The sequence below is a fragment of the Simochromis diagramma genome, unplaced genomic scaffold, assembly GCF_900408965.1.
Source record: "Simochromis diagramma unplaced genomic scaffold, fSimDia1.1 OVJJ01000798.1, whole genome shotgun sequence".
In the NCBI taxonomy this organism is placed as follows: domain Eukaryota; kingdom Metazoa; phylum Chordata; class Actinopteri; order Cichliformes; family Cichlidae; genus Simochromis; species Simochromis diagramma.
Window position 1 is genome coordinate 1,522,258 of NW_024386736.1, and position 106,968 is coordinate 1,629,225.

General features: G+C 40.5%; 4 protein-coding genes and 2 long non-coding RNA genes across 7 annotated transcripts; 4 read left to right on the forward strand and 2 right to left on the reverse strand.

Moving 5' to 3' along the window:
• The first annotated feature begins 5,164 nt into the window (after positions 1-5,164).
• LOC120714013 (zinc finger protein GLIS2-like) lies at positions 5,165-37,651 on the forward strand. Of its 2 annotated transcripts, none has more exons than XM_040000038.1 (7): positions 5,165-5,642; positions 23,595-23,783; positions 25,276-25,469; positions 27,875-28,060; positions 30,171-30,304; positions 31,011-31,129; positions 34,090-37,651. In XM_040000038.1, exons 2-7 carry the CDS (start codon positions 23,618-23,620, stop codon positions 34,767-34,769), a joined length of 1,479 nt encoding a protein of 492 aa, XP_039855972.1. In that variant the 5' UTR covers positions 5,165-5,642; positions 23,595-23,617; the 3' UTR covers positions 34,770-37,651. The 2 variants fall into 2 exon arrangements, with proteins under 2 accessions (XP_039855972.1, XP_039856050.1); XM_040000116.1 differs by having other exon boundaries at positions 25,297-25,469.
• Positions 37,652-41,490: 3,839 nt separating this feature from the next.
• Positions 41,491-58,936, reverse strand: LOC120714321. The gene is made up of 3 exons (XR_005691398.1): positions 58,417-58,936; positions 45,846-45,849; positions 41,491-41,500 (listed from the first exon to the last, which is right to left on the reverse strand). It is a non-coding gene; the product is annotated as an uncharacterized LOC120714321 (long non-coding RNA).
• Positions 42,741-44,637, reverse strand: LOC120714270. The gene is made up of 3 exons (XR_005691395.1): positions 44,480-44,637; positions 44,104-44,182; positions 42,741-43,029 (listed from the first exon to the last, which is right to left on the reverse strand). It is a non-coding gene; the product is annotated as an uncharacterized LOC120714270 (long non-coding RNA).
• On the forward strand, positions 45,557-51,906 carry LOC120714126 (beta-1,3-galactosyltransferase 2-like). Its single transcript, XM_040000211.1, has 2 exons — positions 45,557-45,811; positions 50,483-51,906. The coding sequence occupies exons 1-2, from the start codon at positions 45,768-45,770 to the stop codon at positions 51,582-51,584; spliced, it is 1,146 nt and encodes a 381-aa protein (XP_039856145.1). The 5' UTR covers positions 45,557-45,767; the 3' UTR covers positions 51,585-51,906.
• Positions 58,937-73,461: 14,525 nt separating the features above from the next.
• On the forward strand, positions 73,462-89,974 carry LOC120714372 (UDP-GalNAc:beta-1,3-N-acetylgalactosaminyltransferase 1-like). The gene is made up of 3 exons (XM_040000589.1): positions 73,462-73,769; positions 82,484-83,307; positions 88,975-89,974. Exons 1-3 carry the CDS (start codon positions 73,753-73,755, stop codon positions 89,964-89,966), a joined length of 1,833 nt encoding a protein of 610 aa, XP_039856523.1. The 5' UTR covers positions 73,462-73,752; the 3' UTR covers positions 89,967-89,974.
• On the forward strand, positions 73,793-80,315 carry LOC120714447 (beta-1,3-galactosyltransferase 2-like). Its single transcript, XM_040000708.1, has 2 exons — positions 73,793-74,163; positions 79,163-80,315. The coding sequence occupies exon 2, from the start codon at positions 79,168-79,170 to the stop codon at positions 80,152-80,154; it is 987 nt and encodes a 328-aa protein (XP_039856642.1). The 5' UTR covers positions 73,793-74,163; positions 79,163-79,167; the 3' UTR covers positions 80,155-80,315.
• Positions 89,975-106,968: the final 16,994 nt, after the last annotated feature.

The window sequence follows — 106,968 nt, forward strand, 5'->3', positions numbered from 1 at the left end:
AGTTGAAGTGTACCTCTGGTGCAAATTACTGACCTCTGTCATCATTTTAGGTGGGGGAACTTGCACAATCGGTGGCTGACTAAATACTTTTTTGCCCCACTGTACGTGCTTGTTGTAGGTCTCTGCTGGTTACCTCGGGTACAGAGCTTTGTAGGTCTGCTACTTACTGTTGTGCTCTACTTGTAGAATTTCTTTATATGCGAAGTAACAGGATTAAGTCATAGGTCCGGCTTAGGTTGCTTCAGAAATAATAATAAAAAACCAACAACACTCTTATGAAAATGGTCAAGTTTAAGGACTGGAATGAAAATGAGTGAAAAAGCAGCCAGACCTTCAGAAAGCCTGGAGAACTGTTGTATATAACTGCCTATAGAACACTTTAACACATGAATGTCTGGGTTGGAAACAGAATACATGACTCAAGACTTTTATTATTAGCTGGTCTAGTTTAATACACAGTAAATGCAAATGCTGAAACTACTTAAATAAATGAAGTAATGTAATATTAATTAAAAAAAAACTAAGAAATAGCGTAAGTTCATCTAACATTTTGTTCCATTTCAGTTCATTCAGCTTATTATTTTTGATCAGCTTCATCTACTTTGCATATTAAGTACCTGCTACTTAAAAAAAATGTACCAATTTATCTAAATGGTAAATGGCTCGAACCGGCAGCCAACCGACCTTTTGTTCAGATTTTTTTATTTTATTTTGCCTTTTCTCCTTCCTGCCTTTAGCTCAATCTCCAACATCTTTTCATGCTTAAACACATTAAATTATCATGACATTTTGCAGAATCCTCTGTTTTACAAGTAGTGTAAACACCTTTCTGATGAAGATTATGATGAAGACGAGAAATTGGAGAGGTGATTTGTCCTAAAATCATCTTGTAATTAGCAGATTCATTTGTGATCACTCTCACTCATTCGTTTAGGACGAGTCTGTTAAAGCAGATCTGAAATCATGCAGATTAAGGCAATAGGTTGCCTTAAGTTTTGTTTTTTTAAAGTTCTGCTACTGTTTTGGGGTTTGCAGTGTTTAAAGTGTACACTAAAAATCCTTTTGGCGTGTAACCATAACTACTATCTGTAGCTGATATTGCTACTGATGGCAAATATATAACAAATCTCACTTCTGTGTAAAGAGTTGCAAGGAAGTGAAATATGTTCATACGTCTTCTTAGAATTTTATCTAGAACACAGCAAATATCAAGTTTGCTTATCTGGCTTTAACATACTTATTTTTTACATTAAAACATTTGTGTCTTTTGAACTTTTTAAAATTTCTGTTTCTCCAAATGTATTTGAATTAATATACTGAAGTAATATTTTAGCCTTATTACTTATAACTTATTACTGCTGATCAGTAATGTCGCATCCACAGCTACTTCCTGTTTAAAACTTTGCATACTAGAGTTGCTTCGGTCCTACTCTGATATCTTGCAAGCCATCGCATCAAAGTGTAATATATAATATAATACAGTATTAGTAATTATAATAATATTTAATCATCCTTTTGTCCAAATTAAACTAAACTATGTCTAGTTTTTTGATGTGTGAAGTAATCCAAAGGTGTTACACCAAAACCAGTTATCATTATTAATTACTAATGATGAATTTATCAGGGCTGTCAGGGCAGGCTTGTTTCATATAACTAGATATGACAACAATCATTGTCTTCCTAATACACAGATTCCTCATCTGGTCCATAAAGTAAATTTCATTTATTGTTTTATTTCCAAAAAACGTACTTTTGAAGTAGCTGACATTTAGTATTTCTTTTTTTATAATTTTTTATTCTTCTACAAAGATCATTACATGATAATATAAGAGAAATAGTGAATATTTCACTAAAAGTGATAATTGTAAATCTGATTAAACAGGATTAATTTATTGCAATTCATATATCAGGATTTAAAGTATCACAAAGAATATTTTTTCATGGAGATCTGGAGGTGATCACACTACAAGACAGAGAGAGACAACATAACATGACAAGCATCACATCAGCGAGTTTGTATTTTGTATTTTAAAAACTACTCATCACTTCACTTCTGTGCTACTTCTTCAATTCTCTGACCAAATGAATCAAATTTGTCTAAGCTGCTGGTTTTTGCCTTGGAGAAAAAGAAAATATAAAGTGCTGTAAGAAATATCAAATATGGACATTTTAGAATATTTTTAGATGCTTACATGTTGTTTGTTATTACTATGTAAGTATCATGTTGTCAATAGCATGTAGAAACACTTCAGCACAGCTTTTGAACACTAAAAAGGCTGGTGTGAGGAAAAAATGACCCTGCAGGGTGTAGTGTTTTCCTGAATCTCCGTGAGAGGTTTTTTGTATAGTTTTGCTTGGGTCTCAGAAACATCCCTGCTAATGTTCACACAGGATCTCCTCACATCTATGAATAACTATAACTATAAAAGACGTGTAATTTATGAAATGGGTTTGCTGTAGATTGACAGAACAACCTTTTAAGGTGTTTACAGATTTATTTTATTCTTAGTCCATACTGTACATGATTGGATTGCAGAAACGACCATACTTTATTTTTTTGAATAAAGTATGATGAATGTGTGATTGGTCCACTTGGATTTTTTCTATTTCCTGTTTTTTTTTTAAAAAATATATGTTTTGCAATGACCCTGATGAAGGCCACAAACTAAAACATGTTGGTCACCTAATAAAGTTGTTCGCTAATACTCGCTGGAGTATTCATGTCATAATACTTTAATTTTTAACATTTTATTATCAAAAAAGGACATTTTTGAAAACTGACATTTACTACTACTACTGCTGCTGCTGCTGCTGCTGCTAATAATGTCTAACAGGTTTGTGCATCTGATAAGTGACTGTCATCATCCTTGTAATAAGTATGAAAAGAAAAGAGAATGGTTTAGTTTAGTTTACCAAGTTCCCCATTAGCTCCTGCAGTAGCAGTAGCTATTCTTCCTGGGCTCTGACGAACATTTTAACAATTTTCTTTTCATACATAAAACACGTATGGGAGACAAGAAAAGGCTCATAAACAACAGAACAACACAATTAAAAACAATTCTGGGGGGTGATCGTGGCTCAAAAGTTGGCAGTTCGTCTCGTAATCGGAAGGTTGCCGGTTCGAGCCCCGGCTCGGACAGTCTCGGTCGTTGCGTCCTTGGGCAAGACACTTCACCCGTTGCCTACTGGTGGTGGTCAGAGGGCCCGGTGGCGCCAGTGACCGGCAGCCTCGCCTCTGTCAGTGTGCCCGAGGGGAGCTGTGGCTACAATGTAGCTTGCCATCACCAGTGTGTGAATGTGTGTGTGAATGGGTGGATGACTGAATGTAGTGTAAAGTGCTTTGGGGTCCTTAGGGACTAAGTAAAGTGCTATACAAATTCAGGCCATTTTACCATTCATATACTCTGATAAGACTGATGCACAGGGGAAGTCAGGGTTCAATTTGTTGCTTAAACGATTCCTCAGCACAAGGGAGGAGCTGAGATCAGACCACCAACCTTCCAACTGGTTGGTGGCCACTCCAACTGGCCACTCTACCTCCCTACCTCCACCCCAGTGGAATGGACCGAAAAAAAATGAGAGAGTTGTATATTCATCTCTACATCATTTTCCTGGAGACCTGGAGGCCACGGCCCTTACTCTGATCCTTAAAGTGTTTACATTATAAAGTGATGAATTAGACTGCGGAGACCTTCTTCCTCAAAAAAAAAAAAAAAAAAAAGAGCCGGGTCACGACAATATAACTGTTTTAGGAGATTTATGTCCCTGAAAGGGGAGTGATAAAAACACGCAGCCACTTTGTAGTTCTCAGATTCAGCACACATGTAGCCCGCCTGCACAGTTTTAGTTTCAGGGAGGAAGGTCAAAGTATTCATCATATTTTCATGTGAAAATTAGCAAACAAAAGCCATTTCAATACAAGAAATAAAAGTTAATCAAAAAATGTTTTTTTTATCTGCAGTTCCCAAAGCAGTCAGCTTTGCTGCCCTTAATTTCTCTGGTTTTCCTGGTTTTGAGCTACAGACAAATGTTTCGGAGAATTGTGTTATGAATTTGAAAAGTGTTTAAAAAGTATAGGATAATATTGTAAAGCTCTAATGTCAGTGCAGTCCTTGAGACCGATATTGCATGTCTCACTATCTGAGCATGAAAAAGCTGCAGTGAAATCTACTCACAGGTAACTGGTGCATATTCACGGTGCAACAATGAAATCTAAAACTTATCTGTGAGTGAAAGTGGAAGTAAAAAAGAAATGAAAAGTAAATGCAAAACAAAGCTGCAAAATGCAGATGTCTCAATGGTGACGGGTCGCAGCCTCCTGGAAGTTTTCAGCCATACTGAAACAACAGAATGATCTTAAAATTTGACGGATATTCTTTGAAAGCAACTAAATAGCAAAATAAACAAATAAATGAATTCGAGTGACAAGTGTGCCAATACAGGCTGCTGTGGATGATTGTTGTTTGCTGAGCATCACCTTCAATTTTTGGGCCTCTTGTGGGCCTCACCACAGTGGCTTTGCTGTTTGTGTCTTTTGGTGCATTTGTAATAGAATTATATGAAAAATTAAATGACCTGCTTTGTGGTACAGGTCATCCAAGAAGATTATGATTTCATTTTAATGAGGGGGCAGCTGTGCCTCTCAACCCTCTGGTCTATGTGATCACTTCAAGCTCAAAGAAAGAAAGAATAACACAAAGGCAAATGTCAAAGCCTTAAAACGGGACCACAAATAAATGTCCATCTTTTATTTACAAGAACAAACACATGAGGCTCACACAACCAATCGTGAGTGTGTGTGCTTTAATTTAAAATCAACATCTAGAAATTCAAGGTTTGTAGCATAATTATTCCCGATTTAATTCCCAAAAATATTGAAAATCACGCACACTTACACCCTACTTTTAAATCAGCATGGGGCAACCGGTAATGAAACGGATGGATGATATGTAGCAACAATTTGGATCTGGAAAGTATGACAAAATAAAAATGAAGAAGCGCTGCAATGAAAACGTCCAGATATTCAACAGCTGGAGGAGGAATGCTCCCTCGGATGTCAGACTCTCTCCCTCTCTCTCTCTCGCTCATGCTGTCACAGTGTCTCTCCACGCCCCCCTCTCCCTTTCTCCCTCCCACCCAGACAGCTTCTTCCCTCCTCTCCGCCACTGGAAGCTCAGTTGACCAGCGTCGCAACTGAGCGATGCGCCTCTCGGAGAGCCTGATTTTACGCCAGATTTGACATTTACGCCGCAGAGTATCCTGCATTCGTATATTTGAGTGACACACAATTTTAAAAAAAAAATCCCTATTCATTTAAATTTTTTTTACATAATAGTCATTTTGAAGAAAAATATTCCCAGGACAAGGTTTTCCAATTCATATGTGAAAACTGACCACTAGCAATAGATATTTTACCTTCCGAACGATCCCCCGAGGGGAGGATTTGCTTTTCAACAACGCAGATTTCTTTGATTTTGAGAGCAGCCAGTGAAAACCGATAACTTTGATGAAGATGATACAGGACACGTCGGACAAACTCGCTTGATTTTGATGAATTTTTGAGCTCACAGTACGACCATTGAAGAAGCATCTTCAGGCAAACTACAGGGAGAAGATCTGCCTCACTAACAGGCTGTTATAAGGTAAATCTCAGCTTTGTCTGTGTATCTAGAAATCTAAGAGTCCCTTGACGTTTCCCTAATATTGGTTTACAATATGTGCCGGCCATAAGTGTGGCAGCACTTACAGAATTTAACTAGCTATTTATAAATATACGAGCCATGTAATGATTCAAGTATTAAAAAAACAAACATTTACAGTATTAATACAGGTTGACATCTGTTGTCTTTAGGGGTTTTAATGAATCTAATCAATAAGAATACTAGAAATCTTTAGCATCTGTGGTTTTCTTTGTCTGTAATCTGGATATATATTGTTTTTTTCTGACCTTTTCAAAGATATGCTTTGAGTTTTTGAAATAACATTTTATGATTTTTTCTTAAAACGATTAATTTAATATTAATGACAATAATCTTTACAGCCATATATGATCTTCCTACTCCTGGTAATCTCAGGAGCTCCTCAGGGGTTTTGTCTGGGAGCTCTGATTTTCTTCTGAAATGTATTTTGCTTGGAGAAAAAAAAAAGTTAAAGAAATAACCAGTCACCAAAACTTTGTGGACTTGATGAAATGTTGTTTTGCTGAATTTTAAACAAATGAAACACTGATGTGAGAGACAGTGGTCCCAGCTAGGAAAACAACAGCATTATTTCCTTGTTTACATAGAAGAGTGCAAATGAATTGGTTAGTAACAAATTGGTAAGTTACATCACAATTTTAGGGCTCAACGAGCTGTAAAAGAATTGCTACATATGAAAAAGCATCAGCTGTCCCCTTTACCTTGATGTCTGGTTGAAAAATAGTTTCCAAAAGAAAAGTTGTGCTGAGACTGGAGATATACCTTACACTCAGCTGGATGTCCTTGTTGGAATATCTAGCAAGAAAAGGTTTGTGGTCAATAATTGTTTCACATTGTCATTTTATGAACAAACAGTTTATCAACAAACAACAACAACAAAATTAGGGTGGACGTTGTTTGGCTGTCAGATCACTAAGAATTTCTCAACTTAACTAGAACTACTTCTCGATCAATTCAAGAAATTCAATATCAATCAAGAAAAAAACCCCCAAAACAAAACCCATAAAATCAATTACATTTGATTTCTTCAGCACAATTCTTTTTGCTTTCTGAGTGACAGTTAACTGGACTAGCATTGCACATCGATGTACCATCGACATCATTTGGCCTGTGTTACAGTTATTGCCATCATCCTGTAACCAGTTTTTACTGTTTCCACTGTGCTTGTGTGATACGAGCATGCCCAAATGAAAAGGTGGGGTAAAGTGCTTTCAAGGTGGGGCATGAAGTTTGAAGTGGGGTTGTAACAACATGTCAGCCAAATATTGGCATTGACCTTATTGACTTTTTATTGGCATATCTAAAAATTAGATGGCATTTAGCAGTGTCAGTGGCCTGTGTTCATCTCCCGTGTCTCTCTCTTGCCTGTATCAGATGTGGTCTGACTAAATGTTGAAAGATTATTTGATTAAGAGCTCAAAGACTCTTTACACGATTACCAAGTATTACTGTTGGTATTGCCCAGACTGGTATTTTGAACACTGACATTGGCTGGAATTTCCTAATGTAGCGTCTTCACTCTGGAAGCAGTTGAACCAAATTAGCAGAAAGTCTATACTCTGAGAAAATGCATTGACAAGGGACATATTTTTAGCTTCATGCATTGTAACAGTGGCGTTATTGTCGTTTTTTGTGGTGATCCACAATTGTGTTTGTATATAATTGCATACCGTAAGACCTTTTCTGTCCACAAACTACCAACTTGTGCTAGACTGAAATACTTAAATTTAAAACCGCTACGCTGCCATATTTAGGGACACAAATACTCCCATATACACCAACTCTACACACCCATAAGTGTGGCAAGGTGGACACAAAGCACACACAAAACTTCCACTCTCCTCACACCAAGCATAGCTCCTCTGTGCTATGCTGCACAAGTTTGTATCAGAAAAAAACTTCCCAACTTCATTCTTGCACTTAGACTTCAATTCTCCGGGGTCTGAAATCCTGGTTTAGGGTTTGGGGAGTGGCCACTGGTGCATAAGACCAACAAAAATCCCTTACTGATGTTACATGGTGGTCGGGGCGAAAGTTTTTGCTGATTTTGTGGTTTTCATGTCATGCAGTACTGCGTGTGTTGCAGGCTTGTTGCATCATGCTGCTCTCCAAAGGTTGGGCAGACGCACATGGATGGATTTTAGAAAAGACTGAGCCAAGAAAACTCCTTTCCTGTTGTTGTTGGGTGCATCTGTCTTACAGGCCCCTTCCACCCACTCAGTCTGCTACAGGGTGGGAACACTGCTCATGCATATGGAAACCTGCAGGGTTGTGTGTACAAGTTTTAAGTAAATTGTTAAAAGAGGGAGAAAGAAAGAAACAAATAGAATAGGGAGATAAGAGTTAGGAAGGAATGATAAAATAAGGAAGAAAGACCAGAAAGTACAAAAAAAGTAGAAACAAAGTTAGTGAAAAAAAGAAACAAAGGATCACAGTTCACAACACTAATCAGTTATAAGAAAATACACAAAATGACTAAACTGTATGGGCAAAAATTAAAGTTTCAGGGCAAACAGAGCCACGGGGAGGAAAAGGATGGCAGAAGATGAAATGGAAGAAGTGAATAAAGTGAAAAATAAATAATCTGATGTGGACTAACAAAGGAGGAAATCAACGCAAGAATGAAAGGATGGCAGGGAAAACAAGGGAAACAAAGATGATGGAAAGAGAATGGAAAACAATGGGAACAGATGTGATAGGATGGTAGTTAGAAGAAAAGAAAATGAATAAAAAATAAGAAAGGGAGTGTGCAATACAAAAAAAGTGCAGCAAAAAAAAAAAAAAGACAAAAGGAATGAAGGAAGAAAGCAATTTAGCCAAAAAAAGAGACTGACTGAATGAGTTATTTAATAAGTGGAGTAGTCCAGTGATGAGCCAAGAAAAAAAAACAGTTTGGGAAAGGAAGCAATCTAAGGCCAGAAAGACGGGATAAAAAAGAAAGACGAAAGAAATGTTACAAAATGAAGGGAACAAAAATAAAGGCAAACAGGAATGAAAATGAAAATGGAGCAGACATGCAGCAGGAATAACCAAAGAATGAAGATGAGGGTGGAGGAAATAAGAAAGAAAACAAGGAAAAGAAATGGAAAAGTAGTCAAAGAAAGAAAAGAAGGACAAAGGTGAATAAAAGAAGCAACAGGTAAAGAAGAACAACCAAAACTGTTGATGTATCACTGAAAAGGGACTCGAGGGAGATTTGGAGGGGTTCTCTCTACTCCTCCATCCCTCTCTTCCTTGGACCTCCAGCCCTCCTGTGGTCCTCAACCTGAAACCATCTGAAGCCCCCTGTGTGGTTGCTGGCCTCAGGCCTCTGTTGTCTCCATACTTTCCCTGCTGTTTGTACATGATGGGTTCAGTCGGTTCAGTCCAGCTATAAAAGCACCACTCCCCTTCTTTCTCCCCTGCGGCACAGGCAGGAGTTAGCAGGCCTCATATGGGAAGAGGAGGAAGAGGAGGCCTCACTGGTTCTCTTCATATCCTTCGCTTTTTCCCCTTCTCCTCTTCTGTGCTCCGGTCTCCTTTCCTCTCCCACTTGGCTTGTTGGTTGGTTTGCGGTAGCATTTTCAGGCCTAGCCCTGGACGAGACGTTCATTTTTCTCCTCTTAGTTTCAAACCACTAACTAACCACTGGCTCCCTGCATCCCCCCCACTCCTCTGCATCTACGGAATGTCTTACTCACCTCCTCTCTACGTCTCTCTTCTCTGATTCTTACAAGCTAAAGCGCACATGCGTTTGTGCCAACATCTGCAAAGATACACACATGTATCTTTGAGCATACATGCTTTGAGCACACATGGCGTTACTTTTGCCAACAGGCGGACACAATTCGGCAACCCCACGTGAACACACACAAACACACACACACACACACACACACACACACACACACACATTTTGACACACAAAAGCCCCCCCCCGGACCCGTCAGTATGTGCCGACCACCTGTGAGGGTACACACACAGCCATAAACCTCCCTTTCTTCTCTCCCTCTTTTCCATTATCCTCCTGAGAGCCCAGCGCTGGGGCCTTCGCTTCCAATCCAAACATAGACCAAATTCCGAAAATCCCGACTCAAACCCCCCCCCCCCCCCCCCCCGGTCTCTCTCTCTCATTTTCTCCTCTCCCACCCCTCTTTCTTTCTTTTGGGTTTGTGTTTGGAGGAAAGAGGCAAACGAAATGCTGGCCTCAGTGAAAAAGCCCTGGCAGAGCGAGGGAGTGAGTTGTGAGGTAGAGAAAGAGAGGAAAACAGCCTTGTCTCCTCAAGGTTGGGAATTATGATTGTAAAGGGGGCTCAAGTGCCGTCGCAGATGGGCGTAGGATCTTGTTCTGTGTTCAAGTGGCCTTAGATGTGGACAACAATATGATGACTGTTTATTTTTTTTCTTGTGGCTACTTTGATGATGTTAAATTTTGCGTTGGTGTCAGTCTCAACAAATCTCTAGGTCTGCTAGGAAGCCTACATGAAAGATTGTTGGCTTAATTGCTGCCCCTCCCTGAGCCAGGTTAGGTTGGAGGTGTCATCCTGTTAAAAGGGAGTTTTTTCTTCCCACTGTTGCCAAGTATTCACTCATAGAGAGTCGTTTAATTGTTGGGGTTTTTCTCTCTATTGTTTATCTCCCTGTTATACTTCACTATATGAAACGTCTTGAGCCCACTGTTGTTGTGACTTGATCTGAACTGAATTTGACAAATGTGGACAAGCAAAGATTCAACACTCTTTAAAACAGTTTCCCTTTTTAAAAGTGATATACTCAAACTAATGACACAAAGTAACATTTTGGAACTCTTTTGGTGGTCCACTACTTTTATTGCACATTCAAAACCATTAAAAAGTAGACCCAGAGGATCTAGATTCAGAATCAGAATGCTTTAATAATCCCTAAGGAAATTATGTCATGTTCATGTCTAGGGTCTTCTTGTTGCTTGATGCAAAGACTCCATCTGATCTCCAGGGTCTTTGCTATTAAACTGCGTGACACCATCTTGGAAAGCGCAAGTGCCTTCAGAAGAAAACCTTTGTGTAAGATAAGGAGTCTGACGAGGGATTTAAAAAGCACTCCAAACTTTTTAAATAAGTTATTCCACTGAAGGGAAAATCAAGTGGCACTGATTTCACAAGATCAAGACCAAAATGCTCCAAATGTCTCCAACAAAGCCAGGAATTTAACTTCAGGATTTGAAGGATTTGCTGTCACAATGCATGCGCCTACAATCAGATTGCACATTGAACTGCTTGTTGCAGCAAAATACATGTCTACATGAGTGTAAGCTAAAGTAATTTGATTACAGCAAGAGTGGATCTCATTAGATTAGGTGTAGTGTGTTACAGTTCAGTATGTCTTTTCTAAATCTGGGACTTGGTATCTTGCTGCATTTGATTCAAGTATGAATTCTCATATAAAATAACTGAAGATGAAGTGAAGTGAGCAAATCCTCCAATTAAGTAAAAAAACAAAACAAGATAGAGATGGCGAGTGTGGATTTATATGCACTAAATAAATGAGTGGAAAAGCCCTTTTTCCCTACATGATATTGTTCCATCATCTGTTGCCATTGAGCGAAAATAATTCCATCTGAAAAGTTTACTTCATGATTAAGCACTAATCTGATGGATATTTCTTCATACAAAAAACCAGAAAATCGTGAATAACAGAACATTGCTGTTATTGTGTCGTCAGTAGACTTGGCTTCAGAAGCAAGAATCGCTTACGTTAGTAGGGAAAAAAAAATTCCTGATTGGTTGCCAAACTGACGTTTTTGGTCTTGTTTCATTGCAAATTCTTTAAGTTGCCAGATGTCACAGGTTGTGTCACACGTTTTGCCCCCTGAGTGCACACCTGTGACCCTGAAACGAGTGTATAATAAAATGTAGGAACACTTTTTGGAATAATCTTTTGTAATTGTCCCGTTTGGTGACGATGTGTTTTGCCTCTTGTTGGTTTGTGTACTCGCATGTCAGCAACAGAAGACAAAAACCAGCAAGCCAAATGTAATGAAATTAGCGGAGAGGTGAAGAACAGGCAAGGGTGGTGTTGACCCAGATCAGTGGCATTAAAGTTGAGATGAGAGAGATTGTTTTTATTGTTTCAGGACTAATCTCCACTTTTTAATGGAGTTTTAACTTGCAGAGTTAAAATTATTACACTGTAAATACACTGTAAATCTGTATAACAGATTTGCTTTAATCTTGAAACAGTGAGAGCAATAAAGAGCTTGTAATCCCTGCCATATAGGAAAGTCAGTATCTCCACCTTAGATGCATAGAAAAGTAGGACAGTATCACCACTGTGAGTAGTAACAGAAAGAAAAGGACCTCCAGCTGCTAGTGACAGAAGATTGTCTGGACTTAGTGAAAGGCTCCTCCAAACGAAATGGTGTCACCTCCTAGGTGAAGTAGTTTTGGAAATGCCCAAATGGGAGGGAAGACTGGGGAAGTCCCAGGATGTGCTAGAGAGATTATAATTGGCAGGCTCTGGAACATATCCACCCAGAAGAACTGGAAGTGATAGCGAGAGATAGGGAAGTCTGGACATTGCTGCTTACACTGCTAGGCCTGTGATGTGACCCTGTGGCTAAACATTTATTTCTCTCCTCAAGATCTTCCTTGCCTTTCTTCATGTGGGCTGTCCTGTCTACTTCCCCGTCTAATCTCCTTGGATATAGCCGCCTTCTTTTCTAAGGTTGCACAAAAAAACGCCCCTGTTTTGGTTTCAGATTTGGTTCCTGTCATATCCAACTGTTTTTCACAAATCCAGAGAGAAAACTGGATGAAAATGTCAGTCTGCTTGTTTCCCACAGTGTGAGGAAGCCAACTTAGTAATGGATTGTTTTGTGGAATCTGGAAGGAATCTGTTGCAGTGATTTACCTATAGCTGCTTCCTCTCGGTGGAAAACCTTAAAGGTAGCCGAACCTTGACTCTCTATTGAAATGTGTACAAATGGACTGTTTTTCTCAGGTGGCATCTGGCCCAACTCCTATACTGACTGGCACTCCTACAGGACTCATAATGTCTGCTAGCATTAAAACATAATTAATTCTTCCTGCTCAACTCTCAGCTGACTTTTTTCCAGCTCATTACTCTGCTATTTGATGGAGCCTTTTTCCTTTCCCTCCCTCTTTGTTTCCTCAGCTAGAATGAGAGGAACGGTCCACAGTACAGCTGGGATTGGTTATTATTTACTGGCTTGGCACATACACGAGCACACGCATACGAAAGCACGCATGCAGAGACTCACTCACACACACACACACACACACACACGCTCAGTGGAAACAAATTGGGTGAATCTGCTCTGCACGCAGGAATGTGAGGCACATGTGTTTGTGTGTTTTACGTCTGGATGACAGAGCTGAGGGAATGAAAGAGGGAGGCTGAGAAAGAAAGAGGAAAGAAGGACAAAGAAAAAACAAAAACTGAGGGAAAGGGAAAAAGAGAGACGGATTTCTGGGATGCAGACTGTGCTTGGCCTCGTCTGTCTCGCCTGACAAGGTTAAAAACACTTTTCTCGCTTTTCTTTCTGTCTTTCATTTCCCACATCCCTTCCCGTTTTTTCATCCTCCACTCATTCTTTTCCGTCATCCTCCATTCTCTTTTTTCGTCCTCTTCTCCATCCGTGGTCTTTCTCTTTGAAGGTGGCAGTGGATGAAACGGTCAGGATGGAGGGCCCGTGGGTGGGTGTGGGGGTTCTGTTGCACCGTTGACGGCAAGGAATTACAGAGAGGCAGAGGGGAGAAGTGAAGTCTCTGTTGATCTTGTCCTGCTGCCAAATGGTGGGATGGTGGTAGCGGGGGTGTTGCAAGGCATTATGGGTGGGGGTTCTGAACGAGGCGAAGAGACAGATGTAAGAGACTAAACTAAAATATAACGAGAATGAAAAGTAAAAAGTAAATTATTTCAGATTGAATCGAAGACTGCTGCTCATAGGGTTCGATCGCAGGCTCACAATCTGCTGGTGTTCCCGTGTATGAGACAGAAGCGGGACAGAGCGTTTCAGTCTGTGGCTCCATGACTTTGGAACAGTCTCCCACTGTAATTACATTTAGCTGACTCTGTGGACTCAGTTAAAAACCTTTTTGTCTAAACAGGCTTTTTGTTGATATCTTTACTTTTTTTTGTTTTTTGTGTTGTTTTTGCACCATTTCATTGTTCAGTTTGAAAGGTATTTGACAGTGTGATCCCTTACATGTCAAAATGTGACTGAATTGTTGTTGTTGTTGTTTTTTAAACTTATATACACGGGTATTTTTTGTAACAAAGATTTTCTGCTAAAAAATGATCTCACTTGATGTCAAGAGAATTCCTAAGCAACAAGTGGCAACATAACCTATTGCTGATCAACCTTAAGTCATCAAAAAAGAAAAAAGAAAAAAAGAAGAATATAAATTTACATGTGGACATGATGTTCATGGACTTTGTGAAAATCTTCACCTGGAAGAAGGTTTTTTTTTTCCATTTTCAGTCACTTAGAATGCAGTTTATGTGTGGACGAGTGGCCAAAATGCTTTAAAAAGGCTACCAAAATACCAGAGCACGCGTGGACAGGTCATAAATACGACGATGAGCCTCAGATGATGGAATAAACACATTCGCTGTTACATTAGAATATGCTATTCTTAGATCGATGAAAAGAATTGCCCGACACACCCTTTAACAGAGTAGTGAACTCATTGGAGGTGTTTTATTGCTTCCATGAATGTGAGCATTTATCATCAGAGAGTGCATGTGAACATCGATGCAGAAGTTCACATGCCAGTTTTTGTGCCTGTGCAGACTCAGAAAAAAACAGAGTACAGCATGCCAGCTATGCATCGACCCTTTAGCTGGACTTCAGTGAAGTGTAACAAGAATGCCTCTTTGTGGCATTTGTGTAAAACCACCGTGAGATCAACATATCTTTTGGAAAGATGTTGCTGCCATAAAAAATTTGACTAGCATCTATTTGTCATAAAGTGCATGCTTGGGGCGCTGTGTCTGTGCTAATTACTAACTAATTAATTACAAATAATTATGAATTCGTTTTTACAACATAAGGCATGGGGTCAGACAGGCTGAGTCAGACAGGTAGATACAAACAATGATTTAATAAGTGAAACATGCTCACTTTGCCCTCATGTGGTTTAATTACTGGCAGTGATGAGCATGTTCTGAGTTAACTAAGCCATTCATCTCCCCCAATGTTTTTGATTCTTTTAGGCCATGCATATGTTTTAACATGCAGTGTGAATGAGTGCTCTGTCTGTATGATTTTCTATAAGTGGTTTTTATAAGCTGTATTACTGCTATGATGTTATGGTTATGCGTATTCTGTTGTGTTCAGAGTTTACGTACGGAAGAATAGAACATTTTATACTCTGATTTAAACCATATGGGGATGAAACCCTCAGCTTTTTGTCAACAGGCCAATAATTTGTCCCTACATTTACCACTGACATAAACTTTTCATAAGGACAGAAAATACATAAACCATAGCCATCTATTATAGTGATTCACTTTTCTAAACTAATACACAAAACATATTAAAGTCTGCATCAGTGCAACTGCTGCACATTTCAGATATCTGATGAAACAGACGTAAAAAGTAAGTAAACAGTGAGCAGTTTCTGTTTCTCACACTTGCAATGAGCAAAATAATCTCAAAACACAAAACAGATGTACTATACCAGTGTGGGCCTACTTTATAAAGCTGAGCAACACAGGCTATTCTTTAAGCTGCAGGTAGAGGTGAAGTGTCTGTTAACTTATTCATTTAAATCCAATATTCATTCTTCTCAGAATAATGGTTTTTTTTCAGAGCTAATTGGCTGATTAAATGTTCATCAGTTAGCTACTTCCTTTGTCTGCTTGCTGTTTGGTGTTGAGCAAAGAATGAACTGTTGGTTTAATAAACCATTTGGTTGGTCAGGGAGGAGTACGAGTGTACAAAGGGAGTGAAAAGCTCTGGAGTGATTTGGTTTGATATGGTTAAAGTGAAATCAAATCACCCCTTTTTCTTGCATTCATTTGACCCATTTCATTAATGTAAACACAAAGGAGTGGTTTCAGAGTGTTTCTTGAAAAGAGTTAGATTTGACAAAATTCTTAACACTGAAGAATTAGAGAAGAAAAACAGACCCTCTTTAACTAAGGAGTAAGAACCGTTCAGTTAGTACAAATATGCTCTTAACTTCCACCAGCATGAAGTTTACTATACATGGTTATGTTCATCTTTGAGTTATGAAGGGATAAACTGTAACGAGGGGGGTTTATCTTTTATTACAGCTCTTCCTCAACTGATCTTTCCATTTATAAAGCTCCTATCTGATTAACGCCCGCCCACCCCGTGTGTGCTCTAAGTGGGGGAGTCTTAAATAACTCTCCAGCATTTTCTTCCCAGGGCCTAGCTTCCAAAATGTTCAGCAATTTTTTTATATATGATAAATAGCAGGTATCCCATATTTTTGCAATAAACACACATATTTCACTGCCTAATGTCCCTAAATGTGATTTTCAGCATCTGGATGCTGTTTAAGAACCTGTTGATCGAGCTTGTTCCAGTTTGTTTATTTCAAAGCAAATGTGACTCTTTGGTCATAGCTGCACTGGAGTCTGTTTGGGATTTAAATATAAAAAAGCAAAAACTATTGTGTATTTGGCATCTGACACAAATGAATAATTAACTTGCAATTGAATAAAAAATGCTTCCATTAGTGTTAGCTACACCACTATTGTACTTTCTACAAAAGATGCGTGTCGTGTACTTTATGGTCAGAAAAGTACACGTCAGTGAAAAAGTGCATTGAACCTGCACACTTTCTAATGGTTAGCAGGGGTCGACTCCTTCGGGTGCATTAAGAATTTTGGTTCTATGACAAAATGACTCTCTGCTCCCTTGATCTTTAAACAAAGTAAACATTTTGTTTAAAGATCAAGTCCTTTCATCCTTTCATCTACTTTGAAAGTATGATAAAGCAGGTTTGGTTCATTCATTGTTATGCTACCTAGTGTATATAACAGAGGTTTTTTTTAAAGGGCATTGCTGACAACCATATGGTTGATTTTAACACAATACATATGGTGAAGAATTATGTTAAAAGTCTGTAAATTTAGTAGACATGGAAGATGTTTTTGTAACAGGTTAATAACTGTTATTACTTGTGACAGCTGAGGTCACTACTAAGGGTGTTTTCACACCTATAGATTGTTTAGTCTGGTCCGTATAAGTTGATTCATTTGTAACTGTAACAAACCCACAGCAGACCATGGGTGCACGTTCACGTTCGCTGTGCAGGTGCGTCTGCCTTCCCTGCACAGCACCGCAAGCCCCGCCCCGCCACAGTAACCTTGTAGCTTTTTTGTTTTGTAGATTTGATTTCTTTTCACACAGAGAAAAATCAAAATGAACTCCAAGCAAAACTAAATGCATCACTACAAACCACGAAAAAATGTTCAGCTCGCTTCTTGTCCAGATGTGTCTGGGGTGGGAGCAACAAAAGTAAACCACTGATTGTACCTTAATTGTACCTTAATTGTACCTTAATTGTACCTTGGCACATCCCAGAAAAGCAATCCAAGGTGGCCACGGGATGGTTTTTAGTTCAAACTTGTAATGTACACCTGGTAGTTGGTTCAGATCGTGGTCGGCTCACGTTCACTCTGGAGTTAATTAGGGTCTTGCTTTCGCTCCTCACCTGAGTGTGATTACCATGTTCACACCTGCACAAATGAACTGCACCGAGGGAGGAAACAAACCCGAGTTTGATTTAAGCGGATTAAACACCAGCAGGTGTGAAAACACCCTAAGGAACAGATTTCTAAATACAATTTGTATTAGCAATAACAGTTTACTAGAAGCACTGGAGAATCATTGCTGGTGGCATTTCAGACAGTATCAAGTGTGCAACACTGCAGCTTTCAATGAAGTTCACTCCCTGATTAATGAAGTTGTTGAATGTAAAAACAAACCCTAGGACCTAGTCATATAGGCCTACAGACTGGTCAGCGACCTCTCCTGGAAATCTTTGGTTGGTTGGAGAAAAAATATGCATTCCCCATTCATTGGTGAGTAGTTGCAAAGTAGGTGTTACACCAACAATCCTCCTTGTGATCCATGATGTTGCAAGCGCTCGCTAACCAAGCAGTCAAAATGATGCCTGTTTTCAATGGCTACTAACCATTTTCAGCTACTGATGACCAGCATCCTCCAGCACCCACTCGCCAACCTGTTGGGGAATACCCAGTTTTCTGTAATAACCTGTGTTTGGCAGGGGGACTTGGACTAGTCTCTAAGGTGCCGTCAATGGGCCTTTAGCGATCAAGTTCACCTATTGTCAGTCAGAAACCTCTAGCAGCCCCTCACCATCTGGTTGGGGAATATATATTTTCCTCTAGCAGCTGGCGGTTGCCATGGAGTTTCTGATCTGTCTCTTGGGCTGACTGGGGCTTTAATTCAAGGAATTAATAGGAAACGTATTGTTTGTGTGAGTGAATCTGAGCTTGAATAAACAGCACTGTTCAACTTTTAAAGTTGGGTTTTCTAATGTGCACTTCTTGTCATGACACTTAGCAGCTCAGCCCTTTTGGAACAAATTTGTTGGTAAAGTGAGCAGCTACTTCATGCCTTTCAAAAGTCTCCCTATAGACAGCAAGAGTCAGAAGTAAGCTTATTGACGTATAGAGACGTGAGATTTGTGGTATGTTTCAAGTGAAAAAAAGACAGTCGCTGTTTCCAGAAGTTACACCCGCCCACCCCCCCGCTCCTCCTCCCCCTGACAGTCGCCACCACTCCCTTCATAAGTGGTGTAGACGCCAGTGTCAGTATGAGAGACACTGCAGGCTCTACTGGTAGCTATTGCAGACTTGCTCGGTACAGTTGCATCACTTTGTGCTGCCGAGATGCAAGAGAGAGAGAGGGAACGCCGAGACATGCCGAGACAAATAATGGGAAAAGTGTGAGGGGAGGAAAGGGTGGGAGCCCATGTCTGACTCCCACAGTTTCTGTTTTCTCCTTGCCATTTTTCATCGCCCACTCGCTCTCAGTCTCCCCGCACTGTTGCCGTTTTTCTCTCTCCTGAGGGAAGTTCACCCTCGTGAATGCTGGCACAGAGCGCGCGCCGTGAATCAGAGTTGACATCATATAAAACAACAGCGCAACTCATTCTCAAGTTGTGAACACTGACAGTAAATTTCCTTTTTGCTGCCGTGGCGGTGAAAAGAAAAAAAGCCGCTTGATTGCAGCGGAGGTGGTTTTGTTTTTGTGACTGGAGTTTGAAATGTGATATAGTCATTAGTGTTTTGGATGATCTGCACAGTCTCTCCGGCCCTTGAAAAACATATTGTGCAACACTTGGACTTCAATGAGAAAAGAAAAACTCGTGTTTGTCCTCTTTCTTTAAAAGAAAAACAAACTTGCCTCCAAGAACTTGTTTACCTCCAACTCACCACAGAGTGTGTGGTAAGAGGAACCCCCCGCTGCTTCCTCCATGCTTCTCAACAACCTTTCTATGTCCTTAGAAACCCCTTTTTTCTCCCTAATGCAAACCAGTTGTTTTGTTTTTTTGTCCACTGCTGTTCAAACAGGTGTCCAATTTCATTTCTCACGAGGGCACCTCGGCCTCTTTTCTTTTTGTCTCTGTATGCCTCCACGTCACAAAAACAAAGCCTCCTATCATCCTCACTGTTGCGGCGGTCTTGCATAATACCTTATAAGGACACTGAGTGGAAGATCAAAGAATATATAAACCTTAGAAATCAGGCCTGACGTTGTTCCTGGAGTGATGGACTGGCTTAAATCTCTTTCTCTGTCTGCTGCCTTGTTGAAATTGATTCCTCCTCATCCTGACAGCTAGTTTTTCACACGTGGAACAAGCATAGGTCTAGAGTAAAACATAAAAAAAACAATCATTGAATACCTACACTGAAAAAGGTTTTTACTTTAAGACTGTGAAGTCCATGCCTGATCCAAAGCTTTACAGTCTATCTTCTCAGTTATTAACACTGTCATTTCATGTCATTGTATCTTGTTCGATTTGGAAGGACAGAACAGGAATAAAAACAAGTCGTGAAACTGGGGAGAAATAAAAGAAGGGAGCTCAAAAATGCACTGGAGAAGAAAAAGTAGGAGAAAAGAAAAAGGAGTGGGAGGTACAGAGAACAGGAGAGGTATGCTCCGCTGGAGGACTGGGAGAGGAAAACCGCAGGAAGGAGTGAGAGGGAGGGAAGTAAAGCGAGCGCACGAGAGAGAGAGACAGGGGAGGAAAAATAAAAAAATAAGAGAGAGGGAGAGGCCACATCGGGGCACCGTGGAGGCAAATGTTTCCTGTGAGAGGAGGACAAACTCTCATGTGTGGGTGTGTTACACCTGAGGAGAGGGGATAAACTGTGTGAGCATATGTGTGTGTGTCTGCTTTGCTTCATATATAATAGCTTCAAAAAATCGAACAGTCAAAGTGGGATTTGGATGAGTCTAATAACGATTTCTCGTGCTGAGAATACACACAGCATCAGCAATCCAGTCTGAGTGTAAACCAGTACGTATTTCCATGCAAAAAATGTGTAAGCAATGCACTTTGTGTGTATGCGTGTTTGTCAGCTTGCCTCCCTTGTAAGAATTATGGGGTTCTGACAGGCATATCTAACCACTGTGTGAGGGTGAGGACGCTCCTGACTTATGAGGTGTTTTGGATTTCAAACAAATGGGTTTAATGTAGGTTGGTTTTAAGCATAACTTTGTTGTTGAAGGTTTGAGGTAGAGTGGTGCCACCTCTCAGTGAGGGACAGTATGGAAAGACCATCTCTGAGTGAAAAATGCTGCTTCTTACATATATTTACAGTATGTACTATAGTGTATAGGACAGTGAGTGCATGCACTAGTGCACAAGTATGTACATATGCTTGACTGTAAGTCTGCAAATAGTCAAACTATGTGTTTTTGTAGGCAGTGGAGGATCCATAAGTGGATCTGGGCGTGCTGCCCAAACGCAGGTCACTGAGGGGAAAAAAGGGGGTGGACCCGTTGGGAGGTTGGGGGCTCATGTGTGGTTATGAGCCATACACATGTCTACTGGTGTGACATATGGTCCTGAGTGTGCGTGCTGTTACAGTACCTCCAAATAGCTGTGTGCGTGTGAGAGAGAGAAGTCAACAAGGTTGCTGTGGAATGTGAAACTTAGTGTGGTGAGGTAGCTGGCAAGCCGACAGGAGGACCTAAACACTGACTTCATTGTGGTTTAGCCTCTGCCTTATATTATGTCGGGGGATTGTGTCGGTGATTGTGGAAGAATTTGCGGCGACAGCAAGTTTAGAAGTTAAGGAGGTGTACATGTAGCTGGAAGGTTTAATCCAGCCGGTGAAAGTAAATTAAGAATGCTCTTGCTGCCAGCTATCATTAAAGAGTCATATGGTGAGACACACTGTGGAGCTTTTGCAGTTGTGTCACAAAATGCACTTACAACCCACGTCTGGCGCCAGTTAGGAGCTCCACTGGAGGCAAACACTGACTAAATGCAGTTTAAATACTGTTGTCTTTGAAACGGATACCTGCAAACATTTCTGCACTGTGGGTGTAAGATTTTAAGTGAACTCTGCAAAGTAGAAATGTTTTCAAACTGTCTTTTTTGTAGGATGGAGAAATATTTTTATTTTACTATTGTCTTGTCTGTATGCTAGGGTTGCAATTAAACGCAAGGGCTAACAGTTAAGCCTGGTTCCGTCTTTTTTTGTTTGTTTTTTTTAAAGTAAACTTGCAATTAGCAACATATATATCAAAGTTTTGAATGGGGAAACACCTGGCAACTTGATGCACTATGGAAAGAAGGCAAGCTGGTGGAGGCAGTGTGTTGCTACGAGCAATGTTGCTGGTAAACCTCGGGTCCAACCATCCATGTAGATGTTATGTTGACACGTACCACCTACTTAACCATTACAGACCATGTACACACTTTCATGGAAATGGTATTCCCTGATGACTGTGGCCTCTTTCAGCAGGATAATGCTGGAGCAAAGATAGTTCAGGAATGATTTTAGGAGCACAACAATGAGTCTAAGGTTTTGACTTGGCCTCCAAATTCCCCAGATCTCAATTAAATCAAGCATCATTGGGATGTGCTGGACGAACAAGACTGAGCCGTGGAGGCCCCACCTTGCAATTTACAGGACTTAAAGTATATGTTGCTAACATCTTGGTGTCACATACCACAGCACACCTTCAGAGGTCTAGTGGAGTCCATGACTCGATGTTTGGAGCAAAAGGGGACCAGCACAATATTAGGCAGGTGGTCATAATGCTATGACTGTTGAGTGTATATCTATGTTATAGTTATGTATGTATAACATAGAGTAGATAAACCTCATGAACTCATGAAAGAATAAAGTTACGTTGAAACCAAGCACACCATTGTTTTTCTTGTGACATTACCAATAAGTTTGATGTGTCACATGGCCCTCTTCCTATTGAAAAAAACAAAAGTTGTATCCAAGATGGCCGACTTCTAAATGGCCACCATGGTCACCACCTATGTTGAGGAGTTTGCCACAAACAGCACTTTAATACCACCAACCATTCCCATGTTATTACGGTGTATCCATATAAATGGCCCACCCTATATATAATACCAAATGTAATTCAACATTAGATGAGCTTTTTTTGACATCGCGTACACACTCCCACTGACACGGAGTGAATAACAGCTGTGGAATTCTCAGGTGCAAAAATGTCGTGTATTGCGTTGACTTTCCCGGCAGCTGTCAAGCATTTCACTGCGGGTTTGGTCCAAGAGTTTCCCCTCTTTGGTTTTCTGCTGGGAGATTTTTTTTCTTTGCAGCACATATCTGGGTCTTGAGTCATTTAGTCTAACAAGAACCCATGAGTTTAGTCATTGGCTGGGATAACTTTTGTCGCATGCTTCACCCAGAGTATCATACCATCAGAAGTGGAAAACTACTGAAAAGTCTAGTTTAGGCCCTCGAGTGTTCACCACAGAAATGCAGAGGATCAAAGTAACAGGCCCACATCATTATGATTTCCCCCCGGGAACTGAGCTACAACTAAAATTGACAACAAAGGACTAAGCCCTGCTATTTTCAAATTGCCTTATTACAGAATACATGACCTAGAACAACTAACATTTGTAGGTAGTATGTTAATTAGCAAGTATTCACAATTTAGTGAAGTGTCATCTAGACTAACTGTTACTATTACTTCAGTTTGTGGGATATTAAGTAACTTTTTGTAACAGTTTTGTGACTGTCATTTTAGAATTTATTTGGGATTATTGCAGAATTATTTCTCATTGCATCTGGAAGTCTAAATGTGGATGCTCCACTACTAAAGAGAGGAATATTGTTATCCAAATTCTAAGAGGGGAATGATAGCTGATGATACACCAGCGGATATCCCATGAAGAAAGATGTGTAACTCTGTACTATTTGTGTGAATGTTGAATCTCGAGAGCCTAAGAACCTGGATCAAGAAAAACGGATGATTTTAGTCATGCAACTCACTTTATTGAGTGAATTAATCGAATTAATCGTATCTTTTAACTCATCTGTAGCTGTAAGATGGTCAAAATTATTTTTTTGTTTAATAACCTGTTATATAGTCGTCCGTTAGCACGGTGGTGTGAAAGAAATGTCTCCCTGTGTGTAAATGAGATTGTTTTGATTTGTGGGTCCCAGGTATTTCTTTCCCAGATGAGTCAGAGTCATTTCAGAGTGTGGGGAGTTGTGGTTAGCACCCACAACAGACTCAGTATCCCTGAGTGTGAGAGAGAGAAAAGGGAAAAGAAATGTACAGATTTATTCCAGGAGGTTATTAAAAAAAAAACACATTAGTAAGCAAGTCCTAATAATAAATTTGCTTTCATTGCTCTTTACTAAAATAAAGACACTTTGTTTGTTAACTTGTTTGTCTGTTGCTAGGTGGGCAACAATAATCGGCGGCCATGTTGTCTGTGGATGAGCCACTGGACTTGAAGCTTCCCTCAGGTCGCACAGACGGTCCAGGGATACTGGGAAAGAGGAGCTGCCCGTCCTCTATTTGTGCCCACATCAGCATCAAACGACTGCGGCTACAGTGCACAACTTTTCCATCGCCTCCCTCTTCTCCAGGTACGAGTTAACCTGGTAAACATCTGGCAGTTTTAGCATCACCGAAATAAATTCTCCATCATTTCTACTCTCCTAAATACACACATGACATGACTTTGATATTGTCATGGCGCAGTAATTAAGTTTATCACTGTGGTAATGCAATAGCGTAATAGGTTGATTCTCTGTCCTCACTTTCCTGGTAACCTATTATTGCAAACCCAGTGAACAGTAGCTCATTTGTGTCCTCGAGAAGATTGTCCCCATTTTTGTCAGTGCAGCTCATAACAAGAGGAGTGTGACACTGATATGAAGTGACCTAAAAAAAATACAGCACCTCTGTGACATTCACAAACACAATGGACTTTGTGTCTTCATTCTTGTGTCAGCTTTTGTGCTCAGCATTACTGCATTGTGTGCTTCCGTCTCTGTTTAACACAGAAACACTGCTGTTGCTATTGATTAAAGGACACATGGGCAGAAAATAGAAACTGAGATTACAACAAATTTAGTTGGTTGGTTTGCAAATATAGTCTCAGGAAGGTTTCTGGAGAGCTAGGCAGGTAGGACGGGCTGAGAGTAGAGGGTGCAGGCAGAGGGGCTAAAGCTGGGGTGAGTGGTGAACCTGGGACAGAGAGAAGAGATTTTGAGCTTCACACAACGAAAAACTTAAGTCCATATAAATAATAATAAATAGTCCATATATCACCATATAAAGAGGACCTAATCCATCATTCACAATGGATGGCGTGACTGAACTAATGAACAATGCCAGGGTCATCCCTTCCATGTTTATGGAAGCTCTTGTTATTAAAAGTCTCATTCACCCAATCATGCACACATCCATACCCAAGTGCCTTGTTTAACATTTGCACATACACTCAGACTCTGAAGGATGGATTGGGGGCAACTTGAGTTTCAGTATCCTGCCCAATGATGACTTCACACGCAGTCTGGGGTAGACTGGGAATTGATCCACCAACCTTCAAACTGATAAATGGCTTGCTTTAACTACTGATGACAAACAAAGGGCTAGTAGCTATTTTGTGTCCAGTATGGATGAAGCACCGTGCACTTACATTAATGAGTTCTGTGTGATTGTTTCAGATAGCTGCGATAATAACAAAATGAAATGGCCTGGGAGTTGCTTTGTGCAATTTTTTATGCGACTTTCTTTGCGTTTTGAAAAGTGCCTCATGATTTATTTATTACTTTTATTGTGATTGTTATAAAATCTAAGAAGAAGAAAGAACAAAATAAGTCAGAGGATTTTAGAAATGTTCTACATGCCTCAATGAAATTGAAAAGGTATATTTAAAATATTTTGAAACATATTTAAAAAGAGTGAGCAGGGGTGTTGCTAAGACCGTGGCATTACCTGCAAACAATAACGCGTTGGTAAAATTACAGGGACATTTTGTGAAATGAACCTCAGCAAATCAAGAAATCAATGAATCATGATACTGCGATGGATGTAATAAGGATCCTGCTTTATCTCTAATCTCTAATCTAGATTCCCTGTCTTCCTCTCAAGAACGACCTGGGTCCTGCTTCACCCCTCCAGCCATGGACCTCAGCCTGTCCCCCTCCTTGCGCCATGCCTCTTCTCTCTCCCCATCCCCTTCCTCGCCATCCTCCCTCTCTCCATCCTCTCCCATGGAGTCCCCTCAGAGCAGCAGCAGCCCTCAGCCACACCTCTTCTCTCGGGTGAGTCCATGTGTTTGCTGGAGTGCACTAATGCTACCGCTCCTTGCGTTGCTGCACTTTGCAATTAGTGTGCAAACACAAAAGTTGTGTTTTGCTTGTTTCATCAGTTGACTTGGTAATGACTTCAATCTCTTGTGACATTTCAGAGAGGATATGGGGATTAAAAAGATTTGAATTGAGTGGCTGGGTGCAGTATACTTAGCATGCAAAGCATCAGACCGAATCAATACCTTGTATTAAGATTGCATCTGGCCCATTTTTATAACAGCAATTTGTGAGCAGGGTATCAAGCTTGAAAAATGATTGTTGTCAAAAACTACATGTCAATTTGTGAGTCTAGATAGCGCTTGCAAGGATTGTGTGGATAGCGTTTTAGTTTGTTTAAAAATTAATGGGAGAAAAAAATGACATCTTCTATGTTGCACATTTGTATTGCCAAACCTCTGCTTCGAATTTTGTTGACCTTGTTGATCTTGATTTGAGATATCAAAAATCCTGCTCTTCACATACAAGGTCTAAAATAATCAGGCCCCATCTTATCTTAATGACCTTGTAGTACCATATCACCCTATTAGAGCACTTCACTCTCGCACTGCAGGCCTACTTGTTGTTCCTAGATTATTTAAAAGTAGAATGGGAGGCAGAGCCTTCAGTTTTCAGGCCCCTCTTCTATGGCACCAGCTTCCAGTTTGGCTTCAGGAAACAGACACTATCTCTACTTTTAAGATTAAGCTTAAAACTGTCTTTAGCATATAGTTAGGGCTGGATCAGGTGACCCTGAATCCTCCCTTGGTTATGCTGCAATAGGTGTAGACTGCTGGGGGATTTGCATGATGCACTGAGTATTTCTTCTTCAACCACCTTTCTCACTCACTATGTTCATAGACCTCTCTGCATTGAATCACACTTGTTATTAATCTCTGGCTCCCTTTCACATCACGTCTTTTGTCCTGTGTTATTTTGCTCACTCCAACCAGTCGCAGCAGATGGTCGCTCCTCCCTGAGCCTGGTTCTGCTGAAGGTTTCTTCCTGTTAAAAGGGAGATTTTTCTTTCCACTGTTGACAAAATGCTTACTCATAGAAGGTCATGTGATTGTTTAAGATCTCAAATAAGCAGAAGTGAGGCCTAGGAAATGGTAATCATTTCCCTGTGTCAGCACACTGGTCGGATTAAAATGCACATGCCCCTGAATTGATGTCTTAAAAGTATCAAAATGGATGAGATATAAAAAAAGATCACCAACTGTGAAGCTGTTGTGAATGTGAATATAATTTTTTTTGTACAGAGATGTAGTTGTTACAGCTGGATTTTGGCATTTTACAAATGGGAGCGGAACCCAAGAGGACATTAATAGAACAGCGGTTTTTAGGACTACTAGCACCTGTACAGCTCACAAATAAATATTTTACAAGCTAACTGGCTGCTGGCTGTAGTGTTACCTTCACAGTACACATGTGAGTCACATCTGTCTTTCAGCATGAACGCATATGAGCATGTTTCTAAAAATGTCAAACAGTTCCTTTAATGTTTGTCCAGCTTTTGAAATACCCAGGAATGTTACATTCCCCTAACCTGAGCGGGGTTCATTACAAACACATGGCCGGTGTGTGCTGCACTCATTTTAAAGAGGATTGCAAGAATAAAAAGAATAATAAAAATGTTTTACAAGCACACACTCCAGGTACGTGTATGTATTCATGTAATCACTTAATCTTCTGAACAGGCATGACCACAATCTTAGAATTCTCAAACCGGTGACTAATCGTGGCTGAATGCGCTCCATTTTTCTTCAGCAGGACTGAATAGAAAAGTGATCCAGGGAGTGAATCTAATTTGCCGGCGCAGCATCTGCACACAGCCCACAGCCACGCAGTGATTCTGTCTAAATCAAATTTTAGCCGTGCTTTAATGGTGAAAACATCAAACACACAACTCCTTTACTTACGGCACAAAATCTCCCTTCTTGGACCAGATTAATCATTTAGCAGAGAAAGTCCTCATTTTTACATTATCAAGCCCTTTTTCATTGTCATCACTGGATTTGCTGAAGTGTATTCTAATTATAAATCAAAAAACAAATGCAGACCTTCAATCCCCATTTAATAAACATACATGTCATGGATGCAAAAGCTCTTAAATCATACTTTAACACACTTGAAGTAAACACGATCAGAAGGAGTACATTATTATTTCACAACCTTCCTCCATTTCCTCTGATAGTTGTATCTTTCTAATGATCAAGCTCAAAGTGGCAGGCTTTAGTGTTAGGTCAGCTTCTTTCTTCATCGTTAACGGTGAAGTAAATGAATTATTTTTCTTTTCTTGTGAATAACTAATGAACATCTTGCCTTTGTTGCCACAAAATTCTCTTGCTCTGACCTCTCTCTATCCTCCTCTGCTTTAGGAATCACCTTTTCACCGAGGTGTGGAACCTGGTGCTTCACCACAGGGCTATCCATTTTATGTCCCAGTTAGAAGTCCACCAAGAAGCTACAGCTTTCCCTCTTCCATGTTCATCAGTCAGACTAGAGAGAAGCCGGTTTCTCCGGAACCCTCCATGGATGCTCAGTTGGCCTGTCGTTGGATGAAGGTACGTGTAATTAAATATTGTAGGTTTAGTTATACTTATATATTAGTTATATGTTTATTGCATTCATTTTAGCAGAAGCTTGAGTCATATTATTTTGGCAGATAATATTATTAATCATGTGTCGCGCTTCAAACCCTACACTTAATAGCAGGCACAAGCAGTTTCTTCAATGAGGGTGAAAAAGAGCCTGCAAACATTACTCTGACCACTAAGTGGCGCTGCAAACAAAATATATATAAAGCTAAGAGTTACAGAAAAAGAGGTCAGCGGGGATAAATGCTATCAGAGGTTACAGTATTAAAAAATGAGTGTGGTGTGCGGTGTGATCTAGCAATAACAAATTAACCAGTTTGGTGTGAAAAGTGATTTACCTTTTCTTCTGTTTGTATAATTTTAAATAGAAAAACTTTGTGTTTTTAAAAAAAATATAGTTGGGTGTATAAAAGGTCAAAATCAACCATTTCCTATATTATATTCTGGTATTTTAAGAACTAAAGGATTAATAATTATGTATAAAAAATGAATGAAAAACAATGAAGTACCTTGATTAGGTAAACTGTACAAAACGTAACTCATATATCAGAACAACAGATGCTATGATTAATGGACATGCTCTTCAGTACGTCACACTTAAATTTATTACATACAGTAACTACAGATCATCACGTCAGGCTAATAATAGCCAGAATCTCCCTTTTTGCTAGCAGCAGCAGTGTTCCTCAGAGTGTTTTCACCTGTTTTTTATAGCTCTCTTACACTTCAAGCCACAGTTACCCATTAATACTCATATTCATACCGCACACAGAGCCATCAAAGCCACAGAAATGTATAGTTGTGTACTTGAGACAAAAATTAAGACTAAGTTTGAAGATGGGATGAACCATAAATATGAAGCAAAGAAGAATAATTTTTTGTGATGATCAGCTTGCACACTTCAAGCTTGTGTCACACATTCATGGGGTTTGTGACTGTTGTGAATCCACAGGAAAAAAAACTTTTAAAGATTTAGAGTTACCCATCAATAACATTATGTTTTTATGATGGCTTTATCCGAGCTATGAAATGATCTTTTTATACTTACACATACTTATTACCTGTCATTTAAACTGCAGTTGACTCTGCCAAAGTTATGTTTTTGATAGTGTTTGCTTACGTGCCTGTATCATGTTATTATAGTTTGCATCCAAACACATGTCACATTTGACCTCTGACCTCACTTTAAATTTGGCATCTGCCTTTCCTTCAAGTAGACCCCAGAACGTTTTATATCTCTTGATATAACCTCAAGCAAAAGATGACAAGCTGCCTATTTAGTTAGAAAGATACTCTCGTATAATATTATATAATAAGCTCAAGTTTATGTCCAGTTATTTACAAATCAATGCCTATTATCCACGACCTACTCCCACATTATATTAATTTAATTAGACAAAACCTCTGTCATGCTACCTGATTTTTAGTGCAATAGAAACTTTTTAAAATAAATGTTTAAAATATACAAATTTATAGAAAATACTTTTGCTGTGAAGAAGGACCACAAATGAACACACTGTATGGGTTTATTTTCCTTTTATTGCCATCACACACACTACTGGCAGTCTCTTTGTCGTTTTTTCCCGGCTTGGCACCCACGCGAGCAGCTTCCAGCCACACTCTGACACACCTCCACACTCTCTCATTTTTTAATTTACATTAAATTTACAGATATAAAATCCATATCCTGGGACAATGCAGAAAAGTCTAGAGACAGAGGCTTATTTTCTCTTCAATCCTTTGAATCAGAATCAGAATGCTTTATTAATCCCTAAGGAAATTGTGTGGGTTACAGTTGCTCCAAGACAGTAACAGTAAAAGACGAAACTATTTAAATAATACAATATGTTACAGAGTTTACAAATTTAGGAAATAGCACCTACTGTACTGAACTGTGGAACTGTAGATACTTTGACAAAGGTTGCTTTTAATGGTATACTGTTCAAACATTTTCAATTAAAAAGAAAGAGTGACATAAGAAGAAAAAAACATCAAGTGTTTGTGTGAAAGTTTCCTAAAAAGGTCACAATCAGGTTTCTTATCAGCCATGTGCTTCATTCCCTCTTTTGCCCTTCAGTGCCACCTGCTGTTCGATTCACTGCAGGACCTGGTGGATCACATCAACGACTTCCATGTCAAGCCTGAAAAGGATTCTGGATACTGCTGCCAATGGGAAGGCTGTGCTCGAAATGGGAGGGGCTTCAATGCAAGGTATTCTGTGGCTTTATTCCATTGTCGTGAGGATGACACAAAGCATATTTCTCATAAAAATTATACCAGTCTCTAAGCAACAGGTGTTAAAAGCAATGTAATTTCCTAAGTAATACCTTAAGACAGCGGTCCCCAACCCCTGGGCCATGGACCGGTACCCATCTGCGAGTCGCTTGGTACCGGGCCGCGACAGTTGAGGCTTGGGTGTGAAATTTATGGTTCTCAGAAACCCTGAGAACCATAAATTTCACACCCAAGCCTCAAGCTATTGGTTTTTAGCGTTATTTTAATTTTTATCATTTTTATCGTTAACTCGGTTTCCCTGGGTCTTTTCCCGTATATCATGAATAAATCTTCTTTTTTTGGTACCAGTACTGATTTTATTTTGTTGTATTTATCTGCGACACATTAAAGCCAGTCTGTGAAAATATTGTTGGACATAAACTGGTCCGTGGTGCAAAAAAGGTTGGCTGCCTTAAGAAACAAAGAAATGAAAACATGCTAGCAATAGTAGCTTTGAATCCAGTGTGACAGGTCATCAGAGTGAGTCATGATCTTTTCAATTTAATGTAAGCATCATATGTCAGGCTTCCAAGATAAGACACATTTGAATATCAGCAGCCACATCCTAGGTAAAAATGCTGAAAAAAATAAAAACGGCTTGATCTTGATTGTAAATGTGTGTCTTATTTGTTATGATTTCTAGGTATAAAATGCTGATTCATATCCGCACACACACCAATGAGAAGCCACACCATTGTCCCACCTGTAACAAGAGCTTCTCACGTCTGGAGAACCTGAAGATACACACTCGCTCGCACACAGGTGAGTTCAGTCCCATCAAAACCAGCAATGACTTGAACCAGTCATTCTCAAGCTGTGGTATGCATACCACTGGTGGTACGTGGGCTCCCTCTAGTGGTACGCGAGAAGTTTCCAAAAATATTTTAAGACTAAATAATATAGCATGTTCTGACTGAGTGATTTCTGAAAAATTAAAACGTACAACTCTGCTATCACTTCTGTCATAAATGAAGACTGAAAACTAAACAGAAGTTATGTTTGCAGAGTTACTAAAGTTGGGCTGGCTGGTATGTAATGATGTGCTATGTGGTGGCTAGCTACACAGCTCTGGTTAGCATAACATAAACGCAGTGAAACTGGAGGATGAATGCTATCTTTTTTCCACTCGATAACAGTTAAAGTGAGGGTTCCCGATGGTTAGGGACAAATGCAATCGTATGGCAGGATGCTGTAAACGGACCAAACTGCAGTCAGGAGAACAACTGCAATATGAGGTTAGTCATTAATATACTGCTGCTAGCTGGGATGTAGTTACATCGTGAGGTTCTAAAAACTGAATTTTAAAATGAACAGTGGTAATAAACACCGAGAGAGAGGCCGACAGTGATCACTGACTGTTTTAATGGGCTTGTTCGGATTAAATAGAACAAGATACAAAGCATTGAAACATGTTAAAAACACAACAGCCTTAATAAACGCAGAGTAGTTTGGACCCAGGAGCAGGGTTCATATGTCATCACTTAAGACCGGACATCCCACCTGCGGTGAATGTTTAATGCAGTACAGTTGTTATTATTACCACTTGTCACATCCTGTTTATGACAGTTAAAATAAATAACATTCATATAAGAAATAAAATTGTGTCATGTGAACTGTATGTGGTGTTAAATAGGCCTATACTACTGTACTTTAATGTCGGTCATAAGGGAGGTACTTTAAGAGCCATATATTTTACGAGGTGGTACTCATTGTGAAAAGTTTGAGAACCACTGCAAACTGAGCTTTTAGCTTTATTTCACTTTTAGCTTTTTTTTCCTGGTCTCTTCCACCGCAGGCTGAAAATGTCTGTAACTGAGTTAGCTGTTTGCTGCCGAGCATAGAAAGCTTTATGGATTTTGGCTTTTGTCTTTCACATTCTTAGACATCACTTTGCAAAAACACTTCTATCAACTATCAGCCATTCTCTCTATGGACATGCTTTCCAGAGACCTTTCAAGTACGTGCTTTGAAATTATGTCAACTGTTTTAGATTTCCAAAAAACAATCCTTGTAGCTCAGACCTGTTTTACCTGCTGTAGTTTTAGCCAGTGCTAGGAAAAATGTTTTCTTGTAAAAACCTTCTTATTAGGAAATATCAGTGGTTGCTGACTGCTTTCCTTCAGTTCCTTTTTTTAGTAGAGGTGAGCCCTCAAACTCAAGGCAATTATAAATAGCTCCAGTACTGTTGGTGTGCCATGATCTCCAACCACTGTTTTGTAACTTTAGTATAAGGGACAGAATTGTCTGTCCAGCCAAAAGCCCAAATCTGATTTTTAATTAAATAGAGGTCAGTTCAAACTGTGACCAATTCACATGGGAAACAAAATTTGTTCCCATTTAAAAATATTGTGAAAAACCCAGACGTCTGTGCAGGTTTTCACCATCCAGGTCATAGTTGTATTAAGACCTTGACTGATGGTATCGTAACCCACCACCACTGTTTAATGATGGTCATTCAAATTACAATTTCATTGTTCAAGCACAGTATAGGCAGCAACAGCTATTCTAATCTAATCTAATCTATGTAGATGATTTAAACGCCTCCATAATTTCCGTAGGCATTAATAAAGTATTCTTAGTCTGATTCTTTTCAAACCATTTAAAACTCCTAAACAGGAACTTTAATGCACACACACCCGGCCTCAAGTGACCTCAGTAGTTTACATGAAGGGTGTGGCAAGGTCTCATAGTTGTTTCACCCTTAAATGACCCACATCTTTTTTCACACCTTGGCTCATGTGAGCACTCAGATGATCAGCAGTGGTTCTCCTATCAGCATCAACTCCAAAGGGGATAACCCCCACCGGGGTTTAAATACCTGGGATTTGCCACCTTGTATTTATAGAACTGAAAAAGTCTCTTGGATGAGAGTTGAAACATCTTTATAAACTTATTGTTATATTGTTTTTTTCAAGCTCTTAAGACTGAAGAATGACCCCCCCAAAAGCCAAAACAAAAACAGATCTGAACAATAGATCATGCTTTTTACTACTCACAGGTTGTCAAAGTGAGCCTTCAGACAGTCGTTTGAAGAAGTTTCACATTACTATGTGAATGTAATGTTGATGTTGTTGTCCATTGTTCTGTTTGGTTTCATTTCATCTCATTGATTTAACAGTAAGCATATGTTTAATTTTTCATACATTACAATCTTGATTAGCAATTAGAGTTTGTGAGAGAAGTGTTCAAAATGTTCATGTTGCTGAAAACATGAGAAACGGCTCCCTTCAACAAACATCCTACTGCTACCTTTATTGTCTGGGTACACACTTGCAAAAGAGATTGCAAATTTACACAATTTAACTTGCTTAAATAAAATCTACAACAAACACACACACACCCCCACCTCTCAAAATACTACTCTAATAATGTAAAGAAGGAGCAAATTAAACCTTTTGAAAAAAAAGGAACGTCTAAGTGAGGCTCTTACAAAAGGCGACATAATGGGATTTGACCATTAAAAATAAAGTATTTTATATCTTTTGTTCTTATGCAGTATTTTATTTTGTTCTTTTAAAAAGTGTCACATCGGAATAACACTTTCTTCTTTGTTCCTTTCCTTGTTAAGCAATGACACACCATGAATCTTAAGAGTTAGAAACAAACTGACAACATCCTTCTCTGGCATTGTTCTCAAATCAAATCATTTCTTTCCCCTCCATTTCTCCTTCCTTTGTCCTTCTGTCTCTGACTCATATTTGTTTGTTTCTCTTTCCTTCCAGGGGAAAAGCCTTACATCTGCCCCTATGAAGGCTGCAGCAAGCGCTACTCCAACTCTAGTGACCGCTTCAAGCATACTCGCACCCACTATGTGGACAAGCCTTACTACTGCAAGATGGCAGGCTGCCTGAAGCGCTACACAGACCCCAGCTCCCTACGCAAGCACATCAAGGCTCATGGGCACTTTGTTGCCCAAGAGCCGGGGAGTTCAAGTAGGTTAGGGACAGGGCTGGGCCTTCCTACCCACCAGAGTGCCACTGAACAGCCCTCTGTAGGCGGGACTCCTGTCATCATCCCTGGGGCTGCTGCAGCCCTTCTTGGGGGCCTTGGGACGTCCTTGCCACTCTCTGCTTTCTGCCATGCCAGAGCTCTAGGCCACCACCGGGCACCGCTCTTTTCCATGGGTGGAGGAGGAGGAGGAAGCATGGGATCGCTCAGCCTTTCAGACTCCCCACTGTTGCGCTTTGGACTTTCAGCTGCGTCTATGTTTGGGTTGGGGGCTTTGGGAGGTCTGGGGCAGGTGGTAAGAAGGGAGCCAGAGGACGGGGAGGAATCAGAAGAAGGAGAGGACGGGGAAGTGCTGAACCTCTCTGCAGGGGTTGGGGCGAGACAAAGTGACGCTTTGTCTTGGGTGGTAGTTCCATCAAGGGCGCTACTCCTCAAACCAGCTGTTGTTAGTTAAGATGAACTGTCAGCAACTCAGAGAACCAGAGAGTTTGACTTTGTGTTTTTCCAGCCTGCCATCATCATTATCACCGTGTCTCATACTAACATTTTATCAGAAATCACTGGCATCTCACAGGGATACATGCAAGATATTCTTTGGTTTGGGCGTTAAAATGTATTAGTGTAATAGTTTAAAAAAAGTACATAACATGTGAGACTCGCTCTGGATACCTTGGTGCCACATTAAGATACACTGAAATGTCTTTATGTTGGCATATCATGGAAAATCCAGATAATTCTATCTACAGTCCCTCAGTGTATGCCTCCATCACTTCCTTTTGTTGATATATTGTTGCTCTTTAAAACAGGACCTTTACTTCCTCATTTATGTTGTATTAAGGAGTTAAACCAAAGGTGTAGATCTCTGTGAAGCTGGTGGCTCCTGACAAAACACTAGTATTTAATACCCGGGCATGAAAACTTATTGGTTTTACTAACATAATGCAGTGCATATGATTGTGGAAAGCTTTTGTGGGTGTATAAGGTTATAAAAATCCCTTCCACAGTTAGAGCCATGCAACAGTTCAGCCATTCCAACCAATAATAACTAAAGACAGACTTGAGTACAGTGGTCTTGTAATGAGCAAAACTCCAGCAGGGCCTTTTTGTACTGTATTACAGTTATTTTTTACACCATACATGCATTTAGCTGTCTTAACTTTGAAAAGGTCAGTTCATCCATATTGCAAAGAAAAGAAAAAAAGCCAGATCCTTAATTGTAGCATGCAGATCCACTTTATATATTTTTTTCACATTGACCTGAGATACCTACTGAGTATCTCTACAGCTCTAGTTGTTATCTTGGTAATGTTAAATCATCAGTGCAAACAGTTTCTCCTGTTGAAATACTTTGTCATTAGACTCCTAAGGATAGCAATGTTGTTTGGATAATTTCCTCAACCACTATAGCTGTTTGTAGTTATTAGTAGGCTTGATAAAAAGTCTCGGGCATTTTAAATTTGTTTGCTTTAACTGGTCTCTGGTTTTAAAACCCCAGATGATGAGTAAGAGAACCAAAGGTCAAAAAGTAAGTCCATATAATAGTGACTCATACAGTAATGACCAGGGAAAACATTGTGATTGCCCGGCCATCACGTATACCCACCTTCATAGTCTGTTTTACTCTAAATTAAACCACAGTTTACCAAGTTAATATCATGGTGAGACTTGAAACTGGGGCCTGAGATCATAAACCCACTAGGAAATGTTTACTCCAAAGAGAAACAAAACCACATTGCTGCACAGCTAAATAACAGAAGTTAGGGAATATGTGTAATCTGGGTGAACTGAGCCTTCATAAACCCATCTTTTTAATTTCATCTACAGCTTGATTTCCTAAAGGATTTTTTCACAGGCAAGCTTGAGGATTAAATTTACCAAAGCTGCTAAGGAAAAACAGCTGGCACCCCGGCCTTGTGTAGTTTTTAAGCTCGACAACCCCTACAGAGTGCTTCCATCGACTCAGATTGTTTCCTCAACAATAAAGGTGTGAGGAAACAAGGATGTGGGGAGCAATAGGAAGTACAGTCCACACACCAAAACACACACAATTATGTAATAATAAAACATACAATATAGAGCTACCCTTGATACAGTTGATTTTATTTGAGCAAAGCTGTTTACACAATATTTATGCATATGAAGAGGAAATTATGTGTTTATGGAAAAGATTTTGCACAGCAGTCTTCTTATAGATTGTACTTAAGTCAGTTTGAAATCAAAATCTTTGACTCGGTCTGATCATGTAAAGGTTTCTATGGTTTCAGTTTGGTACACCAGTTGCTACGTGCAATATGTAGTCCTGGTATATCCCCTCACCTGCTTAATTTCCAAGCCAAAAGCAAACAGAATAATTGCCTTGCCTCCAACCCCCAAAAATATTGATTTAAAAATGCTAAATCACAAGAGGTCTCACGCTACACAGGACAATGTCAGCAGTTATCTCACTAATTTGCACATAGAAAAGTGCTCAGTGTTGCTCTCATATCTCCACTGCTGTTTATTTTAGCTAACAGTAAAGCCTTGACTCAGACGTAGAACACAATGACGTGTGACAGATTATTTTCAACACAAAGCTATGTTGACCATGTGATTTTTCTAATCGCAAGAAGAACGAACTAAAAAAAAAAAAACGAAAAACAAACATATTGACACAAGTGAAGGTCAGAGCTCCTTCACTCGCAGATTATATTAGTTTAGTGTTTGTTGTACTAATCGTTTCAAGACAATGGTCTAAACAGGATCAGCCCTGCCTGAAGGAATAATTCTTGTGGGTAGACAAAGGTGTGTATATGGCAATAATGATTACATATTTGCTTTGAACAAATGTTGAGACATGGCATAAGTAGGAACAGAAAAAAAAGCAGTCTGTCCAGAGGCAGTGAAGGGGAAGCGTTTGACGATGGCCACACATGGCCAGTATCTGTGTTGATCTTGTATTCCTGTTTGCACATCCTGATCAGTATTTCAAAGGTGCCCCAGTAAGTGCCTTGTGTTTCAGCTAAAATATATCACTCAGTATATGGAACATATGTACTCAGCTGTAAAGTGCATATATATGCTTTTTTTTTTAAATTACATTTTAGGAAACGTTAAACTTTTTAAAGGCTTGACAACAGATGTGATTTGTACATCAGGGCGACTGCAACACCTTTTAAACACTCCACCAATGTTTATGACTATGGCAATGACTCAGTGTCAATAAATGCATTAAAGGAGAGAGTGTGACACCATTGTGTAATTTTTGTGCTGTGATGTTTTTTGTTTTGTTACTTTACAAGTTGAAATAGAAGACTACATGGTAGAATAAAGAATTGTAATAAATTAGGGTTTTTCTTACTGTGCGTGTCCACTCTTCTCTATTTGTGTTATGCCCACTCACAGTTAAAGTTTGCCTCTGCTGTTTCATTTGTTTGAGATATATGACATCAGGTAGCTTCCTTGTATACCAGCATGAATAGAAAGCAGGAAAAAGCAGACAAACAGGTATCTTCTTCTCGATGTGAAAGAATTACCACGTGAATGTTACTGATAGCTCCGAGGAGAATCAGAAAATGGTCCTCCCATATCTAAGTGGGTTATAATAATATGTCTCCACATCTCGGGTGACATATTAACAATAAAACATCTCTGATGGGTGTTGCAATGGCATGCCTGTCACAGCTTTGGTTATAGTAAGGGCCCCTCTTCCCCTCCAGGTAGGTAATTGTTCGTAGGTGAGAAAGAAAATCAGTAAATATTTGACGTGTAAATACACCTTTGTAATGAAAGCCTTAGGTTTCAGCACTTGGAGAAGTAATACAGTTGTATAAGCATTGTAAACGTGTAATCTTTCTCTGGACTGAAGACAGTGGATTGGTTGCAACAAGTTTTATACCTCCAATCCAAAACCTCATGGGGTGATGACACTCAATCTGCAAATGCTCACTTAGACCCCTAGTCCCCACCCTAACCCTAATTCTAACCTTGATTGGACAGGCATGAACTGCCAGCCTGAGGAAATAGGACATTTAAATGCTGTGGCTGTGGTATATAACATTCACACACAAACACACAAAAAGAAAGAGGAGGGAATGGAGGGATGGGATTCCAACCAATTACTGGCTTATTGTGGTTAACCACAGAAGTGTTTGATAAAAATGTCATGGGAAAATCCCCCCAGCAGGGAAAAGTTAATTGTTGATTCTAAATGACTTGTAGGTGTTAATGTGAGTGTAAATCCTTGTCTGCTCCGAGTTAACCCTCCCCATTTCTTTAATTGAATCTATGAAAAATGCCAACAATAAAACAGTTTGATAGGCATAAAAATATTATTTCTGCACCAACAGGATGATCTCCAAAGAGCCATCACCTGAAAATCTAGTGGATCTCTGCATGATGTGGAACTGTGGAGGACAAATTTCAGAATTCAGATTTCAGAATTTTGAGTCAAACGGTCATGAACTTATGAGGCGTACAACAGTGACTGCTGCATTTCAAGCCAGTGATTTTGGGGATTTTGGCGAAATTGGATGGAACTACGAACATATACAAACAATACAATCTTATTGGTGATGGCTTTTGCTTTGGCATGACAATTGCCCCAAACACAATGCCAATTCAGTAAACATGTAGCTGTATGGGAAAACACACAGTGGAATACTATCAGTCATGGACTGGCTTCTCCAGAGCCTGGAGCTCAAACTTATTGAAGCAGTGTGGAATCATCTGGACAGAGAACAGAACAAAAGGCACCCAACACCCAAAGAAGAGCTTGGAATGTCCTTCAAGAAGCCTGGAAACTACTTAAAGAAGTTAGAAGAAAGCTACCTCATAGAGGTAATTAAAAAAAAGGGAAATAAGTTGTAATGCTAGTGATGTTTAGTGCTTTATTATAGCATGTTAGCATGCTAATATTGGTGAATTACTAACAATAACACTTACAACAGAGTAGTACCTTTTGTTTTATTATATTTTTTTTCAATATTTGAATGTTAATGCTCATAGTATAACTGAATAAAATCTTGATATGTTACGATAAAGATACTTAGTAAAATATAAAATTTAGCCTCATCTCTGCACACTGTCAGGCAATTTGTCAAAATGTTAGACAGACAGAACTTTTTATGTAGTTATCACACAATATAAAAATCATATGAAAAAAAGTGTTAAGATGTGGATTGTATTAAAATAAATATTACAGATGTCATGTAATTAATTTATCCTTAGTGCTTATTTTCTTATTATATTGTTTTATGTACTTTAATAATGAAGGTTTGTAAAGCAAGGCCACTTTTGACTCATAAACTAAGTGCTCAGCCAGACTGAAAAACAGGAAGTTAGTGTTGAGCTATACAAGTACATTAATAAATACAGGAAGCCAGACAGAAAAGAGGAACTTGTACCATATAAGGAGTCTTTGTATCAAAACTGTGTGACGTGTAAAGCAGGGTTTTAATAGTTTTGCAATTTTCATTAGTTTTTATTTTTATTTAGATTTGACTTCAGATTTTATATCAGTTTTAATTAGTTTTTACCAATTGTTTGCTAGTTTAGTTTAGTTTTTATTTTTTTTGAAAATCCTTAGTTTCAGTTTAATTTTGATTAGTTTCAGTTATAGTTTTAGTTGTGTTTGCAATAATTAAGTGTAACAAAATCCCAGTTTCATCATATCAGTCATGCTCTTCTGCTTATCCTTGGGTATGTTGCTATTCCAGCTACCATACCCTGCACCCTGGACAGGTCACCTGTCTGTCGCAGGGCTAACACGCAGAGACAGACAACTCACATTCCCACCTATGGGTTCCTTAAATAAATAAATAAATAAATAAATAAATAAAGGCAGATGAACAACCATTGATACCAGGCAACTATAAAAGGTATATCTTGGCCCCAATGAGACTATTAACTCTTGCAGCATCGGGTGTTCGTAATTTTGGTTCAAGTGAATTGATAAACTCTTTGAAGGCAATTGACTCACACAGTTGTGTAGATATCCCAGTCCTGTTGTCTCGGGATGCATCACGCTGCCTTGCCTGGGGTTAGCTTCTGTTTTCTGGGGATGAGGGTTGAGTGTGCTCCCTTACCTTCTCAAGGTAAGCTAGGTTAGGTTAGCCTTCTTGTGTGAGCTTTTCAAGTGCACTTTAAGGTTTGTGGGATTTTTTTCCCTTTAGAAATGTCCCTCATAATTTGTCTCTTTCCACTACAAGACACTTGCTTTATCCAAAACACAGTCATATTCAAAGTAATCCCAAATTGGACTTTGGCGCTTTCTCCTGACTTTTCCTGACATGAATCTGCGCGTGGACGGAGCAGCAACACAGACGACTTGACTAACGTACTGCCACCTGCTGGCATAATGAGACACAGCAAGAAAAAAACCTGGAAACTAAACTTCATTTTCACCCTTGACTATTGTATGACACGCACACATCAACGAAAACTAAACACATTTTTGCTATAAATTCAGTTAATTTGAGTTAGTTTTCCTTTTTTCGCAAAGTCTCGTTTTTATTTTTATTTCTGTTAACGAAAATGTTTTTTCACTTCTAGTTTTCGTTATTTCGTTAGTTTTCGTTAATGATAATAACCTTGGTGTAAAGTACCAAAATAACACCTATATGTGAGACGTTTTTAAATTCTAATGTTAGAGTTTCTGCAACTCGCTTTTGGGGCTGTGCAGGGCTCTCTCTTCCGGAAGATGATTGAATAAAAAGAAATATAAATGTTTTGACCACTATGAGTCGGTTTTCTCTGTTCTATCAAGGGGATAAAAGAATTGGGTTTTAATATTTGGTGTTTCCGCCTGGTTCCCTTTGCAACAGAGAGAACAAACGTGGCCGAAGGTTGGATCTGATATGAGGCGAACATGAGATTTAAAGATTTAAAGGTAGGCACAAACCTGTTCAAAGAAAAAGCAAATCTGTGCATATTGGATGAATTCAAAAAAAATTTGGTTAGCAAACCTGGGAAAGAGAAAACTGACTGCTTAAGTGGGAAAATTGTGAAAAGAAACATATACAAAATCACACACACATACAGAAAATGTATTAACCTTACTAACACTTACAAATACAAGAGAGCTCATGAAGATTAGACAGCATCTTGAGTATGTGAGTCTGTTTATCATCTTGTCCAAGTCACTTAGTGTGAAAGGGAAAAAGTGATTAAAGCTTAAAGTAGTTTTTAGAATACTGAATTAGAAGTGCTCTTGTACAGATTGATCAAAACAAGTGATTACTGTAGAAATAAAATAAAATAATTCAATAATGTAATGTTTAAATTAGAGATGGCACGATACCACTTTTTTATGTCCGATACGATATCATAAATTTGGATATCTGCCGATACCGATATGAATCCGACATAGTGTTTTTAATCAATAAAACTGTTTTTTTAATATCTTACTGCATTTTGTATAAGTTCATACTCAAGTTTAAATAAACAACACTAAAGCTATTCTGTTATACCTGTGTGTAAAAAATACACTGCACCCAAACTATTTCATAGTTCAGCAATACTGATCAATCTAATAAACTTAAACCTACTCCATCCTTCCTATTCTGGTATTTTAAAGAGTACTTAGCAGAAATATTAAGCAACCTAACTAATAGGGTTGCAAACTCCCAGCAAAAAATAAAATAAAATAGGGAACCACCCCCCACCCTCCACCTCATGATGCTTAATCGACGTAATCAACTTTAATTTGATGCAGTGTGAAAAAAAATGCACAGAAATCAATTATTTTTCAAGAATAATTAAATAGATTCAACATCTTTCTTCAACAGAACTGCAGACTGCACAGATGGTATCTTCCCAGAGGAAAAAGTAGTATAGCTTACTAGGGTATATTAGACTTAACAGCAGACAGTAATGAACTTCTATACATTTTACATCAGATTAAAACTTTGGGTGTAAGATTCAGACAATTATTTAATAAAAGCTAGACATTTTAAATGATAATAAGAAAGAAAAGTATGTCTTTGTGCCCCCCTTTTCCCTGTTAATGCCCTATCGGCCCCCCTGGCTAAACTTTGCTAGATCCGCCCCTGCACAGTTACCAGCCGTCAGCTGCGTAGAAAAAGATCCTGGTCTAGAAAGTAACATTAAATAAATTCTAACAACAGCTTATCAAGCTTAAACGTGCTGCTGTTGTTCAGCCGCTGGTTTCCTCTTTCTGGTGCAAAGTGGGAGATAAACAAACAAGAGAGACGGACTCGCCACAGAAAAGCCGATCAGCTGATCATTAGGCAGTTTCACGATTGAAGTAGCAGCAAGAAGAGGGAGGGAGAGAGAAGAGGCAGTCCTCCATATATCGGTTGTTAAGCTTAACGTGGGAACGCTTTACAAACATTCAGAGATGAACTTTCACACTTGCTTTACCTCTCTCTGGGATCACTTCCTCGGAGATGAAATGCTGGTTTGGTAGCGAGGCTACCAAAACCAAAGACAGGCTGCCAGTTTATCGCAGGGCTAACACAATATGTGTAACAGAAAATCCACTTAAATGTTTGATATTTCTTATAATAATCATAATTATGACTATTATTTAAAGGTTTCTTTATAAATACATTTTGATTTTTTTATAACCTCTAAAATATAAACCTGAGCTGTTTCAGATTCTGATCTCTGACCTCAGTGACCTGGCTGTGTCCTCACTGCAGCTCCCTCTTGGAAGTACATCTGCTTCTTGTCTACCCCCAGTGTTGACCGCCTGCCCTTGATATCACGTACTGTACCTGAGGAACAAAAAAGGACAAACACTTGCCTTCATTTAAGAAGTACATTCATACAGAGGTAATCTATGGAAACACACTAGTTCACCCTTTGGGAGAAATCAGTTCCTGTGAAACATTTCTGTATATGAACATCATGTGGAGAATGAATCAAATGAGTTCTTCCGGTGACTCAGCAGTCCCACACTGACAAATGAAATCTAGTTAAACTATTAAGCATATTTGCTCTTCTGAAATCTGTGTTAAACAACAACAAACATAAATTAGTAACAAAAATACAGCTGAGTAGAGGCTTTACAAACCACCAGAAGCCATAATGCTAAATTTTAATCTTCAAATGTTTCTGAGCCGTCTTCAACCTGCTTTTAACACATTAAAGTCCCACAGTCAATGCAGCCTGACTCAATCCTAGATGTTCAGCACACAGAGACACAGAGGTACCGTTTAAAGTTTAGTGTTAACGTGAGTCACTGATCATTTGCAGTATTACAGAGTCTGGCAGTCTTTGCATGATGTCCACGTCACTGTAAGTTTCTAGCTGACTCTCAGGTGTGACAGGTGTGCCAGCAGGAAAGAGTAATAATAACCTGCATCCTGAGGTTTGTCATGCAGGATTAAAGGAGCCAGGCTTTGTTCACACAGCTAGGATTGTATTTTACACTGACCCTGGGTCAGTATAAGTATCATACAGTTTAAACGAAGCACTGAAACTTGCACATATTTATTACAGATGCACTGAAGCTAATCGAGATATTTGCTGTCAATCTGTGGCTGCGATTAATCACTTTACTGGAAACTTCATTAACTAGTAACTTCATCAGTCATGACAGAAGCTAATATTTCTGTGCTAACATCGTTTAAACAGTAACAGCTTTACTCCAATATAAGCTAACGTTTACACCGTAACTTTAAGCTAGCACCATAAAGACGGTAAAACACGTAATAATATCTACAAATGCATCTTAAAGCTGTTATATTAGCACTCGGTGTATTACTAACATAACCACATTAACATTACTGACACTCGCTGACTTTTAATAGTCATTTTATAAATGCTGTCCGTTTAAATGGTCTTACCTGTACACACTGCATATCCACCGGATTCCAGCCAGAGTGGATTCTGGAGTCTTCCACGCTCCTGTTAGTGATCCTCCATCTGGATGGATGAGAACAACCTTCTGAACAATCTAGCAGGAGATGGCCCATATCTATGGGACTGATTTGTGCTAATAACGCCCATTGTATGGACTGATAACAGCCGAAGCGGGTGAATAAAATCACCCAGTAGCTAGCTGTGCCATTACCCAGCATACATCACTCCCTCCATAAATGCAATAAACCATACAAAAGTATCGTTCTACCTGTTTTTCAGGTAGTTGTTTACATTATATAATTTATTGTGTTCAGTATACGTCACTACAAAGTGATTTCGGAAATATATAAATATATGGACAACAGGCTCTTCCGCGGCAATCTCTTCAATCGGAGGACCCTTCACGTCAATTCCCGACGCGAGGGGGGTACCCTGCGCGTCCATAAGTGCAGCAGAGGGAGCCTGACCATGCGTCACACGTTTGACGAGTTGGGAGTGAGAACGTGTTGGTATAAGAGATGTTGGTGTAGTATAACTGAAGTAATGTTGTTAAGTCCTTAAAGTCATATTCTTTTATTGCCATGACTGTATTTTAAGGTATTTTTATTTTTGTATGATATCTGATTTATATGGAATATGGTTGAAGTAAACTAAAGTATAAAATACTTAGTCATTTGTTTAATAGTAACTTAATTCACATATAAAACTATGAATTGTAATTTTAAATGGTTTAAAAGCATGTAGAATAACATATGTAGTCAAGTATATTTCTCCTTTTTTTATTAAGAAGCAAAGACGAAAAGGAAAAAAAAAAGAAACAGGGCAGAGTTCGGTGGTTGAATCATCCGTCCCCACCAATGCCAAAACCAAATCTACGCCCTTGTACTGAACAAACACTAGTGTTCAGACAAATAGAACATACACAAAAGAATAGTTGTGCAATTCAAAGATGCTTTGAAGTCAATGTTTATTTAGGTATTCCCGACCTTATTTTAACCTTAAGTTTTCAACACAGCCCGAGCTGTCTTAGGCAAGCTTTCTTGAAATTTCTTTATGTAGTGTTAAAGAAATTACAAGAGAGTAGTAGTTCTAGGGTAGGAATCACAGCACCTCAGCCGTTAAAAGGCACTTAACAGTGCCGGTGTAGAGGGTTAGGGTGTAGAGTGCTGTGCGTAAAAGTTGTCAATACTCGGCTGACTCCTTCAATATTAAAAAGAATGCGTCTCCTCCCATAAGCACAATTTTTGTGGTTAAGACCCTTCCTACTCCCATAGACATCCATAATACCATAAAAGACCACATGCAGTAAATTTTCAGATTACAGTTAACTTGAGTGAAAAGATGAGCTGGTTCTAATTAGGGGAAAATTACAAACTATAATCCCCCCCCCCCCGTCCCGTCTCTCTCCTCCCCCTTTTCTCCCTCCCCAGTCTCCTCCTGCGCCTCCCTCCTTCTCTCACTTATCCTATATCACACACAATGAAAGGAAAAAGACAAAAAGAAGTCGCTTCATTCATTTATCTGGAAACATTAATGGATAGAACACCTTAAGTGAGCCACTTAAATAAATAATCGCTGGATTTTGTGGCTGAAGCGAAGAAGAAAGAAAGAGAACAAGGAATCACGAAAAGAAGGATCGGGGCCGATCATGGGGGATCCCGACACTGGCTCAGGTGCAAATGGAACGAAGAGGTAAGAACTTATCAAACTGCTTCCAAACCAAAACTCAGCTTTGGTTTCCTGAAAAGCAGCAGCATGTAAAGGCTCTGAATTCATCATTCTGGGACGCATTAGTCGCTATTTTTTTAGCTTTCATTCATATTTGATTCCATTTTTTGTGATGAAAAAAGTGACAAGATCAGTATTAAAAAGTTTAACTGATTAAACTTAAATGTTAGCGTTCGGGGAGAAGCTGACTTATGCGATAATATAAGCTATACATTTTCTCTACTTGAATACTGGATACCTGACAGACATAAAACTCATTAATTGAAGTCACTTTCAACTTATTTAAAAGCAAGAAACAGTTTCGGTGTCAATGAATGATTAGAAAACAAAACAAAACTAACAAACAAACGAAAACTAACATTTTTAAAGATGTTATTTAACGTCTTTTGTGTGTTTTATTGTTGATGGTGTGTTAGCGCTATTGTTCTGCCTGGCAAGTTAGACAAAGTTGACCATCTTGTTCTGAGCAGGAAATGATTGATGATTAATGATTGGTGACTTGCATCTAACTGATTTTTCATGGCAAGTTTGTATACACATCAGTATAACAAAACATAGTGAACACAATGGGTAGACTATTAAAATGCAATTTGTTTAATCAGTCTGGCTGACAGAACAAAATAAATAATAAAATACAAAAGGCAGTGTGCAAATAAAACATTCCCTGATCTCCAATGCTGTGCATACGGGGTCTTTACTATCCACTTGGCTTGACTGAAGTACAATGGAAAGCTTTTGGGGAATTAGAATTACAGATAACTTGAGAAAAGAAAATGAGTAAAACTGGTGTGGCTCTACTGCTGTGGAGTGAGGCAAACAGGTTTGGTGAAACAGAAACCAGTGTTTAATCATATAGGATTATAGGCCACAGCAAATTCAAAAGTGTCAAATATTTTGGTGTTAGTGGACTTCTTGCAAAAGTAGAGTTAATTTTACTCTAAGTAGAGTCACATTCTTTTAATGTAACTCTGAAGTGTAAAATGATAGTAGTTAAAATCGAGTGTTAAAAATGAGTGTTTCTATTTCAAATCTGGAGGTGTTACAATGGAAACACTAACTCTTGACCTCTTAACTCCGAACTCCTAGAGGGGCTATGACACTAATAGAGTAAATTCACAGACTCTGCCCGCAGTACCACAGATTCTGATCCAAGCTGAAGTGAAGCCGTTTCAGAACATTTTGCTTTACATATTTCTGAGTTGTTTGCCATGCTTGGTAAGTCATTTTTTTGTGAGATTGTTTCAATTATTATGAGCTTTTACTTCTGTGGCTTTTTGGAGTTGAGACAAAGCTGTGTGAAAGGCATTAGCCACGTTGCTCGGTGATAGCATAATAATCTGTTTTAGCTAGCTGAAATATATTGTCTGCGGGCAAATAGTACAGCTTTGAAAAAAAGCTTGCATATGAATTTTCAGTCAGGTTTTTGGTTAACTTAAATACACCTAAAACAATATCTAGATTGTGAAATGTTGGTATAATGGTGCTACTTCAAGCCTGAAAACGATCTCCCACAAAAAAAACGAGCAAACAGCAGTTGCAGATGTCCTGACTGGGTTGTACGTTTAGATCCCTCCAGAGTTTTGTGCACACGGTTTACGTAAAAATGAAAAAGATTGAGTTTTTAAATTTAGTTCACCATTAACTGTTGTCTGTGTTCTTCAGTTGTTTGAGAGAGCACCATTTCAACAAACATGTTCGGGTAGAATATTGCCTTTAAATATGGGCATTGGATTCGTATCTGGAATCTTTTGGGAAAATACAAGTTACAGCTCAAAAATGATTATTTTTTTTACTGTGCTTCAATTGATTACCAGATTATTTGTGCAATTAATTAGTGCACAACTAATTTTTATTGAATCTCCACACAGGATATGCTTGTGAAGGTGGAATATGGGGGAAAGCAGAAGTGATGAATGGAGGACATTCATCACTTCCTCCATTGAAGAAAAGAACAATGAGCATGCTGTTGCATTTATCTATGTCAGAGCATTTGATAAACAATATTCAAATGAAAGTGAGAACATGTACATTGCTCCATATTGTTACATGTTTCAGAAAATGTTTTGAAATTGTAGTGCACAGTTCAAAAATAAATGTTTTTCAAAAACCATTGCCTCTTTGTAATACATGTTTATTTCCAAAGGAATTTCTAGAAGTTCAGAAGAGTAAAATTCAAACTTTTAAGAATTAATTAGAAGATCTCTTATGTAGTTAAACTAGAATACTCTGAGAGTTAGTATATAAACTCTTAACACCTAGTTAGCATTAATAAGTGTTAAATTATCAACTCCAGTTGATAGATGGCATCCATTGTCACGCAGCATACATTAAATAAAAATGTTGATGAGGCAGAAAAATACATTTTGATTCCTTCCTCCAGATCACCATTAACACTACTATAACAATACAAGAAATAATTTCTGAAGTAATTTGGAAACTGCGTCAACCTCAGAAGTAGCAAAAGCACAGACTTTCTTTACTTAAGTAGAAATAGAGATACCTAGGTTTAAAAATACTCCAGTCAGATTAAATGCTAATTCAGCTCTGCTGCACTAGGGATGGGTACCGGCACCGGTTCTGACATAAACGGTAGTAACCAGACCGAAAAGCAGCGCACATTTCGGTGCTTTTTTTTCCTGAGATGTCATACACTTTGGATTCTAGCCAATCATTTTACCTTTGCAAGCGTAGTAGGCGGGCCAAGGTACGTACGTTCTTTTAGAGCAGAGCTACAGATTAAAAATGCCCAAGGTGAAGCGGTCAAAGTCTGGCTGTACTTCACAGCAAAAGATGCAAACTCAGCAGCCTGCAACAAGTGGTATTATGTTGATACTGTGATACTGTGCAAAGGAGGTAACACCTCGAATCTGATGAAACACCTGGTGACGTATAGCATTTTTTTAAAAGCCGAGAAATGCGCCGTATTTGATAGCTTGCTGCGAGACCTCACACCGAGCACATCTACTGCGGGTGTGGTGCCTGTTATCGGACCTGGAGTTAGCAACATGAACCTGAAGAGTAGAGTCCTGGCCCCTAGCCCTGTCAGTGTAGCAGAAATGATGACGGATGATGATGGCAGCAGCAGCCATTCTTCTCTGGGTCAGTAGCTTAATGTTGTTCGTGTGTAACCACGTTATTAAATTAATGCATGTAAGGTGAACTAGCAAACACTGTCGTAGTTACATGCTTGTTTGATGGCAGATACTCCCTTCACCCTGGCCAAAAAGGCTAAAATGACCAAAGAAAAAGTGGGAAACAGCTGAACATGAGAGGTTTTTGGACAAAGTTTGTGTTTTTTCCATTGTTTAAGCACTGCTTCCAGCCAAGAGTGATACCATAAATCCCCTATAGCTGCAGAAAAGGCTAACATTGTTATCTTTTTACAAAAAACAGCTAAACATGAGAGGTTTTGGACAAAGTTTGTGTTCTTGATTCTTTAAGCACCGGTTCAAGCACCGGTTCAAGCACCGTTTAAGCACCGGCACCGTTTCAAAAGTACCGGATTGGTACTGGTATCGGATAAAACCTAAACGATACCCATCCCTATGCTGCACTGTGCACCAATCCAACACAGTGCTTTACTGTGAATCCACCACACCAATGCAAATTAAGCTATATATTTATATATATAATATAACTACCCACTAACATGCAACATTTGAATAACAGCTAACAGGAGTTAGCACAGCTTAGCTTTATATATAAAACATGTGATAATATATATATATATATATATATATAATATAATATAATATAATATATATTATCAAATTAAAATACTCAAATAAAGTACAGAATCCTAAAATTTCTACTAAAGTAGAATAACGTAGGTATTTGTACTTTGTAACTTCCCACCTATGGTCACCATTAGATGTCACAAAGTGTGGAGTGCAGAGATGAGAACTCAAATGCAAAATTCACAACACACATTTAATAAACAAAATATGAAGCCCTACAGGTAATAACAAGTTCAATAGCTCAGAGAGAAAACCTCAGAAAAAGTTTCACACAAGGTGACAGAAAATAATCTAAACAGGCATCCGTGACTCAGTTTCAGTGCTATCGTTACAAAAAAAAAAAAAAAAAAAAAAATGTGGGAAATCTTTATAGACCCTTTGATAAAACCTGCGCAAACGATCGTTATCCAACAAAGGTCAAAGTGACTTCTGATGAAACAAAGAAATGGCCTGTTTTTCAAGTGTTATCATGACTGTATTATCTCCCTCCAGGAATTTGTTGCCATTTGTGAGTCCTTATATTGATGCTATAAATATTGTTCCCTATACTGAGGTAATGATTGTTAATCTTTCACTGATAAATTCATAAAAGTAGCTGGAAACATACAACAGAAATTGGCAGTACTAAAGAGGCGATCACAATAGCTGTGGGCTGTGTTCACCTGGCTTGTACTTACATCATTAAGGAGGTGCACATCAAGTTGTTCCATAGGTTATGGCACAGGATTTCAGAGGAGTGTTGATATGGTGCAGATTTCCCACTGAAGCATAAATCTTCAGTATCAGTGAGCTTAGAGATTTTCAGCTCTAACTCAAATGTTGTGAAGCTGTGCACTTTGTTAATAATGGAAAAGAAAGATGATATAACTCACCACTTTTATCTTTCTTGTCTTTTTAGGGAACTTGTCCAGAGCATCTTTCCACAGAAGAAGATCTTATTTCATTCCTGGTTTCAGCTCCTGCTTCTATTTTGTGTTTTGGCCTTAGGCTTGTGTTACACCCTGTCCAGCCGCTCGCTGTCACTATGGCAGAGCTTCCCATTCCAGGAACAATACCAGTGGTTTTTAAACCAGAACAGTAGGGTTAATGCACCTGCTTACCGCATTCACCCCAAAAACAAAGTTATATTAAACAAAACCACTGAACCTTCGACTGTGCGATCTACCTCCCTCCAGTACCACCAAGCCTATCCACGCAACTACCATTTTCTTATGGATAACACAGAGGTTTGCAAGAACAAGATCCCATTCCTGGTTCTCATGGTTCCAGTGGAACCAAAAAATGTGGCAGCTCGGGACGCGATCCGCCAGACATGGGGCAAAGAAAACATAGTTCAGGGTGAGGTGGTACTCACTTTATTTATGTTGGGTGTCTCTAGAGAAGATGATGTTGAGAAGCTCAAACAGGAAAATTTGCAGCACCATGACCTGATCCAGAGTGACTTCACAGACAGTTATCTAAACCTAACAATCAAAACCATGGTGATCATGGACTGGCTAAGTACACACTGCCCTGCAGCAGCCTATGCCATGAAGATTGACTCTGACATGTTTCTGAACGTTGACAATCTAGTAATCATGCTAAAACAACCGGGCATCCCCAAGACAAACTACCTGACAGGGATGCTTATGTGGAACAGACCAGTCGTTCGTTCCAAGAACTCCAAGTGGTATGTGCCTGAGGAATTGTATCCAGAGCCTGAATACCCGACCTACACACTGGGTATGGGATATGTCTTTTCTAATGATCTTCCAGAGAAATATGTGGAAATGTCAAAGTCAGTCAAACCCTTTAACATTGAGGATGCTTATATTGGGATGTGCATGAAAAAGCTTGGACTTGCCCTCACAGCACCACCAACACCCTCCCAGTTCAAGGCCTATAACTATGCATATAATCGCTGTGAATTTTCCAAGGTCATTACATACATTCTTGGTTCTTCTAAACAGCTGCTGGATTATTGGACAGACCTGAAAAAGCCTGGGCCACCTTGTCCTTAACACCTTAGCTTTATGCTAGAGTTTTAATGTATTTATAGATTGTTATAAACTACCGAAGTTATTTATTTTTTTAAATGTGATTTAGAGTTACTTGTTTGGAAAGGTGAAGGTGAACAATTGCTTGAAGGTTTTATAGGTTTACCAGGTCTCATCGGGGTGCACTTTTACATGTGTGATTATTATGTGGGGATGCTGAGGTTACTTAAATGCGTTTACAAATAATACAGCTGGGGTTAAACTTTAAATTGACTGCTAATGAAAGGTGTAAATATTTTAAAAGATTATAAGGTTTATTTTACATATTAAAGTACATTTAATTAAATGGACTGTTCTTATTCATTTGAATGCAATGAATATGTTTTTCCAAAACCTCAACCTTTCAGTATTCTCTTGAATGTTGTGAGAAATGTCATTCACATACTAGAGTCTATGATAATACCACACTCTAATAAATAAAACATTGGTTCAAATAAAAAAAAACATGTTAACGTTTTCCACTAGAATTTTTGAGTTAAGCCAACTTCTGGCAGAATAACATTAATTCAAAGCAATATTTTTGAGTATGGTGAAGTAGCTATTTTGGCCACAATTAAAAACATTCTTAAGTAAAATTAACTTAATAATTTTCGACTAGAACACAAAAATTTAAGTTGATCCAACGTGAATTTTATGTATAGTGAAGTTACTTTTTGGCCACAAAAAAAAAACACATTCTGAGTAACATGAACTTAATAATTGTCAACAAATACACAGGAATTTAAGTTGATCCAAGATTATATTTATGTATGGTGAAGTAACTTTTTGATAAAAATAAAACACATTTATAATTAAAATGAACTTAACTGTCAGCATGAATAGTATTTATGTTGGTCAAATATGATATTTTGGTTACAGTGTAGTAATTTTTTGGTCCCACAGGAGATTCTATAAGGGCATTTACCTGTTTCCCAGCAGGCTAAGTCGCTCCAAAATACAACCTTGATCATTTGGCTGTGTCTTATAACCATGACTACCGCATAGGCAGGCTCATGCATGGTGGTGCCTGCCCACAAAGAAGTCAAGGTCCTAAGACCTTAGAAACTTGTCAATCACTTTTTCCCCAAACGAAGGTCAGCCTTAACATGGGCTGTGTGTGCGCTTGTGTCATGACCTTCAGAAAAAAGAAATGGATGTTGTGTGTATTTGTTTGAATGCGGCAGATGTGATGCCAAATACCTGGACATCAGCTAAGGGACTCGTACCTGGTGCTCAGAAAGAATAGAAATTCAGACAGATGTATTCAAATGAGTTAGACCCATTTAATTACAATAACAAACATCACAATTCTTTAACGTGCGTGTAAAGTGCAAGATTTGTGGGCTTCAGTTTCCTAGAACACAAATTGCCCGCTGAAAATTAAGGAACTGTGTATTAAAATTGTAATACAACCTACTACTTGAATCCTCTTTTTTTTACTTTAACATGTGACAGTGAATCAAAACAAAAGATGACAGGCTGCTATACATTAAATGCATTAATTTAAACATAAAATGAGCAAAGCTTCTTTCATTCAACTTTGTCAGCACTCTTACAAAGTATTCTTGATTCTCTTCTATATTTGACTTTTCACCCTCAAGATTAAGGCCAGCTAAAGAGGGCATTACACAAACTTTAAAACACACCAATACCCTCAGAACACAGGTCATGGGAGAAATTAAACGCATTCCTTAAAAATGTGCAAATAACAGCATTTAAGATACGGCAAAACATTAACTCAGAAGACTTAAGAACAGCGCTTTAAAATTTAGTAAAACACAATGAAGTAGTGCCAGAAATGCAGGAATAAGGTTTTTGTGAAACTCACTCACGAATGGTCTATCAAGTCTGCTCTAGAAAATACCAAACTTAAGATTCATTACTTTAGAGCTGGCTTTTTGTCCATCAAGCTCAAGGCATAGCTTTTGAAATACCTCAAAGGTAAATTTCAGCTGCTTGGGATAGGTAAGGTTCAGAGCGTAGATTACTCCCATCATCAAAGCACAGGATCTGGCAATATCAATCCTCTCCAGGATCTTGGATCCCTCAACGATGATGGTTGGAGGCCCATCACCAATGATAGCAATCTTCATGATTTGCATTGCAAGGTCTGCGTTGAGCTCCTCCTCATCCTTGTAGGAGAAATTAAATGTTAGGATGTATAAAATACATAGCTCAAGCACTTCAGGATGACGTGCATAAGGGAATGAACTACTACAGGTAGGAAAATAAGCTAAAACAGGTTGTCTTTTGTGTTTTTCAGTGATTTTACTTTGTCATTCTGTAATTTTTAAAAGCTAAATTAAACCATAATCCAACGTTTAAAATAAAAAATGTCTTGTTTTTCACAGTTTTGTTTTTCCACTTTGAAAAGAAAATCTAATAAATCATTTTTAAGGGTTATTCCACTTCTAAGTGAAATTTTATCTATTGCCATATTGCCACAGTTAGAAAGTGAGAAACAAGCCTTTTGTAAACAGCACACTAATTCTCCTGATCCGGAAGCAATCCATTTGCTTTAGCAGAGCATAAACAATGGAAGTGAATAGCAGGTGCTAGCATGTTGTGTGCAAAAGTGATTAAAATGACTAACAAAAATGAAAACAGTAATGAAAACAAATATTTCTTGGGAGCTCAGTAATCATGTTCACGGCAAATGAAAAGTGCAAAAGTAACACGGAAGATTTGCAGAAGCTGATTTAGACTTGAGACTACATTGCAGTTACGACAAACACCGCTGTAAACATCCACTGCATGGTGCATGGATATAACGCAACAGTTGAAAAAGCCTCCAGCTTCCATAAACAAACACACACAGCCACTACTATACAAGCATAGTAAGCTGCAGTAACAATGGATGGGTATTTGATTTGTTGAAGAAATATTGCACAAATAGCATGTTGGTTTATAGACACTGGTCGGCAGTGGCTTCAACTGCTGTGTTATAACCATGTGGAGGCTTACAGCAGTGCTCTGTCGTAATGTAGTCCCAAGTCTAAATCGGCTCCTGAAAATCCTTCATGTCAATTCATACTTTTCATTTGCAGTCAGCATGATTGTTGAGCTCCCCAGGAATACTTGGTATCATTATTGAGTGATTTTAATCACTTTTGCACACAAAATGCTAGTACCTGCCATTCACTTCCATTGTTTATGCTCTGCTAAAGCTGCTGCCAGATCAGGAAAATGACTGCGCTGGCTACAAAATTTTTTATCCTGTGTGTTTATGTTGCACCTTATCACGGAAACAGGTTTCTATTCAGCAAATTATGTTCAATGACAATGGCAATAAACATCTTCGGACTGTAATTCTGAAATGCTTTTTTCTCACTTATACATGGCAATAGACATATCTTCACTTAGGGTTGGAATGTCCCTTAACTCATTCAATGCCAGCCACTCTCAGATTTCATACTCCCCTCAGTGCTAGAGATATTTAGCTTTTTCACTGATTTTGAAGGCTCACAGAATATTTTGTTCTATGACTATGTGAATTCTGAAACCACCATGACAAAAATGAGTCTCTCTTCTTTCAGCGGCAAAAAAAAAATGTTTCTACCTCTGTTATTTAGAAATCTGCAGTAGAAAAGAGAAACTTTCATGACAAAACACCTGTTTCTGGATCAAAAGCGCTTTGTGTAAATAGGTTTTTCTAGCAGATCAGTGACTTTGATGTAAATATTTCGTGTTTCAATGATTCATGCAACATCTCAACTATGTTTTACTACTATGAAGTAAAAAAAATCACCTGTAAAAATGTACATTTGAAAAATATATAAGAAAAAAGCGACTGATTTATGATTCAGAGAGTCTGTGTGTGTGTGTTACTCCCGCTGGATCAAAAATCGCGCCACAATACTCGTTCTCAGTAGAGCCGACTGTCACGCTGGTGGGATTTTATCCATGTAATCAACTCCACCATCTTCTCAATTCAATAAAAAGCTCAAGAGGCGTCTATGGCACTGAGCGTTCGGATTCATTTTGACGTCTAAAGACGTCTATGGCACTGAATGACTTAAATACTCAACCTGAACAGAAAATCCAATGAACAAAACACAAAGACCCAACAGAGACATGCATTCAAAACGAAACAAAAAATTAAAAACCAACTCAAGTACTTACACTGTATTGTTTGAAAAGATCCTCCTCCTTCTCTCCAAGATAGACTATGAGGCAGCGAATAGCAATTTCTCTGCGCTTTTCAACTGTGTTGTCCTGATTGATAGAAAAAAATAGAAGGTGTTCAAAATACTCTTTTTCAGTGGAAAATGTGCCCACATTACAGAACTGGCAACAGAAACTGAGTATTTCAGAGGTTCTCATTGTTGAGTGAGTTGAGTATTTCCTTGATATGTGTGATTATAGGCTACCCCATGACTTAAATGAACAAAAACAATCTAGGTAAGGACATGGCAGAGGCTGTACACTGGGGATATGGCGTAACCTATAATGTTTCATCAGCTCTTCCTTAGTGGAGGTTGCAAATTTACAGATTTTGCAAGGCCAATCCATACTTCATGATTCTGAATTACTCAATTCAAGCTTACTTGTTAAAGCTTACTTCAGAAGGTCCCTTGGTATTCGATACCAGGAGAAGATGATGGTTTGAGCCTTTGTCCTGGCAAGAAACACAGCAAAGTAACTGAATATTTCGGTGAGATTCCCACTTTCTTTAGAAGGCTGACCATGTCTTAACTGGAACCCCTAGATCTGCAACGCCAGGACAGTGTATAACACCAGAAAGTTGTGCCTGCACAAAAATACAAAAGATGGTATTTTCAACTTCACCTGTGAGTCTTCAATACAGTGAATAAGTTTCACCTGTCAAAGCTGTGTGAGCTAGAACCAAACATTCAAAACTACATAGACCTGAATACACTGGGTGCTGGAAGGCCTAACGTGGCTTTCCATAGATCAAATATACATAGAGGTGACATGGACTGGGCCAGTCTGTTGGAGCGTGTATCCCCACCGACCGCGATCTTGGAGGGGTCTCCACTTGCCCCCAGTGCATGTATTTCTACTGAGGAATGTGTTAACTCAAAAAAAAAAAAATTGTATATATATATATATATATATATATATATATATATATTTAGTTTTTTTTTTATCAACAAAAGCAAACATAAGGTGTGGCATGACAGGACAGAATCATTTCTGACAGTAAATACGAAAAAAAACCCAAACTTTTTATACACAAGCTACAATGTCAATAATCCCACTTGATCCGTTTTCATTTCATTCTCCAAAACCAAATTGGAATCAATGCTGAGTCAGCAGCTATGGTCATTTTTGTGCACCCTAGTGTTGCCAAAACTGGCATACTACTGAAACCATATGTGGGATTATTGACCTTTCTTGCCTTATCTGTTTGGAAAAATATTTAAACATTTTCCTTATTTACCATGGGTGAATACATTCCTCAGTAGAAAAAATGCACTGGCGGCGAATGGGGACTCAACCAAGATGGCGGCCCGCTATTGATTTTTTTCTTACTTTCAACCTTTATTGAGGCATATCAATGTTACAGCCAGTGCCAATGCACGTCGCCTCTACGTCTCTACAAAACACGGAAAGTACCCAAAAATTAGGGACAGCTAACTACCCTACCATATGCGGCACAGTGCACTTAAGTCTGGTCTTTTACCTGTGAAAATAGGCCGAGCAGCCGGTGAAGAACCGCTCTTAGCGGTCAACAGATACACCGGACTAATGGCGACCGCACTTCCTGCGCAGATGCCAATGGGGTTGAACTTCACCCCGTAACGTTACGAAAATTTAGAAGCGTTTCTTAACAATTACTAACATAAAATGCTTCCCTTCAAAAAATAAATTTCACATTTCAAAAATAAAATCACAGTGAACACAACTTAGCTTGGCTAGCTACGTTAGCATAGTAGTTTGCGCCGGGGCTAACAACGTCCGCTATCTTTTAAAAATTATAAGACAATTACAGTGGTCTGCATTAGAGTAACGTCAGTGTTAAATTTTCCAAAAAGAGCCCAACAATTTATGCTATCGCGGAATTAGCTGCTGTGTGTATATTAAAACACACAAACGCGGGGGCAAGCTAAGATGTATGTTATGTATGTTACGTCGTTGTTTTAAAGTAAACTAACAAAATCCAGAGCGACTGCAGATATGTGTAATTTCGCATAAAATTACTCACCGTTCGCGACGAACATGGCTCTTGATAAACCTTGAACACGTGCTGTTGAATATGTCCGCTTGTGTAGAAGAAGGGAACTGTGAGCTGTTTACACGTCATAAAGTTGTATTTTACATCGACAGAACTTAAAATTATATTGTTTTTTTGATTAAAAGAAGATTTTAAATTCAGACAAATCACGATTATATATTGAGTAAAGAGGCATAATTTATGTGTCACCCGAACTCAATAAAATAAAAATTTTAATTAGGAAGTCTAACAGTATTTATGAACTTGATTTTTCATTTCACAACAACATATATATGTAAGTAATGACTAAAGGTCCCATTAATTACTTTTTAGAGTGCACAGTAGAGCACTGTCCTGTTTTGTTTTCTATCACTGGCAAATCTGGGATCCTTAAAAGCCCTTAGAGGACAGTTTCTGACATACAGAAAGATACTAGTTACAGAATACATATTTCTCTATATTGCCTCAGATTGTTTTAATCTGCAAAGCAATTTCAATTCTTTTAGACTATTTCTTTATTTCAATTGTATTCATCTCTCATTGCATACATCTGTTATGTTCCCATTGTGTCCTTATCTCTCCCACCAGAAATAAGACACACCGACAGCAAAGACTCAAAACAGCCAAGGTTCACTGCACATCTTAACCTCCTAAGACCCAAACTCTTCCATGGCATGCATTTTTAATTTCTCTTTGGTATTTGGACATATTGGGATTCGATGAATGTAAAAACAAAGAATTACCAATTTTTTTTTAAACCGAATTTTTGTTTCTGAGAAAAATGAGAGCCACATATGAGGATATTTGTTTTAAATTTTGATGAAACAGAGGCAGTATATTGTCCTCATAAGTTGATATCAGGCCCTTGTAGAGAAAAATTTAGTGATTTGGTCTAGATAACCAAAAATGTAATGTCCACATCATAGCCGGACTGGCCATCGGGCATAGCAGTGGGCCGATGGCGATTTTTCGTTTTTTTTTAAAAAAAAGGTGGTGGATTGGCCAGATGCTGGCCGATATGTAAAAGTAACTCAGTTGTTTTTTGGTGGCTGTGGTGGAGCTGCCACAGAGGCCAGCAGGTGGATGAGGGAGAGTGGAGGCAGGAGGAGGAGAGACCCGAGGCAGCTGCCGGTCCGAGTATCAGGTGAACTGAACTTCAGGTAAGAAGTTATGACCTGCAGTCTATCTGGGTCAGATAATAAACCAAGTTTAGGTGGAGTTTATTTTCGTTGTGCTGACTTTTTACAGTCAGTTACAATAAGTTGTACTGCGTACTATGGGAGCTATGATGTTACTGACAGTGAACTTTATTTTATTCATAAGGTTAGTTAGTAGAGTTGCCAACTGTTCTGTAAAAAACGGAATCGCCCCGCATTCAGAGAAATTATTACGCACTTCGTACGGAGCTGAAAAAGAACACAGTTTGTCCTGGACGTCAGCTAGAATGGAAGAAGACACAAACCTGGAGTTATTCTGCGTCTTTACGCTGTCAGCTGCCTCTTCTTCTCTAATTCTCTCACCCTCGCTCTCCTGTTACTACTTCAATCATGAAACTGATCAATGATCAGATGATCGGCTTTTCTGACACAAGTCCCGTCTCTCTTGTTTGTTTATCGCCCACTTTGCACCAGAAAGAGGAAACCAGCAGATGTCGCGCTAAACAACAGCAGCATGTTTAAGCTTGATCAACTGTTGTTAGAATTTATTTAATATTAATTTCTAGTATCAGCTGATGTTTGCTGGAGCCACAGCTGTAAAAGCTGCAGGTCATGATATCGGTTTGGATATGTGGTGAGAGGGAAACATGAAGATGAAACCAGGAGATGTCCTTACTGAATCATCAGAGCTAAACAGGTGATGGAGAAACAGGTTTACCTTTTAGGTGATATGAATGAGTTGAAGGGAAGTTATGAACTGTTTCTGAGAGACAAATAACACCCTTTTCTAAGTAGCTGACACCTGATAGCTGTGCAGGGTGGGTCTAGCAAAGTTTTCCCAGGGGGGCAGGTAGGGCATTAACAGGGAGAGGGGGGCACAAATAAATATTTTACTGTGTTATTATAATGTAAAATGTCTAGCTTTTAATAAATAATTATCTGAATCTTACAACCAAAGCTGTCTTTCTCTTGTCTTTCACTGCTGTGATCACCTACTTCCCCACTCACCTACAAACAACACCCTCTATTTCTCCATATTTTCACACCACGTTCACGCAAACACATCCGCTCAACGGCAGCACATTCACAACAGCCTCACAGCACGCATAGACTTGCAGGACACATAAGCAAGCCACGCTTGTTCATATTAGTGAATATTCACACACATAGTCAGACTTATGGAGCCTCTCACCACACTTTTTTTTTCTCTTTCTATTTACAAACAAGGGATGTTACCACATTCTCTCCACCTGTCTAAACAAAACACCCAGCATACATCATTAGACATACACACACAATTATGGGCATGCTGAGGTTTGTCACATGGAATGTAAATGGAGCTGGCACCAGAGGAAAGAGGTTAAAGATATTTAACCAGCTTAAAAAACTACAGGCAGATGTTGTTTTATTACAAGAAACTCACAGACCTGTCACAGGTTTAAACGAACTTAAAACACCTGAGTTTCCTAACGTGTTTGCAGCCTGTTATAATTCTAGACAAAGGGGAGTAGCAATTTTAATACATAAAAATGTTAATTTTACAGTACTCGATACAGTTATAGATCCAGAGGGTAGATTTCTAATTATTAAACTATCAATATTGAATAAAAAACTATGTATTGTAAGTACAGTATATATGGTCCAAATGTTGATGAACCCTCATTCTTCCACGGATTTTTTAGTGCACTCTCTGAACACCTCGATTGCACACTCATTCTTGGCGGCGACCTCAACCTTGGACTAAATGAAGAAATTTCTGCAACATTCACGCTCTTTGGTTCTGTCCACCAGTGCAGAAGTTCTGGCACGAGATATGTGAAGACTTATCAAAGTGTCTGAAATGTAAAATTCCAACCTCCCCTTTAGTATGCTTGTTGGGAAAACTGGATGAGGTCACTACAGAAACTAATACAGTCCACATGGTTTTTACTGCCCTATGCATCGCCAAGAAAATGGTCCTCATGAACTGGAAAAATAAAAATAATCTTAATTCTAGCCAATATAGAAACCTTCTAATAGATCACATTAGTCTCGATATAGCCTCTGCCACCACATTAGATCAATCCCTCTGGGCTCCTTTGATCGGCTCCATCACCTAGCGGGGGTAGGGGGTCGTGGTTTGGTCCCGCCTTAGCTACTGTGGTTGATATGGAGTTGGGACGGGCTTAGGGCGCCTGGAGGACCCCTAGAGACGTTATCCCTGGAGGGCTTAACCCGGGGGTTGTGTTCATAACCTGGTTAGTGGTTCTGGTCGCTCTTAGAGGTTGTTCTCCTCGTGGCTGCGTGCAGCGGGGCTGGAGGATGGTCTGTACTGGTGGACGTAGGTTACTGGCCTGGTGGCCTGGCTGCCCCTGAGTGGATCCGGGGCAGGCGTGGGGGTTTGGGGTTCGGGGGTGCTTCGCCTCCGTGCTGGGGCTCTGGCTGGCCCTTGGGGGCTTCGGTCCTCGTCGGTGTGTCACCGAGGTTGTGAGCGGGTGGGTGCACGGGGGCTCAGCCCTGGCGCAGGGGGCCTCTTGTGCATCGGCCTAACTGGGGGGCTCTTCAACTGGCAGGGAGGTTGTTCCATCCTTGCAGGAGTCCACTCTGCAGGTGGGGGAGAGACATAGGAGAGGTGGAGAATAAACTTAACCTGGGTGTCTGTTGTCTTGTGTAGTCTGGGAGACGATTGAATGTTGGGGTGGGTACAGTTTCCTCTGCGGTGGGGTAGGGTGGGCTGCCCCGGGTCCTGTGGGGCTTGGCAGTGCTACCGTAGGCCCCGGTCTGGATGGACCTGGGCTCTCTTGCCTTGGTGGGTACCAGAGGACGGGGGTGCCTACTGGGGTCAGCGGGGGGAGCTGGCCCTAGGGAGGGGCATCCTCCCCTCCCTCCTTTTCCTCCCCATCCCCGGCTACCTCCCTCTTCCCGCTCCACCACACTCACCCACACAGGTAGGGCCTTGGGGTGCAGGTGTGTCACAAGGGTGCAGGGGAGACATTCCCCCCCCCCCCTCTGTCCCCTTCTGGCCACCTGTGCCTCAATTTTATCTCACAACTTAGACATCCACATTACTTACACTCTCATAACACACACATATATATAGGGCCTTGAGGGTGGGCACGTTAACGGCGTCCAGTGGACAGTCTGTGTACTCAAACCTACCTCTGGCGCTGGTGCCCACCTCTCAATTTTAAATCCATGTAGACATTGAGGGTTCTCGGGAGGGGCCGTGCTAACACCTGCTGCTCTCTGGCAGCAGCACCATGCTCTCCCTTGTTTTAAATGCACTTTAGAACAACATGCAGCAACACTACACATGAGCGGGAGGAGGGAGGTATGGGGTCTTCACACACCCCCGTTCTCTGCTGGCCATTGGGGCGGGGGGGGCTGGGAGGAGATGTTAGCTGTCCGATTGGCCTCCCTGCTGCTGCGGAGCCTGGGACGGTCTGCTTGCCTCCACCCCGGGGGGAAGGGTAACATCTCTTGGGTCTGGGTTCTGTTTCCCCCTCTGGGGGCGAGGGTACCTGGACCCGGGGTATAGAGTATGTTTGGGGAGTGTGATTGTGTGTACATGTCCATTTATGTCAATCCTTACATTGGGTGACTGCTGAGTGTTTGTATATGTGTGCATGAGGGTGGGAATGCATGTTTGTGTCTGTGTGTGCCTGTTTGTCTGTGTCTATATGTCAGGTCGGGTCTTAGACTCCACCTCTCTGGGAACTCCCAGGCCCTCCAAGGCCTATCTCCCCTCACCACACTCCCTGCCGGTGATTGATGCGCTCAGGGGTCGGTGCATTGGTGGTTCTTGGTGTCCGGGGCTGGGCACTCAGGTATGTACCGGCTCACTCCCGGTGGCTACCTGGCGGGGCCTGGCGCCTGTTTCTTGGTCAGGCCTCCTCCGGGGTGCGGGGGGCCCTCGGGCCTCCGGCCTCTGGGCCTGCGGCTCGGTTCACTCTGGCACAGCTGGCTGCCGGCAGAGCCGGTGGGCACGCCGGTGCAGCCCCCTCTAGCTTCTGCTCGGTGGCTACTGGGTGACGCCTCGTCTGGGATCCTCAGCCCTTCCCATGAGGGTGGCACGGATGCCCCTCCGGTGGTCCTCCTTGGGCTCTCGCACTCTGAGGCTTCTGGATGTCTGGGGCCTGGATCTCCTCCATGCCTGCTTCATGCCCTGGGGGACGGGGCTACGGCTCGCTACATCCTCTTGCAGACCATTACATGTGGAAACCATTTGAATACAAGCGCGCTGATCCACACAGGTATGCACACGGGCGTTCACTGCTCGTAGACTTAAATTACACCTTTCTTGGCTGCTACTTCAAAGCACATTGTGCGCTGTCTGTCCTGCGTGCTGCACAACAATATTGAATATTTAGTATTTACTGCTGTTTACACGTAGCTAGATTAATGCGATCGTGTTGTGTTTAGTATGTTGCTTTGGTTTTTTTTTTGCTTGTTTTCTATTCTTCTTCTCTCAACAGGTGATCCAGGAGATTTTTTTTTTCTCCCCCCCTTTCTCACTGTCCCTCTCCACTTCTGTTTTTCTTTTCCTTCCTCTTTCTCTCTCCCTTTCCTATCCCTCACTCATGTCTGTCCCGTCTGTAACATCTGAAAATAAAATATAATAAATAATAAAAACAAAGGTCGATCAAATGGACCAATACGGCAATGCCACGATGATCCATTTGGCAAAGTAAATCCATTGGGTATCCTTGTTGGTCTTCAGACAACAATTCTGATGGCTAAAGAACCAAATGGGACAGGCAAAAAAAAGAAAAAGAAAAAAAGAAATGGAAGTGCAAAACTACAGATAAAGTTCTTGTTGCCCTAACAGTCCTGTAATAATAAAACTAAGTTTTTGCTTATTTTACATTTTATTTATTCAGTATTTTTCTGTGAACTATCACAAATTATTTAAATTATTTCAATGTTTTATTTTGGTGTAGTATGACTGGCAATGTCAGGAGGAAAAACTGTAAAATTTCTGAAGAAGATTTTCAGAAATTTTCTGACTTTTGAGATTTTGGACTTTTCTACAGTGAAAAGTCCAAATAATGCTTTAGCTGCTACTGCTCGAGACTGAGCCAGTATTTTACTTAATTACAAAATTCACACTGAACTGACTGGCCAGGTTTATAGAAATATATATGTGAGACCTGGAGTCATCATGACTTTGATTTGCATGGCATGTGGGTTCCGTGTGTTGGGGAATCATAACTGGCAAGAATCTAGTTCTGCAGGAATCTATTGAGAGCAGCTTGAATACCTTTCTGCCTCACTCTCTTTGTTTTTTTCTCTCCCGTGCCTCTCTTTCAATATTCTGTCCACACATGTGTTTGTTTCTATTTTTTTATATCCTGGTTTTTCTAGCTTCTTCCCTCTTTCTGGTTGTGCTTGATGTGAGATTCTGCCAGAGCATCAAAAGAAACCCGATTATTAACAAATGCTAATAAGGTCTCTCCATAGGTAGGGGGGATCATTCATGATACTCAGTGCTGTAAACATCTTGTCAAAGAGCTGAGATGAGGGTGACTATCTCACAGAGCTAGCAGCTTTACTTATCTCTTTAAGGAAAGTGAATCAGTTTCTGAGAAAATCAACAACCTATGAGAGGCAGATGTTACAGCCAGACCCTACATTGTTTAGGCCGACCCCTGTTTCAGCTACAATGGTATTTGTCCATCAACATCTCCTTTGAGCTTCCAGTACCCAGTGTGTCAAATTTTGCGATTAACTGTGATTGCTCAAGTCACCAAAGGAAGCTCAACATTTAAGTATTTTATTTTATTTCAGTGCACTGATAAGAGCAGCTGTATTTTCCTACTGCCTTCAATAGCAGCTGTTTACCAAATTAATAAAAAATGTGACATTTTTAAAGTAAGATTACTTTGCAAGAAATATCTGAAATATACACAATAAAATACAAAGTCATGTGTTCTTGAAGCCATCTGTATCTTTATTTTTCCTCAGAATTGTTTGTGCTCTTTGACACACAGAGGACAAATAAACCAGGTATGACAGGTATGTGAACAAACCAGGCAGACTTTGTGAACCAATCCTTTTGCCACATCATTTGTACACAATGCCTCTTTCCCTTATCATCATAGTAGGACTCATAAACTTTATCCCTCTGTAGTTATTTCAACTTTTTCTTTCTTTCTTTCTTTCTTTCTTTCTAAGTCATAAAAAATATATCACAATCTGAAAAAAACAAACAAAAAACCCCCCCAAAAAACCCCCAAAATGCACGGCCCGATTTTTTTGTCCCACTCCAGCCCTGGTCCACATATGTGGACCGCCAGCTCCTAGGAGGTTAAAGCAAAATGCACCTAAGCTGGAGGGTTCTGATCTCAAAGATGACCAGCATTTAAGGTTAAAATGTACTGGGAGACATGTGAGTGAAAGTTGGCCCCCCCACCTACTTCAAATCCAACAAAAGTGGTATCAAACGTTTGTGCTGCTAAAATTGTCGTTTGTGCTGCTTCTGTTTTAAAGATATTAATGAAAAGGTAAAGGTCAAAAGGTCAACCAGCCCCCCCACATTACCCAAATCCAACAAAATTAATGTCAAACGTTTGTGCTATGTTTGTGCTGCAAAAATTTTCGTTTATGCTGCTATCATTTTAAAGATATTAATAGAAATTTCTACAGGTCAACAGAGGTCAACCAGCCCCCCCACATTAATGGAATCAAACAAAATTGATGTCAAACGTTTGTGCTGGTTTGTGCTGCAAAAATGTTTGTTTTTTCTGCTAACATTTTAAAATTTTTAATAAAATAACATCTTGATGCATGCTTAATCATCCAGGTAAGTAAATCCCAAAAGGTTGATTCTGTTTATCTGGACATTTTCAGTTGGAGAAATGTTTCGTCACTCATCCAAGTGACTTCTTCAGTCTCAGCTGACTGCAGGTTTCCCCAACCTTATAAACACATGTGAGTGAAGGTGGCCCCCCTACCTTCTTCAAATCGAACAAAATTGATGTCAAACATTTGTCCTGCAAATTATTTTGTTTGTGCAGGTTATGTTTCCCTAATTTTATAAACAGTACATGTACAGTGAGAGAGAGATGTTACATCTGTCTTCACTTGCATCCCAGTCATAGAAGCGTTGGAGGTAGTTCATAAGAGATTACAGGATCACCCCAACCTCAGCAACAGAACCACTCTCAACACTGATCAGTTGTGTTTGCTTTTGGAACTGTGTCCTAATTCCACCTATTTTGCATAAGGGTCAGTACAGGCAGAAACCTAGGTGTGCCATGGGTTCCCACAGGCCCCTGGTCAAAGTCACCAAACCAGTTCGTAAGCAGGTACAGGTGTGGCCAGAAGGGTCCTCAGAGGCACTGCAAGACTGCTTTTCCACCACAGGCTGCTACACACGACAACACCACAGACTTTCAGGAATATACAGAAACTGTTACTGCCTACATCCCAAAATGCATCGATGATGTCACAGAGACCAGGTGTCACCGGTTGCTTAGAGGATCCACTTGCAGGACTCATGAGTAGCATTTAAACAGAGACTGTTTATTTACAGATCTTCACCAAGTGTATGTACAGACAGTGCGGGGTTAGTGCTATATACAAGACGTGAGGGGCAGGGGTCCAGGGCTCCAGGGAAAACGGGGAAATCACACACGCGCTCAGTTCAACCTCTCTCTTCTCCGCTAGCGACCAGTCACTCCTTCCACACTCCACACGGGGAAACACGGGGAATCTAGGAACAAAGAAACACTCGTTAAGTCTCTGAGACGGAGGCACAGGAAACTTGAGCTAGACGTGTACTGACTAGAGCCTTCACAGCAATCCAGCGTTGAACAGCTGATCTCCTCCTTCTAATATACCAGTTGGTCTGATGAGGCCCAGGTGTTCCCAATCCAGGAAGGCGTGGACCGAGGGCGTGAAGCCGCCATGAGTTCCGCCCCTGCAAAACAGGGCAGAGAAGGAGAGAGGGGGAGAGAGAGGGAAAAAGAGAAGAGAAGGAGGGCTAGGAGTGGAGAGATTCTGATCAGCACCTTGCCAATCCTGCAGGTCGTGACACCAGGCCTATCACTGTCCGGGCCAATCAGAAACCATGGCTCACAGGTCAGGTTTAAATGCTCCTAAAGTTGAAAAATGCAAGCCTTCAGAGCCGGGAATTAGGTGAGCCAAAGAACAGCAAGGGCAAACCTGTCACGTGGCATCAGCTACAGTGGGGCAAAAAAGTATTTAGTCAGCCACCGATTGTGCAAGTTCCCCCACTTAAAATGATGACAGAGGTCAGTAATTTGCACCAGAGGTACACTTCAACTGTGAGAGACAGAATGTGAAAAAAAAATCCATGAATTCACATGGTAGGATTTGTAAAGAATTTATTCGTAAATTAGGGTGGAAAATAAGTATTTGGTCACCTCAAACAAGGAAAATCTCTGGCTCTCACAGACCTGTAACGTCTTCTGTAAGAAGCTTTTCTGTCCCCCACTCGTTACCTGTATGAATGGCACCTGTTTGAACTCATCATCTGTATAAAAGACACCTGTCCACAGCCTCAAACAGTCAGACTCCAAACTCCGCCATGGCCAAGACCAAAGAGCTTTCGAAGGACACCAGGAAAAGTATTGTAGACCTGCACCAGACTGGGAAGAGTGAATCTACAATAGGCAAGCAGCTTGGTGTGAAAAAATCAACTGTGGGAGCAATCATCAGAAAATGGAAGACATACAAGACCACTGATAATCTCCCTCGATCTGGGGCTCCACGCAAGATCTCATCCCGTGGGGTCAAAATGATCATGAGAACGGTGAGCAAAGATCCCAGAACCACACGGGGGGACCTGGTGAATGACCTGCAGAGAGCTGGGACCAAAGTAACAAAGGTCACCATCAGTAACACACTACAACGGCAGGGAATCAAATCCCGCAGTGCCAGACGTGTTCCGCTGCTGAAGCCAGTGCATGTCCAGGCCCGTCTGAAGTTTGCCAGAGAGCACATGAATGATACAGCAGAGGATTGGGAGAATGTCATGTGGTCAGATGAAACCAAAGTAGAACTTTTTGGTATAAACTCAACTCGTCGTGTTTGGAGGAAGAAGAATACTGAGTTGCATCCCAAGAACACCATACCTACTGTGAAGCATGGGGGTGGAAACATCATGCTATGGGGCTGTTTTTCTGCCAAGGGGACAGGACGACTGATCCGTGTTAAGGACAGAATGAATGGGGCCATGTATTGTGAGATTTTGAGCCAAAACCTCCTTCCATCAGTGAGAACTTTGAAGATGAAACGAGGCTGGGTCTTCCAACATGACAATGATCCAAAACACACCGCCCGGGCAACAAAGGAGTGGCTCCGTAAGAAGCATTTGAAAGTCCGGGAGTGGCCTAGCCAGTCTCCAGACCTCAACCCCATAGAAAATCTGTGGCGGGAGTTAAAGTCCGTGTTGCTCGGCGACCGCCCCAAAACATCACTGCTCTCGAGAAGACGCATGGAGGAATGGGCCAAAATACCAGCTACTGTGTGTGCAAACCTGGTAAGACCTATAGTAAACGTTTTGACCTCTGTTATTTGCCAACAAGGTTATGTTACAAGTATGAGTTGTATTTTGTTATGACCAAAACTTATTTTCCACCCTGATGTACGAATAATTCTTTACAAATCCTACCATTGGATTCATGGATTTTTTTTTCACATTCTGTCTCTCACAGTTGAAGTGTACCTCTGGTGCAAATTACTGACCTCTGTCATCATTTTAAGTGGGGGAACTTGCACAATCGGTGGCTGACTAAATACTTTTTTGCCCCACTGTACAGCAAAGCTTCAGCGACAGCAGAGATACTTGGAGGCAGTGGCAAGGAATACAAACCATCACAGACTACAAGCCCACTCTGCAGACCGTGGTGACACAATCCCCAGACAGTGTGTGGAGATCCCTTGCCAAAATCAGTACCGCCGTTCCCACATGCCTCAAAGCCTCCACCATCATTACTGTACCCAAGAAGTCATCTACCTCCTGCTTTAAGGACTACCGTCCTGTCAAACTCACCTCCATCATTATGAAGTGCTTGCATGCATCAAATCAAATTATCTCTTTCGTCAAAACGCTCAAGTGATGATGGAATTTCAACTGCCCCTTACTCAGCCCTCACACATCTCAACACTAGAGACTCATATGTCAGAGTGCTGTTCATAGACTTCAGTTCAGCCTTCAGCATCATCATTCCCCAGCAACTCATTCACAAACTGGATCTGCTGGGGATCAGCACCTTGCTGTATAACTGGCTGCTAGATTTCTTGACAGGAAGACAGCAGATAGTATGGGTCGACTGCAACAACTCCAGCCCAAGAACACTGAATACGGGGGCTCCCCAAGGTTGTTGAGCCCCCTTCTCTTTACTCTACTGACCCACGACGAGATCTACTACAGGGGTGAAGTTAACCATCTGGCAGAGTGGTACAGCAACAACAACCTGTCCCTGAATGTGGAGAAGACCAACAGTGACTCTACTTCCTCTGCAAACTGAGAAGCACAAGAGATTCAACCCCCATTATGAGCACCTTCTACAGAGGCACAGTTGAGAGTATCCTCACCAGCTGCATCACTGTGTGGTATGACTCCTGCACTGGGTTCTGAAGGAAAAAATGACAATGGGTAGTGAGAGCAGCTGCACCTGCCTCATCTGGAAGGTCCTCTCCATTACAGGTGACCCCACTCATCCCTTCAGCAGCATCTTCAGTTTGCTGCCATCAGGAAGGATACTGAAGAGCCTCCGGGCCAGAACACACAGACTGAGAGACAGCTTCGTCCATCGGGCTGTCAGGATGCTGACCATCTCTGAATCGAGAAGGGGGGCCCAAGGGTACATCTTTCGCCATCCTACAATGCTGTGAGGGTAGCCATTCCCCACTTTCTGTGAATGGTACTCATGGCCATTAATCAGTAGGCTTTGATTAGTTGTCATTGATCAATGGTCATAAGAATTTGCATACTAACAATCATGGAACTAACCCCCAGCACTTTGTTCATTCAGTGGTGCTAGTTTCCTTCCCTATGCAAATGTACTGTTTATAAGGTTGGGGAAACCTGCAGTCAGCTGAGACTGAAGAAGTCACTTGGATGAGTGACGAAACGTTTCTCCAACTGAAAATGTCCAGATAAACAGAATCAACCTTTTGGGATTTACTTACCTGGATGATTAAGCACGCATCAAGACGTTATTTTATTAAAAATTTTAAAATGTTAGCAGAAAAAACAAAAAATTTTGCAGCACAAACCAGCACAAACGTTTGACATCAATTTTGTTTGATTCCATTAATGTGGGGGGGGGGGGGCTGGTTGACCTCTGTTGACCTCTAGAAATTTTTGTTAATTTCTTCAAAATGATAGCGGCACAAACAAAAATTTTGCAGCACAAACGTAGCACAAACGTTTAACATCAATTTTCTTTGATTTGGGTAATGTGGGGGGGCTGGTTGACCTTTCGACCTTTACCTTTTCATTAATATCTTTAAAACAGAAGCAGCACAAACGACAATTTTAGCAGCACAAACCAGCACAAACGTAGCACAACTGATTGACACCCATTTTGTTTGATTTAATTAATGTGGGGGCGGGGGGGGGGGGGGGGGGGGGGGGCTGGTTGACCTCTGATGACCTTTAGAAATTTTTATTAATATCTTTAAAATGATAGTAGCACAAATGAAAAATTTTTGCAGCACAAACCAGCACAAATGTAGCACAAACGTTTGATACCACTTTTGTTGGATTTGAAGAAGGTGGGGGGGCCAACTTCACTCACATCTGGAAGACTGCAATTGACTCACACTCTCTAACTCATAGGTGTCTAACTCTGGCCCGCGGGCCAAATTTGGCCAGCAGCCTAATTATATTTGGCCCGCGAAGCCATACCAAATTACTATTAGAGCTGGCCTACTGGTATTATACAGCTAATATATATATATTGTTTAGTATTAAGTTTTGCTTGTTCCATATTCAGTTTTTCAGCAAAACTTGTTTGAGTCCATAAGAAAAGATTCATTCTTATATCTGGGGGAAGATTTTTTTTTCAATAAATATTAATGTTAGCCCGCGACTTTGTTCCGGTTTTGAATTTTGGCTGTGTATTTGAGTTTGACACCCCTGCTCTAACTACACAAACAGACTGCATGAATTCAGATACCACCATGTAGTATTTCATTTATTATGCTGTAGTAACAAGTGGTACACTTACTGGAAATGACATTTGCAATGGTTGACTGATATTTGCAACATGTCCTGCAAATTGCAAATATCTTGTCAAAAATAGAAACATTTTAACTAAGACTAAACAAATGCCTAGTGGCAGCTAACAAGCATCTGTTGGTGGCAAGCTTGTTAGCACTGACATCGTCATTGTGGCTGATGATATTTTGTACTTATGCAACAGCTTTTGGTGGATTTTTTTTTCTCTACAGCTCTTATAGATAACCATTTCCCGGTAGTTCAATTCTGTTGAATTGTCTGTTTAGCTATCAGTTATGCTCATCAGTTCCAGTTGCCCTTATGGTACAATCTGATGATATCAGTCCATGTACCTGAGGAGGAATATAGTAGCACAGTTTTCAGCGTGGATATGAAAAATACTTTTATTTTTCTTGTAGAAAAAGTTCTCTCTCACAAGTAACTTTGTGACATAGGCATGTGTGCATATATGGAGTATGAGCATCAGAATGATGCATACATAGCTGATAGTTGAATATGAGGTATTATTGTTGTGTTTTTCATGTGATGACTGCTAAGCAGGAGCATTCATGATGACTTATATGTTTCTTTTTATTTCAGTTCACATTAAAGGGACAAGCTGTGTGTCATTTTATTTGTTTATTTGCTGAAAACGTCTTCAATAAAGGAGCCCTCTCTCAACTCCAGATGCATTTTAGGAATGGACACATTCTTCAAGATGGCATGCTGACATCCATTTTGAGGTCCCAAAAATGAAAAATGTGAATAAAAATATCATAAAAGTAAAAACAAAAAACAATATGGCAGGATTCAAATTTAGAATTTTTGAGTATTTTATCAAGCGTGCTATAAAGAATTAACTACTGAGTTAATAAATTTTAGTTGCATTTTATTAAGTTTATGACAGCAGTCATGCCTGCCCTGTAAGCCTGCAGGCAGTAATCTGTCAGGATGCTTTTGACAATGTGTTATTTCTTTGTTAGATGACACATGACTTCCTCAAAAGGCACCTGTTATGCAAATAACATGAAAACGCTGCAGAAATATGATACAAGAATAACACGCCTTCGTCTGACACCAACAACAGGCATTCAGTCTCAGCTACGTTTCTCTTTTTACTTTATTTATCCTTTATGAAATGCTTCATGTAATGCATCCTTTCTCCTTTATGAAATAATAACAGTATTTCAGCAGCTCAACTGCTAAAATGCTTTTAAAACACTTTTTCATTAGGCTTAGAAATTCTTCACTGGTGTGCTGTTTGAACCTCTGCTGTCTGCATTCAGGGTCTGAAGTGTTGGGCTTGATGATGCTTGTACAGCTTTGCTCTGCTCACTGTATATATATATAGTATATATAGTCTCATCTCATCTGGGCCATGATGGTCGTTTTACATTATACAGTTTTGCAGGCAGATAAAAGACACCATTATTTGTTAAAGATAAAGAAATTGTTTTGCATGTAAAGAAAAGCATTTCACTCTCACATTGACAGAATGCTGTTTCGTGTCAAAGCACTGTGCAGATATCATTTGGGGCCAGGGGAATTTTTCCAACCTCAGAAACGAGTGTCATATTTTGCAGTGAGTTTGCATTTCCAGGTAGGTCAGCCCTGGGCCACATTTACTTTGTATATTCATTTTGATTTCTTTTTTCTCTTTAAATGCACTTTAAGAAATTAGTCATGCAATAAAAATCAGATAAGGGCAGCCTGACGTCTACTTTGATCACACAAACATTACATAGAAGTAAGTCGTGGATAGGTACGGACTTTGAGCTTTACTTTACTTCATTACATATTTATATTTATTACATAAAATTATACTACAGTATATTTCAAAATAACTAACCAGTCAAATGTGACATGTTTGTGATCTTTAGAATCCCCGTACAGTGTACAAACAGAGGCAACCACATTTTAAGCACAACTTTAAAAATAAAAACATTTTATAAAAGTTTGGCCTTATTTGACCTGAAGAAGAGATCAGATGCCCATATTATTCCCTAAAGGTATATATACTGTGAATTTAAACAATGGCAGTAAGAAACCGTTTTCGATACCTCTACACGAATGATCAGTTTCATCAAAACCTTCTAGGAAAGAATTGAGAAATAGCAGAATATTTTTTGACATATAGTATTTGTTTAGGTTCCCCATACAAATATTTAGTACGGGTTTATATATTTCATTTTTAAAAAGTCAATTAAAACACTAAATACATACATTTAGGATACTTTGTTTCTAATTGTAGTGTTTGGAAAATTAAAAATCCTCACAAGCGAACAGTTGGAAGTGTTTGGAGTGAAAAATATCAATTGTTAGAAATTTGTTATAAATATAATTTCAAGATGATTTCCTGCCGACTGAGTTCATTGCGAATAAGCGGAAGAGACTGGATTGACGCGGGCGGTGCTCAGACTCGGGGTGACTTCAGGTAAACTCTGCACTGGGAGTTCCCCTGTCTGCGACCACACCGTCATAGGAACTCTTTGGAGTTTATCTACGTAAAATCTGTTTATAAAGACAAAAGCGTAGAAGACCGCTTTTCACAAACAAGCGGATGGAAATCAAGGAACAACGCAACCTACGTGGGTTTCCCGTGTTGAATAAACTTTCCATCCACGCTTTACTTCGTGCTCCGATTTAATGCCCAACAAAAACAGGTGAGCACAGAATGATGTTATTACGTGAAAGGATTATTCTGGAATAAAGAAAAGTTCTCCTGATAAGACAAAGTCGGCTTGCATGCTTCGAGAAATCTCACCGAACGCGGAAATGATGGCTAAACGCCTACATTTATGGTGTCTGTAGTTTTTCCGTCTGCATAGCGGTTTCCGTTTGATCAGCAAACGTAGAGGGGGATTCACAAACGGCAAACACTGCCGGTGTTCTTGAGAACAGGGCAATTCTAAATGTTAGCTGCACGAGGCTGGACACGGATGACCCATATGTAGGTCGAATGCTGATTGATTGATAAGTGGGCCGGAATAAGGAAGGGGTGACATCGGCGTTCACCGGGCACCGGAGAAGCTGAGAAAGATCAACACAGATCTAAAAGTACAGCATGAAATGCACAGGCAGTGGTGGAGTGTATATTTTTTCATTGTTTTTGAACCCTCTTTTTCGCTTCTGCTTTTTGTTTGTTTGGACATCACTCATCTGTGCAGCTAGACTAACACTACGCGTTGACTTCCTCATTGGAGTGTAGTGATCTCTAAAATGGAAAAAAGGCCAAGAGTTGCTCCTAGGCTTAATATTTTGTTATAAACAACGAAAACAAGCAGAACTATTGTACATATCTGATTACCACAGTTTTCAAGTGTTATATTACAAGTGGAAGTGTTCTCTGCATTACACTCCATGAGTGTCTGTAGACTGCTTTCTGTCTACATCCGCTCCAGCATAAAACAAGTTATCAGGTTCAGTAGCCTATGTAAAACATTTCACTGAACCTAAAATACAGAATCTTTAACAGTGTACTCTGGACAGGGGCGTTTTTAGCCCATTTCTGGCTAAAGCACCCCCAAAGATTTCTTACTTTTTTGACAATATTTGGTACAGGATATTGTCTTTTTTGTGTGTGTGATACACTACAAAAAATATAGAAAGCATACAGTACTTGGTTGAGATGTAATATTTTAACAACAAAAGTATAGATACCCCCCTCCCAAAATGGTTTATTCCAGCTCGCCTTGCCCCTACTCTGGCTCTGGTGCCCTACGTGGTGTGCGATATTGCATATTTTGGTATCGATCCGATACCAAGTAAATACAGGCCAGTATCGCCGATACCAGTACCGATACTTTTCAATAAATAAGGTGGATGCCTCATTGAATTGCTAAATCACAATTAATTTTCATGACCTTAAGTGTTTTTTGTGATTTTTCCTTTTGTATTATTAATTACTTAAAACCAAGGACATAATTAGGAGAAATAATTTATTTATAATTAAATAAAAAAATGCTTTATTATTGTGGCGGGACCATGGTCTGCGATGCTGCTGCAGATGAGATGGACTCACCGTCACTGCATCTACAATGATGCCTCACCGGCTTAAAACCTGTGCGCTGCTTGTGCTGTTGTTGTTTTTGGTGTTGATGTGTACAGCTGGCAGCAGGAGGGCTGCAGCCATTAAATGTAGGCTACAGTTACAGCAACCGGGTGATCACTGTAAGGGTGGACAGCACGCGGCTCGGGGTGAGCTTGGGGACCTGCCAAGCTGGAGATGGAGGTCGAGGTGCGCGGGGGTCCTGCCTGAGGGCGGCATGCTGTCCCCTTCGGCACGCAGGCTGCATGGTCCTGTGTGCCGGTCGTCTGCCCAGCTGCCTCTGAGCCCCGGCTCACTTCCACTGCTGCGCCGCCGCTGCTTGCCACATGGGTGGCCATCAGGCCAGCTCCCGGGCTTCCGCTGGAGTCGCGGGCGACCGCCAGAGTGGACACTTCCCTGTCGCTGGGCCGGGGCATGGGGCGCCGATGGTCCGGGCCGATTCTCTCGCCTGCTCGCGGGGTGGGGTGAAGCGGGCGATGGGGGTATGTGGCAGGGCGTGTTCTGTGATGCCGCTGCAGGTTTGGTGGTGGTGATGTGTACGGCTGCCAGCGGGAGAGCTGCAGCGGTTGAATGAACTGTTACAGCAATCGTGTGATTATTGAGCGCAACACCGAAACATAAGGGGGGGGGGAAGCAAAGTGTTTACTGCTGACACAGGAGCGGCGAGTCCAGCGACCTGGCTGTTTCGTTTTTGCCGAAAGCACAGCATAGCATAGCAAACAAGCAGAACTGTCAAACAAAACATAACATAAAAGAATCGATCTAACCAGGCTAGTATCGATCCGATACTGATCCCGACTTGGGATCGATACTATCGATATTTGGATCGATCCGCCCACCACTAGCCCTCACTGCCAGACCGATAGTCGCTGAGATGCAGCGGAGCGGAGGTGTAAGTGCCTGCCTTAAAACAGGACATATTAGCTGCATTTAACCTTCAGTTACTCTTTATATAGTTAGGTAGGAGTCAGACCATGTTTCTTTTTAGCTGAAAAACATTACACCCAGGTAACCTGCAGTGTTGAAAACGTGTTTTCCGATGATGTTTGCTACCCTACAATCCGTCCTGCTCTGTAGTAAAATAAGCGACAGTTGACGGTCCTGTTGCTCCCATTGAAATGTATAAAGCCTATTTAAAATCTAAAACTTAAAAGTGTCTGTAGCCTGCTGTTGTTACCACTGTCCTGTTTGAAAAGGAATGAGAGAAGCCGGTTATTTTGTCATATGTGCCGATATTAAACCCAAGGTACTTACCAGTTAACTGACTGCATTCCCATTAGCCTTAACTCCTGTTGTGTGTGTGTTTGTGCACAGAGAGACAGCCAGGTTCATAATGGATATAAGGAAGTTTTTTCAAAAAAGTAGCCACATTCAGTTAAAAGTGTAAGATCAAATTATCCGTCAATAAAGGATAATGTTGGATCAGTGTTTCAGTATTTATATCTTTTATTAGATGTTCATGTGTTTGGTTATTTGCCTTTTGGTTGAAAGTACATTGAGAGGGGACTTTAATATTAGTGATTTCAATAGTATTTTTTTCATATTAATTTAACTTTTTTCATTCAATACAATCTATTTGTGTATGATTGTCAGTCCAAAGAGGGAGAGAGGAAAGAGGGGAACGTGAGGAGAAAGTACAAGGTCAGGAAGAACCAGGTAAGAAAACAGACAGGGAACAGTGACAGGCAAAACAGAAACTGTTAAACTGCTTGAGAGAGTTGACCACCAAACAGTGATAGATTTGCCAACCTCAAGGTGAGGCGACATAGGTTAAAATGATATAAAAAATCTGCAGAGCCATATTAGTGGTATCTGCAGTAAAGATCTTTTCATACATTGTACCATAGGCACAGTTGTCTCCATTTTTATAATTTTTTTAATTAATATTTTGAACATTTCAAGGACTCTTCTATTTTTGGAGTGTATTTTTTATGTATCTGTATTATATTATACATACACTTTAAAAGTGAATCTCTGTCCAAAAAATGCATTCAGTTTATTTTTTACTCACTGTGAGCATCATTCATTATTCTCCCCCAGTAATTAAGGTTAGGATATGTATTTTTTTTTTTTTTATTCCAATCCATTTTTCTTTTGCAGCATTTAAATAACCTTTGTCAGATTCGATGGTGTTGTTACAGACTTTTCAAAAAACTGTTTTGCTTTTCTTTCACAAATGTGGGGATTCGATTTTTTTTTAGAATTGAATATTGATTTATTGATTAGCATTCAAATATCTCAGTGAAAACAGAATAAAGATCTACCACAAAGCAAGAAACCAAGACAAGGCTAATGAAAAGGTATTGGCTGAAGCATATGCTTATTAAATTGTGTTAAAATGTACAAAACAGTGATCTCATGTTTTGAGACTTGATGAATTTAAGAATCTTATTATTTAATAAAGAAATTTGCAGACTTGCACAGAGATGGTAAAATTATGATGACTGATAACGGAGACGAAGACAACAGTCGATGAGGACAGGGAGGAACAGGGGTTTAAATGCACCAAGGAGACAATCAGAGAGAACTCGGGGCAACTGGAGACATTTAGGGATACAGGGACTGACAGAGACAGGGAAGAAGTCTCATTGTGACAAGTAAAGTTTATCTTGCTTGGCTGGGCAGCTCTCCTGGTGCTCAGCACCCCCAAATCCCTGATCCTAGAATCGCCCCTGACTCTGGATGTTGCTTCTGTATTGACTGTTAAGATATTTGACTTCATAAATGAATGGCAAGGGTAGAGGGTTTTTAGAAATTGCCAAAGCTTTCTGAGTCATTATCTACCGCGTATGTTGCAAAAAAAATTTTCCGAATGTGACCCTGCCCTGTAACATAGAGATGTACTGAATGTGTTTTGGTTTTGTGAAAAATTAGTTTTCAAAAAAGAAACTGTGAAATACATGAAGTTGACATCAAGTGACGATGAGCTGGTCCTGATGTTTCTGAACCAGAAAAGGAAGAAAGAGATTCTGGCTATGTCTAGTTCTCACCAGAGGCAACCATCAAACCATGAGATTTTCATCTGAGGAGGCAAACAAATAGGTTCAGTGAGCCGATTGACCCCGAATCGCGTCTAGCTGTGTGTCTGAGTTAAAATAGAATTATTTCCGAATTGTATATTCAACACGATGAGCGCATTTGTTGCCAAGTGCAGTGGTCTGATTAGGTTAAAGCTGTTTATTCGTGTCCAAAAAAAAAGATAAATGTCAAAACATTGTTCTGTGTGAATGGCTGCAAGAAAGAAAATAGGTGAGGCCCAAATAAATTTTTAACAAGAAATATTCACACAAATATTACACATCTGGTGTGTAAAGGCCTTTTGATAGCGGATTTGGATAGGTAACTGAGGATAGATCTGCACAGCAGTCCCACCTGACTGCTGTTTTGAGCTTTTCAAGGGCCAGCCACTCAGAAAGGTAAGCGTGTCCTTGAGAGCAATGGAAACAACTTCTTTCAGACATTAGATTAATTGGGTGACCACACTAAGGCCCAGTACGAAACAATTATTTGAACTGTGAATCATGTGGAGCTCCTTTATTACATTGAGAGTAGGGGCATGCATCGATCAGTAAATCAACAGCTTTGCTTCTATGAGCGGCCGTCTCGTGCCAAACGGGTGCAACGTCTGCATTGCTGTTGCTGTGGCACCAAAACTGTTTGTCAGGCTCCCACTTTCTTCACTTGTGAACAAGACCCAGAGATACTTGAACTCCTCCACTCCCGGGCAGTGACTCGTCCCTGACCCGGAGTGGGCGGTCTGGCCTTTTCCTACTGAGGACCATGTCCTCAGATGTGGAGGTGCTGATTGTCATTCACACTCAGCTGTGAACCCCTCATGAAGCCTGCGGAACCACATTCTCTGCAAAAAGCAGATATGAGAAATTGAGGGCTACAAAGCTGGAAGCCTTATGACTTTAATTCTGTTATTTATTAATTTGTGTATTGCTGTGTTATCAGAATACGTGCTGTACAAGTTCTCGTGATAAAATATGTTTCCTTTCTCTGTAGTTTTCATGGACAACAAGAAGAGGCACCTAAAAGGCATCTTCATTTGCATTGCAGCAGCAGTGATTTTCATCTTTTTCTATCTCAATTCCAACAAAGTGGTTAGGAACATTCCTTATCAACCAGCATCAGCAGAGCCACGTTGGGAGGATCCAGGACCATATCATGTGGCCTACCCACGAAACTACAAATTCATCATGGATGACACGCCTACATGTAGGACCACAACTCCTTTCCTTATTCTGATGGTTCCTGTTGCACCCGGTAATGTGGCAACTCGGGATGCCATCCGGCAGACGTGGGCAAATGAGAAGCTGGTTCTGGGTCAGCAGGTAGAGACTGTCTTCATAGTGGGCCTCCCTGGTGGAAGTGATGCTAAACATCAGCAAGAGAAGCTTCAGCAGGAGAATCAGCTGTACCATGACCTGATTCAGAGCAACTTTCAGGACAGCTACTATAATCTGACTATCAAGACTATGGTCATGCTGGAGTGGCTGGCTGCACACTGTATTAAGGCTTCCTTTGTCATGAAGATCGACGCCGATGTTATACTCAATGTCCCGAATCTGGTGAAACTGTTGGTGGATCCTAGCACAGCTAAGCAAAACTATATGACTGGGCTGGTTTGGTGGCATAGTCCTGTTTTAAGGAACCCATTTATGAAGTTCTACATGCCTCGATCTGTGATTGCTGAATCAGAGTACCCCCCGTATCCGCTCGGCTTTGCCTACGTCATGTCACTAGACCTTCCTGGGAAGATCTTGGGAGTGTCACCTCAGATCAAACCGATCTACATTGAAGATGCTTACCTCGGCATGTGTCTGAAACACCTGGGCGTATCTCCTACTGACCCTCCAGAAGAAACCATGTTTCTTGTCAATCCCAGCCATTCTCTGAGCAGCTGCAGTCTTTCAAAGGTGATCGCTTCGACAACAACAAGCATCTTGCAAATGAATGGCTACTGGGAGAGGATCAAACGGGGAGTTCAGTGCTGAAGGTTTTCCAAAAAAGGTATTGTTTATAGTTATAGGATTTTGGATCAATGGAGTGGGAACCTGAATCTGGCCAATGGTTAAAACAAAAATAAAATATTGCATATTTATTATGTGGCAAAATGGAGACACCTTTGTTACATCTTGCCAAATCTGATCATTAGGCCAAGTTAACAGAATTATTTTTCTCTAAAATAAAATAATAATAATAATAATAATAATAATAATAATAATAATAATTATAATAATTATAAGTTAGAACTTTGTGTTTGGTGATATTGAAATATTGCTAAATTGGCAAGAGATGAAATGATACTGTTCTCAACTTTTTATTGGAATCAATCAGGCCTTCTTTGTCCTCAGCTCAAGTAAGAGATGTTTAATTTACTTTTATGTCCTCTTGTATCTACCTTCTCCACCTCTTTTGTGTTTCTGTACTTTTTACCCTCCGGCCTGTGTTCGTCTTTATATTTGTTGTTATGGTATGGTTTGATATTTGCTGTAGAACTTCCAACTGACGAGATGATAAGATGACATTACTGTGCAGTTGCTTTAACAATAGCTAAACATCCAAATGACCACAATCCATAATTGTTAATGAAGTGTACTGTTTTGCTATGGTATTTTGTTATGATGTAGTCGACTACTTAAGTATATTGTAATAGCCCTGCGCTGTTTTGATGTTTGTTTTAATGTGTATATTTACTATAGATTGTGCATGTTGTTGATTCTTTTTTTTCTTTTCATTTGTTTGCTTGTTTTTTTTTATGTTTGTTTGCATTGTAAACCAGCTTAGGATATAAAAGCTGTGGTGTGTTTCTTAGAGACAAGATTTTTACATGAACTATGTCAAACTAAACTGATCTAAACTAAACTATGGGGCATGTATGATCCTGATGTGATGCAATATACGAAATGTACCATGACTGTAAAGAAAAAAAATTGGCCAGTACTGTGAATTCTACAGTTGTAGTTGTCATAGTTCCACAAGATGGACGACTTTGATTCTATAAAATTTAAGCCACAAGTATGTTTAACGTGCTGCATATTTTTCAACCTCACTGCTTTAAATGTATGATGTAAGCTTCCTTCAAAACACAAAATACTAAAATATCATATTTTTAAAAAAAACAAAACAAAACAACCTCATGTAATACCTTCCAATAACAATCAGTCGCTGATAGGATTGCTGTGCTGGGCCGGGCGGACTGCTTGTCTAAACCCCAGAGTGAAGGAGAACATCTCCTGTGTCTGGGTGCTAATTGCCCCTATGGGGGTGTTGGTGCTTGACCTGGGAGTATAGAGTGTTTATGGGTAGTGTGAGTGTACAGTATTCATTTCTGCATGTCTTGATGTTGGGTGTGTGAGGAAGGGGAATGCATGTGTGTGGCTGTTTGTTTATGTCTGTGTCAGGTCTGGTCTTACACTCCACCTCTCTTAGAACATCTCAGGCTCCCCCAGGAGCTAAAAGCACAGGGTTGTCCCTGCGGTGGTCCTCCTGGAGCTTTCATGGTGTGGTGGGCTTCTGGATGTCTTAGGCCCAGGTCTCCTCCATGCCTTCTTCAGGTGTTGGTGGGCGGGACTGTGGCTCCCCACATACACTGTTAGACAGTTACAGTGGGAAACCTTATGAACACAAGCACGCTCCCGCATGGCAAGACATGTTCACACAGATGTACAAGCAGGTACTCACAGACACATGTCATCTTGGGCTGCTGCTGCCTCTAAAAATATCTTTTATTATTAGTACTGTGTTCAGTAACAACATCACTGTTATTTATGTTGGTAGTTGCTCTGGTTTCTCTGCTCCCCCCCTGCCTCTTCTCAACAACTGGCATTTTTTTCCTCTCTCTCCCTCTCTGTTAACTTTCTCCCCAACTTAACTTTCTTTCTTTTTGTCTTTTCCCGTCCAGGTCTCTTTACTATTATACCATAGCAGATGGTATCAAAGGCTTTAGTTAAGACTGAGAAATAAAAATTGCATTCACATTTGCAGTTTTGTCTTCAAAAACTGCAGCATAAAAGTAGCTGGAAACATGCAACAGAAATTGGCAGTACTAAAGAGGCTGATCACAATAGCTGTGGGCTGTGTTCACTTGGCTTGTACTCACATCATTAAGGAGGTGCATATCAAGTTGTTCTATAGGTTATAGCGCAGGATTTCAGAGGAGTGTTGATATGGTGCAGATTTCCCACTGAAGCATAAATCTTCAGTATCAGTGAGCTTAGAGATTTTCAGCTCTAACTCAAATGTTGTGAAGCTGTGCACTTTGTTAATAATGGAAAAGAAAGATGATATAACTCACCACTTTTATCTTTCTTGTCTTTTTAGGGAACTTGTCCAGAGCATCTTTCCACAGAAGAAGATCTTATTTCATTCCTGGTTTCAGCTCCTGCTTCTATTTTGTGTTTTGGCCTTAGGCTTGTGTTACACCCTGTCCAGCCGCTCGCTGTCACTATGGCAGAGCTTCCCACTGCAGGAACAATACCAGTGGTTTTTAAACCAGAACAGTAGGGTTAATGCACCTGCTTACCGCATTCACCCCAAAAACAAAGTTATATTAAACAAAACCACTGAACCTTCGACTGTGCGATCTACCTCCCTCCAGTACCACCAAGCCTATCCACGCAACTACCATTTTCTTATGGATAATACAGAGGTTTGCAAGAACAAGATCCCATTCCTGGTTCTCATGGTTCCAGTGGAACCAAAAAATGTGGCAGCTCGGGACACGATCCGCCAGACATGGGGCAAAGAAAACATAGTTCAGGGTGAGGTGGTACTCACTTTATTTATGTTGGGTGTCTCTAGAGAAGATGATGTTGAGAAGCTCAAACAGGAAAATTTGCAGCACCATGACCTGATCCAGAGTGACTTCACAGACAGTTATCTATACCTAACAATCAAAACCATGGTGATCATGGACTGGCTAAGTACACACTGCCCTGCAGCAGCCTATGCCATGAAGATTGACTCTGACATGTTTCTGAACGTTGACAATCTAGTAATCATGCTAAAACAGCCGGGCATCCCCAAGACAAACTACCTGACAGGGATGCTTATGTGGAACAGACCAGTCGTTCGTTCCGAGAACTCCAAGTGGTATGTGCCTGAGGAATTGTATCCAGAGCCTGAATACCCGACCTACACACTGGGTATGGGATATGTCTTTTCTAATGATCTTCCAGAGAAATTTGTGGAAATTTATTTATTTGTATATTTTAAATGTGATTTAGGGTTACTGGGATGTAAAGATGAAAGTGAGCTACTGCATTACATTTAAGGTTTTATCAAGAGCAATATGCAGGGAATTTACATTTGCATTGACCAATGGTACCCCGCTCCTCAGTTTCCTGTGGGACATTTTAATACTTGAAACATAAACTACTTGAAGGTATCCCAGGCAAGGGTTAATAAAAACTCTACAACTGATGCTTGTGTTTCAGCCATTTTGGCAGGGTTGACGGATAGGGTGGAGTTGTTTGTACAGCACAAGTTACCACATTACCTGGGGCTATCACCGTTGCCTGTGGGTTGATCTGATATCCTTGTGTTGGTGTTGTTCCCAGATCATCATACTAAATGTTGTTCCAGGATCAACATTGCAAGTGACCAATCAGAATGTTGTGACGTCATACCTTTGCGACTTCGGGAAAAACCGGCGTAAAACAAAAAACTGTACTTAAGCTGCGTGAAACCGCCTCTGTCCGCCGATCAACGGACCCTGACCCTAACCGTAACCGTAACCGTAACCCTTTAATAAACAGTAAGCAGAATTGATATTGTCCTTGCAACATTGGAATTTCATAAATGCACGAATGGCTTGGTGCGCAAAGGAATAACGTCACAACAATGTGATTGGTCACTTGCAATGTTGAACCTGGAACAACATTTTCATGATGGTCTGGGAACAACACCAACACGAGGATATCAGATCATCCGTTGCCTGTGTGTTTGGTTTCCGGATACCATTAGGGTGCACTTAGGGGTGTGGTTATAATGTAGGCTAGAGGCACAACCTCACAAACACACACAAAAAAGGGGTGAGAGGGAGAGAAACAAACAGACAAATCCACTACAACTACTGATGCATTAGTGAAAGAATTGAGCACTTCACTTACTTCTTAAGGGTATGCGGAGCATTTTGAGAAAAAAAACTTGAAGTTACTTAAATGTGTTTAGAAATAATACAGCTGGGGTTAAGCTTTAAAGTGACTTCTAGTGAAAGGTGTGAATATTTTAAAAGATTATAAGGTTCATTTTACATATTAAATTATATTTAAATTAAATTGACTGTTCTTATTCATTTGAATGTAATTAATGTTTTTCCAAAACCTGAACGTTTCTCCGATGGTTGTGAGGCGTGTCATTCACATACTAGAGTCTATGATAATACCACAGTAGAGCACTGTCTTGTTTTGTTTTCTATCAGTGGGAAATCTGGGATCCTTAAAAGTCCTTAGAAGACAATTCAATGTGCTGAGCACTTTCAATGCTTTTAGACTATTCCTTTGTTTTAACTGTCTCATTGCATACATCTGTTAACTTCCTCTTGTGTCTTAGTCCGTCCCACCTGAAATAAGAGACACTGGCAGTAAAGAGTCATTAAGTCAAGGTTCACTGTACATCTTAAAGAAAAATGCACCTTAGTACGAGGGTTCTGATCTCAAAGATGGACAGCATTTAAAGGTTAAAATGGACTTGAAGACTGTAATTGATTCACGCTCTCTAATTACACAAACAGACTGCCAGAAACAGACTGCTTCCACCATGTATGTAGTACTTTATTTAGTATGCTGTAGTAACGAGGGATACACTTAGTGGAAATGACATTTGCAATGGTTGACTGGTTATTTGCAACATGTAATGCCTCTGATTATTCAAAAAAAAAAAAAAAAGGCAAAAACTAAGACTAAACACATGCCTATTTACATTTAACAAGCTGTAGAATATCAAGTTTTATTCAAGGTCTGAAGTGTTGGGTTTGATGACGCTTGTACATCTTTGCCCACTGTGTAGTCTCATAGCTTTACTGGGCCATGATGGTGATCTTACATAGTTGCAGGCAGATAAAAGAGTTGATTTGTTGTTAAAGATAAAGAAAATGTTCTGCATGTAAAGAAAAGCATCTCACTCTCAGTTTGACATTTGTAGACTAATGTGGGCAAAATCTAAATGAAATTTTTTAATGTAATTTTTTTTGCCTGTCTTGTCTGGCAGCTTCTTTGATTTTCGTTAACTGGGACTATAAAAACTCTGCCATCCATGAATGTTACTTTGACATGTACCACCTACCTAAGCATTGTTGCAGACTATTTACACTCTTTAATGCAAAAAGTATTCTGTGATGGCCGTGACCTCTTTCAGCAGGTGTTACGATTCGGGGTTGGCAGTGTACTGTTTTAGGCGTGACTGTGATGTGTTTCCCTGCATTATTTTGAAAGTCTGTTTTATATCAGTGTGTTCTGTTTACGTTTCCCTGTCTCGTCAGTTCTGAGTTGCCCCAGCTGTGTTTCCCTCCTGTTGTCCATTTCCCTGATTGCTCCCTCTAGGTATTTAAGCCCTGTGTTTCCGTTTGTCATGTCAATCTTCCCCCCGGTTGTATTTGTTTGGTGTTGGATGTAATTAAATGGCCTATTTTTGCTTTGATGAAAGTCTGTGTCAGTACTTTAGTTTTTTTGGGATTTTTTTTTGGAGACCCGCGTTAGTCTTTTTTGTTGGCTCGCCCTCCTCAAGAGCGGTGAGCGTGGGGGCATTTTCCCCTTATTTCTATTTTTCCTGTGTTGCACGCCGGTTGCCTAGGCCGGGGTGTAACACAGGATAATGCCAAAAAGCAAATACGGTATGGTTTGAGGGGAAAACAAGTTGGAGGTGTTAACTTTGCTTCAATCAAACGCACGACTGTGAATTTGGCCAGTGAGTTTTCCTGTTTTATGTATAAGTGTTTTTTTTTTTTTTTGTTTTTTTTTTAAATACGTATACTTAATGCATTGCGCGGATGTCATTTGCTTCCAACGTCAGAAACGGTTACTACAGTATAGTTTTACACTGACGTTTCCTTGTAGCTCAGAAAACCAGTATTTCAACTACCTGTCAGGTAGGCCACTTACTGCCCACGTCACCCCTACTTGCGACCCGTATATTGACGTGAAGAAATATAATACAATTTGGCACTTGAAGCTGCTTTTCTTTTGTTTCTGGGTGTTGAGTGCGATGTCAAAATAAGTTCTTTAAAAAGCAAAAAAAGTATTTAGTATGAAGGCAATATGAGCAGAGAGTACAGACATGTTGAACGGTTCGCTGTGTTAGTTCAGTGAGAGTTATTTGTAAATAAAGCAATTTTTACTGGCAGTAAAATACGTATGTGTACACTTATATCTGCATTTTTTATTTTTAATACGAACAAAATTATAGCAGAGGTGCTGCCACGTGTCTGGCCAGAATGAGAGCACTAATTTGTTTACTTGGTAGTTCAAAGAAACGCTTTAGTTAGTTAAGAGTGAGAAAAAAAAATCTTGCTTTCACGTTCATTAAAGTTTGAGAATTCTAGAGTAAGTAGGTAGTAAGTAGTAGTAAGTAGAGTAAGTAAGGAAGTGATTTGACTTGGGCGGTGCTCAGACTCAGGGTGTGGAGTTTACCTGTTTGATCTCCCTGTGGTTACACGTTGTAGGAACTCTCTGAAGTTTATCTAAATTCAAATGAAAAGAGAAATAGAAGAGCGCTTTTCACAAACAAGCGGATAGAAATCAAGGAACAACACAACCTGCGTCAGTTTGTATTCCCGTGCTGAATAAACTCTCCATCCACGCTTTACTTTGTGCTCCGATTTAATGCCGAATGCTGGGGACAAAAACAGGTGAGCGCTGATCGCTGTTAATGTGACAAAGCATAACCGGATTCTGGAATAAAGAAAAGCTCTTCTCTTTAAGACATAGTCCACTGACATGCTCCGAGGAAGCTCACAAAAAGCGGAAATAGTCGCTAAAAACGTACATTTATGGTGTTTATAATTTTTCTTTAATTTTCTTTATTTTATTTTTCCGTTCGGTCAGTGAACAGACAGGATGGCTTCACAAACAGTAAAAGCCGTGCAATAATTTTTTATTGTAATTTATTTTTTAAATTTATTTATTTATTTACTTATTTATTTATTTCCGTGCAAATCTAAAGGTCAACTACAGGTCGCTGGACGCAGATGACCCAAAAGCAGGTTAAATGCTGATTGGCTGCTAAGAGGTCCGGTTGTGCCAAGGTAGGTATCCCTGACATAATTTGTTCCCCCTGAGTCGGGAGCACGCGCTGGGCTGTCCAAGTCACGGATATCCCACGTACTTGATTTTTAATTCAAATACGCTTGTTATAAGGACTTTTTACTCCTTTGAAGATGTTAGCTCTTATACATTAAGATCACAGTGGGATAAAAATAATAGCATGCTGATCTTCTCACAATTTGCTTTTCCCGTCCAAACACGGACAAACTGTCCCACATACTTGATTTTTATTTCACAAACACTTCTTATAATGACTTCTTACTCCTGAGATTTTGGAGATTGTACCTCTTCATACAGTTAAGTTAGAGGGGGATACAAATAATTATGTGGCAAAATGTCCTCGTGATAGTAAAATAATCTCTAACAGGTGAAAATCAATAAATATATCACTTTCTATTGTAATTCACAAACTAATCGATAATGTATTTTCCACTTTTTCACTAAACTAAAACATCACGACTTCCGCGTCGAGTTAGTTTTAATGGAGGCGGAGTAAACTGGATCGTTGCTCCAGGTGCAGGGGAAACAGGTTCTATCGGGGATGTCTATCTGATCTCTCCGATGTCTATTCCGTATACAGAAAAACAAGCAGAACAGGTGTGCCTATGCGATTGCACAGTTTCTAAGTATTTTTAAGTGCATTAAAGTCCAAGAATTCCCGTAGACTGCTTTCAACACCCGTTTGAGCATAAAACAAGGGAAGTTACCAGGTTCAGTATGCAAAACATTTCACGGAACTTAAAATTCTGAATCTTTAACAATATACTCTAGATGTTGTTCCTATATTGACTATTAAGATAATTTGGCTTCACAAATGACTGGCAAGATTAGAAAGGTTTTTTTTCTTCTCTTTTTTTCAGTGGGTTGTTAAAAAATGCCATTATGTATTGAGCACTTTGCAAGATCTCTTTTTTTTTTCAAATGTGACCTTGTCCTGTGACATAGAGTTGTGGTGAAAGTGTTGCACTTTTATTAAAAAATTGTCCTTAAAAAGCGAACTGTGAAATAAATGAAGTCGACATCAAGTGATGATGAGCTTGTTGTCATCGACAGCTTCGCTTCTATGCACGCTCAGCTCATGCCAAACGGGTGCAGCTTCCCCATCACTGCAGCTGTGGCACCAAATCTGTTTGTCAATCTCCCACTTCCTTCACTTGTGAACAAGACACAGAGATACTTAAACTCCTCCGGCAGTGACTCGTCCCTGACCCGGAGTGAATCCAGTGAATCCCCCGCCGCCCCGCCCTCTCCTACCTGTGCAGCAAGCAGCAGGGCGCCCTTACTCCCAGCAAATGGGCGATAGAAAACCAGTCGGTGCCTACGACATTCCCGATATGCGCTGGCATGATGTCGGGGCAGCATGAGTACGAGTAATTTTTTATTTATTTATTTTTGCCCCCACCATGATGCCGCCCCGGGCAACTGCCCGTGTCGCGCGTATCAAAAACCACTACTGCCCTCTAGAGTGAGCTGGAGGCCACCACTCAATGAAGCCTGCAGAATATGTGCTGTACAAGTTCTCGTGATAAAATATGTTTCCTTTCTCTGTAGTTTTCATGGACAACAAGAAGAGGCACCTAAAAGGCATCTTCATTTGCATTGCAGCAGCAGTGATTTTCATCTTTTTCTATCTCAATTCCAACAAAGTGGTTAGGAACATTCCTTATCAACCAGCATCAGCAGAGCCACGTTGGGAGGATCCAGGACCATATCATGTGGCCTACCCACGATACTACAAATTCATCATGGATGACACGCCTACATGTAGGACCACAACTCCTTTCCTTATTCTGATGGTTCCTGTTGCACCCGGTAATGTGGCAACTCGGGATGCCATCCGGCAGACGTGGGCAAATGAGAAGCTGGTTCTGGGTCAGCAGGTAGAGACTGTCTTCATAGTGGGCCTCCCTGGTGGAAGTGATGCTAAACATCAGCAAGAGAAGCTTCAGCAGGAGAATCAGCTGTACCATGACCTGATTCAGAGCAACTTTCAGGACAGCTACAATAATCTGACTATCAAAACTATGGTCATGCTGGAGTGGCTGGCTGCACACTGTACTAAGGCTTCCTTTGTCTTGAAGATCGACTCCGATGTTATACTCAATGTCCCGAATCTGGTGAAACTGTTGGTGGATCCTAGCACAGCTAAGCAAAACTATATGACTGGGCTGGTTTGGTGGCATAGTCCTGTTTTAAGGAACCCATTTATGAAGTTCTACATGCCTCGATCTGTGATTGCTGAATCAGAGTACCCCCCGTATCCGCTCGGCTTTGCCTACGTCATGTCACTAGACCTTCCTGGGAAGATCTTGGGAGTGTCACCTCAGATCAAACCGATCTACATTGAAGATGCTTACCTCGGCATGTGTCTGAAACACCTGGGCGTATCTCCTACTGACCCTCCAGAAGAAACCATGTTTCTTGTCAATCCCAGCCATTCTCTGAGCAGCTGCAGTCTTTCAAAGGTGATCGCTTCGACAACAACAAGCATCTTGCAAATGAATGGCTACTGGGAGAGGATCAAACGGGGAGTTCAGTGCTGAAGGTTTTCCAAAAAAGGTATTGTTTATAGTTATAGGATTTTGGATCAATGGAGTGGGAACCTGAATCTGGCCAATGGTTAAAACAAAAATAAAATGTTGCATATTTATTATGTGGCAAAATGGAGACACCTTTGTTACATCTTGCCAAATCTGATCATTAGGCCAAGTTAATATAATTTCCTTTCCTTTGAAAAAGGTCAATATATTTAACTGAAGCACAGAGGTTGTGAGAGGCTTTTTGTCAGGGGTTAGTATTAAGAGTATATTTACATGTTAGATCTTTGTGGTGATATTGGATTTTCAAATGATAAAATGATACTGTAATCACTTTTTATTGAAGTCAGCCAGGCCTCCTTTGTCCTCAGCTCAAGTGTGAGATGTTTAAGTTACTTTTATATCCTCTTGTATTTAACTTTAGCTCTTTTGTATTTCTGTACTTTTTACTCTCTGTGTTTGTCTTTTATATTTGGTGTTATGGTATGGATAACACCAAAGGATATACATATAAATAAAGGATATATAGGATTTAGGATATAAATGCTGTGGTGTTTTTCCTAGTTCATGTAACATACTTGTTTCTATGTCAAGCTAAACTGATGTTATCTAAACTATGTTGCATGTATGATCTTGATGCAATGCGATATAGGAAAAGTACCATGAGTTTAAACAAACTGGCCAGTACTGGGAATACAGTTGTAGTTTCTCATACTTCCACAAGATGGCAGACTTTGATTCGATAAAATTTAAGCCACAACACTCCTAACCACTTTAAACAACAACAACAACAGTTTTTATTAATGTGCTGCATATTTATCAACCCCACTGATTTAAAAGTTTGATGTAAAATTGAAGTTTTTCATTTTTAACCAAAAATACAGCATCAAAGAAATGTACTATGTGGTGTTTGTTTTCCAAATGGATGGAAATTTTGAATTTTTGAGGTAAAATATATAATTGTTAAACTACTTTTAATTACATTTACCTAACATTATCGGGCATATATTTGAGAGCAGTGACATTCGTCTAAAACGAAACGATTTTGAAAATACAACTTTTAGCATTTAACAGACATCTAAAGAAAGGTTTAGCTCACACAGAAGGATTTAGGAATGCTGACTTGAACGCATCAGGAAGCTCGGGAGGAATGCCAGGAACCTCCTCCTCATCATTGTGTCAAGAGGAGCAACGATGCTGAGATGAAAGGCAAGTCTGCCATTAATCCTGTCAGCCAGTGAGTTCGCCCATACACACAAAAAAACTTCCAGAACATGTTGATGAACATAACGAAGCACCAAAACCTCTGACCCATCAAGGTCAGAGTTTTAGGCAAGTGCTCATGGGTACTGTGTATTAAGAACTGAATCTTTTTTGGCTCCAGTAGAAATCAACAGTGAGTACTGAAATCTTTGGTAGGTTCCAAACCTAAAAGGAGAGACGTGCATTTGATTGTCTGACACTTTTAAAAATCACTTATGTGCAGTTTCATGCTTAGAATAAAGAAGTATTTCTTTCACATAGTCTGCACAACTGAGTGCTGTATTGTGCCTACAGCAGGAGCGTTAATGCTATATTTGGGGAATGATGGTTTGACATCATGGATTTTCTTAAAATTTAAAGATGCTTAAAGAATATGAAAAGCATGCATGAAAGAATTACAGTCATTATTGGCAATTTTAAAAGCAATTTTCATATTGATAAAAAGGGGGGGAAACCGGCGAGTAACATGCTCAGAACTAATGGTCATACAATGGTTTGTCTCTGTTCCACGAGGGTAATGTGATAGGTTTGTGTTTTCATTTATCTCCAGCTCTCTGATCCATTAACTTTCTGTCAAGGCCCTGTTCTAGCTCCCGCTGACTGCAGCCTTAACCAAGAAAACAGCTAAAAATTTAAATAGCGACAATTTGTTTGTCATACTCTCTCTCCCTTCAGTATTTTATGCCTTTGGTGACACAATGAAGTGGGCACGCACTGTTCCTCACAGATTTATTAATTACTTAGCACAATTACCCACCAATTTTGACTCCCAGTACCTTAAACTCTCGTTGAGGTTTTGAAGTTCCAGGCTGTGGGAGCTGTTGGAGTTGATCGTACTACATGTGTTAGTGATGTCTGGCTCCAACTGATCCACACAGGGGGCCACCTGTGAGTCCTGCAAGACCAGGACCAGTAATTCCAAACCCAAACCAGTCAAACAAACTTTAAATTTGAAGGTCACACACACATGGGTGTGCTAGTGTGAGTGTACCATAAGTTTGTTGGTTTAGCACTGCTGTGCTTTTTGTCACTTTAAATGTTAAATGTTGCAACCATTTTTTTCTTCCTCCTTTTCAGACTACTTCCTGTCTCTGCCCACTAGACAGATTGTTTGAGCATGTGTCTGTGGTGTGTGCATTACTAGGCCATATATTGTGTTCCTGTTTCAGGTATAAACACAAACCCTCACAGAGAATATACAGACTTTTCAATTTGTACACTCACAACACAGGAAATTGCTCATCTTCTTCCTTCCTTTGATGCTATCAAAAGGGATTGAGTTGATGGAGCTCAGAATGATTTATTGTGTGCAGTCTTTCTCCTTCTCTCTCTCTGTAGCTTTGAGGAGAATTGGATATCATTTATGTTCCTAAGAAGCCAAAGCCTTTCTCAGTAGTTTGGTGCGGGATAATAGAAAGTGTGTTTTGAATTTACTGAAGCTGAGAAGAAGTTAAGCATACACAGATAAAAATAGACATACCAAATACCAATGAATGACACAATTGCTGTTTTTTCAAAGCATAAAAAGGTGACTTGCTTCACAGATAAAGGGAAACAGAGGGATTATGATGATTTTGCTCCAGGCTAACGTGCAAACCAAATTTAAACTTCATGTCCATTTAAATCACAATGACAAGGCAAAATTGGACACTCTGAAAATATATTTTTACAATTGCTTCAATGACTTTGAAAGTACAAAATACATAAAATACTGTCCAACTGAGCTCCTCGCAGACCAGGTGTCCTTCAGACTAGCCTCCTATTCCCCCTGCAGATCGGCTGTCTGCTCTGTCACCCTGAGAAGAAAGACTGCACTGCAGGGTCATAAACTTGAGCTGGTCCTGTTTTGGCCGTAGAGACACACACACACACACACACACACACACACACACACACACACACACACACACACACACACACACACACACACACCAAAAACATCCATCAGTGCATGTATCTTTAAAGCAGGTATAGTGGTTTAAGTTGCACTGATGTGCAGAATATTGTGTTTTTTTTATGGGAAGTAAACCACTGAACAGATAACTATATTGAAGAGTTTTAATTGCATATGTTAAAACAGCTCTGTGCTACATGAACATGCTCCTCTACATGAAAACCACAGTGACAGAGTTAAGCCAAGCTAGTAGTATAATGAATCCAATGACAATACGAAAAGAGCTAATTTTTTTTACCTGTACAGCCCTCAAATATTGACACACTCATTTGAAAAAAATCTGGAGACAAGCTGACAGTAGAGTGAATACTCACAAACAATGTCTTGAATAATCAGGCCCCATCTTATCTTAAAGACCTCATAGAGCAATATCACCCCAGCAGAGCATTTGGCTCTCAGACTGCTAGTTTGCAATTTTGGGAGGCAGAACCTTCAGCTTTCAAACCTGTCTTCTGTGGAACCAGCTCCTAGTTTTGATTGGATAGTTTCTATACTTTTGATATTAGGCTTTAAACTAAATAAACTTAAAACACCAGTCATTAAATGCATTTAATCATTAGTTATTAATAATCGTTGGATCTCTTCCACAGTGTGTCTTTTGACCTGGCAGCCTCCTGGCCCTCCCTCAGCCTGGTTCTGCCAGAGGGTTCTTCCTGTTAAAAGAGAGTTTTTCCTTTTCACTGTCACTAAGTGGTTGTTCATAACTGAAGAAACTGAATTTTATTTAATAAAATACTTGTTTTTACAACAAGAAAACAGAAAACAAAGGCTATACGAGGCTTTTGGACAAACAAGCAAGTATTTTAAGGACAAAAGGCTGCTCTTTTGTTCTTTCTGTGCCTGGCTCTTTCTCTCACTCACACAAACACCATGGACAAACCATTAATGTGAAAGTAAGCCAGACTCTGTGGTGATTTAGGAGTAGCAGACAGTGTGAGGGTAAAGGCCAAGCTCTGGGTCTCATTCAATCTCTCTCCATTCACCAGCCCATAAATAATAACACAGGCACAAACTGACACAAGTAAGAGTTTGAGATGAAGGACATAGGGGAAACAAACAGAGAGGACATGGTGTCTTTTGATGACTAAGAGAAAGAAGAACAGCAGCAAAGAGCAAGAAGACAGGTGTGGGAACAGAAAGAAAATCAGATGTCCTGCTGCTTCCAGCTCAGTGTCAAAGAGCGATGAGGGACTTGAAGCAGTCATACAGAACAAAGTTGTTTGGAAAAATCACAGAAGAATGTAGTTACCTCCACCAAAGACTTTGCAGCTGTGATTATGAGCCTCTGACTGATTATAAATGTATTGTTATTTAAAAAACAACAACAAAAAAGAAACTTCTAAAATGGAAAAAAAAAATCAAAAGTAAAACAACAAACAAAAAAACATTTAAACTTACAAATTACAAATTAGTTTCATCATAGACATATTAAATGTTGGAGCACTGTAAAGCATTTTAATTTACAAACAGTAAATTTACACTATCGCATTTTTCACATTGTTTATTTCACAATAATAATAACGATAATGACAATCAATTAAAAAATCAAATTCAGGGCTTGAGCAAACCATTTGAAATAAAATATACACTCACTAACCAATTCATTAGGTACACCTTGGTAGTACGAGGTTGGTCCCTTTTTCATCTTCAGAATTACCTTAATGTTTCATGACACAGATTCAACAACATTCCTCAGAGATTTTGTTGTTTGTCGTTACACTGTGGTCATAAAGGGATGGATACAGTCAGCAACAGACCTTAGGTAGGCTGTGGTGCTTAAATGATGTACAATTAGTACCCAAAGCGTGCCGAAAAAAATCATCCCTGCTCTTCTCCATACCTCAGTTGTAATGAATGGGGAAAATCCCAGTAAATCAGCAGTTCCTGAAATACCCCACCTGGCACCAACAACCATGCCGGGTTCAGAGTCACTTGAATCAATTTTCTTTCATCTTTTGAGCTTTGGCAGGTCATGTCGACCACTTCTGCATGTTTAAAAACAATGAGTAATAATTTTTCATAATTATTATTTCTTTTAAAAAAAGAGGATGTTTCAGTGGCAAGGAGTATAATAGGAGAAAATCAAAGAGCGTCCTTGTTTCCCTGAGCAGAATTGCCAGATGCTCTGTGTACACTGCCTTTTCTCATTTCTTTACATTTAGTCAAGTTCCTCTTGACCACAAGGACCCCTGCCACTCAGGTTCTCACGATCCCTGTCAAGGAGTCACTCTGCAGGCTGTGAGAATCACTGGTAGCTCCTGCTGCTGGAGGCCTCCCGCTGTGGTCAGCTCCCTAAAAACACACATGCAGACACAGACAAAAACACACACAAACATGTCACAGGCCCATGTATGTTGTATATACACAGAATTAAACAAGCGTACATAATAGTATACAGTCTCTTACTCCCGATTCTTCTCCAGCATCCTCTCTCCTCTTTCTCTCATAACAAACACAGCTGTTCAGACTGCCCTGCTACAGGAAAAAAGAAGCTCCAGCATAAGAGCTATGCATGTTCTTGATTTATTACATATCTCTTATATAATCACAATTTGTGCTATTTTATTGATGGTTGAAAGACCTGAAAATTGGAATAATTTGTTCTTAACACACATACTTCTTGTAAACATAATTGTAAAAATAATGGTGATACCGTAGTTCTTGTAGCCACAGTAATGATAAAGTGAGACTGTCCCTATCAGGGACAGTGTTTGGTTTTGTTTTGGTTATAATGAAGGTAGATTAATGCCTGTGTGTCATGGGAAATGCTTTCCATACCACTTGTGCTTTGACACTGTAAAATCTAACAAGTTGCCAGTACTTAAAAAGATTATGCAGACTCACTGCATTAGAAAAGTTACAGTTTATTTAAGATGTTTAAGTTAGGGCAACTTGTTCAAAATGAGTACTTAGAATAACTTGTTTTTTCCGAGTGAGCAATACTAAATGAATTACTTCAGTTGACATATATGTTATATGTCAAGTTCTTTCAAGTACCATGCACTCACAATGAACGTGTACATTTTAGTCACTATGTCTCACTCTTTCCATATGCAGTCACTATATATAATGCATTTATGCATACATTACATATGAAATTCACAGATAACAGTGTATTTTTAACCAAACAACTTATCAAGATCAGTATGTAGATCTCTGAATTTTATTAAATTATTATTATTATTATGATTATTATTATTATTATTAGAATAGAATAGAATAGAATATAATTCAACTTTATTGTCATTGCACATGCACAGGTACAGGGCAACGAAATGCAGTTTGCATCCATCCAGAAGTGCTTTAGTGATATAGATATATTACAATATATATTAGCAATAATATAGATATGTGAGTATATTACAGAAATGGGTCTATTATGGTATGTTATAATGTACACGGTATGAAGTATGTTGTGAATATTCTATAACTATAAGTATGTACAGGCTGTAGTGAGTACAAGCTATGTACAGGCTATGAACAGGATATAAATATGAAAAACTATACAGAATATGAAATAAATAACTTTACAGAATCTGAGATATACAGCTATACAGAAATGGGAACTATGCAAGTTGTAAACAGTTGTAGGATTAAAAATTATCGAATGTACAGAATGATTATATACACAGAGCTATACAGTAGTGCAGTTAAGATAAGTGAGATATAATTTCTACAGAGGCTATATAAAGTGCTGGTGGTTGTGAGTGGTGGTTCAGTCCATGTTATTATTGTGTGTTTGAGGGTACAGTTGTCCATTGTGGGTGTGTGTATGTTCAGTCCATGAGTTTAACGTGGGTCAGATGTCAGGAGGCAGAGTTCAGGAGTCTGACAGCTGTGGGGAAGTAGCTGTTCCGGTACCTGGTGGTCTTAGTCCGGAGGCTCCTGTGGCGCCTCCCAGAGGGCAGGAGGGTGAAGAGTCCATGTGATGGGTGACTGGGGTCTTTGATGATTTTCCCAGCCCTTTTCAGACACCGCTTCCTGTAGATGTCTTTTATGGCAGGAAGTGGTGCTCCGGCGATGCGCTGGGCAGTTTTCACGACCCTCTGCAACGCCTTCCGGTCCGAGGCAGAGCAGTTCCTGTACCAGACTGTTATACAATTGGTCAGGATGCTCTCGATGGTGCAACGATAGAAGTTCACCAGGATGTCTGAGGACAGGTGGTTCTTCCTCAGAGTCCTCAAGAAGAAGAGGCGCTGGTGAGCCTTCTTGACCAGCTTGGAGCAGTTGGTCGTCCAGGTGAGATCCTCGGAGATGTGGACTCCCAGGAACTTGAAGCTGCTCACACGCTCCACAGCCGTCCCCTTAATGTGGATGGGTGGATATGGGTCAGCATTCCTCCTGTAGTCCACGATGAGCTCCTTGGTCTTCTCGGTGTTAAGCAGCAGGTTGTTTCTGTCACACCACTCAGCCAGACGATCCACCTCCTCCCTGTTATTATTATTATTATAAATATACTTTAACCTCATAAGACCTGAACTCTTTCATGGCATGAATTTTTAATTTCTCTTTGCTATTTGGGCTGATTGGGACCTGATGAATGTAAAAACAAAGAATCGTCGGATGTATTTTTTTTTTACCTGATTTTAGTTTCTGAGAAAAATGAGATCCACATTTGAGGACATTCGCTTTAAATTTCGATAGAACAGTGGCAGTATGATGTCTTCGTAAGTGCATATCAGGTCCTTGTAGAGCAAAATTTAGTATTTTGGTCTAGACATCAGAAAATGTGAAGTCCACATATGTGGACACCAGGTCCTAGGAGGTTAAATATGTCTTGATGCATGCTCAATCATTCAGCTAACGAAATCCCAAAAAGTTGATTCTGTTCTGTTCATCTGAAAATGTCACGTCTCGATCAACCAAATCAACGTTTTGAGTACCTCAAATATAAATAAAAAAAAAAGCCTTTCTGTGTTCACTTTCAAGACCCCGAGATACTTGAACTCCTCCGCTTGGGGCAGGAACTCATCCCCGACCCGGAGTGGGCACTCCACCCTTTTCCGGCTGAGAACCATGGCCTCAGATTTGGAGGTGCTGATCCTCATTCCCGCTGCGTCACACTCGGCTGCGAACCGCTCCAGTGCGAGCTGGAGGCCCTCACCCGATGAAGCCAACAGAACCACATCATCCGCAAAAATCAGAGATGAGATTCTGAGGCCACCAAAGCGAAAGCCCTCCGCCACTTGGCTGCGCCTAGAAATCCTGTCCATAAAAATTATGAACAGAACCGGAGACAAAGGGCAGCCCTGGCGGAGCCCATCACCCACCGGGAACGAGTCCGACTTATTGCCGGCAATGCGAACCAAGCTCTTGCAACGGTTGTATAGGGATTGAATGGCCCGTAGCAATGGGCCAGACACCCCATACTCCCGCAACACCTCCCACAGGACACCCCGAGGGACACGGTCGAATGCCTTCTCCAGGTCCACAAAACACATGTAGACTGGTTGGGCAAACTCCCATGCACCCTCAAGTATCCTGGAGAGGATAAAGAGCTGGTCCAGTGTTCCGCGACCAGGACGAAAACCGCATTGTTCCTCCTGTATCCGAGGTTCGACTAGCGGACGAACTCTCCTCTCCAGCACCCTGGCATAGACTTTCCCAGGGAGGCTGAGGAGTGTGATCCCCCTGTAGTTGGAACACACCCTCCGGTCCCCCTTCTTAAAGATGGGGACCACCACCCCGGTCTGCCAGTCCACAGGCACTGCCCCTGATCTCCACGCAACATTGCAGAGACGTGTCAACCAAGACAGCCCTACAACGTCCAGCGCCTTCAGGAACTCGGGGCGGACCTCATCAACACCAGGGGCTCTGCCACCAAGGAGTTGTTTAACTGCCTCAGTGACCTCGCCCCCGGAAATTGGCGGGTCATACCCCTCATCCCCAGACTCTGCTTCCTCCTCGGAAGACGTGTCAGTGGGATTAAGGAGGTCCTCGAAGTATTCCTTCCACCGCCCGACTATTTTCTCAGTCGACGTCAACAGCGCTCCGCCAGCACTATACACAGCGCAGGTAGAGCACCGCTTTCCCCTCCTGAGACGCCTGACGGTTTGCCAGAATCTCTTCGAGGCAGTCCGAAAGTCTTTTTCCATGGCCTCTCCGAACTCCTCCCACACCCGAGTTTTTGCTTCAGCCACTGCCCGAGCCGCATTCCGCTTGGCCTGTCGATACCTGTCGGCTGCCTCCGGAGTCCCACAGGCTAACCAAGCCCGATAGGCCTCCTTCTTCAGCCTGGTGGCTCCCTTCACCTCTGGTGTCCACCATTTGGTTCGGGGATTACCACCACGGCAGGCACCAACCACCTTGCGGCCGCAGCTCAATGCAGCAGCTTCGGCAATGGAGACGCTGAACATGGTCCATTCGGACTCAATGTCCCCAGTCTCCCTCGGAATGCTGTTGAAGCTCTGTCGGAGGTGTGCGTTGAAGATCTCGCGGACTGGGGCCTCTGCTAGACGTTCCCAGCACACCCTCACTACGCGTTTAGGTGCACCAGGTCTGTCCAGCGTCCTCCCCCGCCACCTGATCCAACTCACCACCAGGTGGTGATCAGTTGACAGCTCAGCCCCTCTCTTTACCCGAGTGTCCAGAACATATGGTCGCAGGTCTGGTGATACGATTACAAAATCGATCATCGACCTACGGCCTAGAGCATCCTGGTGCCACGTGCACTTATGAACACTCTTATGTTCGAACAGGGTGTTCGTTATGGCCAAACTGTGATTAGCACAGAAGTCCAATAACAAAGCACCGCTCGGGTTCAGATCAGGGAGGCCGTTCCTCCCAATCACGCCCCTCCAGGTCTCGCTGTCGTTACCCACGTGAGCATTGAAGTCTCCCAGCAGGACAACAGAGTCTCCAGGTGGAGCACCTTCCAGCACCCCCCCCAGGGACTCTAAGAAGGCTGGGTACTCCGAACTGCCACCCGGCGCATAAGCGCAGATGACAGTCAGGACCCGTTCCCCGACCCTAAGGCGCAGGGAGCAAACCCTCTCGTCCACCGGGAAAAACCCCAACGTACCGGCAGCAAGCCGAGGGGATATAAGAATACCCACCCCAGCCCGCCGCCTCTCACCAGGGGCAACTCCAGACTGAGACAGAGTCCAGCCCCTCTCCAGGAGACTGGTTCCAGAGCCCAGACAATGCGTAGAGGTGAGCCCACCTATATCTAGCCGGTACCTCTCAACCTCACGCACCAACTCAGGCTCCTTCCCCACCAGAGAGGTGACATTCCATGTCCCTATTGCCAGTCTTGGCAGCCGGGGGTCGGTCCGCCAGGGCCTCCGCTCCTGGCCGCCACCCGGCTCACAATGCACCCGACCCCTATGGCGCCTCCTGCGGGTGGTGGGCCTGCGGGAGGATGGGCCCATGTCTCCTCTTCGGGCTGTGCCCGGCCGGGCCCCATGGACTAAGGCCCGGCCACCAGACGCTCGCCCTCGGGCACCCTCCCCGGGTCTGGCTCCAGGGCGGAGCCCCGGTAACCCTATCCCGGGCAGGGTAAACTGTTCCCTCGATATTCTCTTCATGGGGTTTTCGAGAAGGGAGCCGGAGATCGACAGACGGATTGGGGCTGCGGCTGCAGTAATGCGGACGCTGCACCGGTCATTCGTGGTGAAGAGGGAGCTGAGTGTAAAAGCGAAGCTCTCAATTTACCGGTCGATCTACGTCCCTACCCTCACCTATGGCCACGAGCTGTGGGTAGTGACCGAAAGAACGAGATCGCGGATACAAGCGGCGGAAATGAGCTTCCTCCGAAGGGTGGCTGGCCTCTCCCTTAGAGATAGGGTGAGAAGTTCGGCCATCCGGGAGGGGCTCAGAGTAGAGCAGCTGCTGCTCCACATCGAAAGGAGCCAGCTGAGGTGGTTCGGGCATCTGGCAAGGATGCCCCCTGGGCGCCTCCTGGGCGAGGTGTTCCAGGCATGTCCCACCGGGAGGAGGCCCCGGGGCAGACCCAGGACACGCTGGAGAGATTATATCTCTCGGCTGGCCTGGGAACGCCTTGGTATTCCCCCGGACAAGCTGGAGGAGGTGGCTGGGGAGAGGGAGGTCTGGACCTCTTTGCTTAGGCTGCTACCCCCGCGACCCGACCTCGGATAAGCGGATGAAGATGGATGGATGGATGGATGTGTTCACTTTCATGTCTATGATTTTTATAGCCTATATAATATTTAAACAGCAGAAGCTGATCCAAAGTGCTTTAGAGACAGAAACATTTACAAGTCCTCTATAAAAAAAACTCAAAGTCAAAATAGATATTTTGTTCCGTTCACCAGTTATCGTGAAAAGTAAAAATCACAATCATTTAGTGGTTTAACTAGTGACTAACCCATTTTAGTGACTAACTAAAATGGGTTTGGGAATTTGCAAAATGATGATTCATCTCATAAACCATGACACGCTGCTCTCCCCTACATAAGCTGCATTTAAGTCAAAAGTATCAGTGTTGAGAATATTGTCAATACTGGCCCTGTACACTATCACATACAGTACAGTAGCAGTACTGGTGATGATTTTGCTGAAATTGACACACTTTGCAAAGCACTCCAGCAGGCTGGACCGGGCCTAATCTTTGACATTCCTGGATTATGATTTACAAAGGACAAATCTGGAAAATAAAAATAGGTCCATAAATATCTGGACAGAGGGAACATTTTTTTCAAATTTTGGTTCTTTGCATTACCACAATGCATTCTAAATAAGACAACTCATTTCAGTTATTTAATTGGACAAATTTAATGACTGAATCTTCTATCTCTGGGCGTGAGGTCACTGAGGCAGCTAAAGAACTCCTTGGTGGCAGAGCCCCTGGGGTAGATGAGGTTCACCCTGAGTTCCTGAAGGCTCTGGATGTTGTAGGGCTGTATTAGTTGACATGTTTCTACAATGTTGCGTGGAGATCCGGGATGGTACCTTTGGATTGGCAGACTGCGGTGGTGGTTCCCACTTTTAAGCAAGGGGACCAGAGCATGTGTTCCAACTATAGGGGGATCACATTGCTCAGCCTCCCTGTGAAAGTCTATGCAAGGGTGCTGGAAAGGAGAGTCTGTCCATTAGTCAAACCTCAGATGCAGGAGCAACAGTGCGGTTTTCATCCTGGTTGTGGGACACTGGACCAGCTCTTTATCCTCTCAAGGATTCTTGAGGGTGCATGGGAGTTTGCCCAACCAGTCTATATGTGCTTTGTGGTATTGGAGAAGGCATTCAACCGTGTCCGTCAGAGTGTCCTGTGGAAGGTGCTTAGGGACTATGGGGTATTTGGCCCATTGCTACGAGCCATACAATCCTTATACAACCATTGCATGAACTTGGTCTGCATAGCTGGCAATAAGTTGGACTAGTGGGTGATGGGCTCCGCCAGGGCTGCCCTTTGTCACAGATTCTGTTCGTAATTTTTATAGACAAAATTTCTAGGTGTAGCCAAGTGGCAGAAGGCTTTCACTTCGGTGGTCTCAGAATCTCATCTCTGCTCTTCGCAGATGATATGGTTCTGTTGGCTTTATCGGGTGATGACCCCCAGCTCGCACTGGAATGGTTCGCAGCCGAGTGTGAAGCGGTGGGAATGAGATTCAGCACCTCCAAATCTGGCCATGGTCCCCAGCCAGAAAAGGGTGCAGTGTGCACTCCTGGTCAAAGACGAGTTCCTGCCCCAGGTGGAGGAGTATAAGTATCTCGGGGTCTTGGTTACGAGTGATGGGAGAAAGGAGCGGGAGATTGACAGACAGATGTTTTGGGTCATTGTCCATTTGTATTATGAAACGCCACCCAATCAATTTGACTGCATTTAGCTGGATTTAAGCAGACAGTATGTCTCTGAACACCTCAGAATTAATTCTGCTGCTCTGTCCTGTGTCACATTATCAATAAAAACTAGTATCCCAGTTCTACTAGCAGCCATGCAGGCCCACGCCATTACACTGCCTCCGCAGTGTTTTACAGATGATGTGGTATACTTTGGATCATGAGCTGTTCCACCCCTTCTCCATACTTTTTTCATACCGTCATTCTGTTAGAGGTTGTCTTGGTCTTTCCAGAGCTTTGCTGGATTTCTAGATGTTGTTTACAAAAGTACAATTGAGCCTTGAGGCTCTCTTTATTTCTCTTTATTTTATACTTGGATATCATTATGTCTACTTCCTGGAGAGTGTTGTTAACTTGGCTGTTGCAAAGGGGTTTCTCATTACCATGTAAATGATTGTGCAATCATTCCCCACTGTTGTCTTCCATGGACATTCAGATCTTTTTGCGTTGCTGAGTTTACCAGTGCTTTCCTCCTTTCTCAGGATGTACCAAACTGTAGATTTTGTCACTTCTAATATTGTAGCAATTTCTCTGATGTTTTCACAGCTTAAGGATGGCTTGTTTCACCTGCATAGGAGCACCTTTGGCCACATATCGTCACAGCAAAATCCTCCAAATGCAAGCATCACACCTCAAATCAGCTCTAGGCCTTTTATCTGCTTAACTGATAATGACATAACAAAATGAATTGCCCACACCTGCCCATAAAATAGCATTTGAGTCAACTGTCCATTGTTTTTGGTCACTTTACAAAGAGGCTGGCACATGTTAAGGAGTTGAATTTCCTAAACCCTTCATCCAATTTGAATGTGGATACTCTCAAATGAAAGCTGAGAGTCTACACATGGTGTCCATGTAAATTATATAACTATTCCAATATAATTGGAATATGTTTCAGTAAACAGGTAAAAAACAAAACTTGTGTCAGTGTCTATATATATGAACCTAACTGTATAAGTGAAGAAGCATAACAGACTACTTTTGGAAAAAAACAACGTATTTTTGCTCTCTCCCTGAACTGCCACTGATTTACAGGATAATCCAGGCTTGCATTGCGGTTAGGCTGGCTCGGTGGGCTCCTTTTGTATTTTACTTTCAGCCACGCTTGAAAACAAACATTTAAATTGATTCACATTAAAATAATACCTTTTAAAATAAATGTTCAGCTGCACTGACGGGAAATCAAAGAGAATCAATGCTAATGAGCACTTCTGATAAACCAAGCTGTGGGAGTTTTGTGTAATTTGTCATTGATCTTTAATCATAATGTGGTGCATTGTTCTACTGTTGCTAATTATATGTTTTGTAAGAAACCTGTTACCACAGAAAGCCTGAATGGAATTCACCCCCAGCTGTAGCCACAAAGACTTGCACCCCCGGCTTCTGTTTGCTGTGTGTTGACTGGAACTGCTGTAAACCCTTTAATATTGACATTTGTCAGGCCTTCACTCATCATCGTTGTAATGGTATAACTGTAAAGTAAGCAAATTGGGTTTTTGGCCAACATCGCTAAACAATTTTTTTTCACATGTTTTTGTTTCATGAGTGTTTCTGAGATTTTTTTTTCTTTTTTTAAACATCTTTCTTGTGTGCTGGCGTCCATCCTCACAGGACGTCTCACCACAGCCCATTTGCAGCACTGATGACTTCGAGCACAAACTGCAGTGAGAAACGTCATTAACATCTGTTTGTGGTCCACACAGAGAGGTTTAAGGCCATGTGAAAACAAAACAACAACACTGACGAGGCCAACAACTGCAGAGTCTGGGGCAGGGACCGAACGTGGTTTCCCATGACAGCTTCCCTCCCCTGTCCACCCTCCCTCTGCCTTGTTGTTTTTCTTGCTCTCTTCTTCCCACTCACTCTCCGCCATTAAATCTCGCCTAGTCTTCCTCTCTACGCTCTTCTCTCTTCTCTTTTACTATACCCTCCCAGTTCCTGTCAGATCATTTTGCTTTCCTGTTGTGCTGACATCTCACTGTCACCTCCTCTGCCTCTTCTTTCCTTCTTGTCCTCCCTGTTCTCCCCTCCACCAGCTCCAGCACTCCAGCAGCTCGGTTGTTTCTAAGATAATGTATAACTTTTAATTCATTAAGATATTGAGACATTCATCACATTGGATTATATTTATAACCACACTGAAACTAAACTGAGTCAATTCTATAATTGGGCCTACTGATTCCAAGGCTTCACATTTTCTTCCAATTATTTCAATCTTTTCCTTTTTGTGGCTCAACATATTACACATTTTCAAAGAATCTATCATGCTAAGAACAGGATCTGCCAAATCTCCTCATTGAATTGCAAATTTTAAGTCTCTTGCAGAGCTGCTCTTAACGCGTGCATCATATTTGATACATAGTTTTTGTGAGTTTTTCAGACTTCTACTTCATTGGTGTGATCACCCCCCTCCAAAAAACCTCAAACAAATTGCATTAAACAAATAAATTTTTAAGTAATAAAGTGGGGGAAAAGCAAGCAAGAAGGTCCTGAGTTTGAATCCATCATCTGCTCGGAGCTGTTCTTTGTGCAGTGTACATGTTCTCTGCATGTCTATGTGGGTTCTCTAGTGGTACTGGTGACTTCCACTGATTTGCACATTAATATGTAAGTGAAATTGAACAATCTAAACATAACTACATTACTCTTTCATATTAAAACTGTTCTGTTCAGAATGTGAATGCTTTTCAATTTTTTCTGTTTCTGTGCAAATTTGAAAAAAAAAGAAGAGATTTCTCACAATTCCACAGAATCAGAATAATTGATGCTCATGAAGCTGAAAAAGGTAAAATAACTATTTTCTACAGTTTCAATTTAACTGATCTGTGATTGAACACATAGCATGGATTCTTTATTGTTCATCATGTTTTTAAAGAAAATGTCAGGATGTTTTTCTGCAATATGAATATCAAGATAAAGTTATTCAATAAATGATGGATTTGCTAAACTAAAACGCAAACACTCACAAATATATTTTAAGCACTGATATTAATTTGATTTTATTCAGTTTAATTTTATTTATATGTAGCAACCAAGGTGCTTTATATTGTAAGACCGTACAGTATTAAGAAGAAAACTCCAACAGTCAGACAAACCCCGTTGAGCAAGCACTTGGCGACAGTGGGAATGAAAAACTCACTTTTAACAGGAAGAAACCTCGGGTAGAACCAGAAAAAATAAACCTGGTTAACTTTTTCAGTGCTCTGTGCGTGGGTGATCTTTCTGTTAGTCTGTGACATACAGAGAGATATGACTGACAAGTTTTGGGGATAGTCCAATAATAGTGAAAAACAATTACCTGATTTGAATTTGGCTATATCTCCATTCGAAGGCATCTTCTTGGCCATATCCAGACAGCTTCTAGCGCAGCTACTATTTTTAGATCACTCACTAGACGTCCCATTCTGACCACTTGTGCTGTGCACTTGGCAGTTTCATCATGGACCTCAATCCTGGACAGAGAGCAACCCCATGTTTGTGCTAAAGGTTATCACAGCTCAATGATCAGGGCAAGGGGAGAGACCAAAACCATGCTTGTCTTTTTTTCTCTCCCTAAATTCATTTGGTTGTGCACCATGACTTGGCACCCAAAGGCAAAACCTTCCATGCTGATTTCTATTATAAAATCCTGAGGCTCATGGAGAGAACACTGAGCAAACACCGACAAATTGAAAAGCCAGGAGCTTTTTGGCCACACCAGTCTTACCAACTGCCTCCCTTCCTTACCAGGTATGTCTCCCTGCTTTCTTGCCCACTTTCCAAAAGTCAAACTGAAAGTTTGACATGTTGAACACTGCACACATTGTCTGAGACACAAGTGCAAGGGGACAGAGTGGGACTTTCACTGAGACATCTAAGAGAAGCTGGAGAACATATTCTTGAACTGGATATCAGACAAATATATTTTCATTTGCATAGACCCCTTCCCTTTTTTTTTTTTTTATCAAATAAACTACTGCATATTCACTACCTTCTCTCATATGCATATTTTTT

Bases quoted from the DNA above. Each gene is read 5' to 3' on its own strand.
- LOC120714372 (XM_040000589.1), top strand. The intron at 83,308-88,974 runs GTATGGGATATG...CTTTCTCTGTAG, and splicing joins ATACCCGACCTACACACTGG to TTTTCATGGACAACAAGAAG.
- LOC120714126 (XM_040000211.1), top strand. From the start codon at position 45,768: ATGGGGGATCCCGACACTGGCTCAGGTGCAAATGGAACGAAGAG. The intron at 45,812-50,482 runs GTAAGAACTTAT...TTGTCTTTTTAG, and splicing joins GGTGCAAATGGAACGAAGAG to GGAACTTGTCCAGAGCATCT.
- LOC120714013 (XM_040000038.1), top strand. From the start codon at position 23,618: ATGTTGTCTGTGGATGAGCCACTGGACTTGAAGCTTCCCTCAGGTCGC. The intron at 23,784-25,275 runs GTACGAGTTAAC...TCTCTAATCTAG, and splicing joins ATCGCCTCCCTCTTCTCCAG to ATTCCCTGTCTTCCTCTCAA. The intron at 30,305-31,010 runs GTATTCTGTGGC...TATGATTTCTAG, and splicing joins GGGAGGGGCTTCAATGCAAG to GTATAAAATGCTGATTCATA.
- LOC120714447 (XM_040000708.1), top strand. From the start codon at position 79,168: ATGGACAACAAGAAGAGGCACCTAAAAGGCATCTTCATTTGCATTGCA.